The sequence below is a fragment of the Cervus elaphus genome, chromosome 4, assembly GCF_910594005.1.
Source record: "Cervus elaphus chromosome 4, mCerEla1.1, whole genome shotgun sequence".
Taxonomy (NCBI): domain Eukaryota; kingdom Metazoa; phylum Chordata; class Mammalia; order Artiodactyla; family Cervidae; genus Cervus; species Cervus elaphus.
This window is the reverse complement of record NC_057818.1, coordinates 64,116,923-64,244,325: the sequence shown is the minus strand read 5'-3', so window position 1 is coordinate 64,244,325 and position 127,403 is coordinate 64,116,923. Positions and strand designations below refer to the sequence as shown.

General features: G+C 45.1%; 5 protein-coding genes and 3 pseudogenes across 18 annotated transcripts; 1 reads left to right on the top strand and 7 right to left on the bottom strand.

The window, feature by feature from the left end:
• Positions 1-2,841: 2,841 nt before the first annotated feature.
• Positions 2,842-15,974, bottom strand: LOC122692497 (cationic amino acid transporter 3-like). 4 transcript variants are annotated; one of them, XM_043900107.1, is made up of 13 exons: positions 15,136-15,962; positions 9,978-10,082; positions 9,350-9,752; positions 7,697-7,855; positions 5,939-6,116; positions 5,416-5,528; positions 5,041-5,263; positions 4,734-4,873; positions 4,528-4,630; positions 4,140-4,339; positions 3,778-3,944; positions 3,398-3,506; positions 2,842-3,230 (listed from the first exon to the last, which is right to left on the bottom strand). In XM_043900107.1, exons 3-13 carry the CDS (start codon positions 9,720-9,722, stop codon positions 3,127-3,129), a joined length of 1,869 nt encoding a protein of 622 aa, XP_043756042.1. In that variant the 5' UTR covers positions 9,723-9,752; positions 9,978-10,082; positions 15,136-15,962; the 3' UTR covers positions 2,842-3,126. The 4 variants fall into 4 exon arrangements, with proteins under 4 accessions (XP_043756042.1, XP_043756043.1, XP_043756044.1 ...); XM_043900108.1 differs by lacking the exon at positions 3,778-3,944 and having other exon boundaries at positions 15,136-15,966; XM_043900109.1 differs by lacking the exons at positions 5,416-5,528; positions 5,939-6,116 and having other exon boundaries at positions 15,136-15,964.
• Positions 15,975-33,179: 17,205 nt separating this feature from the next.
• LOC122692505 lies at positions 33,180-39,371 on the bottom strand (annotated as a pseudogene).
• A 7,037-nt stretch (positions 39,372-46,408) lies between these two features.
• On the bottom strand, positions 46,409-52,092 carry LOC122692867 (annotated as a pseudogene).
• A 267-nt stretch (positions 52,093-52,359) lies between these two features.
• Positions 52,360-80,571, bottom strand: LOC122692491 (cationic amino acid transporter 3-like). 10 transcript variants are annotated; one of them, XM_043900086.1, is made up of 13 exons: positions 80,415-80,571; positions 72,223-72,330; positions 66,275-66,670; positions 65,118-65,276; positions 63,572-63,749; positions 63,255-63,367; positions 62,875-63,097; positions 62,585-62,724; positions 62,381-62,483; positions 53,678-53,877; positions 53,328-53,555; positions 52,948-53,056; positions 52,360-52,785 (listed from the first exon to the last, which is right to left on the bottom strand). In XM_043900086.1, the coding sequence occupies exons 3-13, from the start codon at positions 66,642-66,644 to the stop codon at positions 52,644-52,646; spliced, it is 1,965 nt and encodes a 654-aa protein (XP_043756021.1). In that variant the 5' UTR covers positions 66,645-66,670; positions 72,223-72,330; positions 80,415-80,571; the 3' UTR covers positions 52,360-52,643. The 10 variants fall into 10 exon arrangements, with proteins under 10 accessions (XP_043756021.1, XP_043756020.1, XP_043756024.1 ...); XM_043900085.1 differs by having other exon boundaries at positions 66,275-66,673; positions 80,415-80,544; XM_043900089.1 differs by having other exon boundaries at positions 53,328-53,494; positions 66,275-66,673; positions 80,415-80,544.
• LOC122692512 (protein mono-ADP-ribosyltransferase PARP16-like) lies at positions 73,193-74,718 on the top strand. The gene is given in 1 exon segment (XM_043900131.1): positions 73,193-74,718. A coding segment is annotated over 1 exon segment (969 nt). The 3' UTR covers positions 74,162-74,718.
• A 10,606-nt stretch (positions 80,572-91,177) lies between the features above and the next one.
• On the bottom strand, positions 91,178-98,680 carry LOC122692496 (cationic amino acid transporter 3-like). The gene is made up of 11 exons (XM_043900106.1): positions 98,311-98,680; positions 97,596-97,754; positions 96,355-96,532; positions 96,042-96,154; positions 95,455-95,677; positions 95,136-95,275; positions 93,662-93,764; positions 93,282-93,478; positions 92,914-93,080; positions 92,537-92,645; positions 91,178-92,371 (listed from the first exon to the last, which is right to left on the bottom strand). The coding sequence occupies exons 1-11, from the start codon at positions 98,678-98,680 to the stop codon at positions 92,259-92,261; spliced, it is 1,872 nt and encodes a 623-aa protein (XP_043756041.1). The 3' UTR covers positions 91,178-92,258.
• Positions 98,681-104,072: 5,392 nt separating this feature from the next.
• LOC122692510 lies at positions 104,073-105,653 on the bottom strand (annotated as a pseudogene). Its single transcript, XR_006340676.1, has one exon. The product of XR_006340676.1 is annotated as an interleukin enhancer-binding factor 2-like (transcript).
• A 4,084-nt stretch (positions 105,654-109,737) lies between these two features.
• LOC122692516 (cationic amino acid transporter 3-like) lies at positions 109,738-115,836 on the bottom strand. The gene is given in 12 exon segments (XM_043900142.1): positions 109,738-110,185; positions 110,352-110,460; positions 110,731-110,897; positions 111,098-111,297; positions 111,526-111,628; positions 111,729-111,868; positions 112,039-112,236; positions 112,406-112,534; positions 112,742-112,913; positions 114,694-114,849; positions 115,442-115,736; positions 115,739-115,836. Coding segments are annotated over 12 exon segments (1,827 nt in total). The 5' UTR covers positions 115,814-115,836; the 3' UTR covers positions 109,738-110,102.
• Positions 115,837-127,403: the final 11,567 nt, after the last annotated feature.

Genomic DNA, 127,403 nt, shown 5'->3' with positions numbered 1-127,403 from the left:
CTCTGCGACACCTAGAGGGGTGGGATGGAGTAGGAGGTGGGAGGGAGACTCAAGACAGACGGGACACAGGTCTACCCATGGCTGATTCATGTGGATGTATGGCAGAAACCAACACAAAGTTGTAAGGCAATTATCCTCCAACTAAAAACAGAGACACTTAAATTTTTTAGAAATTTCGCTCTCTCAGAGATTTCTAGCCTGAAGAAGCTGGAAAGGCCACTCACACCTGCAGAGACAAACATTATTACAAAGCGTCTCATCTCTGGTTTCTTACTTTATTTGTCTTTCCCAAAGAAACCCATTTGTTCTTCCCATAAAAGCCTTTTCTCCCTGCATCCCTCTAAGTTAGGTACAGAAGGCTGTAACTTTAATCGTTTAGCAAGTTATACTTCTTTTGTCTCCTGTGTATAATCCTTCCTCCTGGTAATTTGCCTTTTCTGTGTCTTTTTTGCACGCTCCAATCAAAAAACCCAAGAGGATAAAGCGGGGAAGCGTTTCTGTTCCAAGAGCAATGAAGTTTCCACAATATGACGTTGCTACTGAATAAAATGTGTGGCCAGTAAAGGAAGTAGTGGACAGAGGTCAGGCATTTAACGTTGCCATGGAGACGACTATGTGCCAGGAGCTAAAATAGGCATCAGAGACTTAGAAGGAAAGAGCACTCCCCACTGTAAGAACAGGGGGCATTGGAGACAGTTTATCTGGAATCCATTTCACACACATTTTTAACAAAAATTTTTAATTGGAGGATAATTGCGTTACCATGGCTTATTGGTTTCCGCCATACATCGCCATGAATCAGCCATAGGTATACGTACATCCCTTCCCTCTTGAGCCTCCTCCCACCCCATCCACCCCTCTAGGTTGTCACAGAGCACTGGGTCTGAGCTGCCTGGGTTATAGAGCACCTTCCCATTGGCGATCTGTGTTACACGTGGTAATGGAAATGACTCAATGCTCCTGTCTCAATGCGTCCCACCCTCTCCTTCCCCACTGTGTCCACAAGTCTGTTCTCTATGTCTGCAGCTCTATTGCTGCCCTACAGATAGGTTCATCAGTGCCACCATCTTTCTAGATTCCATACATATGAGTTAATGTAGGATATTTGTTCTTTTCTTTCTGACTTACTTCACTCTGTATTAAAGGCTCTAAGTTCATCCACCTCTTTAGAACTGAGTCAAATGCACTTCTTTTTATGGCTGTGGATCATACTATTTAACTGGTATAAATACTGGACCATTTTTCTGCCCTGGAGAATTGTCAACATTCTGGTTTTGGCTGATTATATTTTCACTGGAAATGTGAATCTATCCCTTATGTTCACGATGAGCTGTAGTTGATCTAGAGGCTTGATGACTTCCTCATTCAGCTTTTCATCAGGGCTGTGTTCCGGGCGGTGTTCTGTGTTGCCTATAACAGCACACTGGGTGACACGGGATACCTTGTTGTCCCCCAGCGGTAAGGGAAGAACAGCGATCAGGTGATGTCAGCCTCTTCTATCAGAGTTTCACCCAACAGTTTCAGTCTCCATTGTTTCCTAAGCCTGTATTTCAATAGACCTTGCAGGACAGTGAACCTCCAGAATTTTCCTAATTCTGTTCATCCTCTTCTATTTTTGTAAAAATGCATTTAACAATTTTCCTGCTCAGTTTCTTGACCTCCATCCCCCCTTCTCTCTACTGCAGTTGCTCATTCCCACAAACAGTCCTCTTCTTCATGATTACCAATGTCTTCCACGTCCATAATCTCAGTTTCAAGCATTATTTTCTTCAGTAACACCTTTTTATTTTTACTTCTCTAGTTTAACTTCCTATCTTTTAGTTCCACCCTACCATAACCATAGCCTTGTGGCTCAGCTGGTAAATAATCCACCTGCAATGCAGGAGACCTGGGTTTGATCCCTGGGATAAGAAGATCCCCTGGAGAAGGGAAAGCTACCCACTCCAGTATTCTGGCCTGGAGAATCCCTTGGGGTTGCAAAGAGTTGAACATGACTTGAGCGACTTTCACACAACCGTAACCATTCATCAACCAACCATTACTTTCCACCCTCCTTCCTTACCTCTGGCAATGCAAGGTTTTTATTTTTTCAATTAAAGACTTTTCCTCCTCCACTGTACTATCTAACTCTAAGAGTCCATGACAGAAAAGTAAAGTGCTTATTACACAGTGTGATATATATCTCAGTAAAGCTGGGAGAGAAGATGAAAATGATCATTTTTCTTTCTCAGTAAAATAATTCAATGTATCTATTATTATTCTCTTTTTCTTAAAATCTCTTTCATCTGATACTAATATGGCTATGCATCTTTCTTGTGTTACTGTTTGCACGATAGATCTTTTCCTTTCCTTCTGCTTCCAACCCATCTGCTTTCTCATGTTTAAAATACAACTCTTTTTTAAAATTCACATTTATGTTCCTTTTTTTTCTTTATTTTTTGGCCACACTGCACAGTTTGCAGAATCTTAGTTCCCCAACCGGATATTGAACCCTGGCCATGGCTGCGAAAGGACTGGGTCCTAAATCCTGGACCTCCAGGGAAGTCCCTGAAGTTCAACTCTTTTTCTTTAGAGATTTTTTTTTAAAAGTGTGGACCATTTTAAAGCCTTTATTGTTTCTGCTTTATGTTTTAGTTTTTTGGTTGTGAGGCATGTGGGATCTTAGCCCCATGAGCAGGGGTTGAACCGGCACCCCCTGCATTAGAAGGCAAGTCTTAACCACTGGACAGCCAGGGAAACCCCTGGAAGTACAGCTCTTGTCACAATATATGGTTACCCGTGTTTCCTTTCCATGTGACAATTTGTGTGTTTTCACTGGAAACAGGCACAAGAAGACACTGCTTATATGAAAGTTAATATTTTATTTCTTCCTCTGGTTTCTGGTTACATTTCTATACATTTTTCATGAAAATCCTCTTTTCTGGATGTTTATTATGCTTTTAAAGCCTTCCTTCAACATTTTCAGCATTACAGTCATTTTGTCCACTAGCAATAAATACACAGCTGTAAATGCATTCTGACTTCACAGTCCATAGAGGCTCACAGTGCCCCTCGAATCAGCAGATCCTCCAGGGCATAAAGGGGTTCCACACAGCACCTCTCCCCTGTGGTTAAGATGATTCATCACTAGGGATGTTTTTGTCCAGCATTTGGGAGGTGGAGGCTGCTGTGTTGCTCACTGTTCTCCTCCAACTTGTGTCGGATCCCATATCCAAAGTATATGGCAAATCCTAGTAGGGAAATGAGACGATGAGAGGTAAAAGCAGGTACTCTCCTCACTTATAAATACCCAAGGGACCTCCTATTATGGCATCTGACATAGTTTAGGGGAGAGGCAGTAGGAAGAGGACTGGGTTCAGTCACACAAGAGGCCTCCTTACTCCAGAAAGTCACTTACCAATCCCCATCCAGATGCCAAATAGGACCCAGGTCCAAGTGGTCATGTGCACCATCAGGTAAATGTTCACAAACATGCTCACCAGTGGGAGGACAGGCAGAGCAGGGACCTGTGGGTAAAGTCAGTTCATCCCTGGACACATCCTAGGCATCTAAAAGGGAGACCCTCTCCCATGAGGGTGGGACAAGTTCAGTGCAATTCAGGCTGTGCGTTCAGTGCCTACTTAGGTAGAGTATGTAAAGCACTGAGTGTGGATCAGGGAAGGATCCACAGGTTCAGCAACTCCCCTTCTTCCCTGGTCCAGAAAAGGATGCTTAGACCTAAATCATGCAGACCTCCTTCACTCAAGGTGGACACTTTGGACACGTGAGGTCACCTACTCTGAAGTGAAGAGCAGTGGGGTCCTGGGGCTGCCTCCAGATGATGACTGTGACCCCAGTGATGAGCAGCAGCAGCAGCACAGCCACTGTTGTGAGCACGGGGTCTCCAGAGAACACCTGGCTGGGCCACTGGGCCAGGATCAGGCTCAGGATGGTCAGCAGGAGAACTGCAGGGGTCAAGGTGGAGGAGAACAGGCTGGACCCAGAAGACAAACACATCAGGACCTCGGGTCACACCCCTCCCCAGGCTGCCCACGTCAGGAACAGACATCGTATCTCCTAGACCCCTCAACAGATGAATATACATGCCTACCCATCCTGGCAATTTCAGAATATCACCAAAGAGAAGTCCCACTGCTCACCAAGCAGGAAGGCACATCCATAGACAATCTGGCCAGATTTCCGGGTGGGGATGGTGCTGGGAGGGAACCACAGACTCTTTAGAATCCTTGAGGTTCTACCTTCAAGTACAGAGTCCAAAGAACTTTCTTTGACTACAAGCTCCATCTCAGTTTCTTCCTCTGTTCTTTGGTTCTTGCTTAAATTCTGGTCTGAGTGATACCTGAATTAGAGGTATGATGACAACATGACCAGCAGTCCCTACTCACCCAGCATCACACAGCTGAATCCATCTTGTTTCCCACAAAAGCAGAGCAGGACATTTGGAAGGCAGCATGAAGGCAGAGAGGATTAGCCCCCATCAATCACCACAAGTCAAAGACCCCCAGTCAGGGTGGAGTAGAGTCTCACCTGAGCACAAGGACAGAAAAATCGACCACCAAGTTAGCAAGCAGGGACCGAAGTGACATGAGATCCATCAGATCAGTGAAATGGAAGAGTAACGCCAAGACCCCTAGATGGAGGGCACAAACAAGGTGGGGGGATGGAGTGAGAAACAGCTGGAAATATGCAAGCCAAGGAAGATAATCCAAAGGGAGTGGGTTTTGTTTATCTACCTGCAAGTTTTCCAGAAATCATGATGACCGTGATGTGGATGCGTGTACGGGTGTTGATCCGGGCAAGAAATCGGAAAAGAAGCCCATCCTCTGCCATTGTGTAGATCAACCAAGACATGGCGAACATGGTGTTCAGGAGGCTGGAAAAGAAAACAGAGAGGAGTGAGAACGTGCAGAAGCAGGAGAGACCAGGGCATCCGCTCCCTTGTCTACATGGGGTAAGGTGTCCTTCCTCCTGTCTCTCAATCCCCAGGGCTGGGATACCCGAGCATCTGACAGTCAGTGAGGAGAAAGCCATGACACTCACCTGGATGAAAGAGCACAGAGGATGCCAACACCCACGACATATCTGGCAGGGCCCCACCCAACATAGAGAAAAGCCTGTAGAAAGGGGCTGTCAGGGTGAATCTGGTAGTAGGGCACCATGAGGGTGAGTGCCGCCGAGACACCAAAATACGCCAAGAAGCAGATCAAGACAGAGACCACGATGCTGATGGGGATGGACCGCTGAGGATTTTGGGCTTTTTCCCCTGCAGGATTGGAGGAAATACTGGGTCAGGAAACACACCATAGTAAAAGTACAAAATTCGCTTTCCTATTGAACCTCCAAAAGAAACCCCTATGCTCATGTCAGCCCAATCCATGCCCACACCCTGGATGGGACACATAGTGACCATGTTACCTGTAGTGACAATGGAATCAAAACCAATAAACATGTAGAAACATAAAGCTGCTCCTCGGAGAATCCCATCAAGGCCAAAAGGCACAAACCCTCCAGAACCCAGAGGGCCCAAGCTATGGTGAGAGAAGAAGCAAGAAAGGCCATGGGTGAGGTGTGTTCAGCCATGTGTACTGGCTTAATATGACTCCTCCCTTACTATGACAAGTCCTGGGCTCAGGACCACCTCCATCTGGACCTTTTAGGTTAGTTTCTCAGTTGTGTCTGACTTTAAACTCATAGACTGTAGCCCACCAGGCTCCTCTCTCTGTGGAATGTTGCAGGCAAGAATACTGGAGTGGTTAGCCATTCTATTCTCAGGAGGATCAGGAAGACTCAGGGACTGAACCCTGGTCTCCTGCATTGCAGGTGGATTCTTTACCATCTGAGCCACCAGGGAAGACCGAGATCTCTTCAAACCCCAGATTCCCAGATGGGTACCCTTTCTCACACCATACGTTACTAAGGTCAAGGACATCCTCCTAACCTATAAATGTCCTTGGATTCAGATGTGTTCAATGTGTAGTCCTGTTCTGTGAGCTTCCAGTTGTGCAGGTCTCCCTTGATGATGCCGGAGATGATGATGAAGCCGAGAACCAAAATGTTGATGCCCATGAACACTTTGTTAACCTGGGGCAACACATGAACTCCCAGAACCAGTAGTCCTGTGGGGAAAAATGGAAAATAAAACTTCCCAAATAACTAAATCCAGGACTCCCCTGGTGGTCCAGGCGTTAATACTCCAAGTTTCCATGGCAGGGGCACAGGTTTGATCCCTGGTTGGGGAAGTTCTGCATGCCTCATGGTGAGGCCAGATAAATAACTAAATCCATAGAGACAGAAAGCAAACACATTTTTGCCTAAGACTGGTGGTTACGGGTGGCGGACAGACAAACAGTGACTGCTCAGTGGGTATGGAGCTTCCTTTTGTTGTGAAGAACATGTTTGGAACTGGAAGGAGGTGATGGTTACACAACATTGAGAATGTATTAAATGCCACCAAATTGTACACTTTCAGGTGGTTAATTTCTTATTGTGGCCATCATTTCACAATATACATGTCTATCAAATCATCTTAAACTTATACAATGTTGTATGTCAATTATATCTCAATAAACTGGAAAAGTTTCCTCTCAGTTAAAAACAATCTTTGTGAAGTGGGAGAGAGGCTCAAAAGGAAGGAGATATATGTGTACATATGACTGATTCACAACGATGTCCAGCAGAAACTAACACAACATTGTAAAATAGCTATATTCCAATAAAATAATAAAGTAAAAAATAATAAAAAAATAATTTTATAAAATCTTTGATACTTCCCTGGTGGTGCAGAGGTTGAGAAACTGCCTTGCATTGCAGAGGGTATGAGTTTGATCCCTGGTCAGGGGACTAAGATCCCACGTTCCATGCCGCAACTGCTGAGCCCAAGCAGAGCAATGAAGAGCCCGAAGGCCGCACAAGGAGACCCAGTGCAGCCAGGAAGAAAAAACCAACTTTGATTTTCAGTTGGGGTAACTTTATCCCACAGGGAACTTCCGGCATTGTCTGGAAACATTGTGATTGATACAGTTTGGAGGGCTGGGCATCACTGGTGTGTAGTACATAAAGTTCAGCGTTGCTACTCAATATTCAACAATGATCTTTTTTTAGGGGGGAGGGGGTGAGCCGCTTGCCAGGCAGGATCTTAGTTCCCCATCCAGGGATTGAACCTGCACCTTTATTAGTGAAAGCACAGAGTCTACCCACTGGACCACCAGGGAATTCCCCCAAAATGATTAAAACAAACAAACAAACTGAAATGCACAGGACAGCCCCCCAACCCCAAAGAACAAAACTGTTAGTCACTCAGTCGTGTCTGACTCTTTGTGACCCCATGGACTGTAGCCCACCAGGCTCCTCTGTCCGTGGCATTCTCCAGGCAAGAATACTGGAGTGGGTAACCATTCCCTTCTCCAGGGGATCTTCCGGACCCAGGGATGGAACCCTGGTCTCCCACATCGCAGGCAGACTTTTTTTTACTATCTGAGCCACCTATTACCTCTACCCCAAAGAATGATCCAGCTCAAATTTTCAATAGTCCAAGGGTAGGAAAAAAATGGTCTTTGTCTTGCCTTCCTCTCTTTCTTATTCCAAACCCTCCTTCCCAGTCATAATTCCCCCACCATTCAGGAACCCTGAGGCTTTCCCAACCCACCTCCCCTTCCACATCTCACTCTTCCCATCCTAACTCTGACCCCTGACTCACCCGTGAGCAGCAGCACCAGGCCCAGAGCGAAAAAGTCTGGGTACTTGGCCAGGTAGTAGGGCATATATGGAGAGAAAGTTTCCTCTAATGCCTGAGAGATGTGGTTCCCAATCAGGCTGTCGAAGGTGTAGCTCCAGGCCCGGGCTATACAGGCAGTGCCTACAGCAGCAGAAGAAGGGACGTTTATGAGCAAACAGAAATTGAGCCGCTATGATTAGGGAGAGGAGTGAACAACAACAACAACAACAAAACCCCTAATATCTAGGGATTCAAAGAGTTTCTTCTCATCAGGTGGGGAGGGCAGACCCAGATGATTCACAACATAGGTCAACTCTTTAATATGCTAGGAGATCAAAGTTATAGAACATGAGCAAAAAACACAGGGAAGTGGGACCAGGATGGTAGGATCAGAATTGACATTTTAAATCAGAGTGTCGGGAAAAATCCCAGGAAGTTAGCAGCTAACCATAGTCTTCACTACGATGAGGAGGTGAGGCTGATGAATTTGCCTTCCCTGGTGGCTCAGACAGTAAAGCGTCTACCTACAATGCGGGAGATCCGGGTTCGATCCCTGGGTCGGGAAGACCCCCTGCAGAAGGAAATGGCAACCCGCTCCAGCACTCTTGCCTGGAAAATCCCATGGACGGAGAAGCCTGGTAGGCTGCAGTCCATGGGGTCGCTACGAATCGGACATGACTGAGCGACTTCACTTTCACCCACTCTCTGTGTAGTGGGTGCTTCAGATGGTAAAGAAACTGCCTGCCATGCAGGAGACACGCGTTCGATCCCTTGCTTGGGAAGATCCTTGGGAAAAGGAGATGGCAACTCACTCCAGTATTCCTGCCTGGAGAATTCCATGGATAGAGGAGCCGAGAGGGCTACAGTCCATGGGATCGGAAAGAGTCGGACATGACTGAGCAACTAACACACACACACCCACTCCCTACAGTTCCCTTTCCTTCAGGGTTATTTGTTGTCGCTGTTGTTTAGCCCTTAAGTCGTGTCCAACTCTTTGTGACACCATGGGCTGCAGCACACCAGGCTCCTCTGTCCATGGAATTATGCAGGCAAGAATATTGGAGTGGGTTGCCACTTCCTCCTCCAGGGGATCTTCCCCAACCAGGGATCAAACCCGCGTCTCCTGCACTGGCAGTCAGATTTTTTTGCCACTGAGCCACCTGGGAAGCCCTCAATGTTCTTAGTCTCATCTTTTAAGGAAAGTAGGATTGAAGGGAAACCTGGCATGCTGCGGTTCCTGGGGTGACAAAGAGTCAGACACAATTTAGCAACTGAACATCAACAACGGCATTGAACTGAGTAGAATTAAGTTGTAGAGTTTTCTGTCGCTAATACCCATCTCCCCCCAATAAGGTGGGGCTCTATCCCTGGGTTGGGAAGATCCAGGAGGAGGGCATGGCAACCAGGACATGGCAACCCACTCCAGTATTCTTGCCTGACAAAATCCCAAGGATAGCGGAGCCTAGAGAGCTATAGTCCATGGGGTCGCAAAGAGTCGGACACGACTGCAGTGACTGAGGACAGCACCGCCCCGCAAGGTGGATAACATCTGCTTGTGAATGAGCAAAGATCCCATTCATCTCTCCTCACTTCTTGATCTGAAGCCCCACCCCTTCCTGTACCCCAGTATCTCACCAACAGTTAAGGACAGTATGCGATTCCAGCCAATGATGAAACCATACACCTGGCCCATGATGCTGTAGCTGTAGAGATACATAGAACCAGAGCGTGGTACCCGGGCCCCAAACTCTACATAGCAGAGCCCAGACAACAGAGAAGACAGGGCGGCCACCAAGAAGGAGAGGATGATCGCTGGTCCAGCGATGTACTTGGCCACTGCACCAACCAGGATGTGCACGCCAGCTCCCAGCATCCTGCGCACACCTATGACCACCAGGTCTAGTGTGTTCAGACAACCAACCGTGCGATGCTCAGTCTCCTCTCTGGGCCCCAGTGGCCGCCTGCGCACCAGCTTCTGACCAAATTGGCTAGCATACTGAAGTAGCATCCTAGACGGAGGTCAGGAGGCTACGATCTGCTGAGGAAACAAGATGCAAAGCCATCAAGATGATGAACCTCCCACTTCTTCTGACACAGGCACAACAGCTCCCAGCTCCTTTGAATTTCATCTGGAAAATGGGTCTCTCCTCCCTTAGGCTGGAGCCGGGCTGACCCCTCTGCCCTCTGGGGTTGCAGAGGTCTCTTTGGGAGTATGTGAATTCAGTGCCCAGTCTCCTACAGAAGAGGGTGACCCAAGACTTACTGGATCCTTGGAGCAGAGCCTGGAGCACTGGGGCAGTCAGGGAGGCTGAGGTTAAGCTGTGTGGGGCTGGAGCTGAGACATCTCTAAAAACTGAAGGGTGAGTCCCTGTGAAAAAAAAGATAACTTTTGTTGGGGTGTGGATGGAGGTGGGGGCGGGCAGGGAGAATCTGCAGTGTTGCTATCAGCCCATGATTCTTCTGTGGTTACCTCAGGGGGTACTTCTGAGAGGTTTTTGTTTTCTGTTTTTTTTTTTTGTTGTTGTTTGTTTGTTTTTTTAATTATGTTGTAATACTCAGAATGTAAAATTAACTATTTTAACCTTTTAAAGTGTGTAGTTTAGTTAAGAACATTTTATATTTTGGGCAACCAAACTGTAGAACTTTCTTCATCTTGTAAAATTGAAACTGTACCCGTACAAAAAAAGTCTTCCTTTCTTCTCCACCAGTCTTGGCAACCACCATTATACCCTCTGCCTCTGTGAGCCTGACCACTCTAGAGTTAGTGCTAAGTTGCTTCAGTCATGTCCAACTCTTTGTGACCACTCTAGGTTCTGCCTTCATGTGGGTTCATACTATACTTCTTTTTTGTTGTCAGGCTTTACTTAGTATAATGTCAACAGAATTCACCCTTGTTGTAGCATGGGTTAGTATTCCCTTCCTTTTTAATTCTGAATAAGGAAAAGGAGTACGTCAAGGCTGTATATTGTCACCCTGCTTATTTAACTTATATGCAGAGTACATCATGAGAAACGCTGGGCTGGAAGAAGCACAAGCTGGAATCAAGATAGCCAGGAGAAATATCAATAACCTCAGATATGCAGATGACACCACCCTTATGGCAGAAAGTGAAGAGGAACTAAAAAGCCTCTGATGAAAGTGAAAGAGGAGAGTGAAAAAGTTGGCTTAAAGCTCAACATTCAGAAAACTAAGATCATGGCATCTGGTCCCATCACTTCATGGCAAATAGATGGGGAAACAGTGGAAACAGTGTCAGACTTCAATTTTTTGGGCTCCCAAATCACTGCAGATGGTGATTGCAGCCATGAAATTAAAAGACGCTTACTCCTTGGAAGGAAAGTTATGACCAACCTAGATAGCATATTAAAAAGCAGAGACATTACTTTGCCAACAAAGGTCCATCTAGTCAAGGCTATGGTTTTTCCAGTGGTCATGTATGGATGTGAGAGTTGGACTGTGAAGAAAGCTGAGTGCCGAAAAATTAATGCTTTTGAATTGTGGTGTTGGAGAGGACTCTTGAGAATCCCTTGGATTGCAAGGAGATCCAACCAGTCCATCCTAAACGAGATCAGTCCTGGGTGTTCATTGGAAGGACTGACGCTGAAGCTGGAACTCCAATCATTTGGCCACCTCATGCGAAGAGTTGACTCATTGGAAAAGACCCTGATGCTGGGAGGGATTGGGGGCAGGAGGAGAAGGGGATGAGAGAGGATGAGATGGCTGGATGGCATCACCAACTCGATGGTCATGAGTTTGAGTAAACTCCGGGAGTTGGTGCTGGACAGGGAGGCCTGGCCTGCTGTGATTCATGGGATCACAAAGAGTCGGACACGACTGAGTGACTGAACTGAACTGAGCTGAATACGCTATAGTATTATGAATACATACCACAATTGGTTAATCCATTTCTTGGTCAGTGTACACTTGGGTTTCTTTCATGCTTTAGCTATTGTGAATAATGCTGCTATGAACACGGGTATACAGATGTGTCTTTTTTTTTTTTTTTTTTACAGATATGTCTTTCAGAGTGTGCTGCTTTCCAACTCTTCTGGGTATATATTCAGAAGTAGAATTGCTGGACCATATGATTTTAAGATTTTTATGTGCTTGTGATGGAGGAAATGTTCACATATTGAGGATTATACAGTGGAAGTGAGAAATAGATTTAAGGGATTAGATCTGATAGAGTGCCTGATGAACTATGGATGGAGGTTCGTGACACTGTACAGGAGACAGGGATCAAGACCATCCCCAAGAGAAAGAAATGCTAAAAAGCAAAACGGCTGTCTGAGGAGGCCTTACGAAAAGCTGTGAAAAAAAAGGGAAGTGAAAAGCAAAGGAGAAAAGGAAAGATATTCCCATCTGAATGCAGAGTTCCAAAGAATAGCAAGGAGATAAGAAAGCCTTCCTCAGCGATCAGTGCAAAGAAATAAAAGAAAACAATAGAATGGGAGAGACTAGAGATATCTTCAAGAAAATTAGAGATAACAAGGGACCATTTCATGAAAAGATGGGCTCAATAAAGGACAGAAATGGTAGGGACCAAACAGAAGCAGAAGATATTAAGAAGAGGTGGCAAGAATACACAGAAGAACTGTACAAAAAAGATCTTCATGGCCCAGATAATCACGATAGTGTGATCACTCACTTAGAGCCAGACATCCTGGAATGTGAAGTCAAGTGGGCCTTAGGAAGTATCACTACAAACAAAGCTAGTGGAGATGATGGAATTCCAGTTGAGCTATTTCAAATCCTGAAAGACGATGCTGTGAAAGTGCTACACTCAATATGACGGCAAGTCTGGAAAACTCAGCAGTGTCCACGGGACTGGAAAACGTCAGTTTTCATTCCAACCCCAAAGAAAGGCAATGCCAAAGAAGGCTCAAGCTACCACATAATTGCACTCATCTCACACACTAGTAAAGTAATGCTGAAAATTCCCCAAGCCAGGCTTCAGCAATACGTGAACCATGAACTTCCAGATGCTCAAGCTGGTTTTAGAAAAGGCAGAGGAACCAGAGATCAAATTGCCAACATCCACTTGATCATCGAAAAAGCAAAAACATCTATTTCTGTTTTATTGGCTATGCCAAAGCCTTTGACTGTGTGGATCACAATCAACTGTGGAAAATTCTGAAGGAGATGGTCATACCAGACCACCTGACCTGCCTCTTGAGAAACCTGTATGCAGGTCAGGAAGCAACAGTTAGAACTGTACATGGAACAACAGACTGGTTCCAAATAGGAAAAGGAGTACGTCAAGGCTATATATTATCACCCTGCTTTCTTAACTTATATGCAGAGTACATAATGAGAAACACTGGGCTGGATGAAGCACAAGCTGGAATCAAGATTGCCGGGAGAAATATCATTAACCTCAGATATGCAGATGACACCACTTTTATGGCAGAAAGTGAAGAAGAACTAAAGAGCCTCTTGAAGAAAGTGAAAGAGGAGAGTGAAAAAGTTGGCTTAAAGCTCAACATTCAGAAAACTAAGATTATGGCATCCAGTCCCATCACTTCATGGCAAATAGATGGGGAAACAGTGGAAACAGTGGCTGACTTTATTTGTCTGGGCTCCCAAATCACTGCAGATGGTGATTGCAGCCATGAAATTAAAAGACGCTTACACCTTGGAAGGAAAGTTATGACCAACCTAGACAGCATATTAAAAAGCAGAGACATTACTTTGCCAACAAAGGTCCGTCTGGTCAAGGCTATGGTTTTTCCAATGGTCATGTATGGATGTGAGAGTCAGACTATAAAGAACGCTGAGCGCCAAAAAATTGATGCTTTTGAACTATTGTGTTGGAGAAGACTTTTGAGAGTCCCTTGGACTGCAAGGAGGTGCAACCAGTCCATCCTAAAGGAGATCAGTCCTGGGTGTTCATTGGAAGGACTGATGTCGAAGCTGAAACTCCAATCCTTTCGCCACCTGATGCAAAGAGCTGACTCATTGGAAAAGACCCTGATGCTGGGAAAGACTGAGGGCAGGAGGAGAAGTGGATGACAGAGGATGAGATGGTTGGATGGCATCACTGACTCGATGGACATGGATTTGGGTGGACTCTGGGAGTTGGTGCTGGACAGGGAGGTCTGGCGTGCTGCGGTTCATGGGGTCACAAAGAGTCGGACATGACTGAGCGACTGAACTGAACTGATTGAGGAATGGGGAAGTCATTTTGGCTTATTTGTGGTTCAGCTTGAACTTTGTGTGAACTAAGACAGCCTGTCTGACTCTCACAGATAATCTGTCCTAACCATTGAGATAAAGAACGTCTGTTTTGAAAATAAGGATGAACAACTCCCTTCTTATGGCGTCCATGAAAAGATAAGGTTCCCTTCCAGATGGTGTCCTGCTGCCTGAAGAACTCGTAACTATGGTCTCTGCCTATTTCTGTTGCTCACCCAACTGAATCTCTTAAATTCTGTCATACTTGACACTGTTCTGAGTCAACTGGCCTCTTAGGAGGTGTGGTAACTCCCTTCACCCAGTGTCACTTTGGCTTGATATAATCATCTTAACCTTACAATTTTCCTTCCAGCACCTCAAGATGACAACAACCCTGACTGCATGGTGCTCACTGACTACCTTCTTACTCCTATACCTGTGCTTTTAGGGTGGCATCTAACCCCAAATGACTATAACACCCTTCTAAGAAGTGAATAAAATGCAGACAGTATACACAGACAGCAAGAAGTGAGAGATTTAATAAATAAAAATACAAAACACCTACATATACTGAATTTCAGACAAACAGTGAATATTCAAATATATATTTCAATACACAGCTTTTGTATAAATGCATATTTGTGCATTTTATATAAATACATATTTGTGCATTAATTATACTTATATTTTAAATCTGTACAGATACCTATACATGTACAAGCACAAACATACACTCAAAGATTGTGACTCAAAGATACTGCCTTTTCTTATAAATTGAAGGTTTGTGGCAACCATGTGATGGCAAATGATTGTTAACCTTTTTTTCTTTTTACAAATACAGTATCTTAAAAGTACAGAAGAATCTGGAGGAGCAAGAGAACTTGGAGCCTGGCTGGCTATAGTTCTTGGGGTCGCAAAACTCAGACACGACTGAGCAACTGAACAACAACATAGCAGGGAGCAATTTGCTGCTAGTGGCAGCAGGCGCCCAGCTCTGATTCCCGGCGTGTTTCTCAGAAGCTGATGAGGAGGCACTGCTTGAGCGAGGGAGTTGTAGTTCAGGCAGAACAAGAGAAAGAGGAGAGGAGAGAGAGAAACACAACTAGGGCTCCTTCACTGAATGGACCTAGATTCAGCCCTGTGGGTCTTGGAAAGAGAACAGAGCAGAGAGGGAGAGTAAGCAAGTTCTCGAGGGAGAGAGAAAGGCAGAAGTCCCCAGCCAGCAGTTTGGGGAGACCTGCAGTTACCTTGAAATCCCGGGCTTCAGCATCAATGATCTCAGAGAGAGACAACCATGAGGAGTGGCTTAGTTCTCTGCCCAGGAATTGGACCCAGGTGGCCTGGGTGAAAAATCAGGAATCTTGATCTCTAGTCCACCAGCAGCTAGAAACCAGAAACAAGGTTTTCCTGGCTTTTGCCTCCAGTAAAAAATGCATTTCACCAGGAGGCAAAAACTAAAAATATGATAAACGTGTATTACTGAAGACACAGCACGGTCATGGGGGAGCACACAGAGGTTTGTTTGGTTAAGACAGAAGCCAGGCAGCTTCCTCACACCCAAGAGGAAGGCTGTGGGCATCCTCCCAAAGGAGGAGGAGCCCGGTAAAGAGACTGTTACATCATCTGTACAGGGTAGTTCTTCCTGTGTTTGTTTGCCTTTGGCTAATTACCTGCCCTGCCCTAGCACCCTCTCCACAAGTGTGCTCAGCTTTTTTCCTAGATGGATTCCAGCACACAGGCCTGTGGGGGCCTGGACATCACCGATTATGGGATGGCGCCCCCATCTTTTTGCCCCCCAAGGAGAATTTCTGTGCATGTGCGGTGCCCTCAAGATAGAAAATATGTGGCCTCTTGATCTTTTACACACACAGAGTTTAGCCCCTTTCTGTCCCTGCCGTGACTGTTAAATTACTGTTTCCACAGCAGGCAAAGTCCAGCTCTTTACTCTGTTTGTGTCATTTCCGTCTCCAAGTGGGAACAGAAGGCTGATTGTAAATATCTAGCCTAGAGCCCACTGGCCTCCTTTCTTAGGAAATGTAAACAGAAGGCTAGTTGTAAATGTAGTTCTTTCCCCTGCTCATCTACCCTTTGTGTGTCTACTTTGCAGACTCCAGACAAAGAACCTAAGAGGATAGAGGACAAGATATTCTGTCCCAATAGCAGTAAAGTTTAAATGCTTCAACAAGATGATGTGAGCTTCCCTGGTGACTGAGACAATACAGAATCTGCCTGCCATGCAGGAGACATAAGAAATGTGGATTCGATCCCTGGGTAGGGAAGATCCCCTGCAGGAGGGAACAACAACCTGCTCCAGTGTTCTTGCCTGGAGAAGCCCGTGGACAGAGGATCCTGGTGGGCTATAATCCATGGAGTCACAAAGAGTTGGACACAATTGAACAATGAACACTTTCACTAATAAAATATGTGGCCAAGGAAAAGAAGCAGTGTACAGAATTCATCCAGCTAACATTGCCAAAAGACACCCTAAAATGGACACTAAACCAGACATCTAAAACACGGCCAACTCACACAGGAAAAAATGGTCATCATTCATAATTGTTGGAGAAATGCAAATCAAAACGACGATGAGGTACCACCTCATGTTGCTCAAAAAGTTTACAAATAATAAGTTTTGGAGAGGGTGTGGAGTAAAGGGAACCCTCTTACACTGTTGGTGGGAATGTAAAATGCTGCAGCCATTATGGAAAACAGTATAAAGCGTCCTCAAAAAATTAAAACTTGAGTTGATATAGGATCCAGTAATCCCACTTCTGACTGTATACCCAGACAAAACTATAATTCAAAAAGATACAGGCATCCCTATGTTCATAGCAACACTATATATAAGAGCAAAGGCATGGAAACAACCTAAACCTCATCAACAGATCAATGGATAAACAAGATGTGATATATATACGTATATATATATATATATATATATATGATAAATGTGATCACATATATATATATGTGATAGATGATATATATAAATGTAAATATTTAGTGGTGAAGAATTTGTCTGCTGATGCAGGAAGTGCAGGTTCAATCCTTTGGTCAAGAAGATCTCCTGGAGAAGGAAATGACAACCCACTCCAGTATTCTTGCCTGGGAAATTCCATGGACAGAGGAACCTGGCTAACTACAGTCCATGGGGTCGCAAAAGAGCCAGACAGAACTTAGCAATTCAACTATAACAAATATATATATATTCAGACATAAAGACAGATAGACAAACAATGGAATACTACTCGGCCATGAAAAATGAAACGATGCCACTTGCAGCAGTATGGATGGGCCTAGAGATTATCATACTTAGTGAAGCAAATCAGAAAGAGAAAGACAAATACTGTATGGTATCACTTATATGTGGAGTCTAAAATACGACCCAGATGAACCTATCTATGAAACAGAAACAGACTCACAGATATAGAGACTAGACTTACAATGGCCAAGAGAGAGGAGAAAGGAAGGATTGGGAGTTTGGGATTAGCATGTGCAAACTCTTGTATATAGAATAGATAAACAACAAGGTCCTACTGTATAACACAGGGAACTATAATCAATATCTTGTGATAAACAGTCATGGAAAAGAAAATGAAGAGGAAGATATCAATACATATGTATTACCGAGTCACTTTGCTCTACAGAAGAAATTAACACAACACTGTGAATCAAATATACTTCAATAAATTTAAAAAAATAATAATTCAAGTTGAGGCAGCCAAACAAGTGAGAGTATAAACTTTAAAAAGTACACACATCTAAAATAGGCATTGGGGATTTAGAAGTAAGGAGCACTCCCCTCTTTAACAACAGAAGGACATTTGGAATCAAGTCCACATACATATGTTGAAAAAACTTCCGTTTTTTTAAGAGTCTGACTTGTCACACAATTATAATAGAGGAAAACATATAGAGTTTAATATAATGTAAAGACAGACACTTAAGCCTTGAGAATGGCATGTTTGGTATCACATCATACAGAGTTTTGTTGCTTTTGTTGTTTTTTAGTCACCCAGTTGTGTCTGAATCTTTGCTACCTCATGGACTGTTGCCTGCCAGGCTCCTCTGTCCATGGGATTTCCCAGCCAAGAATACTAGAGTGGGTTGCCATTTTCTGCTTTAGGGGATCTTTCTAACCCAGGGATCAAGCCCATGTCTCCTGCACTGACAGGAGACCAACTGGCTTCTTACCGCCTGCATTGGCTTACCACCTTCTCCTGCACTGGCTTCTCACCACCAAGCCATCAGGGAAGCCCAGCCCAGTAGACAACCTTGGTTGTCAGGCACTCCCTTCCTGTTATGATTCATGAGAGTCCCTCAGGTCCACCTCTGCTGCTTTCTCCCCACCCTCTCATCTTTTCAGTATAATTTCCCATGTTTTTAATTCATCTCACGGTGACTGAGATATCACAGATACACTCACATTCCTCTTCTTTTTCCTTTCTTATTGAACAGCCACCCTGTATTTCAAGGTGAGTGTCCTGATCATCACCCCTCCCCTAAATTTCCCAGTCTTCTGACCTCTATCCCTCAAATATTAACACCTTTTCTTTTTCATGTACTTCCTGAAGTATCTGAAATTACTGCTCAATTCTATAACCATGGCTGAGTTTGGGTGCTTTGCGTATACATTATATATGAATATTTTAAACTGATGTTGCATTCATGGTAACCTGTAGTTCACTATTGATAATCTGCTCCCACCCCCTAACTGCCAGTCTTTAGTATATTAATCCTGCTGTCTTTGCCTCCTCTTCCTGCCGCTTTTGGACTCAGGATGGTAAAGTGGCTCAGATGGTAAAGCGTCTGCCTACAATCCGGGAGACCTGGGTTCGATCCCTGGGTCAGAAAATTCCCCTGGAGAAGGAAATGACGACCCACTCCATTACTCTTGCTTGGAAAATCCCATGGACGGAGGAGCCTGATTGGCTACAGTCCACAGGGTCACAAAGAGTCGGACACGACCGAGCAACTTCACTTCACTTCACTTCACTTCCTGCCTCTTTTCTATCTCAGATGGAAACACTTCTTCATCTCACTCTCTCTCTCTTGCCTTCTGCCCCCTCCCCCTTGCATCCTGTTTTTGACATGAATTCATCACTGTGCCTTGGACCAGTAGATTTCCTGCCTTGGTTGCATTTGGAAATCGTCCAAATTCCTAAGCCAGGCTAGCCCTGACAGAACGGAAACTAAGTCAGAGGGGAGTTGAAAGAAAACCATGCGGCATGAGAAGAGAATGAAAAAATTCCCAATCATGGTATCATCAAAGATTCTTCCATTATGAGGGGACCCTTGAAAGTGTACACACTGTCAGTGTACACAGTGACAACACAGGTTTTCTCCATTATCTTAGAAAAGGAAGGGGTCTAGAAATACATGTAGTCTTTTAAAATTCTTAGTTTTTTGGACTTCCCTGGTGGTGTAAGTGGATGAGAATCTACATGCTGATGCTGATGCTGAAGCTCCAATTCTTTGGCCACCTGAAGTGAAGAGCCGACTCATTGGAAAAGACCCTGATGCTGGGAAAGAATGAGGGCAGGAGGAGAAGGGGGAGACAGAGGATGAGATGGTTGGATCGCATCACTGATTCAATGGACATGACTTTGAGCAAACTCCGGGATACAGTGAAGGACAGGGAAATCCGGCGTACTGCAGTCCATGGGGTTGCAAAGAACCAGATAAGACTGAGAGACTAAACAAAAACAGCGGCAACTGCAAGGAAAAGCATGCTTACCAAAATGAAGAGTAGCCCCGGATCACTGCAACTAGAGAGAAAGTCCTCCTGCAGCAACAAAAACCTAATGCAGCCAAAATTGTTAAAAAAATTTTTTTAAATCAAATGTTTTGTAGAATTCACCAATGAAACTATCTTTTCTGTGTTGAGAGGTTTCTTATCACTGATTCAACTTCCTTTCTTGTTATTGGTTTATTCAGATTGTTTATTTTTCCTTCCAGTTTATCCAATTTGTTGGCATATACTTTTTCATAGTATAAGGAATGTGTATGAGACTATATATTTGAGGTACTATTTATAATATCTCCTCTTTAATTTCTGATTTTACTTATATGAGTGTTCTCTTTTTTCATTTTGTATTGGCGTATAATTGCTTTACAATGTTGTGCTAGTTTCTGTGACACAAATAAGTGAATCGGCTTTGTTGTTGTTTAGCCGCTCAGTCGTGTCTGACTCTGCCACTCCATGGGCTGTAGCCTGCCAGCTCCTCTGTCCATGGGATTCGCCAGGCAAGAATACTGGAATGGGTTGCCATTTCCTAATCGTGGGGATCTTCCTGATCCAGGGCTCAAACCTGTGTCTCCTGCATTGGCAGGCAAATTCTTTACCACTGAGCCACAAGGGAAGGAAGCCCAGTGAATAGCTATATGTATACATCTGTCCCCTCCCTGCTGGGCCTCCCTCCCACCCCGCCCCTATCCCAACCCTCTAGGACACCACAGAGCTAGAAGTTGATGTTCCTGTGCTCTATGCAGGTTGCTATTAGCTATCTCTTTTACACATGTAGTGTATACATGTCAATCCTAATCCCCCAGTTTGTTCAACCCTCCCCTTCCCCCACTTGGTCCAGTGAGTTATCATCTCACAGAAGTCAGAATGGACACCATCGGAAAATCTGCAAACAATAATTGTTAGAGAGGATGTGGAGAGAAGGGAACTCTACTGCACTGTTGGTGGGATTGTAAATTAATGAAGCCACAATGGAGAACAGGATGGACATTCTTTAACAAACTAGGAATAAAACTACCATATGACCCAGCAATCCCGCTGCTGGACATAAACCCTGAGAAAACTATAATTCAAAAGACACATGTATCCTGACGTTCGTTGCAGCCCTATTTACAATAGGCAGGACATGGAAGCAACCCAGAAGTCCTTAGACAGATGCATGGATAGAGAGGATGTGGTTCACATATGCAATGAAGTATTCAGTTCAGTTCAGTTCAGTTCAGTCGCTCAGTCGTGTCCAACTCTTTGAGACCCCATGAATTGCAGCACGCATTACTCAGCCATAAAAAGGAAAGAATTTGAGTCAGTTGTAGTGAGGTGGATGAACCTAGAGCCTGATATAAAGAGTGAAGTAAGTCAGAAAGAGAAAAGCAAATATTGTATATTAATGTGCATATATATGCAATCTATAAAAATGGTACAGATGAACCTATCTGTAGGGCCAGAATTGAGATGGAGTCATAGAGACTGGACTTGTGGACACAGCAGGTGAGGAGAGGGTGGGTTAATTGACAGAGTATCACTGACATATACACACTCCATGTGTAAAGCGGAGTTAGTGGGAAGCCTCTGCACAATTCAGGGAGCTCAGCCTGGTTCTCTGTGGGGATGTAGACACATGGGATCAGAAGCAGGAGGGAGGCTCAACAGGAAGAAAGCATATTTATAATTAGGACTGATTCACTTTATTATACAGCAGAAATCAACACAACATTGTAAAGCAATTATCCTCCAATGAAAAAGAAAAAAAAAATCTAGTTAATCATTATTGAATATCGAAAAAGAAGAAAAACCAGACTGACCTCCCATGTGCCTAATCTTCATTAGGACTAATGAAGGACTAATCTTCATTCTGAATCAGAAATAACAGACTCTAGTTTCTATCCTTTGGGACATAGAATGTCTCCCCCAGACTGACTCAGTGAACACGAGTTAAGGGCAGGGGGCTTCTGTCCATGTTTCTCTAAGGTCCGAGTTGAGCATTATGGTTAAGGGTAAGCATTCAGAGTCAGGAAGCTATGATTAGGATCTTGGCCCCACCTCTCTGCCCTTGAACAAGTCATATACTTCTCTGGACCTGCGTTTCCTTCTTGGTCAAACGCTGCTGATGAACCTTTGAGCCCTGTCGTTAGGAACATAAAATGGTTCCGTTGCTGTGGATAAAGTATGGTGGTTCCTCCAAAAAACCAAAACTGAAATTACCATCATGGTTGGGCAATACCACTTCTGAGTGTACACACAAAAGAACTGAAAGTGAGGTCATAGGAGACGTTTGCACACCAGTATTCATGGTGGTATTACTCAGATTAGCTGAGAGATGAAAGCAACCCAAATGGCCATCCACGAAAAATGGATAAAGATGGTAACGATAACCCTATATGCAAAACAGAAAAAGAGACACAGATGTAGAGAACAGACTCTGTGGGAGAAGGTGAGGGTGGGATGTTCTGAGAGAATAGCATTGAAACAAGTATACTGTCAAGGATGAAACAGATCACCAGCTCAGGTTGGATGCATGAGACAAGTGCTCATGGCTGGTGCACTGGGAAGTCCCAGAGAGATGGGATGGAGAGGGAGGCAGGAGGGGGGATCCGGAAGGGGAAAACATGTGAATCCATGGCTGATTCATGTCAATGTATGGCAAAAACCACTACAATATTGTAAAGTAATTAGCCTCCAACTAATAAAAATAAATGGGAAAAAAATAAAATAAAAAAAAGAAAAATGGATGAATACAATGTGCTCTATACCTACAATGGAATATTATTCAGCCTTAAAAATATGGGAAATTCTGACCCATGCTATAACATAGAGGAAACTTGGACAACATGCTAAGTGATATAAGCCAGTCACCAAAAGACAAATACTTATATGAAGTAGCTAATACAGTCAAATTTACAAAGACAGAAAGTAGAATGCTGGTTTGCTAGGTGCTGGGTGAGGGGGAAAATGGGGAGGCATCGTTAAATGCGGACACGGTTTCAGTTTACAAGACAAAAAGAGTTCTGCGAACTGGTTCCACAGTTGCTGTAAATTTACCCAGTATTGCTGAAGGTTCATTTAAAAATGGTGAAGATGGCCAATTTATTTGTATTTCATCAGTTTTTAAAATTTTATGCTGAGGATAAACTGGAGAGCCAGCTTCACAGAGCTGCTGAGTGTACAAAACTCCAAGGTAATTCAACACGAAACACCACTGAGTCGTCCTCAGCAGAACGCTCCGCTCCTAGAGGAGGCATCAGCAGACACGGAGGGCAGACAGGAGACAGGAGACTGAAGGCAGTGGTACCCGTATCACAAACTCTATGTGAGGGTCCTCTGAGTGTTGAGTGAGCACCAGTCTAAAACCGGTCCAAGAGCCTCTGGACATTGATCCAAACTCTCCCAGTCCCTCCTCTTCTCACACAAACACAACAGCTCCCAGCTCCTTCTACTTTCATCTGGAAAACGGGGCTCTCCACCCTCAGTCAGAGGCCGGGCTCACCACCCCACTGCACTCTGCGGTTGCAGAGGCCTCTTTGGGAGGATGTGAACTCAGCGCCCAGTCTCCCACAGAAGAGGGTGACCCGAGACTTACTGGATCCTTGGAGCAGAGCCTGGAGCACTGGGGCAGTCAGGAAGCCTGAGGTTAAGGTGCTACTGAGGTGAGGTTAAGGGCTGGAGCTGATGGTTGTCCAAAATCCAAAGAGGGGAGCCCCTGAGCACAGAAGACAACCGTTAACCCTGGGTAACTGGGGTGGGGATGGAAGGACCGGAAGCTTGTGCAAAGTTCCTGTCAGCACTGAACACTTCTGTGGTTACCCTTGTGAGATTTTCTAAGATGTTTTTAGCTGGGGTAACATACACGTAACAGGAAATTTTAACCGTCCTTAAGTATTTAGTTCAGTCATTTTGTAACTGAAAGCAAAATCTGGCTGCCGGCTGCTCAAAAGCCATTCAGGAGGCCAGGTTGGTGGAAGGAAAGTTTGCTTTATTTTGGATGCCAGCAGTGGGGGGGGGGGGGGGGGGGGGCGTGTTTACACTCCTGCCCAAGGTCGACTCCCCTCCCAGCCCAACAGGCAGCGGGTAAGAGGTTTATAGACAGAGGGAAGGGGCTACATGGAGAAACAGCACAGTCAGCTCTGACAGTCATCTTTAACTTGGTCATCGATGGTTGGACCAGCAGCATCTTGATTGTTTTAGGTAAAGTTACTCTCAGTCACAAGGTCAGTTTGTTCCCGTTTCCTTGAGGCAGTTTCTCAGAACTGGGGCAGCTGTTATCATGGCTACATTCCGGTCATCAGCTAGTTACTTTCTTGCAGCTGGTGGAAATGTCCGTCTCCACACACTCTCAGCATACTGTCTGTAGCCCTTGAGGAGGAACTAAAGGCCCATGACTATGCCTCGTCACTACATTATTATTGTTTGTTCTCTTTTGACTGTTGTCCTTTGTTTCTGCATGCTCTCACTTCTTGAATTAAACTGATTCTTTGGCTAAGCTTATCCCACAGACAGAAGGCAGGCAGAGGACATGGGGGTCAAGGACCCTAGGGTCCTACCCCATTTCCATGTTAAGTACATTCACATTTTGTGCAACCAAACTCCAGTACATTTTTCCTCTGGCAAACAGAAACTACACATTCAACAACAACAACAAAAAATCTCCCTTTATCCTTTCCCAGTTCTTGGCAATCACCTTTCTATTCTCTGTCTCGATGAATCTGACTACTCCAGGTTCTTCATTTCAGTGGAATCATCCAAAATTTGTCCTTTACTATCAGGTTTATTTTACTGAGTGTAATATCCACTAGCTCCATCCATGTTGTAGCATGTTATATTCCCTTCTCTTTAAATGCTGAATATATTCTGTTATTGGTACCTACCATACTGGCTTCACCATCCCTTGGTCAATGGGCTCTGGGGTTGCTTTCATGTCTTAGTTACTGTGAATAATGGTGCTGTGAACACGAGTGGACACATGTCTCTTCCTGGGTGTGGCTTCAACTCTTCTGGGTATATCCTCAGAGGTAGAATTGCTGGATCATATGGTTCTAAGATTTTTAGCTGCTTGTGATGGAGAAGATGTTCACGTATTGAGGAATGGAGAAGTCAATCTGTCTTATACACGATTCAGCCTGAACTGTGTGTGAACTAGGACAGCCTGCCCAACCCTCACAGCACATCTACTTTAACTGCTGAGGTAAAGGAAATCTGTTCTGAAGATGAGGGTGAACAACTCTGTTCTCACAGCATCTGTGGTAACACTCCCTGGAAGAGAAAGTGCCCTTCTCTGACCCCAGGGTCCCGCTGTCTCACTATGTACTGAGTCTGTCTTTTTTGGAGCCTTGAAGGAATACACCCTGGCATGTTTGATGTCTGTTTGTTGTTTGGACAGAGTATAAGACTAAGCTGAAAACTCTTGCTTCAGTGAAGCAGTTCCTCAGAACTATCTGAGCATCTGTCTCCCAGAGGACAGTCCTCAGTTTGGTTCAAACAAAACCCTTTCATACTCCCATTATACATGGTTTGTTGATTATTCCTCTGGACGCTTGAATTCATGGATCTCAAGGGCCCTAATAAGGGATGTAAAACTGGGGGCCCCACTCAGACCCTGCTCCCTCCCAGTACTCTTACACACTTAGCTCCCTACAGTCTGCACCTACCTAAGACACTCCAGTGTAGGGGGACCCCAAGGCCAGCTGGGCCCCAACCAGGAGAAGGGGAGCTTAAGATCTCTGAGGTGAATTCAAGCAACAAAAGCATTTAACAAGCCTGGTGCCTGTATCCAGCCTTGCACAAAGGGCTGGAAGGGGATGTGACTTGGTCCCCTTCTTCGAGGAGCTCTGTTTTCTGGGAGAGCTGAGCGCACAGGCAGAGAAGGAAAACAGAAGATATGAGATAAGGAGCTCTAGTCTTCAGGAAGGAAAACCTGGCAAAAGGAGGTGAAGCAGCGAAAAGGGTGGGGGTCCTGGTGAAGGGTTGACTAGATTCTGAAATCTACCAAGTGACCCATAAGATAAGACCCAGGACACAGGCCATCAAAACAGAACTTAAATGTAGTAGTTGAGTCTTACTTTTTTTTTAAATTGAAGTATAGTTGACTTGCAATATTGTAAATTTTTTTTAAGGCAACCGCACAAAGTGGGGGATTCCCTGGTGGCTCAGAAGGTGAACAGTCGGCCTACAATGCGGGCGCCCTGAGTTTTATCACTTTCACTTTAAGCTGTTGTGGAGAGATTAGATACTATCCCTCTGTTACAGGAACTAACCTCTAAGTGGCATAATACCTCCACATGCAAACTGCAGTTCTGCTCACGAGTTGTGAAATATTTAGGCTGTTTCATATCTAAGGAAGAATGTTGATTGATTCTGAAAGAATTAAGGGAACCCTGGCTTTCTCAGCTCCTGATCACTCGGGGGATTTCTACATCTAAACAGACATTGGGAGGATTAGGTGCCTAGATGTCCCTGCGTTGCCCATGCTCTCTATGTATTACTAAACTCTACCCAACCAGACCCAACTGAATTAATAAACAGAAAAGGCTATCTATGCTTTAACATCTGCATTAGCCCAGGCTCCACAGTAAGCCATCCTAACTATAAATTACCAAGTTTAATCTTCATGCATGAAGATAGAGGACTCACCTGGGGTATATTAACTCAGAGGCATGGTGACCAGCACTGACCCTTTGGCTATCCTAGCCCAGCAGTTAGATCTGTAACTGATGGCATGTTTGGCCACTTACCACTCAACAGACAATAAATCAAGGGACAGGCTTCTGTACGGAAGAAAGATGCTTTATTCAGAAAAGCTAGCGATCTGGGGAGAAGGTGGACTTGTAGCCATCTCCTCAGCCAAAACAATCTTTAAAGGGAAACAGTCTCAGTTAATCATTAAGGCGGGAGGTCAGATTCTCTGTCATTCTTCCATTGCTGCAAGCCAGCTGACTTCCCTCTGTCTTCCCTGGAATATTGTCTTGCTCAAGTGACTGACCCGCAACTGGAGGTTCTCTTGCCCTTGTGGTCCACTTGCAAATTTACCAAGAGGAAGCTAGGGGCAGAGAGTCAAGCATTCTTAAACTACTTAATTCTTCTTCTTTTTTTCTTTTTCTGGCCACATCCTGCAGCATGCGACCCCATGGACTGTAACCCACCAGGCTCCTCTGTCCATGGGAATCTCCAGGCAAGAATACTGGAGTGGGTAGCCATTCCCTTCTCCCAGGGATCTTCCCAACCAAGGGTCAGACCCAGGCCTCTTGCATTGCAGGCAGATTCTTTATCAATGAGCCACCAGTGAAGCCCCTGAAACATCTCAGATTCTATTATGGATGATCTCACCTGGACTACAAACAATACACTGAAGCCGAGTAATCACCTACCTCTATGTCTATCTCCATAGAGATTGTTAAATCCAGCCGAATTGTTGGGTACAAACCATGCATGTCTAATACATTGCATTTTTTCTGAGACAAAAAAAAGAAAAGCAGAATTGCCCTTCAGCTAACAACATTATTGGAATCTGGAATTCCATTCCAAGAACTGCTCATCCTGGGAACCAAGGGAGGTACAATATTCTCTTTAGGGATTTCCCTGGTGGTCCAGTGGCTAAGACTCCATGTTCCCAATGTGGAGGGCCTAGGTTCAGTCTCTGGCTGGGGAACGAGATGCCACATGTCACAAGTACAGGTCCTGCGTGCCACAGCTAGGACCTGGCACAGCCAAATAAAATAAATAATTTTTTTAAATGCCTCTACAGGTGTCATACTTATTCCATGAAAATTTTCACTTAAGCTAACACCTTGTTAGTAAAATTGTGTTCCACTTGAAGATTCATTGATTCCCTTTTCCTTTTAGCTTGTGTTCCAGACCATATCTTAAAACAGATATGCTCCTTCTGCAGCACGGCCATAATCAAGTCTTTTCAAACCCCTATGGTATGAATCACCAACCCTAAAAAAGTCGGGTTCATTTTTGTTTTACTCATTTACAGCATTATATGAAAGAACTCCCAGTTCTGGTGTAGCTCATTAGCATGTGTGTGCCTGCTCAGTCGTGTCTGACTCTTTGCAACCCCATGGACTGTGGCCCGCCAGGCTCCTCTGTCCATGGGATTCTCCAGGCAAGAGTACTAGAGTGGGTTGCCATTTCCTCCTCCAGGGGATCTTCCTGATCCAGGGGTCGAACCCAAGTCTCTTATATCTCCTGCATTGGCAGGCAGGTTCCTCATCACCAGTCCCACCTGGGTAGCTCCCATTAGCATGTAGTCAGGTATAGATGGTTTGTCTGGTGATGAGCACCATGAAGTATCATATATGATTACATCCAATTAACATGCTGTACATCTTAAACTTACACAATGTTATATGTCAGTTACATTTCAATAAAACTGGAGAAACAAATTTTAAATAAAATATGTACATTTTATTTTTCATAATTTATGCCTTGATAAAAAATAACTATATAATAGGACTAGTAAGGACAGTTATCTTCTTTTTTCCTGCTTCTTTGTTTTGATTTTAATTCTGTTTTTTTTTCTTCAGTATTGTTCAGCTAATAAGATTTAGTCATGAGACTTCACTGGTGATCCGGTGGCTAAAACAATGTGCTCCCAATGCAGGGGGCCTGGGTTCAATCCCTGGTCAGGGAACTAGATCCCATGTGTCACAACCAAGACCCGGCACAGTCAAATAAATGGACAAATATTTTTTAAAAAATTAGTCAGTGTTGGCTTGTTTTTCTACTTCCTATACTATGGTCAGCTCCCTATTATTTTATATCTGATGACCACTCAAATATCTCCAGTCTCCCAACTTTTTTCTTTCTTTTCTCTTTTGTTCTCCCCCCCACCACTTTTATTAAGACAATGGAAGGGACTTCCCTGATGGTCCAGAGGTTAGGACTCCCAGCGTCTACTGCAAGGGGCCAAGGCTCAATCCTGGGTGGGGAACTAAGATCCCATAAGCTGTGGGGCATGCCCCCCCCCAAAGATAATGACAATGCCATAAAATCTTCCAAAGAGTTCTCAGGCTCCTGATTCCTTCCTACTGACCCCTCTCCCTGATGTTTGGCATCTATGAATACAGAAAAGCCTGATCAAGAGATCATGTACTTTGACGTGAACCTGTAGGATGTTGTACTTGCTGCTGTTGTTCAGTTGCTCAGTCGTGTCCAACTCTGTGACCCCAGGGTCTGTAGCCCACCAGACTCCTCTGTCTCCACTATCTCCCAGAGTCCCCCCTCATCTCCAAGAGGTTGCTCAAATTCGTGTCCATTGAGTTGGTGATGCAGTCTACTCTGTAGCATGGGTCAGACCTGAGCATGACACTCTTGCAGGTAGACACCGATAGCCCTGCCCACCTGTCTCACAAAGACATCCTACATTTGTGTGTCTACAGTGCTGATGTTTTGGGGTTTTTTGTTTTTTTGGGGGGGAGAGGGGTGTGGTGAAGTATAGTTGATGTGCTGAGATTTTGTCACTTCTCATCCACACAGGAGCTTCACAACAGTGGGTGGGCTTCACCTCCCCATTTTCCATCCCTCTTCTCAATGTGTACTCCCCATCCGCAAGTTCCCTCTTAGTCGTGACGCTGCACTAGAGGTGGCCTAAGAGAATTCCAGTTTCTTTCTCTCACTGTCTTTCCCACCAGAGGCAACCATTCTAACATGTTTCGTGTTCCTCACTCTACTGTGTTTGTTTTTATGTGTGCGTGCATGCTCAGTGGCTCAGTCATGTCTGACTCTCTGCAACCCCATGGACTGTGACCCCCCACCAGGCTCCCTGGCCCATGGGATTTCCCAGGCAAGATTACAGGAGTGGGTTGACATTTCCTTCTCCAGTTAATTATACATATACAAATTTTAATATGTATACATACATACACATACATATACATTCAATGGACATGAATTTGAGCAAACTCTGGGAGATGGTGGAGGACAGAGGAGCCTGGAAGACTACAGCCCATGGAGTCACAGTCAGATGTGACATAGTGAATGAACAACACATACACATGGGCAGGCATACCTCACTTTTCTGCCCTTTGAAGATACTGCATTTTTCACAAATTGAAGGTTTGCGGCAACCCTAGGTTATCAGATGGTTGTTAGCTTCTTTTTTGGGCTGTCCTGGGTCTTAACTTGTGGCATTCAGGATCTTTGATCTCAGTTGCCTCACGTGGGATCTAGTTCCCTCACCAGGGATCAGACCCAGGCCACCTGCAGTGGGAGCAGGGAGTCTTAGTCACTGGACCACAAGGGATATACCAGCATTTGTTTTTTGGTAATAAAATACTTTTTTTAAATTTTATTTTTATTTATTCATTTGACTGTGCCAGGTCTTAGTTGTGGCATGTGGGATCTAGTTCCCTGACCAGGGATCGAACCTAGGCCCCCTGCATTGTGAGTGCAGAGGCATAGCCATTGGACCAACTGTGAAGTCCCAAGTGCTTTTATTTATTTATTTTTAAAAAAAATTTTATGTATTTTTTTTTCATTTTTTTCCATTTATTTTTATTAGTTGGAGGATAATTACTTTACAATATTGTAGTAGTTTTTGTCATACATTGACATGATTATTTTTATTAGTTAGAGGTTAATTACTTTATAATATTGTAGTGTTTTTTGTCATACATTGACATGATTATTTTTATTAGTAGGAGGCTAATTACTTTACAATATTGTAGTCGTTTTTGCCATACATTGACATGAATCAGCCTTGGAGCGGGGATTGGTCTGTGGAACACATGTAAACCCAAGTGCCTTTAAATTAAGGAGTGTACATTGTCCTTTCGGACAGAATGCTTTGCACACTAAATAGACTACACTGTAGTGTAAACACAAATTTTACACGCCCTGGAAAACTAAAATTTGTGTGACTCTCTTTATTACCATGTTCTCTTTATTGTGGCCGTCTAAAACCAAACTAGCAACATCTCTGAGATATGCCTGTATTAGCTCTTCACTTTGGGTCATATCATTTATTTATTTAATTATATTTAAATTTATTTATTTCTAATTGGAGGATAATTGCTTTACAATATTATGTTCGTTTCCGCCATACATCGCCATGAATCAGCCATTGGTACATGTATGTCCCCTTCCTCTTGGGCCTCCTCCCTCACCTCCCACCCCATGCACCCCTCTAGGTGGTCACAGGGCACTGGGTCTGAGCTCCCTGTGTCATACAGCCCCTTCCCATTGGCAATCTGTTTTACACGTGGTGATGGCTGTGTTTCAATGCTCCTCTCCCAATTCGTCCCACCCTCTCCTTCCCGCACTGTGTCCACAGGTCTGTTCTCTATGTCTGCAGCTCTATTGCTGCCCTACAGGTGTGTTCATCAGAACCATCTTTCTAGATTCCATACATATGTGTTAATATATGATATTTACTCTCTTTCTGACTTCACTCTGTATTATAGGCTCTAAGTGCATCCGCGTCATTAGAACTGAGTCAAATGCATTCCTTTTTATGGCCGTGGGTCATGTCATTTAATTGGTATAAAAAGGGGACCATTCTTCTGCCCTGGGGAATTGTCAACAGGCTGGTTTTGGTTGATTGTGTTTTCAGTGGAAATGTGAATCTGTCCCTTATGTTCTCAATGAGCTGTAGTTGATCTAGACGCTTGATGACTTTCTGACTTAGCTTTTCATCACGGCTGTGTTCCGGGTGGTGTTCTGTGTTGCCTGTTACAGCACATGGGGTAACACGGGATACCTGGTTGTCCCCCAGTGCTAAGGGAAGAACAGCGATCAGGTGATGTCAGCCTCTTCCATCAGAATTTCGCCTAACAGAATCAGTCACATTAACTGTGTCCTAAATCTGAGTTATTACAACTTGCAAGATGGTGACTTTGCCTAATTCTGTGCATCCTCCTCCATCTATTTTAAAATTCATTTAATAACGTCGCTACTCAATATCTTGACCTCCAGCTCTCCTTCACTCTACTTCAGTTGCTCATTCCCACAAACAGCCCTCCACTTCATTATTACCAACATCTTCAATGTCTATAGTCTCAATTTCAAGCATTCTGTTCTGCAGCAACACCTTTTTATTTTCACTTTCCAGTTTCACTTCCCATCTTTTAGTTCCACTCAACTGTAACCATTTATCAACCAACCACTACTTCCCATCCCCTTCACCCACCCGTGGCAATACAGGAGGTTTTTGTTTGTTTTTTTATTTCAGTTAAGAACTTATCCTCATCAACTGTACTGTGTAACTCTAAGAGTCTGTGACAGAAAAGTAAAGTGTTTATTACACAGTGTGATTCTATATCTCAGTGAAGCTGGAGGAAAAGATGAAAGTGACTGATTATCTTTCTCACTATAAAATAACCCATTTTATCTGTTATTATGCTCTTTTTCTTAAAATCTACTTTGTCTGATATTAATATTGTTATGCTAGCTTTCTTGTGTTACTGTTTGCACAGAGTATCTGTTCCTTTCCTTCTACTTCCAACCGATCTCTTTTCTCATGTTTAAACTGCAACTCTTTTTTCTAAAAAAAGATCTGAGTTGCCTTATAACAGGAACATACTCCCACAAAGCAAAACCCAGGCTGAGATGACTTCTCTGATTAAATTCTATCAAATATATAAAGAAAAAATAACATGAACACTTTATAAGCTCTGTCAGAAAAAAAGGGAGTATGAGAACATGTTTAAATTCATGAGTTGTTGAATAAAGCCGGTTAGATTTTCAATTTAAGAAAATGAAATTCTTTCTTTTAAATTCATTTTTAATCTTTTATTTTTCTTATTTTTTGGCCACATTGCACAGTTTTTAGAATCTTAGTTCCCCAACCAAGGATAGAACCTTGGCCAAGGCAATGAAAATGCTGAGTCCTAACTCCTAGACCTCCAGGGACTACCTTAAGTACAACTCTTTTTCCTTTTTTTAAAATATATATGTATATTTTTATATGGACCATTTTTAAAGTCTTTATGCCTCTGTTTTATGTTTTGAGGCATGTGGGATCTTAGTTACCTAACCAGGGATAGAACAGACACCCCCTGCATAGGAAGGCAAGGTATTAACCTCAGGACTGCCAGGAAAGCCCCCTGAAGTGCAACTCTTGTCACAATATGGGCTTCCCTGATAGCTCAGTTGGTAAAGAATCTGCCTGTAGTGCAGGAGACCCCGGTTCAATTCCTGGCTCAGGAAGATCCCCTGGAGAAGGGGTAGGCTACCCACTCCAGTATTCTTGGCCTTCCCTGGTGGCTCAGCTGGTGAAGAACCCACCTGCAATGCAGGAGACCTGGGTTTGATCCCTGGGTTGGGAAGATCCCCCGGAGAAGGGAAAGGCTACCCACTCCAGTATTCTGGCCTGGAGAATTCCAGGGACTATATAGTCCATGGGGTCACAAAGAGTTGGAAATGACTGAGTGACTTTCACTTTCTTGTCACAATATATGGTAACCTGTGTTTCCTTCCCATGTGACAATTTGTGTATTTTCACTGGGAACAGGCACAAGGAGGCAGTGCCTCTGTTCAGGTTAATATTTTATTTCTTCCTCTGGTTTCTGGTTACATTTTTGTACATTCCACATGAAAATTCACTTTTCTGGATGTGTATTGTGCTTTTAAATGTAAACTTCAGCATTTAAAACATTCAAGTCACTTTGTCCACTGGCAATGATGCATCCACCTTCATGCTCCATAGAGACTCACAGTGTCCCTTGAACCAGCAGATCCTCCAGTGCGTGGAGGGATTCCACACAGCATCTCTCTCCTGTGGTTAAGATGATTTATCACTAGGGATGATTCTGTTAAGTCTGGGAAGTGGAGGCTGGTGGCTATGTCCCATTGTTCTCCTCCAGGCTGTGTCGGATCCCATATCCAAAGTATATGGCAAATCCTAGAAGGGAAATGAGATGATGAGGGGAAAGTAGGTGCTCCCCTCACTTACAGATGCCCAATAGGTCTCCTATCATGGTGTCTGACACAGTTCAGGGGAGAGGTAGTAGAAAGAATATTGGGCTCCGTCCGTCAAGAAACCTCTTTATCCCAGACAACCACTTACCTATCGCCATCCAGATGCCAAATTGGGCCCAGGTCTGAGTGGTCATCTGTATCATTAAGTAAACATTCACAAAGGTGCTCACCAGGAAGAGAGCAGGCAAAGCAGGGACCTGTGAGCAAAGTCAGTTCCTTCCTGAACACACCCCAGATGTCTGAAAGGGAGACCCTACCCCATGTGGGCAGGAAACCTCCAGTTCTTCTCAGACTGTGTGCTCAGTGCTTACTGAGACTGAGTTTGTAAAGCTCTGAGTGTGGATCAGGGAAGAGTGCATTGGTTTCAGCAACTCCCCTTCTTCCCTGGTCCAGTGAAGGACGTTTAGACCTAAAGCATGCAGACATCCTTCACTCAAGGTGGACACTTTGAACACATAGGTCACCTACCCTGAACGGAAGAGGAGAGGGGTCCTGGGGCTGCCTCCAGATGATGACTGTGACCCCAGTGATGAACAGCAGCACAGCCACTGTTGTGAGCACGGGGTCTCCAGAGAACACCTGGCTGGACCACCAGTACAGGATCAGGCTCAGGATTATCAGCAGGAGAACTACAAGGGTCAAGGAGGAGGAGAACAGGCTGGACTCAAAAGACAAAGATGTCAGGACCTTGGGTCACATCCCTCCCCATGCTGCCCACCTCAGGAGGGGCCGTGATATCTCCAAGACTCCTCAACTGGCAAAATACACACTCCAGTACCATCCTGTCAATTTCAGAATATGACCAAAGAGAAATCCCACTGCTCACCAAGCAGGGAGGCACATCCATAGACAATCTGGCCAGATTTCTGAATGGGGTTGGTGCTGGTAGGGAACTGTAGACTCTTCAGAATGCCTGAGATTCCTGCTTCAGGTTCAGATTCCAAAGGACCTCCTTCAACTTCAGGCTCCATCTCAATTTCCTCCCCTGTTTTCTCCTTCTTGCTTCCATTCTGGGTTGGTTGATGCCTGAATTAGAAATATTAAAGCAATATTAGTAACAGCCGCTACTGTTGATCCAACATCAGTCTGTCTAATGCCTTTTTCCCCAATCAATGGTAGCAGGACATTGATGAGGCAGCATGAAGGTAGAAGATGATTACCTCCCCATTAACCCTTACAAGTCAATGACCACCCCCACCCCAAGTCGAGGTGTCGTGGGGTCTCACCTGAGGACAAGGACAGAAAATGTCACCAGGGAGTAAGCAAGCACGGACCGAAGTGACATGAGGTCCACCAGGTCAGTGAAGTCGAAGAGTAATGCCATGACCGCTGGCATGAGGGAGCAAAGACGGTTGGGGAGAGTGAGAAACCGCTGGAAAAATGCACATTAAGAAGTATGATTTTAAAAGGGTGAGTTTTGTTTATTCACCTGCAAGAGCTCCAGGAACCAAGACGGCTATGATGGGGGTTCCTGTGGGGGCAATGAAGGTGCGGGTAATGATGGTGGGGGCATCGGTGGGGGCAGGGATCCAGGCAAGTCCCCGGAAAAGGAGCCCGTCCTCTGCCATTGCATAGGTCTACCGAGCCATGATAAACATGATACTTAGAAGGCTGGAAGAGAAAATGGGAATGTGTGAGAAGGTGCAGAAGCAGGAGAGACTGGGGCTTTTGATCCCTGGTCTACCTGGGGCAAGATGTCTTTCTCTCTCGTCTCTCAGTCCCGAGGGCTGGGGATACCCGAGCATCTGAGAGTAGAAGAGGAGAAAACCATGACACTCACCTGTAGGAAAGAATGCAGAGGGTGCCAACAGCCACGACATATTTGGCAGGCTCCCACCCAACATAGACGAAGGCCTGCGCCAAGGGGCTCTCGAGCTGAATCAGGTAGTAGGGCACCATGAGGGTGAGGGCCGCCGAGAAACCAAAACACACCAAAAAGCAGATGAAGAAGGCGATCACGACAGCAAAGGGCATGGGCCACTAAGGTTTGCTGGCTTTTTCCCCTTCAGGATGGGAGGAGGTATTGGGTCAGTAAACACTGGGGTGAAATCACCAAACCCACTTTACTCTTCAAGATTCAAAAGCAACCTAAACTTCTACCCACCCCTGTGCCCAAGGGCAGCCCATTCTGTTCCCAAACCCCTTATGGGACACACGAGGCCCATGTTACCTCCACTGACAATGCCAGCAAAACCAACAAATGTGTAGAAACATGTAGCTGCTTCCTGGAGAATTCCACAAAGCCAAAAGGCACAAACCCTCCAGAACCCAGAAGACCCAAGCTATGGTGAGAGAAGGAAAGAGGAGGAACATGGGTGAGGTGTGTTTGGCCATCTCTACTGGGCTCCTCCCTTAGTACCACAAGTCCAGGGCTCCAGGGACCCCCACGCTTGAACCATCAGCCCAGGTGTCATTAGTCCCCACCATATTCCCAACTCTGCACACCACACACACACGCATTACTACGACCAAGTGTGCCCTCCTAACCTAGAGGCATCACCAGCTCCAGCTGCAGCCAATTTGCAGTCCTGTTCTGTGAGCTGCCAGTTGTGCTGCTGTTGCTGCCGCTGCTAAGTCACTTCAGTCGTGTCCAACTCTGTGCGACCCCATAGACAGCAGCCCACTAGGCTTCGCCATCCCTGGGATTCTCCAGGCAAGAACACTGGAGTGGGTTGTCATTTCCTTCTCCAATGCATGAAAGTGAAAAGTGAAAGGAGAGTTGCTCAGTCGTGTCCAACTCTTAGCGACCCCATGGACTGCAGCCCACCAGGCTCTGCCATCCATGGGATTCTCCAGGCAAGAGTACTGGAGTGGGCTGCCATTGCCTTCTCCAGTTGTGCAGGTCTCCCTTAATGAAGCCAGAGATGATGATGAAGCTGAGAACCAAAATGTTCAAGCCTGTGAACACTTCATAAATCAGGGTTGACTCATAAACTCTCAAAGACAGTGGTCCTGTGGGAAAAATGGAAAATGAGACAACAAAATAATTAAATCCAGGACTCCCCTCGCAGTCCATTGGTTAAGACCCTGAGCTTCCACTACAGGGAGCATAGGCTCAATCCCTGGTCTGGGAAGTTCCCCATCCATTGCAGTGAGGCTAGAGAAATAAATAACTAAATCCAGAGGGACAGAAAGCAGACTAGTGGGTGCCCAGGGCTGGCGGTTGGTGGTTGTGGACAGATGGACAGTGACTGCTCAGAGGGTACAGGGTTTCCTTTTGTTGTGATGAAAATGTTTGGTACTAGATGGGGTGGTGGTTACAACGCACTGGGAATGTACTAAGTGCCACTTGCAGATGGATATTTTCTTACTGTGACCATCATCTCACAATATCCGTGTCTATGAAATCATCTTTAACTTTTACAATGCTGTGTGTCAGTTGTTGTTGTGGTTCAGTCGCTCAGTCATGTCTGATTGTTTGCGACCCCATGGACTGCAGCACCCCAGGCTCCCCTGTCCTTCACTATCTCCCACAGTTGCTCAAGATCATGTCCATTGAGTCAATGATGCCATTCAACCATCTCATCCTCTGTCATCCCCTTTTCCTCCTGCCCTCAGTCTTTCTCAACATCAAGGTCTTTTCCAATGAGTCAGTTCTTCTCATCAGGTGGCCAAAGTATTGGAGCTTCTGTTTCAGCATCAGTTCTTCCAATGAATATTCAGGACTGATTTCCTTTAGGATGGATGGATTGGATCTCCATGCAGCCCAAGAGATTCTCAAGAGTCTTCTCCAGCACTACAATCAAAAGTCCTCAATTCTTTGGTACTCAGCCTTCTTTATGATCCAACTCTCACATCTGTACATGACTACTGGAAAAACCATTGCTTTGACTAGATGGATCTTTGTCAGCAGTGATGCTTCTGGTTTTTAATATACTGTCTAGGTTTGTCATTGCTTTCCTTCCAAGGAGCAAGTGCCTTTTAATTTCATGGCTGCAGTCCCCATCCACAGTGATTTGGGAACCCAAGAAAATAAAGTCTCTCACTGTTTCCATTCTTTCCCCATCTATTTGCCATGAAGTGAATTATATTTCAATAAAGCTGGGAAAAACAATAAAATGGTTAAATTTACGTGAATTTCCTCCTAGTTAAACACACACACATACAAATACACACACACACACACACACACACACACACACACACACACACACACACACATACACAGAGCTTTGATCTCAGTACAGAGGAAGAAATTTGTTGGTCTAGGTAAATGATTCCCAGCTGGGGCGATTTTGTGCTCCAAGGGACATTGGCCCTGTCTGTTGACATCCCAGTTGTCACAGTTTGGGGGTTGGGTGTCACTGGTACCTAGTACATAAAAATCATAGATGCAACTCAACATCCAATAATGATTTTTTTGGGGGGGTACCCATCTTGGTATGTGGGATATTAGTTCCCTGACCAGGGATTGAGCCCAAAATTTCATCAGTGAAAGCACAGTCTCCTAACCATTGAACCACCAGGGAATCCCCCCTAAAACAATTCTTTAATAAAACAAAAAATGCACAGGACAGCATCCCACACCAGAGAATGGTCCAACGTAAATTACCAATAGTCCAAGGGTAGGAAAAACTGTTCTCTGTCTTGCCTTCCTCTCTTTCTTATTCCAAACCCTTTTTTCTCAGTCCTAACTCTCCACCTTTCTGCCACCCCAAGCCTTCCCCATGCCAGCTCCCCCTCCATACCCCTCTCTTCCCTTTCTGTCTCTGGTCCCATCTCGCCTGTGAGCAGCAGCACCAGGCCCAGGGCAAGAAAGTCTGGAAATGAGGCCAGGAAGTAGGGCATTTGCAGAGAGAAAGTTCCCCCTAATGCCTCAGAGATGTGGTTCCCAATCAGGCTGTCAGACATGGAGCTCCAGGCCCGGGCTATACAGGCAGTGGCTGCAGCAACAGAAGAAGGAATGCGTATAAGCAGACAGAAACTGAACCCTTATTATGTGCCATGTGAGATATTTGGGGCAGGAGGTGAGCAAAAATACACCTGATCTCAAAGAGTTTCTTCTCATGGTGTGGACAGGGGAAACCCAGGTGATTCACAAAATGGCCAATTATTTAACATGCTAAGAGATAGAAGTGATGGAAAACAAAGAAACACAGCTAAATGGGACTAGGAGGGACTAGATCAGAATTGACTTTTAAGTTGAGGTCAAGGGAAAATCCATGAAAGCAACAGCTGAGCAAAGACTTCACTGTGGTCAGGGGATGAGCCTAGGGACTTGCCTCCCTCTCACCCACTCCCTACAGTTCCTTTCCTCTGGTTTCTCAGTCCATCATTTAAGGAAAGCAGGATAGACCTGCGTGCAATGAGGTTGTGCAGTTTTCCTGCCACCATTACCCAACTCTGCCCCGAAGGTGGATAACAAAGTTCTGATCAGTGAGTGAAGCCCCCAGTCATCTCTCATACTTTCTCCATCGTAAGGCCCACTTCTCCCCCCTTCTCCATCACCTCACCAATAATTAAATACAGTAAGAAGTTCCAGCCATTAATGAAGGCGTACAGTTGTCCCATCGTGACATAGCTGATGAAATACACAGAACCGGGTCTCTCTACTCCAGCTGCCAACTTGACATAGCAGAGCCCAGACAACACAGTAGTCACGCCGGCCACCAGTAAGAAAAGGATGATTGCCAGTCCAGCTACGTATTTGGCCACTCCTCCGGTCAGGATGTATATGCCAGCTCCCAACATGTTGTCCAAACCCATCACCACCAGGTCCAGGGTGTTCAGAGGACGGGTCTCGGGACTCTCAGGTTTCTCCCTAAACTGTGGCTTCCTGCGGACCAGCTTCTGACCAAACTGGTGTAGATACTGACCCAGCATCATAGACATAGTTGAGGAGGCTACGATCTGCTGAGAAAGCAAGACACAGAGTCATCAAGGATGTCCATCTGCCCTTGACCTGGAAGCTCAATTCCACCGAGCAATGGAGGGATGTGAGCAGGTGGTAAAAGGACACATGGGGCAAGTTCTTTCTGTGTGAGCTTTGGTTTCTTCAAACATAAAGAAGATTTTTAATGTTTCAAGCTTATTCGAAGATTTGCTTGAAGAGAAATGAGGGGGATGAGAATGTGTCTTCCCAAATGTGCCACTTTGGCTCACGGATTCTTTATGAGCTAGAGGTAATTAAGACCCAGAAACTTGGGAAAAGCTTCCTGTCACTCCCTTGTCTGTGTGTGTTAGTTGCTCAGTCACGTCTTTGCAACCCCTCTGACTCTTCTGTCCATGTGGATTTTCCTGGCAAGAATCCTGGAGTGGGTTGCCATGCCCTCCTCCAGGGGATCATCCCAACCCAGATCTCCTGCATTGCGAGCAGATTCTTTACCATCTGAGCCACCCTTAAGACACTCGCCACTATACAAATATTGTATGATTCCACTTCTATGAAGTATCTATAGGAGTCAAAGCCATAGAGACAGAAAGTAGAACTGGTGGTTTGCCAGAGGCTGGGATTAAGGGGAAAATGGGGAGGTATTGTTAAATGGGACATGGTTTCCATTTTACAAGATACAAAAGAGCTCTTCATATTGGCTGGACAGCAAAGTAAATATACTTAATATTACTGAACTGTACACTTAGAACTGATTTAGATGGGAATTCCCTGTCAGTCCAGTGGCTTGGAGTGAGAACTTTCATCGCCATGGACCTGCATTTGATCCCTATTAAAGATACTGTGAATCATGTGGGTGTTGGGGTTGAATTCTTCAAAATACGGTTATGATGGTAAATATTGTATCATGTATATTTTACTACCTTGTTGTTTTTGTTGCCAATAGAGACCAGCTTCAAAGTGTTGCTGGGTGTAAAAACCCTAAGGTGATTTAATATAAATCAACATAGCATTAACTTGAGCAAACTTGGGAGATGGTGAACGACAGGGAAGCCTGGTGTGCTACAGTCCATGGGGTCGTGAAGAGCGGGACATGACTGAGTGACTGAACAACAACAAGCTATCATCATCCCCTCCAGACACAAACATCTGCTGACACACAAGTCCTTTACAGTTCCCTCATATCAGCAGATGAGGAACCCATAGATTCAAAAGGCAGATGGTATATAAGAGACTGAAATGGGTGGCCCATATATCATAAGCCCTGTATAAGGACAATCTTCACTATTGCTTGAGCACCAGTCCAAAAGAAAGTGAGTGATAAAGAGCCTGCTTGCCAATGCAGGAGACATAAGAGTCGCTGGTTCGATCCCTGGGTTGGGAAGAACCGCTGGAGGAGGAAATGGCAACCCACTCCAGTATTCTTGCCTGGAGAATCTCCACGGACAGAGGAGCCTGGCGGGTTACAGTCCATAGGGTCGCAAAGAGTCAGACATGACTAAAGTGACTTAGCACGCACCCAAGAACCTCCAGGCACTGATCCAACCTCCTCTCCCGCGCCGCCCCCCCCCCCCCACCACTGATTCTCACACAAAACACAAGAGCTACCAGCTCCTGCTTTCATCTGTAAAATGGGTCTCTGCATCCTCAGGCTGGAGCCGGGCTGACCCCCTCCACTCTGGGGTTGCAGAGGTCTCTTTGGGAGGATGTAAACTCAGCTCCGAGTCTCCTACAGAAGAGGGTGACCCGAGACTTAACTGTATCCTTGGAGCAGAGCCTGGAGCACTGGGTCAGCCAGGGAGGCTGAGATTAAGCCATGCGGGGCTGGAGCTGAGACACCAGGGTCCTGCTGTCTCACTGTCTATGTACCAAGTCGGTCTTTCTGAAACTTGAAGGAATACACCCTGTCGTGTGTGATGCATGTTCTCTGTTTGGATGAGGCATAAGACTGTGCTGGAAACAATGCTTCAGTGGGACAGTTCTGAGAATTCCCTGGCAGGCCTCTGTGCGTCCTCTGCAGTGGGCATGGCTTCGATCCCTGGTTTGAACTAAGGACCCTGCACACTCCCCTCCTCCCGCATGCCATGCAGCAGGGCCAAAATAAGAATACCAGAGCAGTTCTTCAGAGTTATTTAAGAGGCTGCCTCCTGGGCTATAGTGCTCAGCTTGGCTCAAATAAAACTCTCTTATTCCTGTTAGATTGTTTGTTGATTCTTTCCATGGACACTTGAACTCATTTGATCATAAGGAACCATGAGAAGTATGAGCTGTAAGACTTGGGGCCCTACTTACAAACCTGCTCCCTCCCAGTCCTCTTGCTGGACTCCCCACTGTCTGCACATGACCTGAGACACCCCAGTGCGGGGGGACACACAAGCCCAGCTGGACCCCAACCAGGAGAAGGGACGCTTAAAGCCTCTGATGTTAATTCAAGCAACACAAACATGGAACCAGCATCGCGCCTGCACCCAGCCTTGCACAAAAGAGTGGAAGAGGGTAAAAGGGATGTGACTTGGTCTGCTTATTCAGGGAGCTCTGTTTGCTGGGAGAGCTGAGCACAGAGATGGAGAAGGAAAGCGATGCAAGAGATCAGGAGCCCTGCTCCTCCTGGAAGGAAACCCCAAGAGTGGGGGGCAATGTTGCCGCTTTGGAGGATGCTAGTGAAGTGTTGACTAGATTCTGACTCATGTCAAGTGACCCACATGTTAAAACACTGGGCACAAACCAGCAAAAGGAGACATAAATGCAGTACTTGATGGGCTCTCATATTTGCTTCTTTTTTTAACATTGAAGTATAGTTGATTTATAATATTGTAAGTCCCTTGGACTGCAAGGAGATCCAACCAGTCCATCCTAAAGGACATCAGTCCTGGGTGTTCATTGGAAGGACTGATGCTGAAGCTGAAACTCCAGTACTTTGGCCACCTCATGTGAAGATTTCACTCATTGGAAAAGACCCTGATGCTGGGAGGGACTGGGGGCAGGAGGAGAAGGGGGTGACAGAGGATGAGATGGCTGGATGGCATCACCGACTTGATGGGCATGAATTTGAGTAAATTCCGGGAGTTTGTGATGGACAGGGAGGCCTGGCCTGCTGCGATTCATGGGGTCGCAAGAAGTCGGACACGACTGAGCGACTGAACTGAACTGACCTGGCTGAAGTTAAAAGGAAAAACCAAACAAAACAAAACAGCCACACAAGATGAAAGAGGCTTAACCTATTTCGGAAAGTTTTAGTTGGTTGACTGAGGATGCACTTAACCAAAGTTGGTTAAAAAAAAAAAAATCTACTATTAGTCATTCAGTCGAGTCTGACTCTCTGTGAGTCCATGGACTGTGGCCTGTCAGGCTCCCCTGTCCATGGGATTCTGCAGGCAAGAGTACTGGAGTGGGTAGCCATTTCCTTCTCCAGGGGATCTCTCCAAACCCTGTGTTTGCACCAGGGTCTCCTGCACTGCAGGCGGAGTCTTCACCGTCTGAGCCACTTCTGTATTTCTTTTTGGCGGGGCGGGGTCTTCGTGCTGTGGGGGCTTTCTCCATTTGCAGGATGGGGTGGGGGGTGGGGGGCACTGCTCTCTAGCTGCGTGCTCAGGCTTCTCTTGTTGGGGAGCACAGACACTAGGGTCACAGGCTTCAGCTGTGGCACAGGGGCTCTAGAGCACAGGCTCAGTAGTCAGGAGGATTACTTTAAAAGAAGACATTGGAGATGCAATGGAAGCACAAAGAAGCCTTCTCGAAGCCTCCCTTATCAGACTCAAAGCAGAAAGTTCTGGTAAGCACGGCTGCCAGAAAGTCCCTCCCTGGGGAAAGGCTGCTCCCAACAGCTCCCAAGAGCCCAACAGTGAGTAAAACTATGACAATAATTGTGGACACAGTGGGGGAAGGAGAGGGTGGGACGCATTGAGAGAGTAACATGGAGACATACACGTGACCATGTGTAAAGCAAATGGCCAGTGGGAATTTGCCGTATGATGCAGGGAGCTCAAACCTGATGCTCTGCGACACCTAGAGGAGTGGGATGGAGTGGGAGGTGGGAGGAGCCTCAAGAGGGAGGGGACACAGGTCTACCCAGGGCTGATTCATGTGGATGTATGGCAGAAACCAACACAAAGTTGTAAGGCAATTATCCTCCAATTAAAAACAAATACATTTAAAAATTTAAAAAATTTTGCTCTCTAGGAGTTTTCTAGCCTGAAGAAGCTGGAAAGACCACTCACACCTGCAGAGACAAGCATTATTACCAAGCTTCTCATCTCTGCTTTCTTATTTGTCTTTCCCAAAGAAATCCATTTGTTCTTCCCATAAAAGCTTTTTTCCCCTACACCCCTCTACGAAGTTAGGTACAGAAGCCTGTAACTTTAATCATTTAGCAAGTCATACTTTTGTTGTCTCCTGTGTATAATCCTTCCTCCTGGTAATTTGCCTTTTCTGTGTCTTTTTTGCACGCTCCAATCAAAAAACCTAAGAGGATAAAGCGGGGAAGCGTTTCTGTTCCAAGAGCAATGAAGTTTCCACAATATGATGTTGCTACTGAATAAAATGTGTGGCCAGTAAAGGAAGTAGTGGGCAGAGGTCAGGCATTTAACGTTGCCATGGAGACGACTATGTGCCAGGAGCTAAAATAGGCATCAGAGACTTAGAAGGAAAGAGCACTCCCCACTTTAACAACAGGGGGCATTGGAGACAGTTTATCTGGAATCCATTTCACACACATTTTTAACAAAAATTTTTAATTGGAGGAGAATTGCTTTACCATGGCTTATTGGTTTCCGCCATACATCGCCATGAATCAGCCATAGGTACACATACGTCCCTTCCCTCTTGGGCCTCCTCCCTCACCTCCCACCCCATCCACCCCTCTAGGTTGTCACAGAGCACTGGGTCTGAGCTGCCTGGGTTATAGAGCACCTTCCCATTGGCGATCTGTGTTACACGTGGTAATGGAAATGACTCAATGCTCCTGTCTCAATGCGTCCCACCCTCTCCTTCCCCACTGTGTCCACAAGTCTGTTCTCTATGTCTGCAGCTCTATTGCTGCCCTACAGATAGGTTCATCAGTGCCACCATCTTTCTAGATTCCATACATATGTGTTAATGTAGGATATTTGTTCTTTTCTTTCCGACTTACTTCTCTCTGTATTAAAGGCTCTAAGTTCATCCACTTCTTCAGAACTGAGTCAAATGCATTCCTTTTTATGGCTGTGGGTCATACCACTTAATTGGTATAAATTCTGGACCATTCTTCTGCCCTGGGGAATTGTCAACATTCTGGTTTTGGCTGATTATGTTTTCAGTGGAAATGTGAATCTATCCCTTATGTTCACGATGAGCTGTAGTTGATCTAGAGGCTTGATGACTTTCTGACTAAGCTTTTCATCAGAGCACACTGGGTGACACGGGATACCTGGTTGTCCCCCAGCGGTAAGGGAAGAACAGCGATCAGGTGATGTCAGCCTCTTCCATCAGAGTTTCACCCGACAGTTTCAGTCTCCATTGTTTCCTAAGCCTGTATTTCAGTAGACCTTGCAGGACGGTGAACATGCAGAACTTTCCTGTTCATCTTCTTCTATTTTTAAATTCATTTAGCAACTTAGCTGTTCATTTCTTGACCTCCATCCCCCCTTCTCTCTACTGCAGTTGCTCATTCCCACAAACAGTCCTCTACTTCATGATTACCAATGTCTTCCATGTCCATAATCTCAGTTTCAAGCATTATTTTCTTCCGTAACACCTTTTTATTCTTACTTCTCTAGTTTCACTTCCTTTTAGTTCCACCCAGCCATAACCATTCATCAACCAACCATTACTTCCCACCCTCTTTCCTCAGCTCTGGCAATGCAGGGTTTTTAGTTTTCCAATTAAAGAACCTTTCCCCATCAACTCTACTATGTAATTCTAAGAGTCTGTGAAAAGAAAAGTAAAGTGCTTATTACACAGTGTGATATATGTTTCAGTAAAGCTGGGGGGAAAATGAAAATGACCATTTCTCTTCCTTCATAAAATAATCCATTTTATGTACTATTATTCTCTTTTTCTTAAATTCTCCTTCATCTGATATTAATATGGCTCTGTGTTTTTCTTGTTACTATTTGCACAATGTATCTCTTCTTTTCCTTCTGCTTCCAACCCATCTGCTTTCCCATATTTAAAATGCAAGTCTTTTTAAAAATTTGCATTTATGTTTGTTTGTTTTTTCTTATTTTTTTGGCACACTGCACAGTTGTAGAATCTTAGTTCCCCAACCAGGTAATGAACCCAGGCCATCCATGGCTGTGAAAGTGCTGCATCCTAAATCCTGGACCTCCAGGGAATTCCCTAAAGTGCAACTCTTTTTTTCTTTTTTTAAGATTTTTAAAATATTTTTAAAGTCTTTGTTGCTTCTGCTTTTTGTTTGTTTTTCTTTTTTTTTCCACTTATTTATATTAGTTGGAGGCTAATTACTTTACAATATTGTCCTGGTTTTCTCCATACATTGATATGAATCAGCCATGGATTTACATGTGTTCCCCATCCTGAACACCCTCCCACCTCCCTCCCCATCCCATCCCTCTGGGTCATCCTAGTGCACCAGCCCTGAGCACTTGTCTCATGCATCAAACCTGGACTGGTGATCTGTTTCACAATTGATAATATACATGTTTCATTGCTAATCTCTCAGATCATCCCACCCTCGCCTTCTCCCACACAGTCCAAAAGTCTGTTCTATACATCTGTGTCTCTTTTTCTGTCTTGCGTATAGGGTTATCGTTACCATCTTTCTAAATTCCATATATATGCGTTAGTATACTGTATTGGTGTTTTTCTTCTGCTTTATGTTTTGGTTTTTTGGCCATGAGGCATATGGGATCCGAGTCCCATGACCAGAGGTTGAACTAGCATCCCCTGCATTAGAAGGCAAGTCTTAACCACTGGACTGCCAGGGAAACTCCCTGAAGTACAGCTCTTGTCACAATATATGGTTACCCGTGTTTCCTTCCCATGTGACAATCTATGTGTTTTCCCTGGAAACAGGCACAAGAAGACACTGCTTATATGAAAGTTAATATTTTATTTCTTCCTCTGGTTTCTGGTTACATTTTTGTACATTTTTCATGAAAATCCTCTATTCTGGATGTGTATTATGCTTTTAAATGTTTCCTTCAGCATTTGCAGCGTTAAAGTACACTTTGTCCACTAGCACTAAATACTCGGCTGTAAATGCATTCTGCCTTCACAGTCCATAGAGGCTCACAGTGCCCCTCGAACCAGCAGATCCTCCAGGGCATAGAGGGGTCCACACAGCATCTCTCTCCTGTGGTTAAGATGACTCAGCACCAGGGATGTTTTTGTCCAGCATTTGGGAAGTGGAGGCTGCTGTGTTGCTCACTGTTCTCCTCCAACTTGTGTCGGATCCCATATCCAAAGTATATGGCAAATCCTAGTAGGGAAATGAGACGATGAGAGGTAAAAGCAGGTACTCTCCTCACTTATAAATGCCCAAGGGGCCTCCTATTATGGCATCTGACACAGTTTAGGGGAGAGGCAGTAGGAAGAGGACGGGGTTCAGTCACACAAGAGGCCTCCTTACTCCAGAAAGTCACTTACCAATCCCCATCCAGATGCCAAATAGGACCCAGGTCCAAGTGGTCATGTGCGCCATCAGTTAAATGTTCACGAAGATGCTTACCAATGGGAGGACAGGCAGAGTAGGGACCTGTGGGTAAAGTCAATTCATCCCTGGATACACCCTAGGCATCTAAAAAGGAGACCCTATCCCATGTGGGTGGGACAAGTTCAGTGCAATTCAGGCTGTGTGTTCAGTGCCTACTTAGATAGTGTATGTAAAGCACTGAGTTGGGTCAGGGAAGGATCCATAGGTTTCAGCAACTCCAATTCTTCCCTGCTCCAGCAAGGGAAGTTTAGACCTAAAGCATGCAGACCTCCTTCGCTCAAGGTGGACACTTTGGACACGTGAGGTCACCTACCCTGAAGTGAAGAGCAGTGGGGCTCTGGGGTTGCCTCCAGATGATGACTGTGACCCCAGTGATGAGCAGCAGCAGCAGCACAGCCACTGTTGTGAGCACGGGGTCCCAGAGAACACCTGGCTGCGCCAGTGGACCAGGATCAGGCTCAGGATGGTCAGCAGGAGAACTGCAAGGGTCAAGGTGGAGGAGAACAGGCTGGACCCAGAAGACAAACACATCAGGACCTCGGGTCATAGCCCTCCCCAGGCTGCCCACGTCAGGAATGGACCTCGTATCTCCAAGACGCCTCAACAGACAAATATACATACCTACCCATCCTGGCAATTTCAGAATATCACCAAAGAGAAGTCCCACTGCTCACCAAGCAGGAAGGCACATGCATACACAATCTGGCCAGATTTCTGGGTGGGGATGGTACTGGGAGGGAACCACAGACTCTTTAGAATCCTTGAGGTTCTGCCTTCAAGTACAGAGTCCAAAGAACTTTCTTTGACTACAAGCTCCATCTCAGTTTCTTCCTCTGTTCTTTGGTTCTTGCTTAAATTCTGGTCTGAGTGATACCTGAATTAGAGGTATGATGACAACATGACCAGCAGTCTCTACTCACCCAACATCACACAGCCGAATCCATCTTGTTTCCCACAAAAGCAGAGCAGGACATTTGGAAGGCAGCATGAAGGCAGAGAGGATTAGCCCCCATCAATCACCACAAGTCAAAGACCCTCAGTCAGGGTGGAGTAGAGTCTCACCTGAGCACAAAGACAGAAAAATCAACCACCAAGTTAGCAAGCAGGGACCAAAGTGACATGAGATCCATCAGATCAGTGAAATGGAAGAGTAACGCCAAGACCCCTAGATGGAGGGCACAAACAAGGTGGGGGGGATTGAGTGAGAAACAGCTGGAAATATGCAAGCCAAGGAAGATAATCCAAAAGGAGTGGGTTTTGTTTATCTACCTGCAAGTTTTCCAGAAATCATGATGACCGTGATGTGGGTGCGTGTACGGGCGTTGATCCGGACAAGAAATCGGAAAAGAAGCCCGTCCTCTGCCATTGTGTAGATCAACCAAGACATGGCGAACATGGTGTTCAGGAGGCTGGAAAAGAAAACAGAGAGGAGTGAGAACGTGCAGAAGCAGGAGAGACCAGGGCATCTGCTCCCTCGTCTACTTGGGGTAAGGTGTCCTTCCTCCTGTCTCTCAATCCCCAGGGCTGGGATACCCGAGCATCTGACAGTCAGTGAGGAGAAAGCCATGACACTCACCTGGATGAAAGAGCACAGAGGATGCCAACACCCACGACATATCTGGCAGGGCCCCACCCGACATAGAGAAGAGCCTGTAGAAAGGGGCTGTCAGGGTGAATCTGGTAGTAGGGCACCATGAGGGTGAGTGCCGCCGAGACACCAAAATAAACGACAAAGCAGATCAAGACAGAGACCACGATGCTGATGGGGATGGACCGCTGAGGATTTTGGGCTTTTTCCCCTGCAGGATTGGAGGAAATACTGGGTGAGGAAACACACCAGAGTGAAAGCACAAAATCCCCTTTCCTGTTAAGCCTCCAAAAGAAACCCCTATGCTCATGTCAGCTTAATCCGTGCCCACACCCTGGATGGGACACAGGGTGACCATGTTACCTGTAGTGACAATGGAGTCAAAACCAATAAACATGTAGAAACATAAAGCTGCTCCTCAGAGAATCCCATCAAGGCCTAAAGGCACAATCCCTCCAGAACGCAGAAGACCCAAGCTATGGCGAGAGAAGCAGCAAGAAAGAATGTGGGTGAGGTGTGTTCAGCCATGTATACTGGACTTCTCCCTTAATATGACAAATCTTGGGCCCCAGGACCCCCTCCACCTGGATCCATTAGGCCAGGTTTCTTTAGGTTAGTTTCTCAGTTGTGTCCGACTTCAAACTCATGGACTGTAGCCCAACAGGATCCTCTGTGAATGGGATATTCCAGGCAAGAATACTAGAGTGGGGTGCCATTCTCTTCTTCAGGGGATCAGGAAGGCCCAGGAATTGAACCCTGGTCTCCTGCATCTCTGGAGAAGGCAATGGCACCCCACTACAGTACACTTGCCTGGAAAATCCCATACACATAGGAGCCTGGTGGGCTACAGTCCATGGGGTCGCTATGAGTGGGACACGACTGGGCGACTTCCCTTTCACTTTTCACTTTCATGCATTGGAGAAGGAAATGGCAACCCACTCCAGTGTTATTGCCTGAAGAATCCCAGGGATGGGGAGACTGGTGCGCTGCTGTCTATGGGGTTGCACACAGTCGGACACGACTGAAGCAACTTAGCAGCAGCAGTAGCTCCTGGCTAAGGTTCTTTACTCTGCAGGCGGGTTCTTTACTCTCTGAGCCACCAGGGAAGCCCAAGATCTCTTCAACCCCCAGATTCCCAGCTTCAACATCTGGAAGTTCTCATTTCATGTACTGTTGAAGCCTAGCTTGGAGTATTTTGAGCATTACTTTGCTAACATGGGAGATGAGTGCAATTGTGCAGTAGTTTGAACATTCTTTGGAAATGCCTTTCTTTGGTATTGAAATGAAAACTGATCTTTTCCAGTCCTGTGGTCACTGCTGAGTTTTCCAAATTTGCTGGCATACTAAGTACAGCACTTTCACAGCCGTGATCAAAACTATCCCCAAGAAAAGGAAATGCAAAAAGGCAAAAAGCTTGTCTGAGGAGGCCTTAGAAATAGCTTAGAGAAGAGAAAGGCAAAGGAGAAAAGGAAAGATAATATCCATCTGAATGCAGAGTTCCAAAGAATAACAAGGAGCGATTAGAAAGCCTTCCTAAGTGATCAATGCAAAAAAAAAAAAAAAAAAAAAAAGAGGAAAACAATAGAATGGGAAAGACTAGAGATCTCTCCAAGAAAACTAGAGATACCAAGAGAACATTTCATGCAAAAATGGGTGGGCACAATAAAGGACAGAAACAGTATGAACCTAACAGAAGCAAAAGATATTAAGAAGAGGTGACAAGAATACAGAGAAGAACTATACCAAAAAGATCTTAATGACCCAGACAACCACAATGATGTGAGCCAGACATCTTGGAGTGTGAAGTGAAGTGGGCCATAGGAAGCATCATTACAAACAAAGCTGGTGGAGGTGATGGAATTCCAGCTGAGCTATTTCTCCTCCACCGATTCCTGGAAATTACCCTTCTCCTCTCTGTCCTGATGAATGTGACCACTCCAGATACTCCATTTAAGGGGAATCACAGAATATTTGCCCTTTCTGTCAGGTTTATGTCACTTAAAAGAATGTCCACAAGGTTTCTTCATGTTGTAGTATGTGTTAGAATTCACTTCCTTTTTAGTGGTAAATAATACTCTATTATTTGTGCTTGCCACATCGGTTCATCTATTTCTCAGTCAGTGGGCACGTGGATTGCTCTCATGCTTCAGTTATTACGAATAATGCTGCTGTGAACGTGGGTGTACAAATATCTCTTCCAGAGTGTACTTTCAATTCTTCTGGGTATATTTTCAGAGGTAGAATTGCTAGATCATGGGGTTCTAAGATTTTTATATGTTGGTGATGGAGAAAATGTTCACATATTGAGGGGAGGTCAATTTGGCTTATACATGGTTCAGCCTGAACTGTGTGTGAACCAAGGCTGCATTGTCCAACCCTCACAGCTCATCTACTTTAACCCCTCGGGTAAAGAACATCTATTTTGAGGATAAGGATAAGTAACTCCCTTCTCATGGGCTTCCCAGGTGGCTCAGAGGTGAAGAATCCGCCTGCCAAGCAGGAGACACCAGTTTGATCCCTGGGTTGGGAAGATCCCCTGGAGGATATGGCAACCCACTCCAGTATTCTTGCCTGGAGAATCCCATGGATAGGGGAGCCTGGTGGGCTATAGTCCATAGGGTCGCAAATGATGAGACTCGACTGAGCAAACACACAAATCACTAAGACAGGCTTACTGATTGATTCTGCAAGAATTAAGGGAATCCTGGATTTCTCATTCCCAGAATAAAGAAATCTCTCAGGGGGTTTCCGACCAAGTGAACATCAGTTTGAGCAAACTCTGGGAGATAGTGTAGAACTTGGAAGCCCGGCATGCCGCAGTCCATGGTGTCACAGAGAGTAGGACATGACTTGGCGACTGAACAACAACAAGATTTTACAGAAATTGGGTATCTAGTTTTCCCTACATTGTCCAATCTCTCTGTGCCTTAATAAAGTCTATCCAACCAGACCCCATTGAACAAATGATCTAAGTAGTAAAGGTATAAAAGCTTTAAAATCTGTAATAGCCCAGGCTCTAGCATCAGGCCATCCTAACTATAAATTACCATTTTCACACTTTGCACTTGAAGATAGAAGATTCGCCCTGAGCATATTAACTCAGAGACATGGTGACCCACATGGGCCCATTGGCTATTCTGGACTCTGAGTTAGATTTGTAACAGAAGGCAGGTTCAGCCATCTGCTGTTCAACGGACAATAAATCAAGCGGCAAGCTTTCGTAGACAAGAAAGATGCTTTATTCAGAAAAGCCAGTGATCTGGGGAAAACATGGACTTGCATCCATGACAGTTCTGCTCAGCCATGGCCATCTTTAAAGGGAAATAATCTCAGTTAATCGTTAAGACATGAAGTCAGATTCACTGTCATTTCTCCATTGCCACAAGGCTGCTGACTTCCTATTTTCCCCGGGACACCGTCTTGCTCAAGTGACCCACCTGCAACCGGAGATTCTCTTGCCCGTGTGGTCCACCTGCATGTTTACTAAGGGGAAGCTAGGGGAGGAAAGTCAGTCATTATTAAACCAATTTTTTTTTTTTTTTTTGGCTACACCATAGGGCATGCAGGGTCTTTGTTCCCCAACCAGGGATAGAACCCATGCCTGGTGCACTGGGAGTGTGGAGTCTTAGCCATTGGACTGCCAGGGAAGTCCCTGGAGTATAACTCTTCACATAATACGTCCTCACCTGAGTTTCCTTCCAGTGGGGCAGTCTCTGTGTTCTTGTTAGAAATAAGTACAGGAAGGTGCTTCTAATGTGCCCATTAATAATTTATTTCTTCCTCTACTTGCTGGTTACATTGTGGTAATTTGTGAAAATTCATCTTGCTGCACACTTATGAAGCATGCACTTATAAGTATGTATAGTATGCTTTTAAAAGTTTACTGAAAATTGCACAATGGCCCAGTCACTTTGTCCACTAGCAATAAACACAGGGCTTTAGATGCCTCCACCTTCACACTCCACCGAGGCTCACAGTGTCCCTTGAATCAGCAGATCCTCCAGGGCATGGAGGGATTCCATGCAGCATCTACTTCCTGTGGGTAAGATGACTCAGCACCGGGGATGTCTTTGTCAAGAGTCTGGGAGGTGGATGCTGGTGGCCGGTGGCTGTTGATGATTGTTCCCTGCCAGGCTGTGTCGGATCCCGTATCCAAAGTATATGAGAAATCCTAGTAGGGAGATGAGACGATAAGAAGATAATGTAGGTGCTCCACTCACTTACAACTGCCCAGTAGACCTCTTATGGCGTCTGATACAGTGTGGGGAGAAATAGTAGGAAGATGTTGGGTTCAGTCATTCAAGAAACCTCCTTATCCCAGAAAGCAACTTACCAATGGCATTCCAGATGCCAAACAGGGCCCAGGTCCCAGAGGTCGTCTGCATCATCAGGTAAACATTCAAGAAGATGCTGACCAGTGGGAGGACAGGCAGAGCAGGAACCTGTGGGCAGAGTCAGTTCATCCCTGGACACAGCCCAGATGTCTGAAAGGGAGACCCTATCCCACGTGGGTGGGAGACTCCTGTCCTCCTCAGGCTGTGCATTTAGTGCCTACTGAGATCGTGTATGCAAAGCCCTGAGTGTGAATCAGGGAAGAGCCCATTGGTTTCAGTAACTCCTCTCATTCCCTGTCCAGGAAAGGATATTTTGCCATCAAAGGACAGAGACTTCATTCACTCAAGGTGGACACTTTGGGCACATAAGCTCACTTACCCTGAATGGAAGAGGAGAGGGGTCCTGGGGCTGCCTCCAGATGATGACTGTGACCCCAGTGATGAGCAGCAGCAGCAGCACAGCCACTGTTGTGAGCACGGGGTCTCCAGAGAACACCTGGCTGGGCCACTGGGCCAGGATCAGGCTTAGGATGGTCAGCAGGAGAACTGCAAGGGTCAAGGAGCACCCAGAAGACAAAGACATCAGGACCTCGGGTCACATCCTTCCCTGAAACCACCAACATCAGGAAGGGCCATTATATCTGCAAGACTCCTCCACTGACAAAATGGACACACTCACTCCATCCTGTCAATTTCAAAATATGACCAAAGAGAAGTCTCAGCTCTCACCAAGCAGGAAGGCACATCCATAGACAATCTGGCCAGATTTCTGGGTGGGAGCGGTACTGATAGGTAACCACAGACTCGTTAGAGTCTTTGAGGTTCCTGCTTCAGGTTCAGATTCCAAAGGATTTTTCTTAACTAGAGGCTTCATCTGAATTTTGTCTTCTATTTTCTCATTCTTGCTTAAATTCCAGTCTGGCTGGTACCTGAATTAGAGATATTATAGGAATATTAACAGCAGTCCCTACTCATTCAAAAGAAGGCAGCCTAATGCACCACTTTCCTGCCTTAAGCAGAGCAGGTGTTTAGAAGGCTGAAGAGTGAGGAGCGGGGAGGGGGGGGTGGTGAGGATAAGATGGCAGAGGAATAGGATGGGGTGACCACTTTCTCCCCCACAAATTCATCAAAAGAACATTTGAACCCTGAGCAAACTCCACAAAGCAACTTCTGAACGCTGGCAGAGGACATCAGCCACCCAGAAAAGCAGCCCATTGTCTTTGAAAGGAGGTAGGACAAAATATAAAAGATAGAAAGAGAGACAAAATAGTCAGGGACAGATATCAGTCCCAGGAAGGGATTCTTAAAAGAGAAGTTTCCAAACACCAGGAAACCCTCTCACCGTCGGGCCTGTGGGGAGTTTTGGAATCTCGGAGGGCAACATAACCAGGAGGAAAAATAAACAAATAAAACCCACAGATTATGTCCCTAACAGCAAGAAGTACCCCAAATGCTCGCATCCGCCACCAGCAAGTGGGGGCTAAACGGGGAGGTGCGGGCTGCATTCCTTAGGGTAAGAAGCGGACCTGAATGCATTGAGGGCAATCTGAGGGAGCTAATGTGAGACAGCAACCTAAACTGTAGGATAGCCAGAGAGAGGATGGAAAAAGAGAAAAGAGAGACTGAGAACTATCCTGCGCAAAGCCCTAACCTAAGGCACTGCCGCCCGCTCACAGAACAAAGGACTGAACGAATACCAGAGGAGAGATAGCAGGCTGTGGACCGGCCCATTCCCTGCCAGAGACAAGCAGGCAGGAGGTGGGGGCGGGGAACCAGAGCCAGAAAGGGGCAATCTCAGCCTTAGAGAGGGCATCCCATACCAAACTGCGAACAGGCTTCCAGTTTCTAACCAAGACTTCCTGAGATTCTGTGTGGTTGACATCCATCGGGAGGGTTGCAGCCAGAGATCAGCCTCCCAGAAGAGACACATGGCACCCTGGAAATGGGCGTTCCCTGGAAACCAAGCGGCTGGGACCCAGGTGGTGATAAGATGCACCACACCTGGGGAGAGTGCCTTGCCAAGCACCTGGTTGCCTGAGCTGCTCTGAACGTGGAAGGGCACAAAAGGCAGGCACAACCGAGTCTGTGCCTCTGTGGAGTGCCCGAGAACCTGAACCTGAGCAGCTTAGACCTGGGAAGTGCAGGCAACCCAGGGCCCGCTCCCTGCAGAGCAACCTGGAGCCTAAGGAGTGTAGACTGGGAAAGCACACACGCCATGAGCAGGGGCAAACCCAGTGTGGCCGAGACACTGCGCGCACTCCCCACATGCCAGTGATGTTTGTTTGCAGTGCCCCTCCCTCCCCACAGCACGACTGAACAAGTGAGCCTAAATAAGTGACCGCCTCCGTCCCCCTGTGTCAGGGCGGAAATTAGACACTGAAGAGACCTGCAAACAGAAGAAGCCAGGTAAACAGAGGGAACTGCTTTGGAAGTGACAGGTGCAACAGATTAAAATCCCTGTAGTTAACACCGACTACATTGGAAGGGGCCTGTATATCTTGAGAAATATAAGCTGAAACAAGGAACTACCTGAAACTGAACTGACCCTACCCTGCCTGCAACAGCTCCACAGAAAAACCTAAATATATTTTTAATATTATCATTCTTTTTATTTTTTTTTTCGTTTTTTAAAGTCGTCTGTTATTCCTCTAATTTTCATTTCTATAACTTACTATTACCTTGAAAAAAAAAAAAAGACCCTATTTTTAAAGCGAACTTCATATATATTTCCTATACTTTTTGTGATTTTTTTTTGTTATATTTTTATATTTTTAAGAGTCTAACCCCTACTCAAGATTTTTAATCTTTGTTTTATGGTATTTGTTATCAATTTTGTACATTTAAGAATACAATCTTCAGTACCTGTTTTTACTGAGGAGTGTGATTACTGGCTAGATTACTCTCTCCCCCTTTTGACTCTCCCTTTTCTCCCCCAGGTCACCTCTATCTCCTCCCTCCACCTTCTCTTCTCAACCCAACTCCATGAGCCTCTCTGAGGGTTCCAGACTGTGGAGAGCACACAAGGAATTGATTACTGGCTAGATTGCTCTCTCCCCTTTTGATTCCCCCTCTTCTCCTCCTGTTCACCTCTATCTCTGTCCTCCGTCTTCTCTTCTCCATGTAACTATGTGAACTTCTCTGGTGTCCCTCGCTGTGGAGAATCTTTTCACGATTAACCTAGAAATTTTATCATCAGTGCTGTATGGATGGAGAAGTCTCGAGCCTACTGTAAGAATAAGACTGAAAACCAGAGGCAGGAGGCTTAAGCCCAAAACCTGAGAACACCAGAGAACTCCTGACTCCAGGGAACATTAATTGATAAGAGATCTTCCAAAAGCTTCCATACCTACACTGAAACCAAGCATCACCCAAGAGCCAACAAGTTCCAGAGCAAGACATACCAGGCACATTCTCTAGCAATGCAGGAACATAGCCCTGAGCTTCAATATGCAGGCTGCCCAAAGGCACACCAAACCCACAGACATCACAAAACTCACTACTGGGCAATTCATTGCACTCCAGAGAGGAAAAATCCAGCTCCACCCACCAGAACACTGACACAAGCTTCCCTAACCAGGAAATCTTGACAAGCAGCTCGTCCAACCCCATCCACAGGGAGGAACCTCCACAATAAAGATGAACCACAAACTGCCAGAATACCAAAAGGCCCCCCCAAACACAGCAATCTAAACAAGATAAAAAAGCAGAGAAATACTCAGCAGGTAAAGGAACGTGATAAATGCCCACCAAACCAAACAAAAGAGGAGGAGAGAGGGAGTCTACCTAAAAAGGAATTCAGAATAATGATAGGAAAAATGATCCAAAATCTTGAAAGAAAATGGAGTTACAGATAAATAGCCTGGAGACAAGGATCGAGAAGATGCAAGAAATGTTTAACAAGGACCTAGAAGAAATAAAAAAGAGCCAATTATAATGAATAATGCAATAATTGAGATCAAAAACACCCTGGAGGGAACCAACAGCAGAATAATGGAGGCAGAAGATAGCATACTGAGGTAGAAGATAGAATGGTAGAAATAAATGAAGCAGAGAAGAAAAAAGAAAAAGAATTAAAAAGAACTAAAACAACCTCAGGGACAATGTGAAACACCCCAACATTCGAATCATAGGAATCCCAGAAGAAGAAGACAAAAAAGAAAGGCCATGAGAAAATACTCGAGGAGACAATAGCTGAAAATTTCCCTAAAATGGGGAAGGAAATAGTCACACAAGTCCAAGAAACCCAGAGAGTCCCAAACAGAATAAATCCAAGGTGAAACACACCAAGACACATGTTAATCAAATTAACAAAGATCAAACACAAAGAACAAATGTTAAAAGCAGCAAGGGAAAAACAACAAATAAAACACAAGAGGATTCACATAAGGATAACGGCTGATCTTTCAATAGAAACTCTTCAGGCCAGAAGGGAATGGCAGGACATACTTAACATGATGAAAGAGAAAAACCTACAACCCGGATTACTGTACCCAGCAAGGATCTCATTCAGATATGAAGGAGAAATCAAAAGCTTTACAGACAAGCAAAAGCTGAGAGAATTCAGCTCCACCAAACCAGCTCGTCAATAAATGCTAAAGGATCTTCTCTAGACAGGAAACACAGAAAGGGTGTATAAACTCAAACCTGAATCAACAAAGTACATGGCAACAGGATCATACTTATCAATAATTACCTTAAATGTAAGTGGGTTCAATGCCCCAACCAAAAGACAAAGACTGGCTGAATGGATTCAAAAACAAGACCTCTATAAATGCTGTCTACAAGAGACGCACCTCAAAACAAGGGACACATACAGTCTGAAAGTGAAGAGCTGGAAAAAGATATTTCACACAAATGGAGACCAAAAAAAGCAGGAGTAGCAATACTCATATCAGATAAAACAGACTTTAAAACAAAGGCTGTGAAAAGACATGAAGAAGGACACTACATAATGATCAAAGAATCAATGCAAGAAGAAGATATAACAATTATAAATATATATGCACCAACGTAGGAGCACCACAATATGTAAGACAAATGCTAGCAAGTATGCAAGGGGAAATTAACAATAACACAATAATAGTGGGAGACTTCAGTACTCCACTCACACCCATGGATAGATCAACTAAACAGAAATTTAACAAGGAAACACAACTTTAAATGACACAATGGACAAGTTATACCTAATTGATATCTATAGGATATTTCACCCCAAAACAATTAATTTCACCTTTTTCTCAAGTGCACAAGGAACCTTCTCCAGGACAGACCGCATCCTGGGCCATATATCTAGCCTTGGTAAATTAAAAAAAAAAAAAATTGAAATCATTCCAAGCATCGTTTCTGATCACAATACAGTAAATTTAGATGTCAATTACAGGGAAAAAAACTATTAAAAATTCCAACATATGGAGGCCAAACAACACGCTTCTGAATAACCAATAAGTCACAGAAGAAATCAAACGGAATCAAAAATATGCATAGAAACAAATAAAAATTAAAACACAACAACCCAACACCTATGGGACACTGTAAAAGCAGTGCTAAGGGGAAGGCTCATAGCAATACAGGCTTACCTCAAGAAACAAGAAAAAAAGTCAAACAAATAACCTAACTCTACACCTAAAGCAACTAGAAAAGGAAGAAATGAAGAACCCCAGGGTAAGTAGAAGGAAAAAATCTTAAAAATTAGGGCAGAAATGTATGTAAAAGAAACAAAAGAGACCATGGCAAAAATCAACAAAGCTAAAAGCTGGTTCTCTGAGAAGATAAATTGCGGGGAGCCGGCCTGACTGCTCAGGCCCCTTCTCGGCCCTGAGAGAGATCAAAAGGTCCCTCTCTGTCCTGCCACCCCTGATTTGTTAAAGTGCAAATTGGCCTTTCTCACCTCCCTCAAGGAAATCGCTGCAGCCACCATTTGCCCATTTTCCTGACTCTGATAAGATTATCGGGCTCCTGTGAATGGCTTATGTCTAGGTAGTCTTTACCTGATTGTAAGACGCTGGTGCCATGCTCTGCTGGAGTTAAGATAAAACTCCTGAGCTAAAACTAGTATCTGCAGTTCTGCACGTATGCAAGCCTTTGATCTAAAATTTGGTGAATCCTGTTAGTATATATATGTATGTTACCCCTCAATAAAGTCGTCGGAATCAGTCACAAGCTGACTCCGTCCCTCTCAACCCCATCTTTCCTAGTCTTTTATTTCTCAGGTGCACTGGTGATTGCGTCCTTGACCTGTTCATCTAGCCGGCAGGCCCGGCAATAAATAACATTGACAAAACATTAGCCAGAATGTTTCATTAAGAAACAAAGGGGGAAGACTCAAATCAACAAAACTATAAATGAAAATGGAGAAGTCACAACAGACAACACAGAAATACAAAGGATCATAAGAGATACTATCAGCAACTATATGCCAATAAAATGGACAACTTGGAAGAAATGGACAAATTCTTAGAGAAGTACAACTTTCCAAAACTGAACCAGAAGAAACAGAAAATCTTAACAGATCCATCACAAGCATGGAAATCGAAACTGTAATCAGAAATATTCCAGCAAACAAAATCCCAGGAACAGACGGCTTCACAGCTGAATTCTACCAAAAATTTAGAGAAGACCTAACACATATCCACCTCAAACTCTTCCAGAGTATTGCAGAGGGAGGTAAACTTCCGAACTCATTCTATGAGGCCACCATCACCCTAATACCAAAACCAAACAAAGATGCCACACACACAAAAAAAAAAGAAAGAAAGAAAAGAAAACTACAGGCCAATATCACTGATGAACATAGCTGCAAAAATCTTTAACAAAATTCTAGTGAACAGAATCCAACAACATAGTAAAAAGATCATACATCATGACCAAGTGGGCTTTATCCCAGGAATGCAAGGATTCTTTAATATCCACAAATCAATCAATGTAATACACCACATTAACAAATTGAAAGATAAAATCCATATGATGATCTCAATAGATGTAGAGAAATCCTTTGACAAAATTCAACATCCATTTATGATAAAAAAGAAACAACCTGCAGAAAACAGGCATAGAAGGAACATACCTCAGCATAATAAAAAGCTATATATGACAAACCCACAGGAAACATTATCCACAATAGTGAAAAATTGAAAGCATTTCCCCTAAAGTCAGAAACAAGGCAAAGGTGTCAACTCTCACCACTACTGTTTAACATAGTTTTGCAAGCTTTGGCCATGGCAATCAGAGCATAAAAAGAAATAAAAAGAATCCAGATTGGAAAAGAAGAAGTAAAAGTCTCACTGTTTGCAGATGACATGATCCTCTACATAGAAAACCCTAAAGACTCCACCAGAAAATTACTAGAGCTAATCAATGAATATAGTAAAGTTGCAAGATATAAAATTAACACACAGAAATCACTTGCATTCCTATATACTAACAATGAGAAGACAGAAAGAGAAATTAAGGAAACAATACCATTCACCATTGCAACGAAAAGAATAAAATACTTAGGAATAAGTCTACCTAAAGAAACAAAAAACCTATATATAGAAAACTATAAAACACTGATGAAAGAAATCAAAGAGGACACAAATAGATGGAGAAATATACCATGATCATGGATTGCAAGAATCAATATAGTGAAAATGAGTATACTACCCAAAGCAATCTGTACATTCAATGCAATCCCTATCAAGCTACCAGCGGTATTTTTCACAGAACTAGAACAAATAATTTCACCATTTGTATGGAGATACAAAAAATCTTGAATAGCCAAAGCAATCTTGAGAAAGAAGAATGGATTTGGAGGAATCAACCTGCCTCACTTCAGGCTCTACTACACAGCTACAGTCATCAAGACAGTATGGTACTGGCACAAAGACAGAATTATAGATCAATGGAACAAAATAGAAAGCCCAGAGATAAATCCATGCACCTATGGACACCTTATCTTTGACAAAGGAGGCAAGAATATACACAGGAAAAAAGACAACCTCTTCAACAAGTGGTGCTGGGAAAACTGGTCAACGACTTGTAAAAGAATGAAACTAGAACACTTTCTAACACCATACACAAAAATAAACTCAAAATGGATTAAAGATCTAAATGGAAGCCCAGACACTATAAAACTCCTAGAGGAAAAATAGGAAAAACAGATTCTGACATAAATCTCAGCAGGATCCTCTATGACCCTCCTCACACAGTAATGGAAATAAAAGCAAAAATAAACAAATGGGACCTAATTAAACTTAAAAGCATTTGTACAACGAAGGAAACTGTAAGCAAGGTGAAAAGACAGTCTTCAGGATGGGAGATAAGAATAGCAAACAAAGCAACTGACAAAGAAGTAATCTCAAAAATATACAAGCAACTCCTGTGGCTCAGTTCCAGAAAAATAAATGACTCAATCAAAAAATGGGCCAAAGCACTAAACAGACATTTCTCCAAAGAAGACATACAGATGGCTAACAAACACATGAAAAGATGTGTAACATCACTCATTATCAGAGAAATGCAAATCAACACCACATTGAGGTACCATCTCATGCCGGTCAGATTGGCTGCTATCCAAAAATTAAACAATAAATGCTGGAGAGGGTGCAGAGTAAAGGGAACCCTCTTATACTGTTGGTGGGAATGCAAACTAGTACAGCCACTATGGAGAACAGTGTGGAGATCCCTTAAAAACCTGGATATAGAACTGCCATATGACCCAGCAATCCCACTGCTGGGCATACACACCAAGGAAACCAGAATTGAAAGATACACATGTACCCCAGTGTTCATTGCAGCACTGTTTATAATAACCAGGACATGGAAGCAACCTAGATGTCCATCAGCAGACGAATGGATAAGAAAGCTGTGGTACATATACACAATGGAATGTTACTCAGCCATTAAATAGAATACATGTGAATCAGTTCTAATGAGGTGGGTGAAGCTGAAGCCTATTATACAGAGTGAAATAAGACAGAAAGAAAAGTACCAACACAGTATACTAGTGCATGTATATGGAATTTAGGAAGATATTAAGGATAACCCTTCATGCGAGAAAGCAAAAGAGACACAGATGTATAGAAGAGTCTTTTGGACTCTGGGAAAAGGCAAGGGTGGGATGATCTGAGAGAAGAACATTGAAACATGTATATCATCATATATGAAACAGATCACCAGTTGAGGTTCAATGCATGAGACAGGGTGCCCAGGGCTGGTGCACTGGGATGACCCGGAGGGATGGGATGTGGAGAGAGGTAGGAGAGGGGTTCAGGATGGGAAACACATATACACCCATGGTGGATTCACGTCAGTGTATGGCAAAAACACTACAATATTGTAAAGTAATTAGCGTCCAATTAAAATAAATATTAAAAAAAAAAAGCTGAAGAGGATGAACTGCCATTCAGTCTTTAGGAAAGTAAGAGCCCCAGTCAGGGTGCAGTGGAGTCTCACCTGAGAACAAGGACAAAAAACGCCACCAAGGAGTAAACCAGCAGGTGTCCAATCGACATGAGGTCCACCAGATTACTGAACTCAAAGAGCAACGCCATGGTCCCTAGAATGAGGGCGCGAATGAGGTGGGGGCTGGCAGTGAGAAACCACTGGGCGTATCCAGATAAGGACAGTATCCAAAGAGGAGTGGGTTCTGAGGCTCACCTGCGAGAATTCCAGAGGACACGGTGGCCATGATGGGCGTCTTCGTGTGGGCATGGGTCCGGGCAAGTCCTCGGAAAAGGAGCCCATCCTCGGCCATTTCCTGGATCACCTGAGGCACGGGGAACAAGGAGCTCTGCAGTCTGGAAGGCACGGTGGGAACACGGGTGGGGATGCTGAGAAGCAGGAGAGACCAGGGCTCTGTCTCCCTGGTCTACCTCTCATCTCTCAATCCCAAGGGCTGAAACACCTGAGCATCGGACAGTTCGCAGAGAGAAAGCCTTGACACTGACCTGTATAAAAGAAAACAGAGGATGCCAACAGCCACGACATATCTGGCAGGGCCCCACCCAACATGGAGGAAAGCCTGTGGAAAGGGGCTGTCAGGCTGAATCTGATAGTAGGGCACCATGAGGGTGAGAGTCGCCGAGACACCAAAATACGCCAAAAAGCAGATGAAGACCGTGGTCACGATGCTGATGGGGATGGAGCGGTGAGGATTTGGGGCTTCTTCCCCTGCAGGGTGGGTGAACATCTCGGGTTAGGAAAACACTGATGGCGCAGCACAAAATCCACTCTCCTCTTGAAATTCAAAGCTTTACAAAATCTTCTATCAACCCCTATGCCTAAGGGCAGCCTAATCCCCTGATGGGACACACAATGGCCCTGTTACCTTTAGTGACAATGTCATCAAAACCCACAAACGAGTAGAAACATAGAGCTGCTCCGTGGAGAATTCCATCATAGTGGAAGGGCACAAACCCTCCAGAACCCAGAGGGCCCAAGCTACAGTGAGAGAAGAAGCAAGAAAGACCATGAGGGAGGTGTGTTCAGTCATCCCTACCGGACTTCACAGTTAATACCTCAAGCCCTGGGCTCCACGACCTTGTTATCCGGATCCACCAGCCCAGATCTCTTTAGATCCCGCCAGATTCCCAGCTCTGCACCAGCCCCCACAAGCATGACAAGGACCAGGAGCACCCTCCTGACCTATAGATGTCACCGGATTCAGACGTGTTCAATGTGTAGTCCTGTTCCGTGAGCTCCCAGTTGTGCAGGTCTCCCGTAATGAAGCCAGAGACGATGATGAAGCTGAGAACCAAAAGGTTGATGCCTGTGGATATTTTTCCAACCAGGACTGACTCACGAGCTCCCAGAACCAGTACTCCTGTGGGAAAGATGGAATGTGAGACATTCCGAGACAACCAAATCAAATCCATAGACACAGAAAGCAGACTAGTGGTTGCCAGAAGTTAGAGGGCTGTGAGATTGGACTGTGAGGAAAGCTGAACGCTGAAAAATTGATGATTTTGAACTATGGTGTTGGAGAAGACTCCTGAGAATCCCTTGGACTGCAAGGACATCCAACCAGTTCATCCTAAACGAGATCAATCCTGGGTGTTCATTGGAAGGACTGATGCTGAAGCTGAAACTCCAATACTTTGGCCACCTCATGTGAAGAGTTGACACATTGGACAAGACCCTGATGCTGGGAGGGATTGAGGGCGGGAGGAAAAGGGGACGACAGAGGATGAGATGGCTGGATGGCATCACCGACTCGATGGACATGAGTTTCAGTAAACTCTGGGAGTTGGTAATGGACAGGGAGGCCTGGTGTGCTGCGATTCATGGGGTTGCAAAGAGTCAGACACGACTGAGTGACTGAACTGAACTGAACTGAACTAGATTAAGATGGATGGACTGTCACTGCTCAGTGGGTACCGGGTTTCCTTTTGCTGTGATGAAAATGCCTGAAGCTAGAAGAAGGTGATCATTATACATCTTGAATGTCCTAAGTATCACTGAATTGCATACTTTAACATACTTTAACATGGTTAGTTTCTTACTGTGGCCATTATGATATAATATGGGCTCTGACCCTTTGAGACCCCATGGACTGTAACCTGCCAGGCTCCTCTGTCCATGGAATTTTCCAGGCACGATTACTAGAGTGAGTTGCCATTTCCTACTCCAGTCACATAATATACACATCTCTCAAATCATCATGATGTTCACCTTGAGTTGATATAATGTTGTATGTCAATTATATGTGAATAAGGCTAAGGAAAAATAATAAAATGGCTAATTTTATGCTATGCTAATTTCCTCCCAATTGAAAAAAGTCTCAGTACAGAGGAAGAAACTTGTCACTCTAAGTAAATGATTCTAAGCTGTGGGTGATTTGGGTCCCCAAGGGACATTTGGCAATGTCTGGAGACATCCCGATTGTCACAATTTGGGAGATATGAGTCACAGGTGTTTAGTGAATAAAGTTCAAAGAGGCTACACAACTGACAAAGAAAATCCTAAGAAAATCCTGCAGTGCATAGGACAGCCCCCAACACCAAAGGCTGTTTCAGCCTAGAAGGTCAGTAATGCCAAGCGTGGGAAACAACCATCTATGTCTTGACTTTCTGTCTATCACAGACCCTAGTTTGTAGTTCCCACAGTTCTGCCACCTCAAGCCTTTCCCATCCTAGTTCCCCCGATGCCCCATATCCCAGTCTTCCCATCCTAACTTGGATCCCTGTCTCACCTGTGAGCAACAGCACCAGGGACAGGGCGACAAAGTCCGGATACTTGGCCAGGTAGTAGGGCATATATGGAGAGAAAGTTCCCTCTAAGGCCTGAAAGATGTGGTTCCCAATCAGGCTGTCGAAGGCAACGCTCCAGGCCCTGGCCACACTGCCTGTGCCTGCAGCAGAACAAGAAGGAACGTTCATTGACAAATATAAATTGGACCCCCTACACACCAAGACCTCTTCATGGATCACAGCCTTGTCATGGTGATGGGCTAGCATAGGTCAATAAAACTATGAGTCATGCCATGCAGGACCACTCAAGACAGATGGGTCACGGTGAAGAGTTCTGACAAAACGTGGGCCACTGGAGAAGGAAGTGTCAACCCACTCCAGTTCATCTGTCCCAAGGACAGCATGAAAACACAAAAAGTTATAATGCCAGAAGAGGAGCCCCCCAGGTCAGAAGGTGTCCAACAAGGGAAAGATTGAAGGTAAAAGGAGAAGGGGGCCTCAGAGGATGAGATGGTTGGACAGCATCACTGACTCAGTGAACATGAGCTTAAGCAAACTCCAGAAGATAGTGGAGGACAGAGGAGCCTGGTGTGCCATAGCCCATGGGGTTGCAAAGACTCGGACATAATTTAGTGACCGAACAACAACAAATACATAAAGTCATGTATGTTGGAGAAAAAACACAAAATACCAAATCTCAAAGAGTTTCTTTTCATGGGGTGGGGAAAATAGACCCAGATAATTCTAAAATAGGTCAACTATTTAATGTTTGTGGGAGATCAAAGTTATGCAAGAAACGAGGGAAGTGGGAGCAAGTTGTCTGGGCGATGAGGATTAAAATTTTAGTTCAAATGCTAATGGAAACTCTGAAGGCAACCGCTAAGCAGAGACTTCAGTATAGTGAGGGGATGAGCCTGTGGGCCATGCCTCCCTCTCACCCACTCCCCATGGTTCCCTTTCCATCTGGGTTCTTGGTCCATCTCTTAAGGAAAGCAGGGGAGAGCTGAAAAGAATGAAGTTGTGGACTTTTCCTTACGTTATTCCCCTCCTCCCCTCACAGAGTGGATGACCAAGTTCTCATGCATGATCGAAGACCCAAATGCCTGCTCCTGGTCTCCCGAACTTCAGCCCCACACCTACCCCCGACCCATCTCCTCACCAACGACATAGGACAGCATGAGGTTCCAGGCAGTGATGAATGCCCACAATTCTCCCATGCTGATGTAGCTGTAGAGATATGCAGAACCAGTCCACGAGACCTGTGTCCCAAATTCGGCATAGCAGAGCCCAGACAATACAGAAGACAGGGCTGCCACCAAGAAGGAGATGAGGATCGCTGGTCCAGCAATGAACATGGCCACTTCTCCCACCAGGATGTATACGCCAGCCCCCAGGGTGCTGGCCACACCAAAGGCCACCAGCTTCAGGATGTTCAGAGGAGCCGAGGGACTCTCAGAATCCTCAGTGGGCTCCAGGGGCCGCCTGCGGACCAGCTTCTGACCGAACTGGTAGAGATTCTGACACCGCATCCTAGATGGAGTTGAGGAGCTGTGATCTGCTGAGGAAAGAAGACATAAAGCCATCAGCAAGGTCCACCCGCCCTTGGCCCTGGGAGTCCAATTCCACAGAGCAGTGCAGAGATGAGGGGCAGGTGGTAAAAGGACACTTGGGACAAGGTCTCCATCTCTGAGCTTTGGTTTCTTCAAACACAAAGAAATCTTTTAACATGTTTCAAAGTTACTGGAAAGGCTTTTGAAAGAGAAGTGAGGTGGAGAGGATTAGGTCTCCCCCAAAATGTGCCACTTGGAATATGGGTTGTTTGGTGTGTGTCTGTGCTCAGTCCTGTCTGACTCCTTGAGACCCTGTGGACTGCAGCCCGTGAGGCTCCCCTGTGATGGGATTCTCCAGGCAAGAATGCTGGAGTGTGTTGCCATGGTCTCTTCCAGGGGATCTTCCCGATCCATGGATCAAACCTGAGTCTCCTGTGTCTCCTGCAGGAGCAGGTGGACTCTACCACTGAGAATCTCTGGGAAATCCCTGGATTGTCTTGAGCTGAAGGCAATTAAGACCCGCAGACTCAGGAAACGCTTTCTGTGTGCCTCAATATATAGCCTTTAAAAAAAAAAAAAATTGTACGCCTGTGGCAACCGTATGTTGTCATATGATGGTTAGCAATTTCTCTTTTTACAAATACAGTGTCTTAATATTACAGAATCTGAAGCAGTAACGGAACCTGGAGCCTAGCAGGCTACAGTCAAGGAGATTACAAAGAGTCAGACAAGACTGAGTGACTAAGCAACAACAACAGGCGTGGGGGAAGCTTGGGTTTCCCCTGAGAGCTGGGAGTAGTTAGAAGGGGGTCATTTAGAATGCCAAGAGAGTTAACCTCAGTCCATTTTCCCACTTTGTGGCAACAAAGATCTAATTGTAAGATAGCACTATAATCTAGAGACCAAGTTTTAGGCCACTTTCCAACCCCCAACTTAAATAAAGGCTAGACATTGTTAAAGCAAACCTGAGTTTTCCTTTTCTTGGCCCATCCGGCTTTTTTTTTTTTTTTCCAATTATTTTTATTAGTTGGAGGCTAATTACTTCACAACATTGCAGTGGGTTTTGTCATACATTGACATCAATCAGCCATGGAGTTACATGTATTCCCCATCCCAATACCCCCTCCCACCTCCCTCTCCACCCGATTCCTCTGGGTCTTCCCAGTGCACCAGGCCTGAGCACTTGTCTCATGCATCCCACCTGGGCTGGTGATCTGTTTCACTATAGATAATATACATGTTGTTCTCTCGAAACATCCCACCCTCGCCTTCTCCCACAGAGTCCAAAAGTCTGTTCTGTACATCTGTGTCTCTTTTTCTGTTTTGCATATAGGGTTATCATTACCATCTTTCTAAATTCCATATATATGTGCTAGTATGCTGTAATGATCTTTATCTTTCTGGCTTTCTTCACTCTGTATAATGGGCTCCAGTTTCATCCATCTCATTAGAACTGATTCAAATGAATTCTTTTTAACTGCTGAGTAACAATCCATGGTGTATATGTACCACAGCTTCCTTATCCATTTGTCTGCTGATGGGCATCTAGGTTGCTTCCATGTCCTGGCCATTATAAACAGTGCTGTGATGAACATTGGGGTGCATATGTCTCTTTCAGCTCTGGTTTCCTCAGTGTGTATGCCCAGGAGTGGTATTGCTGGGTCATATGGCAATTCTATTTCCAGTTTTTTAAGAAATCTCCACACTGTTCTCCATAGTGGCTGTACTAGTTTGCATTCCCACCAACAGTGTAAGAGGGTTCCCTTTTCTCCACACCCTCTCCAGCATTTATTGCTTGTAGACTTTTGCATAGTAGCCATCCTGACTGGCGTGTAATGGTACCTCATTGTGGTTTTGATTTGCATTTCTCTGATAATGAGTGATGTTGAGCATCTTTTCATGTGTTTGTTAGCCATCTGTATGTCTTCTTGGGAGAAATGTCTGTTTAGTTCTTTGGCCCATTTTTTGATTGGGTCATTTATTTTTCTGGAATTGAGCTGCAGGAGCTGCTTGTATATTTTTGAGATTAATCCTTTGTCTGTTTCTTCATTTGCTATTATTTTCTCCCAATCTGAGGGCTGTCTTTTCACCTTACTTATAGTTTCCTTTGTTGTGCAAAAGCTTTTAAGTTTCATTAGGTCCCATTTGCTTATTTTTGCTTTTATTTCCAATATTCTGGGAGGTGGGTCATAGAGGATCCTGCTGTGATTTATGTTGGAGAGTGTTTTGCCTATGTTCTCCTCTAGGAGTTTTATAGTTTCTGGTCTGACATTTAGATCTTTAATGCATTTTGAGTTTATTTTTGTGTATGGTGTTAGAAAGTGTTCTAGTTTCATTCTTTTACAAGTCGTTGACCAGTTTTCCCAGCACCACTTGTTGAAGAGGTTGTCTTTTTTCCATTGTATATCCTTGCCTCCTTTGTCAAAGATAAGGGGTCCATAGGTTCGTGGATTTATCTTTGGGCTTTCTATTCTGTTCCACTGGTCTATATTTCTGTCTTTGTGCCAGTACCATACTGTCTTGATGACTGTGGCTTTGTAGTAGAGCCTGAAGTCAGGCAGGTTGATTCCTCCAGTTCCATTCTTCTTTCTCAAGATTACTTTGGCTGTTCGAGGTTTTTTGTATTTCCATACAAATTGTGAAATTATTTGTTCTAGTTCTGTGAAAAATACCATTGGTAGCTTGATAGGGATTGCATTGAATCTATAGATTGCTTTGGGTAGAATAGCCATTTTGACAATATTTATTCTTCCAATCCATGTTTCTCCATCTGTTTGTGTCCTGTTTGATTTCTTTCATCAGTGTTTTATAGTTTACCAAAAATTTAGAAAAGAGCTAACATCTATCTTACTCAAACTCTTCCAGAAAATTACAGAAGAAGGTAAACTTCCAAACTCATTCTATGAGGCCACCATCACCCTAATTCCAAAACCAGACAAAGATGCCACAAAAAAGGAAAACTACAGGCCAATATCACTGATGAACATAGATGCAAAAATCCTTAACAAAATTCTAGCAAACAGAATCCAACAACATATTTAAAAAATCATACAGCATGACCAAGTGGGCTTTATCCCAGGAATGCAAGGATTCTTTAATGTCTGCAAATCAATCAATGTAATACACTACATTAACAAATATAAAGATAAAATCCATATGATTATCTCAATAGATGCAGAGAAAGCCTTTGACAAAATTCAACACTCATTTATGATTAAAACTCTCCAGAAAGCAGGAATAGAAGGAACATACCTCAACATAATTAAAGCTATATATGACAAACCCACAGCAAGCATTACCCTCAATGGTGAAAAATTGAAAGCATTTCCCCTGAAATCAGGAACAAGACAAGGGTGCCCACTCTCACCACTACTATTCAACATAGTGTTGGAAGTTTTGGCCACAGCAATCAGAGCAGAAAAAGAAGTAAAAGGAATCCAGATAGGAAAAGAAGAAGTGAAACTCTCGCTGTTTGCAGATGACATGATCCTCTACATAGAAAACCCTAAAGACTCTACCAGAAAATTACTAGAGCTAATCAATGAATATAGTAAAGTTGCAGGATATAAAATTAACACACAGAAATCCCTTGCATTCCTATACACTAACAATGAAAAAACAGAGAAATTAAGGAAACAATACCATTCACCATTTCAACAAAAAGAATAAAATACTTAGGAGTACATCTACCTAAAGAAACAAAAGACCTATACATAGAAAACCATCTGTCTTTTGAAGGGCATCCTCCTGGGTTGAGCTTCCCTGGGGAATCCGAAAGTAAAGAATCCGCCTGCAGTGCAGGAGACTGGTATTCGATCCCTGGGTGGAGAAGATGCCCTGGAGAAGGAAACGGAAACCCACTCCAGTATCCTTGCCTGGAGAATCCCATGGACAGAGGAGCCTGGCAGGCTACAGTCCACAGGGTCAAAAAGAGTCGCACATGACTTAGCGACTAAACCACAGCTACAACAAAGTGGGAGCAATTTGCTGGCGGTGGTGGTAGGTGCTGAGCCTTGATTCCGGGCGTGGTTCTCCCAAAGTTGATGAGGAAGCTCTGCTTGGGTGACGGACAGGCTGGGGGTTGTCATTTAGGTAGAATGAGAGAAATGGGGAGAGGGGAAAGAAAAAGATAACTGGGGCTCCTTCATGGAGTGGACCTCGATTAACCGCTGCAGGTCTTGGAAAAAGAACAAAGCAGAGAATGAGAGCAAGTTCTCCTTCGAGAGAGAAAGTCAGAAGTCTCCAACCAGCAGTTTGGGGAGAGCTGCAGTTTACCTTAAAATCCTGGGTTTCAGCCCCAAATGATCTGGGCGGGAGAGAGAGACAGCCGTGAGCACTGGCTTAGTTCTCTGCCCGAGATTTGGGCTCGAATAGCCTGGATGAAAACCAAGACTCCTAGTTGCCAGTCCATTGGGGGCTAGAAACTAGAAACATGGTTCTCCTGGCTCTAGTTCCCAGTAAAAAGGAAAAAAAAAAAAAGCATTTCTCCAGTAGACAAAAACTAAAAATATAGTAAAAGTGCATCACTGGAGACACAGCACACTTGTGCAGGAGCACACAGAGGAAACAGTTTGTTTAGTTAAGACAGAAGCCAGGCAGAGTTCACACCCAAGAGGAAGGCTGTGGGCGTCCTCCCAAAGGAGGAGGAGCCCCGTAAAGAGACTGTTAAATCAGTTCTAATGAGATGGATGAAACTGGAGCCCATTATACAGAGTGAAGTAAGCCAAAAAGATAAACACCAATACAGTATACAATATATATACAATTTGCATATATATGGAATTTAGAAAGATGGTAGCGATAACCCTATATGCAAGACAAAAAAAGAGACAGAGATGTATGGAACAGACTTTTGGACTCTATGGGAGAAGGCGAGGGTGGGATGATCTGAAGAATAGCATTGAAACATGCATATTATCAACTGTGAAACAGATCACCAGTCCAGGTCTGATGCATGAGCCAAGTGCTCAGGGCTGGTGTACTGCGATGACCCAGAAGGATGGGATGGGGAGGGAGGTGGGAGGGGGAACACATGTAAATCCATGGATGATTCATATCAATGTGCGGCAAAAACCACTACAATATTGTCAAGTAATTAGCCTCCAACTAATAAAAATAAATGAATAAATAAATAAATAAATAAATAAAGAGACTGTTTAATCGTCTATACAGGGCAGTTCTTTCCATCTTTGTTTGCCTTTGGCTAATTACCTGACCTGCCCTAGGACCCTCCCTGACAGGTGTGTGCAGCTTTTTTCCTAGATGAATTCCAGCACACAGGCCTGTGAGGGCCTGGACATCACCCATTATGAGAGGGCACCCCCTCCTTTTTCTCCCTCAAGGAGACTCTCTGCACATGTGTGGTGCCCTAAAGATAGAAAATATGTGACCTCTTGATCTTTTACACACACAGGGTTTAACCCCTTTCCGTCTCTGCCATGATTGCTATAGTAACATGTCCACAGCAGGCAAAGTCTAGCTATTTACCCTGTTCCTGTCATTTGCATCTCCAAGTGCAAACAGAAGTCTAGTTGTAAATATATAGCCTAGACCTCACCTGCCTCATTCCTCAGGAAATGTAAACCGAAGGCTAGCTGTAGATGTAGTTCTTTCTTCTGTTCATCTATGCTTCATGTGTCTTCTTTGCAGGCTCCAGACAGAGAACCTAGGAGGATAGAGGACAAGATTATCTGCCCCAAGAGCAATAAAGGTTAAATGCTTCAACAATATGATGAGGGCTTCCCTGGAGGCTTAGACGTAAAGAATCTGCCTGCAGTGCAGGAGTTCCCAGTTCGATCTCTGGGTCAGGAAGGTCTCCTGGAGAAGGGAATTGCAACCCACACCAGTATTCTAACCCCATGGACAGAGGAGCCTGGCAGGCTCCTACTGTATAGCACAGGGAACTATAATCAATATCTTGTGATAAACTGTCATTGAAAAGAATATATCAATATATATGTATATCTGAGTCACTTTGCAGTACAGAAGAGATTATCTCAACGCTGTAAATCAACTATACTTCAATAAAATGAAAATAGGCGGCGCGGGTCGAAGGCGGGACACGAAGGCCCGGGCCGCGCCGCAGCTTCTCCCGGCGCAGGGAGCGGGCTCGGGCCGCGGTCCCACCTGGGGGTGCCCCCCACCCCAGGCCGCTTCAGAGGACGCGTGTCGGGCCGCTGTCGTCTCACCCATGTCATAGCCCCTCCCCCAGCCCGGGCTCCCCGACCTCTGGCTCCATTATCCCGCGGCCCACCCCTCGCGCCGGCCCGCGGCCCCGGCCAGCCCCTCTCACCCCTCCGTCTCCCTGGGCGGCGAGTGCTTCGGCGCCCCAGCAGAAGACACTTGTCAGCGCGTCCTCACCCTGTCATCTCCTCTTTCCGCCTAGCTCGGCCCCGGCCGAGGGACTCCGGCCGCTTGCAGCCCATTGTACGCGGGCCCAGCCCCGCGCTGACCGCCGTCTTGGCCCTGCCTACCCCCGCCCCGCACCTCGGCGGCGCGTCTCCCCTGGCAACGCGCGGCGCCCCGGGATGCAGCCCGCAGGCCGGGCAGCCGTCAGGGAGGCGGCAGGCCGTGACGTGCTGGCCGCCGACCTGCGCTTCAGCTTCTTCGCCTAGGCCCTGCGGAGCTACAAGCGCGACTCCGTCCTGCGGCCCTTCCCCGCGTCCTGTGCCCGCCACGACTGCAAGGACTTCAAGGCCCTGCTTGCAGATGCCAGCAAGTTACCTAACCTGAAAGAACTTCTCCAGTCTTCAGGAGAAAAAGACCCATGGGCCTGGGACCTGATGAGCTGGATTTTATCCTCAAAGGTCCTGACAATCCACAGTGCAGGGAAATCAGAGTTTGAAAAGATCCAAAAGCTGACTGGTACCCCTCACACGCCTGTCCCCGTGCCGGACTTCCTGTTTGAAGTCGAGTACTCCGACCCAGCCAACGCCAAATTTTATGAGACCAAAGGAGAACGCGACCTCATCTACGCCTTCCACGGGAGCCGCCTAGAAAACTTCCATTCCATCATCCACAATGGCCTGCACTGCCACCTGAACAAGATATCCTTGTTTGGGGAAGGGACCTACCTCACCAGTGACCTGAGCCTGGCCCTCATTTATAGCCCCCATGGCCACGGGTGGCAGCACAGTCTCCTTGGCCCCATCCTTAGCTGCGTGGCCATGTGCGAGGTCATTGACCATCCAGACGTCAAGTGCCAAACGAAGAAGAAGGATTCCAAGGAGACAGATCGCAGGAGAGCGAGAATCAAGCACAGTGAAGGGGGTGATGTCCCTCCAAAGTACTTTGTGGTCACCAATAACCAGCTCTTGCGTGTGAGGTACCTGCTGGTGTATTCACAGAAGCAGCCCAACAGGGCTTCCAGCCAGCTCTCCTGGGTCTCCAGCCATTGGTTTATGGTCATGATCACCCTGTATCTGCTGCTGCTGCTCACAGTGACTGTCATCAACTCCTCAGCTTTCCAACACTTTTGGAATCGTGCGAAGAGATAATCTTTCTGGGCCTGGTGTGGGGGCCACCTCGATCCCGTGCCTTATGATAACTCGTTCTGTACCTCCTGTGCCCCTCATCCAGCCAGGTCAAGCCTGGGGGCCACTTGGGGACCACAGAACAATTTTCATATGCCATAAATGTATCAATTGCCTTTGACGATGCTCTCCGCCACTCTTGTCGACGGAGGGCACTGGCCCCTCTTAGCTTTTGGGGGAGGTTTCCTGTCTGTTCCTTCCTAAACAGTCTGAGGGAGTTGGCTTTTTTGCCAGGGCCAAAGGAGAAAGTCCTGCTGCATTTGAAAACAACGTGTCCAGGCTGTCTGTGGGGTGTTTACAATTGCTTCTGGTGGACATCGGCCTTTCTCTAATGCCTTCTTGGAAGGCAGAAAATGTGTAGTGGGGACTATAAATCACTAGGCAGTTGCCTTGTTTTGACTTGAGACACCCAAGAGGAACAGTCCTGTTTCTCATAAAACTCGGTGGGATCATTTTGAATTCCATCAGCCTTTGTATGCGAGTGCAAAACACTCTTTACAGTTTTCTCACATCAACAAATAGTCCTCTGCTACAGCTGTAACGCCTCCACCCAACCGTGGATGAGAAAGGAAGCAGTCAGAGACCTGATAAAAACGATGAGCAACTCCAGTCGTCTTTTTCTAAAAATTAACAATTGCTGATTACAGCCTAAATGGAACCAAATGTTTGTTTTCTGATTTTTTTTTTAAAATAACTGTTTGACAATTTGTTTTTGTGAGCTAAAAGGCGAAATTTCTAAACCTAGAGCCCCATTTGGCCGGTGACCACAGCCTCTTTCCTGGCCGTGCTTTAGAGAAAAAGGATTTGAGCTGCAGGCCTGCCTCCTGCTCTCGTTCTCATGAAGCTGCCTTGATCGTGGCCCGTCAGCCGCAAGTGCCACACTGCAGGCCTTCTGGGGGTGGCCGGCCTTTGAAGCAGAGGCTGGCCTCAGTGTGCTGCAGGTGTGTGGGGGCCACGCCTCCCTCCCGGGGCCCGCAGGTCTCTGGGACTCGGCCTGAGCCGAGAGCTGCTCGGCTGCTCCGAGCCTCGGAGGAAGAGCCTCGGACTGCTCCGAGAGCACTGGTTCTACCCGCCCTACTCTCTGCCCCTCCTTCCCGCCAGGCCCAGCCGTCATGGAGCCCTGATCATGGGGGGAGATTTCTGTAAAGAAGATGGAAAGTCATTTTTCTATAATTTGTGAAGTTGTGAAAAGGCCACTATCATGGTTTCTACATTGAATATTGGAACATTTCAGAAATAATAAAGATATTTTTCTAATTAAAAAAAAAAAAAAGAAGAAAGAAAATAGCTCAAGTTGAAGCAGCCAATAAGTGAAAGTTTAAATTTTAAAAAATAAGACATCTAAAAAAAAAAATAAAAAAATAAAAAATAAGACACCTAAAATAGTCATTAGGGATTTAGTAGTAAGGAGCACTCCCCTCTTTCACAACAGGACATTTGGAATCCAGCCCACATATCTTATATTGAAAAAAATTCCACATTGGTTTTTAAAAAAATCTGACTTTTTAAACAACTGTAATATAATAGAAGAAAACATACAGAGTTTAAAATAATGTAAGGACAGAGACTTAAGCCATGAGAATGGCATGTCTGATATCATATTGTATAGAATTTTCTTGTTGTTTAGTCATTCAGTCATGTCTGACTCTTTTGTGGCCCCATGGACTGTAACCTGCCAGGTTCCTCTGTCCATGGGGTTTCCCAGGCAAGAATACTGGGTGTGGGTTGCCATTTCCTCCTTTAAGGGATCTTCCTATACCAGGGGTCAAACCCACGTCTCCTCCATTGGCAGGCAGATTCTTTACCACTGATCCACCTGGGATGCCCAATAGACAACCCCAACTGACAGGCACTCTCTTCTAGTTATGATTCATGAGAGAGTCACTCAGGTCCACCTCTGCTGCTTTCTCCCCACCCTCTCATCTTTCCAACATAATTTCCCATGTTTTTAATTCATCTCACGGTGACCGCAGTAACTGTCAGAGGTATGCTCACATTCCTCTTTTATTTCCTTTATCATCCAACACTTACCCTGTGTTTCCAAGTGAGTGTCCTGATCATCACCCTTTCCCTAACTTCCCTGCCCTCTGGCCTCTATCTCTGGAATACTAACACCTTTTCATTTTCATGTACATTTTATGTGTCTGAAATTATTACTCAATTCTATAACCATCACTGAGTTTGGGTGCTTTGTATTTACATTATATGTGAATATCTTAAATTGATGTTAAGTTCACTGTGACCTGTGATTCACAGTTGATAACCTGCCCCACCCCCGCCCCTGCCCCCAGCCCAGTCTTCAGCATATTAGTCCTCGCATCTGTGCCTCCTCCTCCTGCCTATTTTCTGTCTCAGATGGAAACACTTCTTCCTCTCACTCTCTCTCTGTTGCCTTCTGCCCCCTCCCCATTGCATCCTGTTTTTGACATGAATTCATCACTGTGCCTTGGACCAGTGGATTTCATTTGGAACCAATGGTTGCATTTGGAAACCAATCCAAATCCCTAAGCCAGGCTAGCCCTGACAGAATGGAAATTAAAACACAGGGGAGTTGAGAGAAAACCATGTGACCTGGGGAGGGGATGAAAAAATTCCCAGTCACAGTATCGGCAAAGATTCTTCCATTATGAGGGGACCCTCTCGGGAACACATACACACACACCATGCGTTTTCTCCATTATCTTGTAAAAGGAAGGAGTCTAGAAGTAAATGTAGTTTTTTTGTGTTTGTTAATATTCTTATTTTTTGGACTTTCCTGGTGGCACAGTGGATGAGAAATCACCAGCTAATGCAGGGCATATAGGTTTGATTCCTGGTCTGGGAAGATCCCACATGCCACGGAACAACTAAGCCTGTGCTCCACAATTACTGAGCCTGCGCTCCATAATAAGAGAAGCCACTGCAAGAAGCAAGCACACCAAAGCAAAGAGTAGACCCCTCACCACAACCAGAGAGAAAGCCCACGTGCAGAAATTAAAACCTAGTGTGGCCATTATTCAACAGTTTTTTAAAAATCAAATGTTTTGTAAAATTTGCCAGTTAAACTATCTTTTCTGTGTTGAGAGATTTCTTATCACTGATTTAACCTCCTTGTTTGTTATCCATATTATTTATTTTATCCTGATTTTGTCTTGATATGTTGGATGTTTCTAAAAATTTGGTCTGTTTCTTCTAGGTTACCCAATTTGTTGGCATATAGTTTTTCATAGTAGTTTCTTATAAGACTGTGTATATTTAAAGTACCATTTATAATATCTCCTCCTTTATGATTTTATTTATTTGAGTGTTCTACTTTTTAATTTTTTTAAAAAAAATATTTATTTTAATTGGAGGCTAATTACTTTACAGTATTGTAGTGGTTTCTGCCATACATTGACATGAATCAGCCATAGGGGTATTGCTTTGCAATGTTGTGTTAGTTTCTGCTATATAAAGAAGTGAATCAGCTTTGTTGTTGTTTAGTTGCTCAGTTGTGTCTGACTCTGTTCCGCCCCATGAACTGTAGCCCTCCAGGCTGTTCTGTCCATGGGATTCTCCAGGCAAAAATACTGGAGTGGGTTGTTATTTCCTACCCCAAGGAGTCTTCCCAACCCAGGGATCAAACTGGCATCTCCTGCATTGGCAGGTGGATCCTTTATTGCTGAGCCACATGGGAAGGAAGCCCAATGAATGCTCTATGTATTCATATGTCCCCTCCCTCTTGGGCCTCCCTCCCACCCCATCCCCCATCGCAACCCTCTAGGGTACCACAGAGCTACAAGTTGAGGTTCCTGTGCTCTGAGCAGGTTCCTATTAGCTATCTGTTTTGCACATGTAGTGTATACATGTCAATCCTAATCCCCCAGTTTGTTCAACCCTCTCCTTCCCTCACTGTATCCACTTGTCAGTGAGCTATCACCTCACAGCAGTCAGAATGGTCACTATTGGAAAATCTACAAACAATAGATGCTTGAGAGGATGTGGAGAGAAGGGAACTCTACTGCACTGTTGGTGGGAAAGTAAACTGACACAGCCACTATGGAGAACAGGATGGACATTCCTTAACAAACTAGGAATGAAACTACCATATGACCCGGCAATCCACTGCTGGGCATAAACCCTGAGAAACTCAAAGTCAAATCAAACCAAATCACAAAGATACATGTACCCGGATGTTCATTGCAGCCCTGTTTACAACAGGTGAGACATGGAAGCAACCTAGATGTCTACAGACAGATGAATGGGTAACGAAGATGTGGTACATATATGCAATGAAGTATTACTCAGCCATAAAAAGGAATGCATGTGAGTTACTTGTAGTGAGGTAAATAAACCTAGAGTCTGTTATACAGAGTGAAGAAGCTCAGAAAGAGAAAAACAGATATTGTATATCATACATATGCATGGAATCTAAAAAAACAGGACTGATGAACCTATTTGTAGGGAAGGACTGGAGATGCAAATGTAGAGAACAGACTGTGGACACAGGTGAGGGAGGAGAGGGTGGGACGAACTGAGAAAGTAGCACTGACATTTATACATGATTATGTGTGAAACAGATAGCTCGTGGGAAGCCACTGTATAACACGGGGAGCTCAGTCTGGAGCTCCGTGATGACCTAGAGGGATGGGGATATATATATATATAATTATGACTGAGCCTCCTTGTTGTAGGCAGAAACCAACACAACATTATAAAGCAATTATCCTCCAACTAAAAAAATTGTAAAAATTTAAAAAATAAAATATTATTAAATTTTGGGGGGAAAAAAAGGAAAAACAGATGGCCTCCCAAGTGCCTGGAGGGAGGGAGGACTAATCTTCGTTCTGAATCAGAAACGAGAGACTGTGTTTTCAATCCTTTGGGACGTAGAATGTCTCCCCGTTACACTGCTCTGCAGGGCTAGGCTGACTCAGTGAACATGAGTTAAGGTTAGGGGGCTTCTGTCCATGTTACTATAAGGTCCAAGTTGAGCATTATGGTTGAGGGTAAGCATTCAAAGAGTCAGGAAGCTATGATTAGGATCTTGGCCCCACGAACGCCTCTCTGCCCTTCATCAAGTCATATACTTCTCTGGACCTGTGTTTATTTCTTGGTCAAATGCTGCTGATGAACCTTTGAGCCATGTCATTAGGAACACAAAATGGTGCAGTTGCTATGGATAAAGTATGGTTGTTCCTCCAAAAAATCAAAACTGAAATTACCATCATGGTTGGGCAATACCACTTCTGAGCGTACACCCAAAAGAACTGAACGTGAGGTCACAGGAGACATTTGTACACCCATGTTTGTAGCAGCATTGTTCACAAGAGCTGAAAGATGAAAGCAACCCAAATGGCCATCCAAGAGAAATGGATGAACAGAAAGTGATCTGTGCCTACAGAGGAATATTATTCTGGAATAAAATGACAGGAAATTCCGACCCATGCTATAACAGGGACAATACCCTTGTGGACAAGAAACTTGAAGACAATATGTTAAATGATAAAAAGCCAGTCTCCAAAAGACAAATACTGTATGATTCCACTTCCATGAAGTACCTCATATAGTTAAATTTACAGAGACAGAAATAGAACGGTGGTTTACTAGGGCCTGGGTGAGAGGAAAAATAGGGCGTCATTGTTAAGTGAGAACCTGGTTTCAGTTTTACAAGACGAAAAGAGTTCTGCAAATTGGTGTCACAGCTAGTAAATTTACCAAAAATTGCTGAACGGTTCATTTAAAAATGGTGACGATGGCAAATTTATGTGTATTTTACCACAATTTAAAACAAAAATGATGCCAGTGATAAACAGAGGAGCCAGCTTCACAGAGCTGCTGAGTGTACAAAACTCCAAGGTAACTTAACACGAAACACCACTGAGTCGTCCTCAGCAGAATGCTCAGCTCCTAGAGGAGGCAACAGCAGACATGGAGGGCAGACAGGAGACAGGAGACTGAAGGCAGTGGTACCCGTATCACAAACTCTATGTGAGGGTCATCTGAGTGTTGAGTGAGCATCAGTCTAAAACCGGTCTAAGAGCCTTTGGACACAGATCCAATCTCTCCCAGCCCCTTCTCTTCTCACACAAACACAACAGCTCCCAGCTCTTTCTACTTTCATCTGGAAAACAGGTCTATCCACCCTCAGGCTGGAGCTGGGCTGAGCCCCCCCTACACTCGGGATTGCACAAGGCTCTTTGGGAGGATGTGAACTCAGCGCCCAGTCTCCTAAGGAAGAGGGTGATCCGAGACTTACTGGATCCTTGGAGCAGAGCCTGGAGCACTGGGGCAGTCAGGGAGGCTGAGGTTAAGTTACGCAGGGCAGGAGCTGATGTGTGTCCAAAAACCAAAGAGGGAAGTCCCTGAGCACAGAAGACAACCCTTAGCTCCTGGGTAGTTGGGGTGGGGAGGAGGCTGGGAGGACCGGAAGCTTATGCAAAGTTCCTCTCAGCTCTTAACACTTCTGTGGTTACCATCAAGGGATTTTCAAAGATGTTTTTAACTGGGGTCACATACAAATCACATCTCCCTCATTGCACAGTCGGTAGAGAACCTGCCTGCAATGCAGGAGACCAGGTTCGATTCCTGGGTTGGGAAGATCCACTGGAGAAGGGGTAGGCTACCTACTCCAGTATTCTCACCTGGAGAATCCCATACACAGAGGAGTTGGCAGGATAGAATCCATGGGATCGCAAGAGTCGGACATGACTTAGCGACTAAACCACCACCAATGTACAAATAACAGGAAATTGACCATTTTAACCATCTTTAAGTAATCAGTTCAGTTGTGTCATAACCAAAAACAGAGTCTGGCTGCTGGCTCCTCAAAAACCATTAAGGAGGCCGGGTTGGTGAAACGAAAGTTTGCTTTATTTTGGATGCCAGCAATTGGTGGTTGGGGGGGGGTATACTACTGTCAAAGGTCAACTCCCCTGCCCACCCCAACAAGCAGACAGTAACAGCTTTAATGGGTTTCTCTGGTAGCTCAACTGGTAAAGATTCCACCTGAAGTGCAGGAGATTCCACTTCGATTTCTGGGTCAGGTAGATCACCTGGAGAAGGAATAGGCTACCCACTCCAATATCCTTGGGTTTCCCTGGTGGTTCAAACAGTGAAGAATCTGCCTGGAATGCAGAAGCCCTGGGTTCAAACTCTAGGTTGGGAGAGTCCCTGGAGGAGGGCATGGCAATGCCCTCCAGTATTCTTGCCTGGAGAATCCCATGGACAGAGGAGCCTGGTGGGTTACAGTCCATGGGTTTGAAAAGAGTCAGAAATGACTGAGCACATCACAAAAGCTTTTATAGACTCAGAGAGGGGGATACATTCAGAAACAGCACAGTTCACTCTGACAGTCATCTTGAAAGTGGTCATCAGTGAGCTGACCAGCGTTGTCTTGATTTTTCTAGGTACAGTTAATCTTCAGTAACAACGTCAGCTTGTCCCCATTTCCTTGAGGCAAGTTCTCAGAATTGGGGCAGCTGTTGTCATGGCTGCACTCTGGTCATCCGTTAGTTAACTTCTTACAGCTGGTGGAAATGTCTGTCTCTACGTGCTCTCACAATATTGTCTGTAGCCCTTGAGAAGGAACTAAAGGTCCGTGACTATGCTTAGTCACCATATTATTATTATTATTTGTTCTCCTTTAACTGTTTTCCTTTGTTTCTGCATGCTCTCACTTCTTGGATTAAACTTATTCTTTGGCTAAGCTTTTACCACAGACAGAAGGCAGGTAGAGGACATGGAGGTCAATGACCTGCCCCATTTCCATGTTAAGTACATTCACATTTTGTGTAACCAAACTCCAGGATTCTTTTCCTCTGGCAAAACAGAAACTCTGTACACATTCAACAACAATTCCCCCTTTCTCCTTTCCCAGTTGCTGGTAATCACCATTCTACTTTCTCCCTATGAATCTGACCACTCTGACCACTTCAGTTCAGTGGAATCATCTAATATTTGTCCTCTCTTGTCAGCCTTATTTTATTTTGTATAATGTCCACTAGGTGTATCCATTTTGTAGCATGTATTATATTCTCTTCTTTTTAAATGCTGAATATACTCTGTTATTGGTACCTACCACATTGGCTTAAGCATTCTTTGGTCAATAGGCACTTGGGTTGCTTTCATGTCTTAATTACTGTGAATAATGGTGCTATGAACACGAGTGTACACATGTCTCTCCCCAAGTGTGGTTTCAACTCTTCTGGGTTTATCCTCAGAGGCAGAATTGCAGGATCATATGTGTCTAAGATATTTTATATTCTGTGATGGAGACAATGTTAACATACTGAGATATGGGGAAGTCAGTTTGGCTTATCTGTGGTGTAGCCAGAACTTTGTGTAAACAAAGATAGCCTGTCAGACCCTCAAAGCACATCTGCTTTACCCTTGAGGTAAAGAAAATCTGTTTTGAAATATTAAAAAAAGCAAGTGAAAAACAAAAAATAACACACAAAGGGATTCCCATAAGGATAACAGCTGATCATTTGATAGAAACTCTTCAGGCCAGAAGGGAATGGTAGGACATACTTAAAGTGATGAAAGAGAAAAACCTACAACCCAGATGATTGTACCCAGCAAGGATCTCATTCAAATATGAAGGACAAATCAAAAGCATTACAGACAAGCAAAAGCTGAGAGAATTCAGCTCCACCAAACCAGCTCTTCAACAATTGCTAAAGGATATTCTCTAGACAGGAAACATAGAAAGGGTGTATAAACTCGAACCCAAAACAACAAAGTAAATGGCAGTGGGATCATACTTATCAATAATTAATTTAAATGTAAATGTGTTGAATGCCCCCAACCAAAAACAAAGACTGGCTGGCTGGATACAAAAACAAGACCCCTATATATGCTGTCTACAAGAGACCCACCTCAAAACAAGGGACACATACAGACTTAAAGTGAAGGGCTGGAAAAAGATATTTCACATAAATGGAGACCAAAAGAAAGCAGGAGTCACAAAACTCATATCAGATAAAATAGACTCTGAAATAAAGGCCATGAAAAGAGACAAAGAAGGACACTATATAATAATCAAAGGGTCAATCCAAGAAGAAGATGTAACAATTATAAATATATATGCACCCAATATAGGAGCACCACAATATGTAATGCAAATGCTAACAAGTATGAAAGGGGAAATTAATAGTAACACAATAATAGTGGGAGACTTTAATATCCCACTGACACTTGTGGATAGATCAACTAAACAGAAAATTAACAAGGAAACACAAACTTTAAATGACACAATGGACCAGTTACCTAATTGATATCTATAGGACATTTCACACCAAAACAATAAATTTCACCCTTTTCTCAAGTGCACACAGAAACTTCTAGGGCATGGATCAGATCCTGGGCCATAAATCTAGCCTTGGTAAATTCAGAAAAATTGAAATCATTCCAAGCATCATTTCTGATCACAGTGTGGTGAGATTAGATGTCAACTACAGGGAAAATAACTTTTAAAAATACAAACATATGAAAGCTAAACAACACACTTCTGAATAACCAACAAATTACATAAAAAATTTTTAAAAAATCAAAATATGCATAGAAATGAATGAAAATGAAAACACAACACCCCAAACCTATGGGACTCAGTGATAAGGGGAAGGTTCATAGCAATACAAGCTTACCTCAAGAAACAAGAGAAAAGTCAAATAAATAACCCAGTTCTACACCTAAAGCAACTAAAAAAGGAAGAAACAAAGCACCCCAGGGTTAGTAGAAAGAAAGATATAAAAATTAGGGCAGAAATAAATGGGAAAGAAAAAAAAAGGAGATCATAGCCAAAATCAACAAAGCTAAAAACTGGTTCTTTGGGAAGATAAATAAAATAGACAAACCATTAGCCAGACTAATCAAGAAACAAAGGGAGAAGAATCAAATGAACAAAATTAGAAATGAAAATGGAGAAGTCACAACAGACAACACAGAAATACAAAGGATCAGAAGAGACTACTATCAGCAACTATATGCCAATAAAATGGACAACTTGGAAGAAATGGACAAATTCTTAGAAAAGTACAACTTTCCAAAACTGAACCAGGAAGAAATAGAAAATCTTACCAGACCCATCACAAGCACAGAAATCAAAACTGTAATGAGAAATCTTCCAGCAAACAAAAGCCCAGGACCAGACCGCTTCACAGCTGAATTCTATGAAAAATTTAAAGAAGAGATAACAACTATCCTACTCAAACTCTTCCAGAAAATTGCAGACTTCCAAACTCATTCTATGAGGCCACCATCACCTTAACAGCAAAACCAGACAAAGATGCCACAAAAAAAGAAAACCACAGGCCAATATCACTGATGAACATAGATGCAAAAATCCTTAACAAAATTCTAGCAAACAGAATCCAACAACATATTAAAAAGATCATACATCATGACCAAGTGGTCTTAGTCCCAGGGATGCAAGGAAACTTTAATATCCACAAATCAATCAACGTGATACACCACATTAAAAAATGGAAAAATAAAAACCATATGTTTATCTCAACAGATGTAGAGAAAGCCTTTGATAAAATTCAACATCCACTTATGATTAAAAACCCTCCAGAAAGCAGGCATAGAAGGAACATACCTCAACATAGTAAAAGCCATATATGATAAATGCACAGCAAATATTATCCTCAACAGTGAAAAATTGAAAGCATTTCCCCTAAAGTCAGGAACAAGACAAGTGCCCACTCTCACCACTACTATTCAACATAGTTTTGGAAGTTTTAGCCACAGCAATCAGAGAAGAAAAAGAAATAGAAGGAACCCAGATTGGAAAAGAAGAGGTAAAACCCTCACTGTTTGCAGATGACATGATCCTCTACATAGAAAATCCTAAAGATTCTACCAAAAAATTACTAGAGCTAATCAATGAACATAGTAAATTTGCAGGATATAAAATTAACACACAGAAATCCCTTGCATTCCTAAACACTAACAATGAGAAAACAGAAAGAGAAATTAAGGAAACAATTCCATTCACCATTGCAATGAAAAGAATAAAATACTTAGGAATGCTACTGTTACTGCTAAGTCACTTCAGTCGTGTCCGACTCTGTGCGACCCCATCCCTGGGATTCTCCAGGCAAGAAGGCTGGAGTGGGTTGCCATTTCCTTCTCCAATGCATAAAGGTGAAAAGTGAAAGTGAAAGTGAAGTCGTGTCCGACTCTTCGCGACCCAATGGACTGCAGCCTACCAGGCTCCTCCATCTATGGGATTTTCCAGGCAAGAGTACTGTAGTGGGGTGAATAAGTCTACCTAAAGAAAGAAAAGATCTATAAATAGAAAACTATAAAACACTGATGAAAGAAATCAAACAGGACACAAATAACGGAGAAATATACCATGTTCATGGATTGCAAGAATCAATATAGTGAAAATGAGTATAATACCCAAAGCGATCTATACATTCAATGCAATCCCTATCAAGCTACCAATGGTATTTTTCACAGAACTAGAACAAATAATTTCACAATTTGTATGAAAATGCAAAAAACCTTGACTAGCCAAAGCAATCCTCAGAAAGAAGAATGAAACTGGAAGAATCAACCTGCCTGCCTTGGCTCTACTACAAAGCCACAGTCATCAAGACAGTATGGTACTGGCACAAAGACAGAAATATAGATCAATGGAACAAAATAGAAAGCCCAGAGATAAATCCATGCACCTATGGACACCTTATCTTTGACAAAGGAGGCAAGAATATACAGAGGGAAAAAGAAAACCTCTAACAAGTGGTGCTGGGAAAACTGGTCAACCACTTGTAAAAAAATGAAACTAGAACACTTTCTAACACCATACACAAAAATAAACTCAAAATGGATTAAAGATCTAAATGTAAGACCAGAAACTATAAAACTCCTAGAGGAAAACATAGGCAAACACTCTCTGACATAAATCACAGCAGGATCCTCTATGACCCACCTCCCAGAGTAATGGAAATGAAAGAAAAAATAAACAAATGGGACCTAATTAAACTTAAAATCTTTTGCACAAAGAAGGAAACCATAAGCAAGGTGAAAAGACAGCCTTCAGAATGGGAGAAAAGAATAACAAATGAAGTAACTGACAAAAAATAATCTCAAAAATATACAAGCAGCTCCTGCAGCTCAATTCCAGAAAAATAAATGACCCAATCAAAAAATGGGCCAAAGTACTAAACAGACATTTCTCCAAAGAAGACATACAGATGGCTAACAAACACATGCACAGATGCTCAACATCACTCATTATCAGAGGAATGTAAATCAAAACCACAATGAAGAATCACCTCACCGTTTTCAGAATGGCTGCTATCAAAAAGTCTGCAAACAATAAATGCTGCAGAGGTTGCGGAGAAAAGGGAACCCTCTTACACTGTTAGTGGGAATGCAAACTAGTACAGCCACTACGGAGAACAGTGTGGAGCTTCCTTAAAACACTGGAAATAGAACTGCCATATGACCCAGCAATCCCACACTTGGGCATACACACCGAGGAAACCAGAATTGAAAGAGACACGTGTACCCCAGTGTTCATCACAGCACTGTTTACAATAGACAGGACATGGAAGCAACCTAGATGTCCATCAGCAGACAAATGGATAAGAAAGCTGTGCTACATATACACCATGGAATATTACTCAGCCATTAAAAAGAATGCATTTGAATCAGTTCTAATGAGGTGGATGAAACTGGAGCCTATTATACAGAGTGAAGTAAGTCAGAAAGAAAAACACCAATACAGTATACTAACGTATATATATGGAATTTAGAAAGATGGTAACGATGACCCTATATGCGAGACAGCAAAAGAGACACAGATGTAAAGAACAGACTTTTGGACTCTGTGGGAGAAGGTGAGGGTGGGATGATTTGAGAGGATAGCATTGAAACTTGTATATTATCATATGTGAAGCGGATCGCCAGTCCAGGTTTGATGAATGAGACAAGGTGCTCAGGGCTCGTGCACTGGGATGACCCTGGGGGATGGGATGGGAAGGGAGGTGGGAGGGGGATTCTGGATGGGAAACACATGTGCACCCGTGGCTGATTCATGTCAATGTTTGACAAAAACCACTTCGATATTGTAAAGTAATTAGGCTCCAATTAAAATAAATCAACTAATTAAAAAAAATAAAACAAGAAAATCTGTTTTGAAGATAAGGATGAGCAACTGTCTTCTCACAGGTCCATGCCCTGGAAGGTAAAGTTCCCTTCCTAGACACCAGGGTCCTGTCGTCTCACTGTCTGTGTAATAAGTTTGTCTCTTGAAGGAGTGCACCCTGTCATGCATGATGTTTGCTCTTTGATCGGACAAGGTATAAGACTATATTGAAAAAGATGTTTCAAGAAAGCAGTTCCTCAGAGTTATCTGAGCATCTGTCTCTAGAGTATAATCCTCAATTTGGCTCAAACGAAACGCTTCCCTATTCCCATTATAGATTGTTTATTGATTACTTCTTTGGCTGCTTGAATTTTTGATCACCAAGAACCCTGAGAAGTAGGGACTGTGCAACTGGGGGCCCCACTCAGACCCTGCTCCCTCCCAGTCCTCTTACACTTCTCAACTCCCCACAAGTCTGCACATGACCTGAGACACTCCAGTGTGGGCAGACCCCAAGCCCAGCTGGACCCCAACCAGGAGGAAGGGAATTTAACATCTGATGTTAATTCAAGAGCACAAGCATTGAATCAGCATCGCACTTGCGTCCAGCCTTGCACAAAGGGGTGGAAGAGGATAAATGGGAAGGTGTCCTCCTTGTCTTCTTCTTCAAGGAGTTCTGTTTGCTTAGCATACAGGCAAGGAGGGAAATGGGATATAAGAGGTAAGTAGCTCCAGTCTTCAGGAAGGAAAACCAAGGAGCGGGAAGTGGAGAGGTGAAGGAAGTGGGGTGGGGTAGTGGTGAAGGGTTGACTAGATTCTGAAATCTATCAAGTAACCCCTAAGATAAGACCCTGGACACAGACCATCAAAAGAGGGCTTAACCATGCATTTGTTGGCAAGTGGGAAATTCATAGTAGTAAAGCCGCTCGGACAGATGAACTGTCCCCTTCTGCAGAAGAGCAGGAGCTGCTGTTCAGCTCCAAGGCAGACTGTGTAATCATGAGCAAGGTGTTTTCTTTCTCTCTCTCTCTTTTGAAGAAAATGGAAATGTCATTCTGAGAGCAAGATTTAAATTCTCAGGAATTGACTTACAGTATTGAGAATGAATTCACTTTAAAACAAGTTTACATTAAATGTTTGTAAAAAATAAAAATCATGCTTTACACTGCAGAGAATTCAAACCACATGGGCTAACTTATGAGACAGTTGAGTGGTAAGCTATGACTCCTTTGATCATTTTGGACATCATTGTAAATAAAGGTTTCTATTTAAAATTGAAAAAAAAAAAAAAAACAGGGCTTAAATGTAGTAGTTGACTCTTACATTAGCTTCTTTGTTTTAATTGAAGTATAGTTGACTCATAATACTGTAAATAATTTTTTTTTTTCAAAAATCCAACTACACAGGGTGGAATAAAGTGGTTTAAGGTGTTGTCGAGGGTTTAGACAGTGTCCATCTGTCACAGCAATTAGCCTGTAGGGGGCATAATGCCTCCAAGGAGAAATTGCAATTCTGCTCACCAGTTGTGAAATACTGCAATTCAGTTGCTCACTTGTGTCTGACTCTTTACAACCCCATGGACTGCAGCATGCTAGGCTTCCCTGTCCATCACCAATTCCCAGAACTTGCTCAAACTCACGTCCATCAAGTCGGTGATGCCATCCAACCATCTCATCTTCTGTTGTACCCTTCTCCTCATGCCTTCCATCTTTCCCAGTATCAGGGTCTTTTTCAGTGAGTCAGTTCTTTGCATCAGGTGGCCACTGTATTGGAGCTTTAGCATCAGTCCTTCCAGTGAATATTCACGATTGATTTCCTTTAGGATTGACTGGTATGATCTCTTTGCAGTTCAAGGGACTATCAAGGGTCTTCTCCAACACAACAATTCAAAATTGTGAAAACAGTGAAATATTTAGGTCATTTCATATCTAAGGAAGCTTGTTGATTGATTCTGAAACAATTAAGGGAACCCTGGCTTTCTCACTTCCCGAAAATTCAGGGGATTTCTATGTCAAACCAGACATTGGGAGAATTAGGTGCCTAGATGTTTCTGCATTGCCCACATTCTCTATGCATTGCTAAACTCTACCCAACCAGACCCAACTGAATGAATGTCAGAAGGAGAAAAGGCTACCAATGCTTTAACATCTGCATTCACCCAGGCTCCAGCATTACTTCATCCTACGTATAAATTTCCATGTTTCATCATTGTGCATGAAGATAGAGGAGTCGCCCTGGGCATATAAACTCGAAGGCTTGCTGACTTGCATTGAGCCATTCCCTACTCTAGTCTGCAGTTAGTTTTGTAATCGATAGCTGGTTTGGCCACTTGCTTCTTGACCAACAATAACTCAAGGGGCAAGATTCTGTAGAGAAGAGAGATGCTTTATTCAGAAAAGCCAGCAATCTGGGGAGAAGGTAGACTTGTGTCCATGCCAGTTTTCCTCAGCCATGAGAATCTTTAAAGGGAAAAAAAGCTCAATGAATCACTAAGGCCGGAGGTTAGATTCCCTGTCATTCCCCCATTACTGCAAGCCTGCTGATTTCCCTCTGTCTTCCCTGGGACGTTGTCTTGCTTGTGTGATCCACCTGCAACTGGAGGTTCTCTTGCCCTTGTGGTCCACTTGCAAATTTACCAAGAGGAAGCTAGGGGTAGTCATTCTTAAACTACTTAATTCTTTTTCTTTTTCTTTTTTTGGCCACAACCTGCAGCACTCAATTTCTTTGTTCCATGACCCAGGACTGAAGCCATGCCCCCTGCATTGGGAGCATGGGGTCTTCACCACCGGAGCCAGGTAAGTCCCTTTAACTACTTAATTCTTCATTCTTATTCCTTCTAGGCCAGACGAGGAATCAACAGTTTAGTTAAGGTGTTGCATATATTTGCATGTGTATCTCACTCATGTCTGACTCTCCATGACCTTGTGGACTGTAGCCCATCAGGCTCCTCTGTCTGTGGGATTTTTCAGGTAAGAATACTGGAGTGGGTTGCCATTTCCTTCTCCAGAGGATCTTCCCAACTCAGGGATCAAACCCATGTCTTCTGTATCTCCTGCATGGGCAAGTGGATTCTTTACCACTGAGCCCCCTGGGAAGCCCCTGTGTATATTTAGGAAAGCAGAAATCAGGAGCTAAGTTAAATGGTTCCTAATGATCTCATTTTTATGATTAAGGTCTAAGAAGGTGAACAGAAAAGGGCCAAGGAGCTTAGAGTATGTGTATTAGTTTTTGTTGGGGGAGGGACAGAAATCTATTGCACACCGAATAGACTACACTGTCGTCTAAGCACAACTTTTATGTGCACTGGGAAACAAACAGACAAAAAACTGTCTGACTCTCTTTTATGTCAACTTTGTAGAACCAAGCCAGCAATATCTCCAAGGTATGCTTGTATTAACTGTGGGTTATATCATTTGATTGTTACAGAAGTGTACCGTTTTGCTTTCCTGGAGAATTACCCACATTGTGATCTGGCTGACTTTTAGTTTTGGCTGCTTCATTTGGCATGTGGGTTACCCGACCAGGGATAGAACCTGTTTCCTCAACACTCCCTCCCCCTCCCATCCCTACCCACAGTCTCCAGAGAAGTCCCTGGCTGATGAAGTTTTCAGTTGAAAAGTGAATGGATCCCTATGTCTGCTATGAGCTTGTAGTTGATCTAAAGACGTGATTAATTCTGATCCAGATTTTCTTCAGGACTACTTTATGGGCAGTGTTGTGTATTGCCTCTTACCGCACATTGGGTATCATGTGAGATCTGGTTGTCCCACGTCAATAAGGAAGAATGATAATCAGGTGGTGTCAACCTGTTCTATCAAAGTTTTACCCAAAAGGTGCAGTCTCCATTAATTGCATCCTAAGCCTGTAATTTCACTAGCTCTTGCAAGGTAGTGATTTTCCAAATTGCATTCATCCTCCTCCATGTATTCTTAGATTCATCTAATAACTTGTATTTGGTTTCTTGACATCTATCCTCCCTTCACTCTACTTCAGTTGTTCATTCCCACAAACAATCCTCTATTTCATTCTTATCAGCTTCTTGAATGTCCATAATCTCGATTTTGAGCATTCTGTTCTGTAGCAACATCTTTTTGTCTTGTCTCTCCAAGATAACTTCTTACCTTTTAGTTACACTTTGGTTGCACTCTTTTTTTCCATTACACTAAAAGTTACTAACTTTTTCTTACACTAAAAATTCTCTTTTAGTTATACTTTTAACTTCTTACCTTTTAGTTACACCCATCAGTAACCATTTATCAGCCAGCAATTACCTATGACCCCATTTCCCCACCTCTGGCAATGTAGGAGTTTTGGTTTGGTTGTTTTTTTTTTTAATTAAGAACTTCTCTTCATCAGCTCAACTGAGTTACTCTAAGAGTCTGAGATAGAAAGTTAATGAAAAACAATCATTTACACAATGTTACACTGTCTCAGTAAAGCTGGGAGAAAATAGAAATATAATCATTTCTCTTTTCATGGTGAAATAATTCACTTTATTTGTATTAATTCTCTTTTTCTCAAAGTCTACTTGGATAGTAATATAGCTACCCTGACTTTCTTGTGTGACTATTTGCACATTTACTTCCAGTCTGTTTGTGTTGTAATGTTTAAAGTGTAAGTCTTGACAAAATACGTAGTTACCTGTGTTTCCTTCCTAAATGGCAGTCTCTGTGTTCTTGCTGGGAAGAGTCACAAGAAGTTGTTTCTCACATGTCTGGTTAATATTTTATTTCTTCCTCTGGTTACTGGCTACACTGTGGTAATTTTGTTGTGAAAAGTCGTTTTGCTGCACACTTAGAAAGCATGCACTTTTAAGTATGTCTATTATGCTTTAAAAAGTTTGCTTTAAAAATATACAACATCCAATGGCAATAAAAACAGGGCAATAAATGCAACACATGTTCACATTCCACAGAAGCTCAAAGTGCCTCTTAAACCAGAAGATACCTCCAGGGAACGGAGGGAGTCCACATAGCATCAATTTCCTTGGGTTAGGCAGAATCAGCACTGCGGATGTTTTAATCCAGAGTCTGGGGGGGTGGAGGCTGGTGGCTGTTGATGATTGTTCCCTGCCAGGCTGTGTCGGATCCCATATCCTAAGTATATGACAGATCCTAGCAAGGAAATGAGACAGTGAGAAGGGAAAGTAGGCGCTCTCCTCCCCTACAAATGCCCAGTAGGCTTCCTGTTACGGCATCTGACAGTTTTGGGGAGGGCTTCTAGGAAGAGGATTGGATTCGGTCACTCAAGAGGACTCTTCACCCAAAAAAGCCTCTTACCAATTGCCATCCAGATGCCAAATAAGATCCAGGTCTCAGAGGTTATCTGCATCATCAAGTAAATGTTCACAAAGATGCTCACCAGTGGCAGGACAGGCAGAGCAGGGATCTGTGGGCAGAGTCAGTTCATCCCTGAACACAGCCCAGACGTCTGAAAGGGAGACCCTGCCCCATGGTTGTGGGAATCCAGTCTTACTCAGGCTATGTGTTCAGTGCCTGCCCAGATTGGGTCTGTAAAGCAGTGAGTGTGGATCTGGGAAGGGTTCATTGGTTTTAGCAACTCTCTTTACTCCCTGGTCCAACAAAGATGTTTAAACCTCAAGCACACAGGCTTCATTCACTCAAGGTGGACACTCTGGGCATGTAAGGTCACCTACCCTGAACAGAAGAGGAGAGGGGCTCTGGGGCTGCCTCCACATGATGACCGTGACCCCAGTGATGAGCAGCAGCAGCAGCACCACCACTGTTGTGAGCACGGGGTCTCCAGAGAACACCTGGCTGGGCCACTGGGCCAGGATCAGGCTCAGGATGGACAGCAGGAGAACTGCAAGGGTCAAGGTGGAGAAGAACAGGCTGGACCCAGAAGACAAAGATGTCAGGACCTGGGGTCACACCCCTCCCCAGGCTGCCCACCTCAGGAAGGGCCATAATATCTCCAAGACCCCTTCTCAACTGCCAAAGACACAGAATCCCAACCTATCTTGTCAATTTCAAAATATGAACAAAGAGAAATCCCACTGCTCACCAAGCAGAGAGGCACATCCATAGACAATCTGCCCAGATATCTTGGTGGGAGTGGTGCTGGTAGGGAACCACAGACTCTTTAGAATCCTTAAGGGTCCTGCTTCAGGTACAGGTTCTGAAGGACTTGCTTCAAGATCAGAAGTCTCATTTCCCTTCTCTGTTTTCTGCTTCTTGCTTAAATTCTGGTCTGGTTGGTACCTGAAGGAGGGATATCAGGGCAGTATTCACAGCAGTCCCTACCCATTCAACATCAGACAGTATAACCTTTTCTTGCCTTAAGCCTAGTGAGACATATAGAAGGCAGCAAGAAGGCAGAAGAAGATCACCTCCCCATCACCCCCCGAGAGTCCAAGGCTCTCAGCCAAGGTTAGTGGGTCTCACCTGAGGACAAGGACAGAAACCGCCACAAGAGTGTAAGCAGGCAGGACACCGGCTGACATGAGTTTCACCAGATCAAGGATCCCTAGGAGTGATGCTGTGAACCCTAGAATGAGGGTTGGGGAGGGAATGAGAAGTCCCTGGAAACATTCATGTTAAAGAAATTGGTCATAGGAAAGAATGACCCATTGATGGATGAATGGATAAAGAAGCTGTGGAATATACATATACAATGGAATACTCAGTTCAGCTCAGTTCAGTTGCTCAGTTGTGTCCGATTTTTTGCGACCCCATGGATCGCAACACGCCAGGCCTCCCTGTCCATCACCAACTCCCAGAGTTTACTCAAACTCATGTCCATAGAGTCAATGATGCCATCCAGCCATCTCATTCTCTGTCATCCCCTTCTCCTCCTGCCCCCAGTCTCTCCCAGCATCAGGGTCTTTTCCAATGAGTCAACTCTTTGCATGAGGTGGCCAAAGTATTGGAGTTTCAGCTTCAACATCAGTCCTTCCAATGAACACCCAGGACTGATCTCCTTTAGGATGGACTGGTTGGATCTCCTTGAAGTCCAAGGAACTCTCAAGAGTCTTCTCCAACACCACAGTTCAAAAGCATCAATTCTTCAGCACTCAGCTTTCTTCATCATCCAACTCTCACATCCATACATGACTACTGGGAAAACCATAGCCTTGACTAGACAGACCTTTGTTGGCAAAGTAATGTCTCTGCTTTTTAATACTATTCAGTCATAAAAAAGGAACGCATTTGAGTCAGTTCTAAAGAGGAGGATGAACCTAGAGCCTATTATTCAGAGCAAAGTAAGTCAGAAAGAGAAGAACAAACATCATATATTAATGCATATATATGGCCTAGAAAGATGGTACTGATGAACCTATTCACAGGGCAGCCATGGAGGTGCAGACATAGAAAAGAGACTGATGGACAAAAGGCAGGAGAGATGGAGAGGGTGAAATGAGTGGAGGGTAGCATGGATGCATATACAGTAATGCACGCAAAATAGACAGCCTATGGAAATTTTCTGTATGACTCAGGGAACTCGAACTGGGGCTCTGTAATAACCTCGAGGGGTGAGAGGTGGGAGGCAGACTCAAGAGGGAAGGTTCATAGGTATACCTATGCCTGGTTCATGTTGATGTATGACAGATATCAAACCAATTTTGTAAAGCAATCATCAATCATTTAAAATAAATATACAGAATTATTTTTTTAAAAAGGAAAGAAAAGGGGACTTCCCTGGTGGCCCAGTGGTTAAGAATCTGCCTTGCAATGCAGAAGATGTGGGTTCAATCCCTGGTTGGGGAAGTAAGATCCTACATGCCCCAGGGCAAAGAAGTCCATGTACTATGAGGAACAACAAAAGAGCCCATGTGCTGCAAGCAAGACCCTACACAGCCAAATAAATAAATTTAAAAAAAAAAAAAAAGGAAAGAAAAGGCTTCCTTCCTTTATTCACCTGTAAGAGTTCCGGAAGCCAAGATGGCCATGACGGGGGTGCCAGTACGGGAGTGGATCTGGGCAAGAACTCGGAAAAGGAGCCCTTCAGCTGCCATTGTGCAGGTCAACTGAAACATGGAGACCATGGCGCATAGGAAGCTGGAAGAGAAAATGGAAAGATGTGTGAGGATGTGCAGAAGCAGGAGAGACCAGGGCACCCTCGGTTCCTAGTCTACGCGGTTCCTGTCTACATGATATCCTTCCTCTTGTCTCTCAACCCCAAGGGCTGGGGTACCTGAGCATCTGACGGTAGACGGAGAGAAAACCAGGACACTGACCTGTATAAAAGGGTACACAGGAAGACAGCAGCCATGACATATGCAGCCGGGTCCCATCCGACCTGGAGGAAAGCCTGTGGTAAGGGGCTGTAAGGGTAAATCTGGTAGTAGGGCACCATGAGGGTGAGTGTCGCTGAAACTCCAGAGTACGCCAGAAAGCCAATGAAGATGGAGATCACCATGCTCAAGGGGATGGAACGCTGAGGATTTGGGGCTTCCTTCCCTGCAGGAGAGGAGGAAGTCCTGGGTCAGGAAAGATACTGGAATGAAAGCAGAAAATCCCCTTTCCTCTTGCAAGTCCAAAAGCAGGCTTTTGTTGTTTAGTTACTCTGTCATGTATGACTCTTTGCAACCCCATGGACTACACCACGCCAGGCCTCCCTGTCCTTCACCATCTCCCTGAGTTTCCTCAAACTCATGTCCATTGAGTCAGTGATGCCATCCAACCATCTCATCCTCTGTCGCCCCCTTCTCCTATGCCCTCAATCTTTCTCAGCATCAGGGTCTTACCTTCTACCAAACCCTGTGCCCAGGGGCAGCCCAACCAGCGGCCACAGCTCTGATGGGACACATAATGACCATGTTACCTGCAGTGACCATGCCATGAACACCAAAATAGGAGGTGAAAAGTATAGCTGCTCCTTGGAGAATCCCTTCAAAGCCAAAGGGCACAAACCCTCCAGAACCCAGAGGGCCCAAGCTATGGTGAGAGAAGGAAAGAGGAAGAACATGGGTGAAGTGAGTTCAGCCATTTCTACTGGGCTCCTCCCTTCACATCACAAGTCCTGGGCTCTAGGACCCCCATCATCTGGATCCACCAGCCCAGATGTCTTCAGTCCCCACCATGTTCCCAGCTCTGCACCAACACCACCCATGTATTACCAAGAGGACCCTCCTGACCTAAAGGTGCTGCTGGATCTGGATGTATTTGATCTGTAGTCCTGTTCTGTGAGCTGCCAGTTGTGCAGGTCTCCCTTAATGAAGCCCGAGAGGATCATGAAGATGGGAACAAAAAGGTTCAAGCCTGTGGACACTTTGATAATCAGGGTTGTCACACGAGCTCCCAGAACCAGTAGTCCTGTGGGAAAGATGGAATATGAGACATCCAATGTAATTAAATCCATAGACACAGAAAGCAGGACAGGGGTGGCCGGGCGTTGAGGGTGGTGGGGGTGGGGTGGATGGGTGGATTGTGACTGTTCAATGGGTACAGGGTTTCCTTTTGGGGAGATGAACATGTTTGGAACTAGATGGAGATGATGGTTGCCACACTGTGAAGGTATTAAGTCCCTCTGGATGCTACACTTTAAGGGCCTTCCCTGGTGACTCAGCAGTAAAGAATCTGCCCGCAATACAGAAGAAGATGCAGGTTCAATCCCTGGATTGGGAAGATCCCCTGGAGGAGGGCATGACAACCGACTCCAGTACTCTTGCCTGGAGAATCCCATGGACAGAGGAACCTGATGGGCTGCAGTCCATGGGGTCACAAGGAGTTGCACATAACTGAAATGACTGAGCAACCATGCAGACACAAGCACTTTAAGATGGCTAATTTCCTATTGTGCAAGTCATCTCACAACACACGTCTGTCAAATCATCACTCTGTACACCTTAAACATATACAATGTTGTAAGTCAATTATATCTCAATAAAACTGGGAAAGACAATAAATCAGTTTTATGCTATGAGAATAGCCTCTCAATTTAAAAAAATCTGGTCTCAACAGAGAGGAAGAAATTTGTCACTCTAAGTAAATGATTCTGAGCTGGGGTGGTTTTGTCATTCAAGGGACGTTTAAGAATGTCTGGAGACATTCTGATGATCACAATTTAGCACCAGTATCTAGCAAGTAAGGCTGGGGATGCAACTCAACATTCGACTATGATTTATAAAACAAACAAACAAACAAAAACCCTACAGTGTGAATTTCAGGACAGCCCTCAACACCAAAAGATGAAGCATCACAAAGTGTCAAGGGTGCTAGGGTGGGAAAGCAATGGTCTCTGTGCCTTGCTGCCCTTACTCATAACCCCGATCCTTCTTTCCAGTCCTAATTCTACCTTCTGCCAACCCAAAACTTTCCCACACCAGTTCCCCCTCCAAACCCTACTCTTCCCATCCTATGTCTGACCCCTTCTCACCAGTCATCAGCAGTACCAGGCCCAGGGCAATGAAGTCTGGGTACGGGGCCAGGAAAGAGGGCATGTGTGGAGAGAAAGTTCTCTCTAATGCCTGAGAGATGTGGTTCCCAATGAGGCTGTCAAAGGCATAGCTCCAAGCCCTGGTCAAGCAGGAAGCGGCTGCAGAGGCAGAAGAATGGAGATTAATGGACAATAATTAAACCCCTACAGTGCACCCTGGGATGTATTTAGGGGAAAAACAGACAAAATGCTCACTCTCAGATAGTTTCTTTTCATGGGATTGGGGAGAGAAGAATCAGATGATTCAAAAAATAGGTCAACTATTTAATGCTAGGAGGAGATCAAACTTATGCAAGAAAAGAACACTTTTCTTGGAAGTGGGACCAGGAGGGCTGAGAGATGAGGACTGAAATTTTAAATCAAGTGGTAAAGGAAAATCCCTTTAAGGCAATAACTGAGCAGAGACTTCCATATGGTGAGGGGAAGAGCCTGTGGGAACTGCCTCCCTCTCACCACACCCTACAGTGCCCTTTCCTCTGGGTTCTCGGCCCATGTTTAAAGAAAACAGGATAGCTCAGTACAGCGAAGTTGTGGGGCTTTCTGGAGTTTCCCTCTACAAGCTCCATAACAGTGTTCATGAATGAGTGAAGACTCCAGTTACCCTCCTAGTTTCCTGATCTTAAGCTCCACATCATCCCCCTCCCCATCATCTCACCAGCCATTAAATACAGCAAGACGTTCCAGCCAATGAGGAAGGCACACAGTTTTCCCATGGCAACGACGCTGTAAAGATACACAGAACCGGAGGGTGGTACATAGGACCAAAATTCGGCATAGCAGAGTCCAGACAACACTGAAGACAGGGCGACCACCAAAAAGGAGATGACGATCGCTGGTCCAGCTATGAGCAGGGTCATGACACCAGTTAGGACGTACACGCCGGCTCCCAGAGTCCTGCACACACCCAAGATCACCAGGTCCAAGGTGCTCAGAGGAGCTCTGTGACTCTCAGACTCCTCCCGGGCCTCCAGTGGCCACTTGCGGACCAGTCCCTGACGAAACCGGCGAACATACTGACGCAGCATCCTAGATGGGAGTTGAGGAGGTTAGGATCTGCTGAGCAAACAAGACACAAAGTCATCAAAGAGGTCCATCCGCCCTCGGCCCTGGGAGTCCAATTCCACGGAGCAATGGAGTGATGAGGGGCAGGCGGTACAAGGACACATGGGCCAAGTTCTCCACCTCTGAGCTTTGGTTTTTCAAACATAAATCAGGCATTTAATATGTTTCAAAGTTACTGGAAGGGTTGCTTGAATAGAACTGAGGGGGAGTAGTTTTGTTGTTTTTGTTTTTTTTTTAATCTCCCCTAAATGTGCTCTTTTGGCAAGTGGACTATTTTGAGCTAAAGATGATTAAGACCAAGCAGACTCAGGAGAAGCTCCTTGCCTCTCCCTTAACTGCTCAAAATAATGTAGATTATGCTGCCTATGCCAGGAAGAGAGCTATCACCAGAGACAACTTTAATTTCAGGAAAAATTAAATTGCTCCTCTGCCTAGAGGAGCAAACATTTGTTCATCAGCACTCGCTCTTCCCATCCTCCTTTGGGTTGTCTTCCTCCTCCTTGAAGCCCCAGATCCCTACCCCCTTCTCCTTAGCCCAGGGGAGTGTATAAGCATTAAATGCCTGAGTGCTTTTGAACCTCAGAGTTTTTTAAGGGGCTTCTGTAAATGTATTAATCTGTCTTATGTTAATTTAGTTATTTAGGCCAGCCAAGAAACCTAGAAAGAAAAGTTTTCCATCCCTACAGAAGCAAAAGCCTCAAACCCAGTGCCAGGCACACAGTAGATGCTTAATTGGTATGAGTTCAATGACAGACCAGGCTCCTCCGGTGGCTCAGATGGTCAAGAATCTGCCTGCAATGCAGAAGACCAGGGTTCAATCCCTAGGTTGGGAAGATCCCCTGGAGGAGGGAATGGGGACTCACTCCAGTACTCTTACCTGGAGAATCCCATTGACAGACGAACCTGGAGAGGTCCTGTCCATGGGGTCGCAAAGAGTTGGACATGACTGAGTGATTAACACACACACATGCACACACAGAGAATTGGACAGGGGAGACTGGAGGGCTACAGTCCATAGGGTTGCAGGGTCGGACGTGACTGAAGTGACTTAGCATGCATAACACACACTCGCACAAGTGGATAAGAATGCTTGTTTCTGAATTGAGTCAACCAGATCAGCTGGTTCAAATCCAGCTCTGCTCTGTATTAACTTGTCTGACTTTGCACAAGCTTTGCACGACTCATTATCCTCTTTTCTTCTACAGAACTGGGGAAAATTTATTATTGTTGTTGCTATAATTTTTCCCTCCCTTCCTTTATAAGTGTGCCATGACTCTCTGAATAATCAGAGAGCTCAGACTCCATACATTGCGTTGTCAAGGATGCTGAAACCTGGTAGCTTTATACTTCACTGCCTGCAGTGTGAAAAGAAAATTAGAACTCTGAGTCCCGGCAGAAGGAGACGGAATTTGTAGGAGGTGTAGCCCAGCTCAGTGAAAGCATCAAACCAGACTGGCCTCCTGTCTTGCTGAACCTGCTCCCAGCACCGGTTTTCTCACTGTATCCCACTGTGCACACTCTTTGATGAACCCAGGGTAGGCAAGGCAGGAGCAGGAAAGCCGGAAGAAGACGCAAGGAGCTGTGAACTGCAGACGTGTTTATTCTCTCCTGGCTGATGCAGCAGCTGTAACATCATGTAACGGAGCCCTAATGTGGACATAACACTGCCATAACAGAACACAACCTCCAGGGCTTTCCAGGGGGAGCTTATATATATACTTACAGAACAAAAGCCACTGGTGGCCAATCGAGTACCTTGTGACAGGCATGTGCAGCGCTATAAGTAATCTCTGCTGTTACATAATCACTATTTGCAAAACATGTGGCAAGAGCGAGAGGGCTTGGGGTGAGAGAGACTGACCATGCCATCTTGGCTAATTTGCTCTTTCCCTACAACTCCCAAGTGCCTAGAGGGAAGGGGGTACTAACCTTCATTCTGAATCAAAAATGACAGGACTCTGTTTTGCTGCTTCTTTGGGGCCTGAAATATTTCCTCATTACACAGCTCTGCAGGACTAGGCTGACACAGTGACCACCAGTTATTATGAGGGGGTCTCTGCCTAATGATATTCAAAAGTCCAATGTCACATTTTGGTTGAGAGCAAGTACTCAAAAATCCAGGAAACTATGATTAGAATCTTGCCTTCTCCACTACCTCTGAAAAAGTTTTTACTTCTCTGGACCTCTGTTTTCTTCTTTGTCAAATGCTACTAATGAACCTCTGGGAACTGTTAGTAGGAATGTAAAATGGTGCAGTTGCTATGGATAAAATATGAGAGTTCCTCAAGACACTAATGATGGATTTACCATGTGATCCAGTAATTCCACATCTGGGTATACATCCCCAAAAACTGAAAATAGAGTCTCAAAGAGATATTTGCATTCTCATGTTTATAGCAGCATTATTCACAGTAGATAAAAGTTGGGAGCAACCCAAATGTTCATCCATGAAGGAATGGATAAACACAATTGTGGTCTGTGCATACAGTGGAATATTATTCAGCCTTTAAAAGGCAGAAACTTCTGACCCATACAACAACATGGAGGAGCCTTGAGGACATTATGCTAAGTGACATAAGCCATTCACCAATATACAAATAATGTGTGATTTCATTTCTGTGAAATCGAAGGAGGAGTCAAAGCCATGGAGACAAATGCAGGATAGTGATTGGCCAGGGCCTGGGGTTGGAGAAGACAATGGCAACCCACTCCAGTACTCTTGCCTGGAAAATCCCATGGACGGAGGAGCCTGGTGGGCTGCCGTCTATGGGGTCGCACAGAGTCGGACATGACTGAAGCGACTTAGCAGCAGCAGCAGCAGCAGGGCCTGGGGTGAAGGCGAATTAGGAAGTTATTGTTAAATGAGGGCACAGTTTTAAAATGTTTTAGAGATTGGCTACATAAAAATGTAGATATACTTAACATTATTCAACTCTATACGTATTAAGTTGGCCAAATTTACATTATATGTATTTTACCCTCATTTAAATAAATTGCTGCCCATGATAAATAACAGAACCAGCTTCACAGTTACTGGTTGCAGCAAACCGCAAAATGACTGAATATGTCACCATGTCTTCATCTCCACGTTTACCAAAATCTGTGGATGTTCAAGTCCCTTACAGTTGCCCCAAAGTCAGCAGAACAAAAGCCCATAGATCCAAAGGGCCAGCAGTATACAGGAGACTGAAATCAGTGGTCCACATCATAAGACCTATACAAGGGTTGTGTTTGTGTTGTGTGCCTAGTCGCTCAGTCGTATCCGACTCTTCACGTAAGTACCCTCTAGTATTATTTGAACATGAGTAAAAATTGTCTTGAGCCTCAGAGCACTGATCCATCTCCCCTACCTTTCCTTACATACACACACTCACACACACAGCACAGACACTTTCATCTAGAAAATGGGTCTCTCCATCCTCAGTCAGGAGCCAGGCTGACCTCCTGCACTCTGGGGTTGCAGAGGTCTCTTTGGGAGGATGTGAACTCAGCACCCAGTCTCCTACAGGAGAGGGTGACCCGAGACTTACTGGATCCTTGGAGCAGAGCCTGGAGCACTGGGTCAGTCAGGGAGGCTGAGGTTAAGCCACGCGGGGCTGGAGCTGAGACATCTCCAAAAACTGAAGCGGGAAGTCCTGGGCACAGACGACAGTCCTTATCCCTGGGTTGTTGGGGTGGAGATGGAGCTGGGCGGGTGGGGAGCATCTGCCGTGTTGCTATCAGCCTTGACTCCTCTGTGGTTACCCTCAGGGGGAGGTCCTGAGAGGGTTTGTGTGTGTGTGTGTGTGCGATAAAATACCCACAACATAAAATTGACCATTATAGCCATCTTTAAGTTTCCAGTTCAGCCATGTCAAATACCTTCAAATTTTGTGCAGCCAAACTCCAGGACTCTTTTCATCTGGCAAAACTTCAACTCTCTACCCATTCATCAATAATTCCCCCTTCTCCTTTCGTGACATTCACCATTCTACTTTCTTTCTCTATGAGTCTGACCACCCTAGGTTCCTCATTTAAGTGGAATGATGTAACATGTGTCCTTTCCTGTGAAATTTATATCACTTAGTAGAATATCCACTCAGTTCTTCTCTGTCATAGCATGTGCTAGAATTCCTTTCCTTTTTAACACTGAAGAATATTCTCATACGGGTATACACCACATTTGGCTTATCCATTTCTTGGTCAATGAGCATTTGGTTTGCTTTCATGTTTTAGTTATTATGAATAATGCTGCAATGCACAGGAGTTTACAAATGTCTCTTCCAGGGTATGCTCTCAATTCTTTCAAGTATATCCTCAGAGGTAGAATTGCTGGATCACGAACTTCTAAGATTTTTGTCTGCTTGTGATGGAGAAGATGAAAACATATTGAGAAATGGGGAAGTCATTTTGGCTTATCCATGGCTTAGCCTGCACTGTTTGTGAACTAAGACAGCCTGTCTGACCCTCACAGCTCATCTGCTTTAACTATTGAGGTAAAGAACATCTGTTTTGAAGATAAGAATGAGCAACTCCCTTCTTATGGCGTCCGTATTAACACTCCCTGTGAGATAAGGTTCCCTTCCCAGACACCAGGGAACTGAGGTCTTGCTGTCTCTGTACTAAGTCTCTCTCTCTCTTTTTCTTTTCTTTTTTTTTTTTTTTTGATGGAGCAAGGGTGCTTTAATGATCTTTCTGTGAGTTTATATAGGCTGTTGGACAAGGAATTTCTTTCGACAATGATAAAGACCAGAAAACCAAACGTACAGCAACCGATAAGTCTCTCTCTTTTGAAACCTTGAAGAAATGCACCCCATCATGTTGTGAGTTCTTTGTTTGGATGAGGTGTAAGATGATGCTGGACACTACCCTTCAGCAGAGCAGTTCCTCAGAGCTATCGGGACACTGTCTCCCTTCCTATAGCCCTCAATTTGACTCAAAGAAAACTCTTTCCTATTCTTTTTTTTTCCTACTAGGTGTAAAAATGCCGCGGCAAGATGAAGAGAGCGCCGGAGTGTTAAGAAGCTTTATTGGGCAGTCGCTCCCAGGCAGAGCTCCCAAGAGCGATCAGGGGGGAAAGCGGGAGTCTGCAACCTGCGGGAAGCGGGGCGACACTTATATACCCTGGCGGATGCGGAAGTGGCGGGACCTTTCCATATATGGTTAGAATCGGGCTCTAGGGTGCTGATTGGACTTTTCAGTCTCATGTCAGTTTTTGATTGGCCGGAGTCTTGGTACCTTCGCGTCCATCATTCTGACTGGCAACGGGCTATTGATTGGTGGATGTCTTATCCGGGACTTTCCGGTGGGGGCTTCTCCGTCAGCATTTTCCGGCTGGAGCTTTCCCGCCTGCGGTCAGCGTGACCTTTCACTAGGAAGTACTTTAATCTTTTTTCTTAGGAAAAAAAATCCAAACACTAACAGTTCACAACATTTCAACACCAAAGTACTGGCTGAGAGAGGTTTCAGGAGCTGGGGATTCTAGAATATTAGGAAGAAAAGTTAGTATCTTGCTTCACTGTAGATGGATGGCACAGGTCATAAACGGGAGACTTCTGATTACTAAGAGTTTCAGAACCCAGTGGAATGACACTTCCTTCTATAGTCTTTCTTTAAAAATCTTCCTTCCTATCTCCCTTACTTCCTCAGAAATGCCACCACATAAAGCCCAGTAGCAGTCAGCTTAGGCTCCAGTCTTCCCCCTGGGACAGAAAGGAGGGGGTGAAGAGATAAGGAGGTCACTCCTGAGTCTCCATGCTTTCCTCTTCCTCTCCTTGAGGTGGCTCTTCTGTATTCTCCTCCTCTTCCACTCCTTCCTTCTTCTCTGGTGGATTCTCATAAGCCCTTTCTGATGGTGTCACTATCACTCCATCCCAGGTAGATATTTCAGAAGCAAGATAGCTGGGCATCACCCTCCTGGCCAAGGATCTTCCTAAAGCCACCATGTGAGAGGATTCAGACCAGAGTCTGAGCTGTGTAGCAGATCATATCCTGCTGTTCCAGAGTCATGACTGTGTGTACTCTGAAGTTGCCTCTCTCACAGGAGTCTGTGATACCCACCGACCCTGGCAGGAACAGTCCTGCAGCCAAAATATGCAAGCATCGTCTGTATGCCACATTTAGGGCCACAGGCTGTCTGGTGGGATTGTTCATCACGGCATAGTGTCCAAGTAGGTCAAGTATCCAAGGAGCGAGGGGCTCAAAGCCAGGATAAACGAATCCTCAGGTCCTTCCGCAGTCTGATGAGAACTTTAACTGTGGACTGAGAAGCATTTTCCTCAAACCAGCGGGAATATTGGATGGCTGCTAAGGCACTCTGTAACACCTTGATGTCCAAGTGGAGTTCTGGGTCCAGTTTTCGGAGGTTTGGTGGCACTGTTGTAATGAGAATCTTCACTGTAGCATCAGAAGAGCTGATTTCAAAGCCAGTTTCATTGGTCAGCATGGTCGAAACTTCAGAAGGATCCAGTGCTCTTGGGCTCTCCACGACCTTGTTTCCTAGTGCAGCAACAGCTTCCAATGTTGGCAAACACTTTAGGATCACCACCAGGTCAGCCACATCGTGTCATGTAGTCATCGTTCCCTTTTTATATGGTCCGACTTGTTGGGCTTCTTCAGCTTGCACTTCAAATGTCCCTGGAGCCACCATCAAATTGTCAATCACATTGTTTATCTTTGTCCCCAGGGAAAGGATAGAGGCCTGTTCAGCAGAATTAGGAGCAAGGCCCTGATTCCTCTTCAGCAAGGCCTCACTGAAGGAAGTTTCATCAGGGGCTGGCTTGACCCAGGGAAAAGCCATTTCACACAAATAGAGGTCAAACGGAATATGTGGCACAAAGGGCCTGAACCATCCTTCTGGGCCTCCTCTGGAACCAAAGTGCCCGCCATGACCTCAACTTCTGTCACCCCTCATGGTGTCCTAGATCCCGAACAATGGAGGCCCTCTTTCCTATTCTTATTATAGATTGTTTATTGCTTATTTCTGTGGACACGAATTCATTTGATCATCAAGGATCCTGAGGAGTAGGGGCTGTTAACCCGGGAACCACACTCAACCCTTCTCCTTCCCATTCCTCTTACACAACCCAGCCTTTCACATTCTGCACATGACCTGAGAGACTCCAGTGTGGGGGAACTCCCAAGTTGAGCTGTGTGCCAACCAGAATGTGGGGGCTTAAAATCTCTGCTGTTAATTCAAGCAACAAAAGCATTTAACAAGCATCATACCTGCATCCAGCCTTGCACAAAGGGATGAAGAGGATAAAGGGGAAGGTGTCCTTCTTGTCCACTTCTTCAAGGAGTTCTGTTTGTTGGGAGAGCTGAGCACCATGGCAGGGAAGGGAAATAATGTAAGTGGTCATGAGCTTTTCTCTTGAGGAAGGAAAACATCAGAGCAGGAAGTGGAGTGGTAAGGGGACAGAGGTACTGGTGAAGGGTTGGCTAGATTCTGGTCTGCATCAAGAGACTCTCATGCTAAAACACTGGGCATGTGTGTGTGTGTTCAGTCATGTCTGAGTCTTTGAGACTCCATGGACTGTAGCCCACCAGCCTCCTCTGTCCATGGGCCTTTTCAGGTAAGAACAGTGGAGTGAGTTGCCATTTTTTTACTCAAAGGGATCTTTCCCAACCCAGGGATCAAGTCCATGTCTCTTGCGTCTCCTGAATCAGCAGGCAGCTTCTTAGCCACTTGAGCCACCTGGAAAGCCAAAACACTGGGCACAGACCATCAAAATGGAATTAAATGTAGTGATTGACTCTTACAAAAACTTTTTTTTTTAATTGAGTTATAGTTGATTTACAATACTGCAAATTTTCTTAAAGCCAACAATGCAAGGTGGAATGAAGTGTCTTAAGCTGTTGTGGAGAGTTTAGACATTATCCATTACAAAAATAAGCCTCTAAGAGACATAATACCTCCACAGACAAACTGCAGTTCTGCTCATCAGTTGTGAAATATTCAGGCTGTTTCATATCTAAGGAAGAATGCTGATTGATTCTGAAAGAATTAAGGGAACCCTGGCTTTCTCAGTCCCCAATCACTCGGGGGATTTCTAAGTCTAACCAGATACTGAGAGAATGAGTACTGAGATATCCCTGCATTGCCCACCCTCTCTATGTGCTGCTAAACTCTACCCAACCAGACCCAACTGAATGAATGAGAGAAGGAAAACAGGCTATCAATGCTTTAACATCTGCAGTAGCCCAGGCTCCAGCAGTAGGCCATCCTAACTATAAATTGCCACGTTTAATCATTGTGCGTGAAGATAGAGGACTCACGCTGGGTGTGTCAACTCAGAAACATGGTGACCAGCATGGATTCATTGGCTATTCTAGCCCAGCAGTTAGATTTGTAACTGATCGCTGGTTCAGCCGCTTGCCACTCAACAGACAATAAAGCAAGGAACAAGCTTCTGCAGAGAAAAAAAGATGCTTTGTTCCAGAAAAGCCAGCTGTCTCAGGAGAAGGTGGACTTATGTCCTTGCTGATTCTGCGCAGCCATGACAATCTTTAAGTGAAAGTCTCTCAGTCGTGTCTGACTCTTTGCGGCCTCATGGACTACACAGTCCATGGAATTCTCCAGGCCAGAATACTGGAGTGGGTAGCCTTTCCCTTCTCCAGGGGATCTTCCCAACCCAAGGATGGAATCCAAGTCTCCCACACTGCAGGCAGATTCTTTACCAGCTGAGGCACAAGGGAATCTTTAAAGGGAAGATGATTAAATGCCTCAGTTAATCCTTTAGGCAGGAGGTCAGATTCCCTCTCATTTCTCCATTGCTACAAGCCTGCTGACTTCTCCCCGTCTTCCCTGGGACACTATCTGACTTGGGAGATCCACCTGCAACTTGAGATTTTCTTCCCCTTGTGGTCCACCTACAAATTTACTAAGGGGAACCTAGGGGTAGAGAGTCAGTCATTCTTAAACTACTTAATTCTTCATCCTTACTCCTTATAATCCAGGAATTAGCAGGTTAGGTGAGGTGTTGTGTGTAATTAGAAAAGCAGAAAGTTAAATGTTGCCTAATGATCTCATCTTTATGATTAAGGTCTAAGGAAAACAGGGATGAGCAAACAGAAATGGGCAAAGGAGTGGCTTACAGTAGGTATATTGGGGTTTTTCAGACAGAATTCTAAGCACACTGACTAGACTGCAGTGTAGTATAAGCATAACCTTTATGTGCACTGAGAAACTGAAAAAAAAAAAATTGTAACTTTCTTTTATGTCAACTCTGTAGAACCAAATCAGTAATATCTCCAAGACTTCCCTGGTATCTCAGAGAGTAAATTATCCACTTGCAATGCAGGAGGACAGGTTTGATCCCTGGGTCAAGAGGATCCCGTGGAGGAGGGCATGGCAACCCACTCCACTATTCTTGCCTGGAGAATCCCATGGACAGAGGAGCCTGGCGGGCTACAGTCCATGGGGCCGCAAAGAGTCAGACACAACTGAGAGACTCACACTTTCACATGCCTGTATGAACTCTCCACTTTGGGTCATATCATTTAATTGTTACAGAAAGTGCATCGTTTTATTTCCTGGAGAATTACCCACATTCTGGTTTGGCTGATTTTCTTTTGGTGGGGGAGGCGCTGTCTGTGAGGCATGTGGGTTCCCCAACCAGGGATTCAACCTGTGCTCCCTTGCAATGAGGAAGTCCCTGGGTGACCAGGTTTTCAGCTGAAATGTGAATCTATCCCTAATGTCTGCTCTGAGCTCCTAGGTGATCCAGGGTGCAGGCGCGCATGCTTGGTCACTCAGTTGTGTCCAACTCTTTGCAACCCCATGGCCTGTAGCCCGCCAGGCTCCTCTGTCCATGGGATTCTCCAGGCAAGAATACTGAAGTGGGTTGCCTTTTCCTCCTCCATGGGATCTTCCTGATACAGGAATCAAAACTGGGTCTCCTGCATTGCAGGCAGATTCTTGACCACTGGGCCACCTGGAAAGCAGTTGATGTAGAGACTTGATTAATTCTGAGTCAACTTTTCATCAGGACTATTGTATGGGAAGTGTTCTGGATTGCCTATCACAGCACATTGGGCATCACGTGATATCTGGTTGTCCCACATCAGTAAGGGGTCAACACAATCAGGTGATATCAACTTTTCCATCAAAGTTTCACCTGACAGTCTCGTTCTCCATTCATTGCTTCCTAAGTCAGTAATTTCAATAGAACTTGCAAGGTAGTGATTTTCCTAATTCTATTCATTCTCCCCCATCTTTGCTTAAATTCATCTAATAACTTGTACTTGATTTCTTGACCTCCATCCCTCCTTCACTCTACTTCAGTTGTTCCCACAAACAATCCTCTGCTCCATTAATACCAACTTCTTGCATGACAGTAATCTCAATTTCAAGCATTCTGTTCTGCAGCAGCAACTTTCTGTCCTGTCTTTCTAGTTTTACTTTCTAGGTTTCAGTTCAACCCCACTGGAACCATTTATCAACCAACCATTACATATGACCCCTTCCCCCCACTTCTGACAATGCAGGAAGTTTTCTTTTCCAATTAAGACGTTTTCTTCATCAACACTACTGTGTGACCCAAGGACCCTGGGATAGAAATGTAAAGAAAACCAACCATTTACACTATGTTACACTTTGTCTCAACAAGGTTGGGAGAGAATACCAAAATGATCATTTCTCTTTATCATTATGAAAAGATCAACTTTATCTATTGCTATTCTTTGGATTAAAATCTAATTTGTCTGATAGCAATATAGCCACCCTAGTTTCTGTTGTTAGTATTTGCACAAAATATCTGTTCCCTTTCTTTTATTTCTAGCCTATTCATGTGCTAATGTTTACATGTAACTCTTTTTAAAAATCTTACTTGGTTCTTTATTTGGCTGTGCTGGGTCTTAGCTGTGGCATGTGGAATCTTAGTTCCCTGACTAGGGCTCGAAACCATGCTCCCTGCATTGGGAGCCCAGAGTCTTGACCACTGGACCATCAGGAAAGCCCCCAAAGTATAACTCTTGACATAATACTTAGTTACCTGAGTTTCCTTCCCATGGGGCAATCTCTATGTTCTTATTGGAAATAAGTACAAGAAGGTGCTTCTTATGTGTCGGCTAATATTTTATTTCTTCCTCTAATTGACAGTTACATCATAGTACTTTCTTTGTGAGGATTCATCTTACTACACACTTATGAAGCATGCAATCTTCTGTATGCATACTAAGCTTTAAAACGTTTGCTTAAAAATTATACAATAGCAAAGTCATTTTGCCCACTGGCAATAAATACTAAATATTTATACTAAATACTAAATGCTTTCCACCTTCACAGTCCATCGAGGCTCAAAGTGCATCTTGAACCAGCAGATACCTCCAGGGCATGGAGGGGTTCCACACATCTATTTCCTGTGGCTAAGATGCTTCATCACTAGGGGCGTTTTAGTCCGGAGTCTAGGAAGTGGAGGCTGGTGACTGTGGCTCATTGTTCTCTTCCAAGCTGTGTCGGATCCCATATCCAAAATATATGGCAAATCCTAGTAGGGAAATGAGACAGTAAGAAGAAAAACAGGGGCTCTCCTCACTTATGAATGCCCAGTAAGCCTCCTATTATGGCATCTGACACAGTTTAGGGGAGAGGTGGCTAGAAGAGGATTGGGTTCAGTCACTCAAGAAGCCTCTTCACCGCAGACAGTCACTCACCAACGGCATTCCAGATGCCAAAGAGGGTCCAGGTCCAAGTGCTCATCTGCATCATCAGGTAAATGTTCAGAAAGATGCTCATCAGTGGGAGGACAGGCAGAGCAGGGACCTGTGGGCAGAGTCAGTTCAGCCCTGAACACAGCCCAGACGTCTGAAAGGGAGACCCTTCCCTACGTGGGCGGGACAAGTTCAGTCCAATTCAGGCTGTGTGGTCAGTGCCTATTGAGCCTGGTTTCTAAAGCACTGAGTGGGAATCAGGGAAGAGTCCATTGGTTTCAGCAACTCCCCTTCTTCCCTGGTCCAGTGAAGGATGTTTAGAGCTAAAGCACACAGACCTGCTTCACTCAAGGTGGACACTTTGAACACATAGGTCACCTACCCTGAACGTAAGAGGAGAGGGGTCCTGGGGCTGCCTCCAGATGATGACCGTGACCCCACTGATGAGCAGCAGCAGCAGCACAGCCACTGTTGTGAGCACGGGGTCTCCAGAGAACACAAGTCTGGGCCACTGGGCCAGGATCAGGCTCAGGATGGTCAGCAGGAGAACTGTAAGGGTCAAGGTGGAGGAGAACAGGCTGGACTCCAGAAGACAAAGATGTCAGGACCTCGGGTCACAGCCCCTCCCTGAAACCACCAACATCAGGAAGGGCCATCATATCTCCCAGACTCCTCAGCTGACAAAATACACACTCTCACTCCATCCAGTCAATTTCAGAATATGAATAAAGGGAAACCCCACTGCTCACCAAGCAGGAAGGCACATCCATAGACAATCTGGCCAGATTTCCGGGTGGGGAAGGTGCTGGTAGGGAACCACAGACTCTTTAGAATGTTTGAGGTTCCTGCTTCAGGTTCAGAGTCCAAAGGACTTCCTTCAACTCTAAACTTCATCTCAATTTTCTCTTTTGTTTTCTCATTCTTACCTAAATTCTGATCTGGCTGGTACCTGAATTAGAGGTTTAAAGGCAATATTAACAGCAGCCCCTATTCACACATCAGATTGTCTATTCCACTTCTTTCTTTTCTGGTCAATTAGAAGGCAGCATGATAGCCTCCAACTAATAAAAAAATTAAAAAAAAAAAAAAAAAGAAGGCAGCATGACACAGACCAGGATGACCTCCCCATCGTCCCCATGACCCCAAGCCCCATGATCAAGGTGTAGCGGGGTCTCACCTTAGAACAAGGACCGAGAAGGACACCATGGAGTAAACGAGCAGGGACGTAACTGCCATGAGGTTTACAATGTCACTGAACCCAAAGAGTAATGCCATGATCGCTAGAATGCGGGACAAAAATGGAGGGGGTGGGATTGAGAAACCACTGGATCTGCACATAAGGGAAACGGATCAAGGAAGGAGTGAGCTTTGTTTATTCACCTGAAAGGCTTCCAGAATACATGATGGCCATAATGGGGATTTTTGTGTGACCATAGACTCGGGCAAGTCCCCGGAAAAGGAGCCCATCCTCTGCCATTGCATGGATTAACTGAGACATGGGGAACATGTCACCCAGGAGGCTGGGAGAGAAAGTGGAGACACATGTGAGGACGTGGAGAAGCAGGGGAGACCAGGACATCTGCTCCCTGGTCTACAGGGAGCAAGATGTCTTTCCCTCTTGTCTCTCAGTCCCATGGGCTGGGGTTCATGAGCATCTGACAGTGGATGGAGAGAAACCCGTGACACTGACCTGGACGTGAGAGCACAGAGAATGCCAACAGCCACGACGTATCTGGCAGGGCCCCAGCCTACATGGAGAAAAGCCTCGGGCAAGGGGCTGTGGTGATGAATCTGGTAGTAGGGCACCATGAGGGTGAGTGCCGCTGAGACTCCAAAATAGGCCAAAAAGCACATCAGGAGTGAGATCAGGGACATGGATTGCTGATGCCTTAGATCTCCTCTCTCTGCAAAAGGGGTAGAAGCAGCAGGTCAGGAAAACACCCTGGGTGAAAGCACAGAATTGCCTTCCTTCTTGGACCTCCAAAAGCAGGCTAACCTTCTCCCAACCTCTGTGCCCGAGGGCAGCCCAAACTCTGTCCAAACCCCCGATGGTTCACACGGTGACCTCGTTACCTCTAGGGTTAATGGCAGCAAAACCGACAAATGCGTAGAAACATGTAGCTGCTCCTTGGAGAACCCCCTCAAAGTCAAAAGGCACAAATCCTCCAGCGCCTACAGGGCCCAAGCTGTGATGGGAGAAGGAGCAAGAAAGAGTGTGGCTGAGGTGGGTTCAGCCATCACTTCTGGACTCTTCCCTCAACACCACAAGCTCTGGGCTGCAGGAAACACACCATCCAGATCCACCAGCCTGGTCTCTTTAGTCCCCACCAAATTCTCAGCTCTGACTCCCCTACACGCACACATATTAATATGACCAAGGGTACGCTCCTAACCTATGAGTGAATACAGCTGTGGCCAATGCGTAGTCATGTTCTGTGAGCTTCCAGTTGTGCAGGTCTCCCTTAATGAAGCCAGAGAGGATGATGAAGCTGAGAACCAAAATGTTGATGCCCGTGAACACTCTGTAAACCCGGGCTGACTCAGGAACTCCCAGAGCGAGTAGGACTGGAGGAGAGAGGGAATATGAAACATGCACAGTAACTGAGTCCATAGAGACAGACAGCAGCCTCGGGGGCTGGCGGTGTGGGGCGGGGTGGATGGGCCGTGACTGCTCAGTGGGTACAGGGTGTCCTTCAGGGGAGGTGAACATGTCTGAAGCTCGATGCAGGTGATGGCTGGGCAACATTGTGAATGTACTAGCGCCCCTGAATTGTTCCCATAAGATAGTGAATTTCTTTTCTTATAATTTAAAAAATGTTTCATTTTATCTATATTTGGCTGTGCTGAGTCTTCACTGTGGCATAGCAGAATCTTCAGTTGTGGTGTGTGAACTCTTAGTTGCATCAGTGGGATCGTAGTTCCCTGACCAGGGGGTGGAACCTTGGTCCCCTGCACTGGGAGCAAGGAGTCTTGGCCACTGGACACCAGGGAGGTCCTAATAGTTCATTTCTTACTGTGGCGATCATCTCACAATAGGCAGGTCCATCAGGTCATCACTGTGGGATTTCTCTGGTGGACCAGTGGTTGGGAGTCTGCCAGGCAATGCAGGGGACAAGAGTTCCATCCCTGGTCCAGACACATTCCATGTGCCAAAGAAAAAGAAACCCACATGCTATAACTACTGAGACCAAGCTCTAGAGCCCATGCTCTGCAACATGAGAAGCCCCGCAAAAAGAAGCCTGTGTATCGCAACAAAGAGTAACCCATGCTCTCTGCAACTAGAGAAAACCTGTGAGCAGCAACAAAGATTTAGTACAGCCAAAAAAAAAAAAACATCACATTGCACACCTCAAACCTATTGTGCTGTATATCAGTTATATCTCAGTAAAGCTGGGGAAAATAGCAAAATGATAAATTTATGCTTTGTGAATTTCCTCTGAAATAAAAAAAAAGAAAATCTTTGCTCTCAGTACCAAGATGAAAATATGTCGGTCTAAGTAAATGATTTTCACCTGGGATTAAATTTTATTCCCCAAACATTTGGCATGGTCTGGAGACATTCCAATTGTCAGAATCTGGGGAGTGGGTTTCCCTGGTATCTAGTGAGCAAAGGCCAGGGATGCCACTCAGCATCCAACAGCGATTTTTTAAAACATCCTGAAATGCAGAGAACAGCCCCCCACCAAGGAATGAATCTGCTCAAATTGTCAATAGGGTCAAGAGTGAGAAACGACTGTCCAGGTCTTGCCTTCCTGTCTCTCATAGCACAGGCCGTCCTTTCCAGTCCTAGTCCCCACTCCCAAGTCTTTCTCAACCTCAGCTCTCCCTCCACACCCTACTCGGCCCATCTTTGTTTAAAAAGTGTTTTATTTAGTTAGTAACTTGGCTGAGTTGGGTCTTAGCTGTGGGATCTTTCGTTGTGACCCAAACAGCAAAGTTTGGGAATCAGTGGATAAAGAATCCACCTGCAATGCAGGAAACACAGGAGACGTGGGTTCACTTCCTGGGTCAGGAAGATCCCCTAGAGAAGGAAATGGCAACCCACTCCAGCGTTCTTGCCTGGAGAATCCCATGGACAAAGGAGTCTACTGGGCTATAGTCCAAAGGGTCGGACGTGACTGAGCAACTACACACACACACACACACACACACACACACACACACACACATTCTCCAGTTGTAGTGTGCAGGCTAAGGAGTTGGGCATAGTTGTTCTGCGGCACATGAGATCTTAGCTCCCTGACCAGGGATCGAACCTGTGTCCCCACATTGCAAGGCAGATTCTTAACCACTGGACCACCAGGGGAGTCCCCTCATCACATCTTATATCTGACCCCTCACTCACCTGCAAGCAGCAGCACCAGGCCCAGTGTGAAAAAGTCTGCATATGTGGCCAGTAAGTAGGGCACATGCAGAGGGAAAGTTCCCTCCAACGCCTGAGAGATGCGGTCCCCAATGAGGCTGTCAAAAGCGTACCTCCAGGCCCTGGCTGTACACGCAGTAGCTGCAGCAGCAGAAGAACGAACATTCACAGACAATTGAACACCTAGTATGTGCCAGGGGGTGTATTTTGGAGGAAAAAATAGACAAAATACATAATCTCAAAGATTTTTTTTCATGGGGTGATGAGAGCAGACTGGGATGACTCACAAAATAGGTCCACTATTTAATATGTTAGGAGGACATCAGAGTTTCACAAGGAAAGGAAACAGGGAGGTTGGATGAGGAGGGCTAAATGATGAGGGATGAAATTTTAAATCAAGTGGCAACCACCACCCCTTCAAAAAAAAAGCCACTCGAAGGCAACAGCTGAGCAAAGACTTCAATATAATGAGGTGATGAGCCTGTGGGACACGCCTCCCTCCCACCCATGCCTACAGTTTCCTTTCCTTCTCATTCTTAGTCCAATTATTTAAGGAAAGCAGGAGAGAGCTGAATAGAATGAAGTTGTGGGGTTTTCCAGGCACTGTTACCCACTTCCCCCCACAAGTCAGGTAACAAAGTGCCCATGAATGAGATCGCAGTCCCATCTCCCAGTTTCCTGACCTTAGCCCCACACCTTTCCCCCACCCTGTCACCTGGTCCCATCACCTCCCCAGATAAAAATAACACTATGATGTTCCAGCCAACAGCGAAGGCCCAGAGCTGCCCCATCATGACGTAGCTGCAGACGTACGCAGAAGAGGAGCGTGGTACCCGGGCATCAAACTCCACATAGCAGAGCCTGGACAGCAGAGAAGACAGGCCGGCCACCAAGAAGCAGACGACAATCGCTGGTCCAGCTACGTACTTAGCCACGGCACCAACCACGATGTACAGGCCGGCTCCCAGGTTCCTGCCCACACCCAGGAACACAGTTCTACGGCACTCAGATGAACATTGAGACCGCCAGACTGCTTTATGGTGTCTTCCCCTCGCCTGTGAACCAGCTTCTGCCCAAACTGACGAACATACTGACGCAGCATCCTGGACGTACTTGAGGAGGCCACAATCTGCAGACAAAACAAGACACAGAGTCGTCAAGATTGTTTATCTCTCCTTGACCCTAGGAGTTAAATTCCATGAAGTATTGGAGTGACGAGGGGCAGGTGGCGAAAGGACACGTTGGGCAAGTTCTCCATCTCTGAGCTATGGATTCTTCAAACACAAAGAAGCCTCTTAACGTGTTTCAAAATCACTAGAAAGAGTGCTTAAAGAGAAGTGTTGGGGAGCAGAATACATCTTCTCAAGTATGCCCCTTTTCAGGTTGACTGTTTTGAGCTGAAGGCAGTGAAGACCCAGCAGACTCAGGAGAAGCTCCTTGCCTCTCCCTTAACTGCTCAAAATAAGGTAATTGGCTGGTGAAGAGTCCACCTGCAATGTGAGAGACCTGGGTTTGATCGCTGGGTTGGGAAGATCCCCTGGAGAAGGGAAAAGCTATCAACTCCAATATTCTGGCCTGGAGAATTCCATGGACTGTATAGCCATGGGGTAGCAAAGTCGGACACGACTGAGCAACTTTCACAAGGGACCTACACCAGGAAGACAGCTATCACCAAAGACAACTTTTCATTTCTAGAAGGATTATCTGCCCGGAGTGGCGAACATTTGTTTTCCAAGCACTTGTACTTTTTTTGTTGTCGTTAAGTCACTCAGTCATGTCCGACTCTTTGTGACCCCTTGAACTGCAGCATTCCCGACTCTTCTGTCCTTCGCTATCTCCCGGAGTTTGCTCAAATTCACATTCATTGAGTCAAAGCTGCCATCCAACCATCTCATCCTCTGTCACCCCCTTCTCCTCCTGCCCTCAATCTTTCCCAGCATCAGAGTCTTTTCCAGTGAGTTGGCTCTTTGCATCAGATGGCCAAAGTATTGGAGCTTCAGCTTCAGCATCTGATGCTCAATATGAATATTCAGATGAATATTCAGTGAATATTCAGAGTGGGTTTCCTTTAGGATTGACTGGTTTGATCTCCTTGCTGTCCAAGGGACTCACAAGGGTCTTCCAAGCATTTTCTCTTCCCATCTTCCTGTGGGTTCTCTTCCTCCCATTTGAAGCCCCAGAGCCCTACTCCTTTCTCCTTAGCTTGGGGGGGATATGAGCCTCAATTGTTTGAATGTCTTGAGTCTCAGAACTTTTATGGGGCTCCCCTATGAAGCAAATTGAATCTCCTAATCTGTCTTTTTTATCGGCTGCACTGGGTCTTAGTTGCAGCACACAGATCTTTCGTTGAGGCAGGTGAACTCAATTGCAGAATACGGGGTCTAGTTCCCCAACCGGGGATCAAACCCAGGCCCCCTGCAATACGGCACGGAGTCTTAGCCACTGAACCACCAGGGAAGTGCCTGTTTGCCTGTCTTATGTCAGTTTAATTATTAAACCAGCCAAAGAGCTTAGAAAAGGAAATTTCTGTCCCTACAGAAGCAAAACCTTCCGGCACACTGCCTGGCTCACAATATCTGCTTAATGGGTATGGTCTGAGTGGATAAGAATGCTGATTTCTTGGTTTTAAGCAAAATCAACCAGTTCTGCCATTTCAAATCCAGCTCTATTAGCTTGTTGCTATTGCATGTGATAGATACCATCTTTGTCCTGCTTTTCTCTGTACCACTGGGAAAACTGTCATTGTGATCATTATTTCCTTCCATCCTAGATAGGGATGAAGTGACTAAGGGGTTTGGTGATCAGAAATCACAGACTCCACATGTTTCCATGACGAAGATCCTGAAACCTGTTAGCTTCCTGTTTCATTGTCTACAGAGTAACATGGAATAGGAACTCTGCTTTGGGGCAGAAAGAGATGGAATTTGTAGGGAGGAACAGACTGAAGCCTAGCTCAGTCAAACCATCAAACCAGAGTGGCCTCCCAACTAACTGCCTGGAGGGAAGAGGGACTAACATTTATTCTGAATCAGGAATGACAGGACTCTATTTCCTGCTGCTTTGGGGCTTGAAATGTCCCCTCACTACACTGCTCTGCAGGGCTAGGCTGATCCAGTGACCACGAGTCACCATCAAGTGCTTCCACCCCTGATACTCTGAAATCCAAGTTTAGCATTTTGATTCAGAGCAAGCATTCAAAGAGCCAGGACACTGATTAGAATCTTGGCTCCTTGAACACTACTGTGCCTTTGAACAAGTCATACACTTCTCTGGACCTGTGTTTTCTTCTTGCTCAAATGCTGCTGATGAACACTTGTGCACCGTGAGTAGGAATGTGAGGTTCTCTAAAAAAACTAAAAATGGATTTACCACATGATCCAGCAATTTCACTGCTTGGCGTACACCCAAAAGAACTGAAAATAGGATCTCAAAGAGATACTTGTACACCTATATTCATAGCAGCATTAATCACAATAGCCGAAAGTTGGAAGCAACCCAGATGTCCATCCTCAAAGAAATGGATAAACGTAATGAGGTCTATACATGCATTGAAATACTATTCAGCCTTGAAAACACCGACATTTCTGATACACACTACAACATGGAGGAAACTTGAAAACATTACGCTAAGTGATATAATACAAATATTGTATGATTCCACTTCTATGAAGTACTGAGAGCAGTCAAAAATCATAGAGACGGAAAGTAGAATGGTGGGGACTTGCCTGGCGGTCCAGTGGTTAAGATGGCCTTGCAGTGCAGGGGAGGCTGGTCAATTCCGGGTCTGGGAACTATGACCCCACATGCCGCGGGGCAGCTGAGCCTGCAGACCACAACTACTGAAGCCTGTGTGCTCTGGAGCCCTCAGAACACAACTACAGAGTCTGTGCATCGCAACGCAAGATCCTGCATGACGCAACTAAGACCCGAAGCAGCCATGTAAACAAATTGAAAAAAAAAAAAAGTAGAATGGTACTTCAGCAGGGGCTGGGGAGAAATAAGGAGTTATTATAAAATAGAGACAGTTTCAGTTTTACACGATGAAAAGAGTTCTGGAGATCAGAACTCTTACAATGTACACCTAACATTACTGAACTGTACACTTAAAAATGGTCAAGATGGTAAATTCTCTGTTATGTGTATTTTGCCACCATTTTAAAAATTGCCACCAATGCTGAATAATATAGTCAGCTTCACAGAGTCGCTGGGTGTAGCAAACCCAAAAGTAATATACTATAACACACCATACAGTTGCCCCTTATGAATACCCAAATTCACAGAAGCTTAAGTTCCTTACAGTTGCCCCCATATCTTCAGATGAGGCACCCACAGACACAAAGGGCAGATGGTATATAGAAGACTGAAATCAGGGGTCCACATGTCCATTCACTGTATGAGGGTAATTATTAATACAGTTTGTACAAAAGTCAAAAAAAATAGGGTTAGATCATCAGGACACTGGTTCATTCACCCCCCCATCCCCCCATACACCTTTTCTTCACACCCAGTCCCAGCTCCCAGCTCCTGCTTTCACCTGTAAAACAGGTCTCTCCACCCTCAGGCTGGAGCCGGGCTGACCTCCTGCACTCTGGGGTTGCAGAGGTCTCTTTGGGAGGATGTGAACTCAGCACCCAGTCTCCTACAGAAGAGGGTGACCCAAGACTTACTGGATCCTTGGAGCAGAGCCTGGAGCACTGGGTCAGTCAGGGAGGCTGAGGTTAAGCCGTGCAGGCCTGAAGCTGAGACATCTCCAAGAACAGAAGCGGGGAGTCCTGGGTACAGACAACGGTCCTTCCCCCTGGGTTGTTGGGGTGGAGATGGGGCTGGGTGGGCGGGGAGCATCTGCCATGTTGTTATCAGCTTGACTCCTCTGTGGTTACCCTTAGGGAATAGTTCCAAGATGATTTTTGTTGAGTACAGTATTCATAAAATAAAATTTACTATTTCAACCATCTTTAAGTGTCCTGTTCAATCGCATTAAGTACATTCACATTTTGTCCAACCAAACTTCAGGACTTTTTTTCATCTGGCAAAACTTAAACTCTGCACCCATTCATCAACAATTCCTTCTTTCACCTTCACAGTTCCTGGCAGTCACCCTTCTGCTCTCTGTCTCTGTGAAACTGACCACTCCAGGAGAATCATAGAATATTTATTAGTTTTTTCCTGTCAGGCTTGTATCACCTAGTAAAATGTCTACAAGGTTCCTCCATGTTGTAGCATGTGTTAGAATTCCCTTCCTTTGTAATGATAAATAATACTCTATTATTGGCACATACCACATTTGGCTTACCCTTTCTTGGTCAATGGGCATTTGGCTTGCTTTCATGCTTTAGTTACTGTGAATAATGCTGCAATGAATAGGCTTTTACAAATATCTCTTCCAGAGTGTGCTTTCAATTCTTTTGGATATATTCTCAGAAGTAGAATTGCTGGACCATAGCGTTCTAAGATTTTTATATGTTCATGATGGAGGAAATGCTCACATAGTGAGGAATGTGGAAGTCATTTTGGCTTATCCGTGGTTCAGCCTGAGCTGTGTGTGAACTAACACAGCCTGTCCAACCCTAACAGCTCATCTGCTTTAACCACTGAGGTAAAGGGCGTCTGTTTTGAAGATAAGGATGAATAACTCCCTTCTCATGGCGTCCATGTTAACACTCCCTGAAAGATAAGGTTCCCTTCCCAGACACCAGGGAGCTGTTGCCTCACTGTCTATGCACTAAGTCTGTCTCTTTTCAAACCTTGAAGGAATACACTCCATCGTGTTGATGTGTGCGCTTTGTTTGGATGAGGTGTAAGACTGCTGGAAACCGTTCTTCAATGGAACAGCTTCCCAGAGCTATATGGACACTCTCTACACCCTTGCTATAGTCCTCAGTTTGACTCAGATAAAACTCTTTCCTATTCCTATTATAGAGAGTTCATTGATTATTTCTGTAGACATTTGAACTCATTTGATCATCAAGGACCCTGAAAAGTGTGGGCTGTGAGACTCAGGACCCCACTTAACCCTGCTCCCTCCCAGTCCTCTTCTGCACCTCAAATCCCCACAGTCTGCAGGTGACCTGACACACTCCAGTGTGGGGGACCCCAAGCCTAGCTGTGCCTGAATCAAGAGAAGGGGAGTTTAAAATCTCTGATGTTAATGCTAGCAACAAAAGCATTTTTTTCCCCTTCACTTCTGCTGTAGCAACAGAAGCAGCTAACAAGCATCATGCTTGTGTCCAGCCTTGCACAAAGGGATGGAAGAAGATGAAGTGGAATGCGACTTAGCCCTCTTCTTCAAGCAGCTCTGTTTGCTGGGAGAGATGAGTACGGAGGCAGAAGAGAAAGAGGAGGTAAGGGGTAAGGATGACTACTTCACTACCCTAAGCACAACCATATCCCCAGCAAATTTATCCTAAATTACATGACACATGCACATTTAATAAATAAATAAAGCTTATTCATTGTCTATTGGAACTTCAAGTTTACCTTGCCCCCTACATTTTACTTGGCTACCCTAAACTGGTTGCCACAGTAGATCAGTGATAAGGGGAGCAAAAATTTACTTTGGTTTGAGACTTTACTGGCAGTCCTGTGGTTAAAACTGTGTGCTTCCACTGCAGGGTGCATGGGTCAAAAATATATATTTTTTAAAAAATTTTAACTTTATACAGACTTCCTAAATCAATCAGGTGCACTTTTCTCTTTTTATTTATTTTCGAACAGTAGAATCCTTTTTTTTAAATTTATTTATTTATTTATTTTTGAGTGCACTGGGGCTTTGTTGCTGCACACGAGCTTTCTCTAGTTGTGACGAGCAGGGGCTAAGTCCTGTCCAAGTCTTTGGGCCCCCATGGACTGTAGCCCTGCAGGCTCCTCTGTCCATGGGATTTTCCAGAAAAGAATACTGGAGTGAGTTGCCATTTCCTCCTCCAGGGGATCTTCCCAACTCAGGGGTGGAACCCGGGTCTCCTGCATTGGCAGGCGGCTTCTTTACCACTGAGCCACGAGGGAAGAATTTTTGGGAGGGGGGTTGTGACTATAAGGGACACAAGGTGCTGTTCCTACTCTGCATCTTGATCTGGGTGCTGGTTGCAACTGTATGCTCTATTTGAGAAAATGCAGCAGTGCAAAAAAAAAATGGAAATGACACATGCACTTCTGAAAAAGTATATGACATTACCACTCATAAACATAAGCAAACAGCTAAATAGCTGAGAAAAGCAAAACCCCAGTCCTCTATATTATTTTTTCTGGTTCCAATCTATATGAACTCACTCTGTAGACAATAAAAGTCCTTCAAGTAACAGGTCTCACCCCTCAATGGATTAACAAAGTATTTACTCAGTAAATAACAGGTTTGGGGATGTCCCTGGTGGTCCAGTGGCTAAGACCCCTGCTCCCAATGCAGGGGGTCTGGGTTCAATCCCTAGGTAGGGAAGTAGACTTCACATACCTGCAGCAACAGACACGGCAGTCAAATAAATATGTAAATAACAGGGTTTGTGGGAGGCAAGAGGAAAAAATTTCTTATAGTTGTATTTATTTATTTGGCGGCGTAGGGCTCTGTTCCTGCATGCAGGCTTTCTCTAGTTGTGGAAAACGGGTGCTACTTTTTGTCCCGTGTCCAGGCTTTTCATTGTGCTGGCTTCTTTTATGGCCAAGCATGGGCTCTAGGGTACTCAGGTTCAGTAGTTGTGGGACAAGGGCTTAGTTGCTCCCAGGCATGTGGGTTCTTCTCCGACCAGGGATGGAACCTGCCTCTCCTGCGTATTCACTGGGTCACCAGGGAAGTCCTGGAAAATCCTGATAAAATATTTCTTCCACTATATACCGAAAATAGCGAGCATCCAGGAGGGTGTTTATGACCAGCGGATCCCTGTTCGAAGTTTTCCTTCATTTCCTTTTCACGACTGCCCCGTGGGGTGGGTACTCTTCCCATCCCCGCATTACTGAGGAGACCCCAAAGAGGCTAAGCCCTAGAGAGCCAGAACCAAACCAGGCGCTCGGACCGCGGGCCACACACGCAACCCGCAGAGAGGACCCCCCAGGCGGGGCCGGGATGGGGGGTGCGGTTCATGCTCCTGGGGGTCACTAGCTCCTCCACTTCGTGGTGCTCCTTGTCACTTAGGCACTGACCCTTCCGGAAAACCTGCTCATCATCACCTTGGCCCTGGCCGACCACCGCCTGGCCATCCGCCAGGGACTCCTTCCTGCAGCCCTTCTCGTTGCCGGAGGTGGGCTTCACCCCGGCAGTGACCCCGCAGCTGCCGGCCCACCTCTTCAAGGGACGCGGGACAGTCCCCCGAGCCGGATGCTTCGCCCAGACGGGGCTCGACTTCACCCTGGGCCCCGTGGAGCCCCTGCTGCAGCGGGGATGTCCGCGGACCGCTGCCTGGCCACGCCGCCCCAGTGGTACCCCGCGCCCTACGCGCGTGCGCGTCTGCCAGGTCCTCGGACCAGGCGGCTGGGCGGGCGGCCTCCTCTTCCTCACTGGGCCCCTCACCTGGATGTCCTCTCTCCGTCTGTGGCCCCAGCATGCTGGACCACTCCCTCTGCGACAGCACGCCCTTGCTGGAGCGGGTGCGCGTGGCCACCCGGCCCCTGCCGCTGGCGTCCTTCCTGGTGGCCGGGCGCACCCTGCCCGGCGCTGTGGCGGGGCCCGGTCTGTCCTAGGGATCTGCATCACTGGCACAGGCCTGCACCTGCCCTTCTCGAGGGGCCGCCGCAAGGCCTTCTCCACCCGCTCTTCCCACGTCTGCTGATCTCCCTCACCGCGGCGAGCTGCTCAGCCTCCCGCGCCCTGCCCCTTCTCTCTGTACCTGAGCCCCAGGCAGACCGCGTGGCTGGAGCTCTAAAAAGGAGGGACATTCTGCCACGCAATCGTGTCGACCCTGGTGAACCCCATCGTCTGCTGCCTGAGGAATGAGCTGGTCCAAAAAGTTAGCAGGGATTTGATGATCAGGGGAGCTGAGGTTTTCTCCTAAGAAACTCAAGGCTTCCAGAGGGGCTGCTCGGTATTTAATCCATTTCTTTTTTCCAGTGAAGGCCTTGGAGAAAAGGTTTGCTAGTTGGAAAGCTGATGGTGGTTATATTTCTGCATTCTAGCAGAATAGAAGATGAAATGGATTGCTCCTCTGCTCAGAAAGCACAGTCCTTTGGCAGTAACCATTGAGACTGGAGGTGAGTTTGAGTAAGCTGCGGGAGTTGGTGATGGACAGGGAAGCCTGGCGTGCTGCAGTCCATGGGATGGCAAAGAGTCGGACACGACTGAGCCACCGAACTGAACTGATGGAGACTGCTAGTCCTTCTGCTTATCCAGTCTCCAGGTTAGTAACAGAAGACTTTGAATTTTATCCGGACACATAATGTCCAGTTAGGGACATTTCCCATCCTTCCTGCAGCTCTTTTGCTCTCATGACTGAATCTTAGAGGATGGGGTGTACTGGAATGATCTGTGTGTTTCATGGACTGTGATTTCATAAGAAAATTGCCTTCTCTCCATTTTTCCCCCCTCCCATCTTCCTGCTGCCTGGGGAATATGACCTCTGTGGAAGGCCAAGAGGTGGAAGCAACTGTTGAGAGCAGAGACTCCATCGAGCTTCCCCAATGGCTGGAGGGTAAGGAATCCACCTGCCAACGCAGGAGACACGGGTTCAATCCCTGGGTCGGGAAGATGCCACGGAGGAGGAAATGGCTACCCCCTCCAGTATTCTTGCCTGGGAAATCCCATGGACAGAGGAACCTGGTGGGCTACAGCCCAGAGGATTGCAGAGTCGGAAACAATTTAGCCACCGAAAAACTACACACACCGCATCAGTCTGGGACCCTGGATGAGCATGCGGAACAGCGCCGCCTGCTGGCTTGCATCAACCGCAGGCATCCTCTGTAAACGAAAATGAAGGACTATTTTATCTCACCACTAGGATTCTTGGTTACATCAGCTTACCATAAACTTCCCTGGTAATACGGCTATAAAAGAAAATTCTCAGAGTAAAACCTGGGCTGGAGAAGCCAAGATAAAGGGACAGAACCTGGAATTCCCTGGCCGTCCGGTGGTTAGGACTCTCTGCTTTCACTGCGGGTGGGTGCAGGTTTAACCCCTGGGCAGGGGACTAAGATCCCACAGGCTGCAGAGCCAAGGGAAAAAAAAAAAAAGAAAGGAAGGAAGACAAAGGTGGGAGAGAGAACTGCTGTGGAAGTAAAAAAAAGTGTGCACTCTGGGGTGGAGAGGGTATTCCAGCACAAATCAGGCTGGGCTCCAGGGACCACACTTGTTCAGGAATCCAGAAACTGGAGAGGAGGTGAGCGCTCTCCACTGCCTCCCTCCCCGTCCCCTCTCCGGTCTCACCCTGTTTCCTTTGGAATAAACTTAGTTTTGTCAGTCTTACAGGTCTGTTCCTGGTGGTCGTAGGCTAACTGGGCAAGAGCAATACATATCAATAGGTGCAAACCACGCCGTGTGCCCTGAAGGATAAGTCCGAGATCCTAGGAGAGCTTCTAAGAGAGAGACATGAGCTAGTCTGTGATATTAAGAACCTGGCAAATTTTCTTTAAGTACCACCCATTTTTGCTCTATGTTAATTTTTGAAATAAATTTTATTTTTAAATTTATTTTTGGCTCTGCTGGGTCTTCATGGCATTGGGGGCAACTCTCTAGTTGCGGTACGCGGGCTTCTCATTGCAGTAGCTTCTCTTGTTGCAGAGCACGGGCTCTAGGGAGTGCGGGCTTCAGTAGCAATGGCCTGTGGGCTCAGTAGTTGCAACTCCAGGGCTCTTGAGCACAGACTCAGTAGCTGTGGCCCACGGGCTTGTGTACCTCTCCACAAGTGGGCTCCTCCCGGACCAGGGATTGAACCCGTGTCTCCCGCACTGGCAGGCAGATTCCTTACCACAGAGCCACCAGGGAAGCCCCCTCAGTGTTCATTTTCAATGTCGTCAGCAAGTGGTGGTCCCGGGGAGGAGCAGTGGGAGCCTCTGGGGCCGTGATCTGCTAACATCTGACTGTTCCGCAAACCCGGTGGGGGAGGGACCAGTCAGGCTGGGAGCTTCCTGCCGGGGTCTGCGGTCAGAGAGTGAGGACAGGGCGGAGGAAGCGGCTCAGACTCGCGGGACACAGGAGGCTGGACTGGGACCAGTCGACAGTGGGGCCCTGGGCAGCGGGAGGACCGACTCTGTGGCAGCTTGGGGAGCTGTGTGATGTCTGCAGGTCACCTCACTGCTTTGGCCTCTTTCAAACTGGAGCATCGGTCTGCTGGGGTGATAAGTGCCCTTCCAGCTGCTAAGCCTTTAAAAGCTTGAACTTTGGAGCCAGACTGACTTGAGCTTGAAGGTCATCTATCTTCTAGACTTGCTGTACAGGTCACACTCTCTGGGCCTCCCTCGGAGCCTCAGTTTCCCCATCTGTAAGCTGGGAGTGATGGTTTCTCTTTTGGCTCAGATGGTTATGAGCTGGGGGATGCTGGTGGTGATGAGCATGTTTGGGGCGGGTAGCGCTTGATGTTTTCTTTATGTGACAACAAAGGGGGTGACCGAGGATGAGACAGCTGGATGGCATCATTGACTCAATGGACATGAGTTTGAGCAAACTCCCAGAAATAGTGAAGGACAGGGAAGCCTGGCGTGCCACAGTCCATGGTCTCAAAAAGACTCAGATGTGACTTAGCAACTGAACAACAACAAGAGTGTGTGTAGGCCACCACTGTGATAGCCCATGGAGCAGCCTGTCATCTCACTCAGTTGCTAAGAACTCAGCATTTTGTCACATCTCATGTAAAAGCAAGTCCAGCTTACAATGCGTTCGTGAGTAAGGTAGATTATACCGATGATGGCGCTGAATGGGGGAAGAGAGAGTTTTCATCATATCGCATAGAGTAAGAAAATTAAAAATTCCCTTTAATCACTGGGACTTACCTGGTGGTCCAGTGGTTAAGGATCTGCCTTACAATGCAGGGGACATGGGTCCAATCCCTGGGGGTTGAAGATCCCACATGCCGAGGAGGAACTAAGCCCTCATGCCAAAAATAGCCTGAGTACCACAACTAGTGAGTCTGTACATCACAATGAAACAAAGATCCTATGTGCCAACTAAGACCCAACAGTGCAACTAAGACCCAACACAGCCAAATTAAAAAAAAAAAAAAAAAAACTCCTTAAAGAAAAAGCAAGGATATGTCTAAAAAAACTAGGATATGTCTCCCCTACATGAGGGAATTCAGATTTACAGTCAACATGAAAATCGTGTCTCAGACTTCTGCCAGAGATTCTTCATCATACTTTATCCAGCTTATGCTCAGATGCTCGGTCCTCTCTGACTCTTTGCGAACCTGTGGACGGTCACCCACCACACTCCTCTGCCCGTGGGCTTCTCCAGGCAAGAATACTCGAGTGGGTTGCCATTTCCTCCTCCAGGGGATCTTCCTGCCCCGGGATCAAACTTGTGTCTCCAGCATTGTCAGGCGGATTCCTTACTGCTGAGCCACCTGGGAAGCCCCCAAATTTCTTGACCTCCTTACATTTCTTTCCACTTATTAACACACTAGCATATTTACAAATAAAGATATGGCATTGCTGGGACTTCCCTGGAGGTTCAGAGGTTGAGAATGAGCTGCTGGAGGCACAGGTTCCATGCCGGCAGGGGGGGGGGGGGGGGGGGACTAAAATCTCACATGCCAAAAACGAGAGAGAGAGACAGAGATGTCATT

Coding starts and splice junctions, on each gene's coding strand:
- LOC122692497 (XM_043900107.1), bottom strand. CDS start 9,722: ATGCTACTTCAGTATGCTAGCCAATTTGGTCAGAAGCTGGTGCGCAGG. Junction 4,874..5,040: donor CTCTGTGCTCTTTCATCCAG/GTGAGTGTCATG, acceptor TTTCTTTTCCAG/CCTCCTGAACACCATGTTCG. Junction 3,945..4,139: donor TGGATGTGCCTTCCTGCTTG/GTGAGCAGTGGG, acceptor TGACCCCTGCAG/TTCTCCTGCTGACCATCCTG.
- LOC122692496 (XM_043900106.1), bottom strand. CDS start 98,680: ATGCTGCGTCAGTATGTTCGCCGGTTTCGTCAGGGACTGGTCCGCAAG. Junction 92,646..92,913: donor CCTCTCCTCTTCTGTTCAGG/GTAGGTGACCTT, acceptor CTCTGCCCACAG/ATCCCTGCTCTGCCTGTCCT. Junction 92,372..92,536: donor TGGCATCTGGATGGCAATTG/GTAAGAGGCTTT, acceptor TTTCCTTGCTAG/GATCTGTCATATACTTAGGA.
- LOC122692491 (XM_043900086.1), bottom strand. CDS start 66,644: ATGCGGTGTCAGAATCTCTACCAGTTCGGTCAGAAGCTGGTCCGCAGG. Junction 63,368..63,571: donor GAATCCGGTGACATCTATAG/GTCAGGAGGGTG, acceptor CTCTCACTGTAG/CTTGGGCCCTCTGGGTTCTG. Junction 53,556..53,677: donor TGGATGTGCCTTCCTGCTTG/GTGAGAGCTGAG, acceptor TGGTGGTTTCAG/GGAAGGATGTGACCCGAGGT.